Genomic DNA, 108,104 nt, shown 5'->3' with positions numbered 1-108,104 from the left:
AAAAAAATATTTTCCTTTTATCAGCTTTTGAATCTGCCCCCTTCTAATTTTCTTTGCGTGTCCCCTTGTTTATGTCTCATGAATCAGGGAGAACAGAAGCTCTCGATCTCCCTCCTCCAGATGAGTCCTCGACCGTTCAGCAATCTATCACCATGGGGTCAATGACTAATGGAGCATGGGGGCACCAGGCTTGGGGAGAGGGGGGCTTTACACGGCTGCAGAGCTGGAAAGTACTGGAGGGAACAGGAAGCTAGTGGTGGGGAAAGAAGGGGAGGCCTAGGGGAGAGGCACCACGTGGATTTTGGGGAGCACCCTGGGTGGTGGGGGAGGCTGAGCTGTGGGGCCGGGGTCATGAGCCAAATGAAAGAGGAAGTGTTTGGAGGGAGATGGAGCTGGGGAGCAGTCTGGCCAGGGGGCCTAGATGTGAAGCAGGCTGGGGGAGGTCTTGGGCTGACTCGGGAACTGGGAGGGATTGGGAAGAGGAGCGGTGAAGAGGCTGGGGAGACCCTGGATCTGAGCCCCTGACTGGCAAGCGGCCCCAGCACCTCACCAGGATGACGGGCCCAGGCCCTGCCTCTTTTCAGCCACGGGGCCCACAGTTTGCGGCAGGCACAAAACTGTGGGCAAAACGGCCTCCCAGAGGCCCGTGTGAACACAGCACTCGGCCTCACTGTCTGAGACAGCCCTGCCTCAGAATAGCCACTGCGTTACGGTTCAGACCCTGCCTCTCATGCGCCAAGCCTGGGCTGGCACAGGCACCTACCTGCAGGACCATCCGCACCCCATCCCCTGGCCTGCCGCAACCCCCCAAACCCACCCAAAACACCAGCGCTCTGAGGAGTGCCCGGTCTGGCTGCCACCCCTGTGCCAGGCCCGAGGGAACCAGCCCATAGACAAAGTCCCCTGCCCTTGGCTCTGGGCACAGGCGTGGGAGGGGGTCTCGCCCCATTCCTGCTGAATGATGATGATGCCTTGTGCAATGAGACGTGGCGCAGGCTGGTGTGATGTCGCGTGCATGCTACATGGTGCAGCTGGTTTGCATCATCTCGCTCCTGCCCTTTTCACCCTGGTATCTACCCACGCTATAATGGCAAATGCAGCAAAGAATCCTGTGGCACCTTATAGACTAACAGACGTTTTGTTAGTCTATAAGGTGCCACAGGATTCTTTGCTGCTTTTACAGATCTAGACTAACATGGCTACCCCTCTGATACTTATAATGGCAAATGTATTCCTGGATCAATAAAGATATGACTGTATGGGGAGTGCCCGCGCCCTTCCTTTGTGTGTGCTGCATTTCCCATTGCTTTGATGTTTCGGCGAAGAGATGAGTGCCCGACGCATGGCTGGATCCTGGAGACCCCCACTCCCAGCTGGCACCTCAGGGGGTGAGGGGCTTCCCTCCTGAGGGGGAGATTTCAGCATCAGTCACACTGGCAGGCGCAAGATTGGTGCTGACCAGCTGTTTAGGGCACAGCAGGGGTGGAAGGGTGGCCCCTCCCCACATGAGGTCACGGAGTGGCAGGGAAGGGAGCAAAAATTGGGGATCCAAGAGGAGACATCTCCCACTGCCCCCAAATGAAGCCAGGACTCACTAGTTGTGTCTATACCAGGGTTACTCAACCTGTGGGATGGCCAGAGAAGTGGGGGAATCAGATCCGGCCCCTGGGGGGGCTGGGAGAACCTGGGTAGGGGGTCAGGCCCTGTCTATGGGGGAAGGTTGCAGAGCCTGCCTTGCACAGCTCCTGTCCAATGGGGCTGGCTGGACTCGGCTCCCCACTGCAGCTGCGACCTGGTGTGTAGGGTTCCCGCACTGCTCAGCTTCGGCCCAGCCACCCCTCCGGCATGATGACAGGAGATCGGCCAGACCAAAGTTGGGCGAGTGGCACTGTGCCCCCGTGCATCAGGGCACACCCGCTCACACACATTTTGGCCCAGCAGCCACCCTGATGCGGGGGCCTTGCTTGCAAACCCTGGCTGCAGCGGTTGCAATGCCCAGAAGAGCAAGCCAGGCCGAGCCAGCTCCAGGCGATAGGAGCCCCTGGAGCTGTTGCTAGGGAACACATGGTGCACTTATTACGTTACCACCTGTCTTACCTATTGGGGGGAAGAAATATTTCATCTGTCAGATGGTTTTTGCACTAAAGCTATTTCCAGGGGCACGATCGACCATCAAGGTTTACAAGAACCACTGGCCGATCCTGCAGTCCCGGGGTGTGATTGCAGCTGAGGTATTCACAGGAACCTCAATGGCAAAGCTCCCAAGATGGGTCGCTTGCCACTACAGCAGAACTGCTCCCTAACGGGACCAGGGAGGCGCTCCACCACTCCCAGCTCCTGTGGCCGCTCTGGCGCAGCCGGCTCCCACCAGAAAGAGGTGGGCAGTGATCAGCTGGTGTGCCACGAATGACTCAAGTTGATACGGAGTTTTTCCCCTCCAAGAGGAATCGGCCTTCGAAAACCTCTGTCCACTCCCCTGCCCCACCCCACCGGGCACCAGCCAGATTCATTCCCTGGGAATGGCAGGTACCAACTGCGCCCTGGGTGTCAATTGGAGATGGAAGGTATCTGGACTGCCAGATTGGGGTGAGGGAGGATGGTCCCCCAGGGCATGTTGGCAGGTGTGACACTTCCTGGGGGTACCCAGTGTTGCCACCTGCCCTTAGCGTGAGGGAGCCTTGTCTGTGCCTGCCAGGAATCAGCTCCCCGATTCCACCGGCCCCCGGCAACTCAAGCACTGCCCTCCCCCAGCCTATGCAGACTCTGCTGTCTCGCTGCAGATTAGCGATACGCACACCCCGACCCCCAAACCCTCTGAGCATCACCCTGGCACGCCTTGCCCCATGCCCACTGGATGCTCCCCAAATTCACAGACCTGCTTGTCACACTGTCTGGAGCGGCTCACAACCACAAGTCCCCACCTTCGGGCAGACTGTCGAAAGCAGGGCAGACACCCCAAACTGGTGGTGGGAACTCCTGGATCATTGCAACAGTCTTACCAGGGAGTCAAAGACAGTCCCCTTGCGCTCTCTGGATCTATGTTGCCACCCAGACAAGCTGGATTTAGAGATCCCATGTCACTTCCCAAAAATCACACCACATTTAAGTTGTTCCCAGTGCCAAGAGACCAGTCGCTTACCCCAGATCAACTGGTACCCTAGATCTTATACCAAAGCCAACGCCTGAAGCCAATCCTGGAATAAACTAACAGTTTATTAACTAGGAAGATGAAATGAGATTTATTTTCATGTTACAGCAAGGAAACATCTACATGCACCTGAGTTACCATCTACGGTTCCTAAAGGTGATGGAGCTGTAATAATCTGTCCATTCAAAATGTCTTTTCGGGTGGACCTAGGTTGAACCTCATAGAATATCAGGATTGAAGGTCATCTAGTCCAACCCCCTGCTCAAAGTAGGGCCAATCCCCAGACAGATTTTTGCCCCAGTTCCCTAAATGGCCCACTCAAGGATTGAATTCACAACCCTGGGTTTAGCATATTTATAGCTTCTGCCTTCAGAAATCAAGCTGATAGCAACAGCTCCCACACAGGTCCCTGATTCATGAAGAGGGGGAGTGGGGGAGATGCATTTAAAAAAGTCTTTGAGTCTAGATCTAGAACAGTGAGTCTCAGCCAGAGATATACACACCCCTGGGAATACGCAGAGCTCTTCCAGGGGGTACATCAGCTCATCTAGCTATTTGCCTAGTTTTACAACAGGCTACATAAAAAGCACTAGTAAAGTCAGTACAAACTAAACTTTCATACAGACAATGACTTGTTCATACTGCGTCATATGCTAGACTGACATGTAAGTACAATAGTTATATTCCAGTCCATTTATTTTATAATTGTACGGGAAAATGAGAAAGTCAGCCATTTGTCAGTAACAGTGTGCTGGGACACTTGTATTTTTATGTCTGATTTTGTAAGCAAGTAGTTTTTAAGTGAGGTGTAACTGAGGGGTACGCAAGACAGCTCAGGCTCCTGAAAGGGGGACAGTAGTCGGAAAGGTTGAGAGCCACTGATCTCGCACAATGGCGCATTTGTGTTTAATGAACAGGATTTAGCATCTTCTAGTTAGAGACTGTCAGCTGCATTCTACAAGGCTTTATCCCTGTTCCTAAACGATCTGGAAAAAGGGGTAAACAGTGAGGTGGAAAAATTTGCAGATGGTACAAAACTGCTCGAGATAGTTAAGTCTCAGGCAGCCTGTGAAGAGCTACAAAAGGATCTCTCAAAACTGGGTGACTGGGCAACAAAATGGCAGATGAAATTCAGTGTTGATAAATGTAAAGTAATGAACATTGGAAAACATAATCCCAACTATACATATATAATGATGGAGGCTAAATTAGCTGTTCCCACTCAAGAAAGATCTGGAGTCACTGTGGATAGTTCTCTGGAAACATCCATCCAATGTGCAGCAGCAGTCACAAAAGCAAACAGAATGTTGGGAATCATTAAGAAAGGGACAGATAATAAGACAGAAAATATCATATTGCCTCTATATAAATCCATGGTACACTCACATCTTAAATACTGTGAGCAGATGTGGTCGCCCCATCTCATAAAAGATATAGTGGACTTGGAAAAGGTTCAGAAAATGGCCACAAAAATGATGAGGGGTATGGAACAGCTTCCATATGAGAAGAGATTAGTAAGACTGGGACTTTTCAGCTTGGGAAAGAGACAGCTACAAGGAGATATGAATGATAGAGGTCTATAAAGTCATGACTGGTGTGGAGAAACTACCTGAAAGGGGGTTCAAAGACGATGGATCTAGGCTGTTCTCAGTGGTAGCAGATGACAGAACAAGGAGCAATGGTCTCAAGTTGCAGTGGGGGAGGTCTAGGTTGGCTATTAGGAAACACTATTTCACTAGGAGGCTGGTGAAGCACTAGAATGGGTTACTGAGGGAACTGGTGGAATCTCCTTCCTTAGAGGTTTTTAAGGGCAGGCTTGACAAAGACCTGGCTGGGATGATTTAGCTGGAGATTGGTCCTGCTTTGAGCAGGGGGTTGGACTAGATACCTCCTGAGGTCCCTTCCAACCCTGGTATTCTATGATACCCAGTACTCAGTTTACAGCTAGCCAGACGGGGAGATAAGCATGAAAGAAACTTGTTTATCACTGTCTGGTGACCAGCCTCAACTCACAGCCCTTAAGCCCGTAGCTTAATGGGGACATGTAACTCCTTCCCTATTATCCGTACAGAAAATTGGCAATGATCAGGCTTTCAGGAGAGACCGTACTTGACAACCTTTGATGATTATGTTGAGATCAGACCCAGGGGATCCCTGTAAACTCCTAGGCTGCCCCTGTGCCCTTTTGCCAGGGGGCATCAAGGGGTCACAGTGGGCCCTCAGCAGATCTTGACTTCCCCATGGAAGCACCAATTGGGGATCACTAGGGGAGTGCCCTTGTTAGTCTAACACCAGGTGGGGGGCTCACAGATCAGGGGAGCATCTCCCACATCATCGGTTCCCCCATGATTCCAAGGGGGGCAGCTGTTTTCCTTTTCATTGTCTTCTCTGCATGGCTTAGTGGCCTTCACACAGGCCTGAGAATCAGGAACTCCTGGGTTCTACCCCTGACTTTCTGTGTGGCCTTGGTGATTGATTTGACCACCACATGCCTCATTGGAACAGGGCAAGGCATGCGGGGACAGGCCGTGTTAGAGAGCAAACCGCAGTCTGTGGGTGCCCTGAAGTGGGGAAGGGGCAGGAGCAGCAGTGGAGATCACGGGTTGGAAGGGTCGAGGAGCATTGGCAGAGCGGAAGGGCTCAGCCCCAGGGTAGGCCCCGGCTTCATTCCCGATATATCCCTGCCTCATTCACTGGGCATCACCCACCCGGTGCCCTGAACAAGGCAGAGTCCTGGAGAAAAACTAGCTTGTGGCTGTGAAATTAAAACATAACTCATAACACACATACAAGGGGGCGGAGTTAAGGGTATACGGGCTGTCTGGAATATAGCTCTGATGGGCATTTGGTAATCTTGCTTGGATGGAAACACAGCTGTTCTGATTCCTCACTTCCATTTGCGTACAGTACAGTACTCACGAGTGCAACCTCACTGATTGCACTCGACTTGTGCTGGTGGGAGTAGAGAATGTGCACATGTGTGTGGATGTGTGCGGGGGGGTATGTGTGTGGGGTGCACACGTGTGTGTGTGCACGTATGTGTGGGGGGGTATGTGCACATGTGGATGTGCATGTGGGTGTGTGCTTGTGTGTGGGTGTGCATGTAGGAGTGGGCATATGTGTGCATGTGTGTGTGTGTGTGTGCACATATGTAGGTATGTGAGTGTGCATGTGTGTGGGTATGCATGTGCACACACATGTGGGCGTGCATGTGTGGGTGTGTGTAAAAGAGGGTGTGCATCTGTGGGTGTGCATGTGCGCACACGTATGCACGTGGATGTGGGTGTGCGTATGTATTTGGGTATACATGCGTACACACATGTGGGCGTGCATGCATGCACACCCCACACAAAAAAGTCTTTAACTCACAGTTCTGATTGCTCATTTGCTGTCCACATAACCAGTAAACACCCAGGAAATTGCCAGCTTAGGCAATGTTACAATCCAGACTGGCATTGCCCGTCCAGCTACTGAGAAAAATGTATCCCAGAGCCCTCAGCACCACAGCAAACTGTGCCTCTTGCAACACACCCACCAGTTCCCTCACAATCGCACTCAAAGAGCCCACCTGAATTCAAGGCCTTGCCTCCATTCTGTGCTGTGCCCTTCAGAGCACTCAGTGCAAGCACATTGGGTGGCATTAGGCCAGATCTGTACCTTGAAGGAGGCCAGGCCTGGCCCCCAGTATAAATTAGAGCAACCCCCAGGCTGCTCTAACTGCTTTAGAGGCCAAAAGAGGCCACCAAATCATCTGTCTGACCTCCTGTCGATCACAGGCCACTGACAGCATGCAGCCCCCACACACGAAACCCCAGCTTTGAATGGTTGTCCATGGGCCACCCCACTGACCCAGAGAGCTGGCTGGCCAAATTCACCCTTTCCATCCTCGAGCACATTCTGTACCAGGGGCTGCAAGTTGTGGGGGACAGGGGCAGCTAGGGCTCTGGGGCTGATCCTGCTCTCGCCGACATTAGGCTAACTCAGTGCCCTCGGGCCCTGATCAAACCAGTCAAGCAAACAGAGCCTGCGGGGGCCTTTCCACATTGTATCCCTCTGACCCCACCCCCGCGCCAGCTGTCCTGGTGCCAGCTGCTAAGTGAGTGACAGTCAGAGGTCGAGAGGAGTCGGTTTTCATTGCTGGAGCCACCAATCTGCTGGCCCTGGCTGAGAACAGGCTCTGGGGGCTCTCCGTGTCCTGGGAATCTCTGCCGTGGCTGCTAGCTTGGCCTGGCAAAGGAAAGGAAGAGGAGCCGAACGAGTCCCCCGAGGAACAGCCTTTGTAGTACTGTGACATTTGGTTCTGTTTACGCAGGGGCCTGCATCTGTGGTGCATGAAAGAGAAAGCAAGCGGCGTAACCACTAGCCGCATGGATCAGAGGGAGCCAGAGCTGGAGACGGACGGGGAGCATAAACGCAACAGCACCCCGCTGGGATAAAATTACCGGGGGAGAGCGCCCCTCCGGCTACAGGCACAAACCCAACAGCTGCTGGGACCAGGAAGAAAAGTCCCTGTGTGTTGTACAATCAGCCAGAGGTGGGGATCGCCAGTGGAGGCAGGACCCTGCTGTACCTCATGTGGACCCTTGGCCTGGTCCTGGGACGGCCCCTACGTCCCTGTTTGTTTCCAACTGGGATAGAACTCACATAACTGGGTGACTGGACAACGAAACGGTGGGTGAAATTCAATGGGTACGAGTATGGTAGAGCGCCCAGCCGAAGGAGTCACAGAAGCTCAGGAAACCTCTGCGTGGTCCCCACCGTCTCCCTTCAGCAAGGCTGCTAAGCAGGGGGCCGTGAGTTCAGTCTCTGGGGCAGATTGGAACCAGTGAACAGTGGGGGGAAAACATCCCCCAGCGGCCACATAGGGTGGGGGTGGGCAGCAGCTGTCTCCACGCTGAGGGGTTTTCCTGGGAGTCTGCTCATCACGGCTCCAGTGAGTGTCACACCCCACCCCGGCTGGATGGGCAGGTCACTCTCCGCTGTGCAAAGTCTTTAACAAAGTCCAGCTGGCGAAGTCCCACATCCTGCGGCAGGAAGCTTGCCGGGATCAAGTGACCGGCCTGCACCGAACCCAAATGCTCTTCCCAGGCGTGACGTCACCACTCATTCCAGGAGTGCCACAGGAAACAGGCGACGCCGGGGGGGAATTACGGCCAGGCCCAGCAGCCTCCTCTCCAGAGAGCTGTGTGGGCACCCGACAGCTGGCAGCAGCAAGGGGTTGAGGCTGTGCAATAGGTGCCAGGATCCAGGCAGCTGGCTCCAGGCTGTCTTTAAGTGGCTCTCCTCCTGGCACTGGGTGCCCAGCGGGGAGGTGGGTGGGGTTGGACAGAGAGCTGTGTGCACAGAGGCAGCAGGTGCCAGGCAGGAAGGATTTGGTGGCAGGGAGAGGGATTTGGGCAGCTCGCCCCCGCCCCGGGCACCCAGCGACAATGAAACACTCTGAGGAAGAGTCTCCAGGGAGTATTTCATCTACTGGCAGCGAGATGGAGGAGACAGGACCCAGCAGGCCTTGGCTAGCTCCAGAGGCCTCACTTCTGTGCCTGAAGGAAGCACGAGCTCTGGGCGGCAGCGCCCGGCCCCTCGCTCACCCCCCACCCCCAGCAATCTCACCTCAACCCCTGCACGGCAGGAAGACACCACTAGCACTGACGCCGAATTTCTCCATGGCATGGAAGCCAAGCACCCCCACCCTTTGCAATGAGAATGGCAGATGCCATGGGAACCAGCAGGCCATGAGGTGCACATGGCTGCAGCCAAATAAAATTGCAGGTTTGACGCAAACCCCTGAGATCCGGCTGGGCTCAGCGCTGTGCGAGGGACTGACGCTGTACATCAGCTGGGGACAGGGGAAGAGTAGCCTGGGAGGGGAACAAGGGATCAAGGACTCAGCTCTGTTGCCCTCACAGATGATCTGAAATGCTAGGAGTATGCTGTACATCTCCATACGCACGTAACACACTGGCCAGTGTGTGTGTGTGCACGTGCGTGTGCAAGTGAGCGTGTCCCTGCCCTATACTGGGAGGGGTCCTAATGGATCTACTGTGTGTCATAGGCCCTATCACTGCCAACAGCTAGTGGAGATTCTCCTTTAGCCCCAGTAGCAGGGACATGGGCTTTTGGAGCAAGGGGATCTGAATTCAAGACAGTCCAAGTGACTGCAGGTCAGTGACAGCTGTTGAGGTGGCCCCAGAGTTGTTATTCTGGACACGCATGTTTAGCTCAGATTTTCCACTGGAAAATCTCCTTGCTGGGTCCCTACTGCCCAGGTGCATCCTGGGATCCAGGTCGGATTTTCACCCACAATTCCAGTTGGCAGCAACAAGGCCAGCGAGGGGCCAGCACCGCTGGACAGCAGCTCCCGCGTGTCTCTGGCTGGGCTCCCAGAACTGGGTGCAGCCAAAATCTAGGGCCTCAGGTCACACAGAAGCTTGTCTGAGCCAGAGATAGAACCCGGGAGTCCTGGCTCCCAGACATCTGCTCTCACCACTAGGTAGCTTTCCAGCAGCACTTTGGCCCCGCGTTGGTTTTTAATGCAAAGACGCTAACAAGCCGTGATCACCCCACAGCTCACCCCTTTGCCAGCCGAGCTCAGAGCTCTGGGTTCGTAGCCGAGCTCAGCCCAAGCCACGCTGGCCAGTTCCAGAACCGGAGCTGAGTCTAATGTCCTCAGAGCTCAGGGCGTGTGGATCGGTGTGTACAGTCTGGCCCAGTGCTGAGACGTCTGGCTCTGTGCCATTCACACATGAGACAGAGCTGAGCTTCCCCAGATCCAGGTCCGGGGCCTCATGCTCAGTCACTGCTGAGCCGGGGGCGAAGATGGCGTGGGAGGGGGAGAGGTGGCACTTTTGCATTCCCGGGGTTCTGGGGCCATGCGGGGTCCTGCTCAGCCCCTGCTGGGAGTCAGAGCAGCCTCAGGATGCTCGAATTTACGCGGTGCTGCCTGTGGCCCCGGACGGTCACTGGGACGCGAAGAATAGCCATGATGCATTGCACCAGGGACTGAGAGCAGAACCCTGACGTACTGTGTGCCGGAGCTATGGTCAAAGGGCTGGTTCCACCCACGCTAAGGCCCTTTGAGATGCCCAGCGGGACAAAGCGCAGGCCCCAGGTGACTAGGCTGGGCTGAACTCTGGGAGGAGGGTCACACAAGCCTGTTGTCCTGTCTCCTGCAGTGGCTTTGAAAGCAAGGGTGACCCGGTGGAACAAAGGCATTTCCCAGAGCTCAAGTGCAACCTTCATGCCTTGTGGGAACCGATACGCCGGCAGCTCGGATTTCAAACGGCAAAATGTTCATCGCCCACTATCAAAGGGAAACAAACACCCCAGGCAGCCGAGCCAGAGGCTGGTTCTAATTAGGGGTGATTGTGGCGCGAGGCAGAGGAAAAGGACTGGGAAGATTCTGTAGAAAACTCTTAGAGGGAAGGGGCAAGCAGCCCCTGATGCTGAATCAACAAGAGGTTTGGCGCGTTCTTCTACCTAGAGGTTGTAGCTCACAGCAGATGATGGGCCCAAGCCGAGCATTTCAGCCCCAGATCCAAACCACCCCAAAATCCGGGCATGTTGCATCCAGGATTCTGGTTCAGCCCATTATAAAGCTGCAGGCCAGCTGGGAACTTCAGAGCCACACCACCCACGGCCATCTCTCCTGTGGCGGCTGCTTGCCTCGGTTCTGCATGGCCTAGGGGCTGGCTGTGCAGGGAGAGCGGTATAAGTGAGATGCTAGCGTAAGCTGCCATGGGCTAAGAGGGAAGGTTCTCTCACGGTGCGGTCACTGGAAACTGGTTAAAAGACAGGAAACAAAGGGAAAGTATAAATGGTCAGGTTTCAGAATGGAGAGGTGTCCCCCAGGGGCCTGTACTGGGCTCAGTCCTATTCAACATATTCATAAACGATCTGGAAAAAGGGGTAAACAGTGAGGTGGCAAAATTTGGAGATGATACAAAACTAGTCAAGATAGTTAAGTTCCAGGCAGACTGAGAAGAGCCATGAAGGGATCTCACAAACCTGGGTGACTGAGCAACAAAATGGCAAATGAAATTCAAGGGTGATAAATGCAAAGTGATACCCATTGGAAAACATAATCCCAACTATACATATATAATGATGGGGGCTAAATTAGCTGTTCCCACTCAAGAAAGATCTTGGAGTCACTGTGGATAGTTCTCTGAAAACATCCACTCAATGTGCAGAGGCAGCCAAAAAAGCGAACAGAATGTTGGGAATCATTAGGAAAGGGATAGATAATAAGACAGAAAATATCATGTTGCCTCTATATAAATCTATGGTACGCCCACATCTTGAATACTGCGTGCAGATGTGGTCGCCGCATCTCAAAAAAGATATAGTGGACTTGGAAAAGGTTCAGAAAAAGGCCACAAAAATAATTAGAGGGATGGAACAGCTTGCGTAGGAGGAGAGATTAATAAGACTGGGACTTCTCAACTTGGGAAAGAGGCGACTAAGCGGGGATATGATTGAAGTCTATAAAATCATGACTGGTGCGGAGAAAGTAGATAAGGAAGTGTTCTTTACTCCTTCTCATAAGACAAGAACTAGGGCTCACCAAATGAAGATAAAAAGCAGCAGGTTTAAAACAAACAAAAGGCAGTATTTCTTCACACAACACGCAGTCAACCTGTGGAACTCCTTGCCAGAGGATGTTGTGAAGGCCAAGACTATAACAGGGATCAAAAAAGAACTAGATAATGGAGGATAGGACCATCAATGGCTATTAGCCAGGATGGGCAGGGATGGTGTCTGTAGCCCCTGTTTGTCTGAAGCTGGGAATGGGCGACAGGGGATGGATCACTTGATGATTCCCTGTTCTAGTCATTCCCTCTGGGGCACCTGGCATTGGCGACTGTCAGAAGACAGGATGCTGGGCTTTGGTCTGACCCAGTCTGGCCATTCTCATGTCCTTACAGGAAAATAGGTAGTGACTAGAGCTGGCTCCAGGAGGCGGCACTTGGGGACATGGCTTTCGTGGGTCCTCCGCGACCGTGAAACTTTGTGCTGCCCCTTTCCAGGAGTTTATTAACTCTTGCCATGTCGCCATCTGCTCACCCCAGCCGCACTTCCCTCCACGCCCCATGTCTTTCTCACACTCTCACCGGTGCACCCTCAGAGACTCCCACCCGTCATGCACCCACGAGACTCCAACCCTCCCCCGGCCTGGGGAATGCTTCCTGGCCAGGCCTGGGACTGGGAGGCCATGCTGCTGCGGTGCCCCACATGGAGAAGCTTGTGACCTTTGACCCAGGGTGGCCATCCCTGGGGCGAGAGGGGGACAAGGTGTCTATGGCCCAGTCAGTCTGCTATCCCTACCGCTGCCACCAAAGGAACCAGGTAGTTTCAGAAGTGATTTGCGTTTTGGTGAGGAGGAAAAACAGGGACCCTCTCCACTAGGACACAGACGGAGACCCAGCAGATTCATTTCACATACGTGGGCCCTCACACGCTGCTGGAATGATGCTTTTAGTTCAGAGAGGCCCTGGGTTTGTTTCCCTTTCTGGCCACCACCAAGCTGGCTTGAATGCCAAGCAGACTGATCACTAGCAGCCCCCTGGGCCAGCCCATCCATGTCTATTATGGAGCACAGGTCAAGGAGGCAGCGATTTTTTTACCTGAGGGTTTGAGACCAGTCCAGCAGTGTCAGTGCTGTCTACACAGATCTGCAAACACAGCATCCTCTCCAGCACCTAATCCTACCCCCGTGGGTTACCAAAGCAGACAGAAAGAACACAGCATGGTCCAGTCAAAGCCAAGAGCGGTTCTGGCCTCTGAATATTTCCTAGCAAGAGAATGGGGATTGGGTGTGATTTTAAAGTGACTATTCGGAATCGGTGGGGATCGCTCCTTTAAAGAAGCTCAGATCTGGGATGTAAACTACCTGATGGCGCAATCCCTTCACTGGGAGAGAAATCATCTGAGGGAGTTTGGAGTTGTCAAGGTTTTTTCCCCACTTTTAACTTTAGAGTACAAGAAGTGGGGACCTGCATGAACCCTTCTAAGCTTAATTACTAGCTTAGGTCTGGTACGCTGCCACCAGCCAGAATTTAGTGTCTGGCACACTTTCTGTTCCCCCAAAACCTTCCCTGGGGAACCCAAGACCCAAACCCCTTGGGTCTTAAAACAAGAAGAAATTAACCATCCCCCTCCTTTTCCCCCTAGACTTTCCCCTCCCTGGGTTGCCTTGAGACGCTTCACACCAATCCAACTCCTTGGATCGTAAAACAAAGATTGGTCCTCTGATCAGGTGTCAGCCAGGTTTACTGAGCTTCTTAACCTACCAAGATTTGAAAGTATCTTGTCCCCCTATTGGTCCTCTGATCAAGTGTTGTCACGGAGTCACCGGGCGATGCTCTGGAACTGCTCCCCACCAAGCCAGTCAGGACTTCGGGGAGCCTCCTCTCCCGTGGAGCAGACTTGTTCAGGGCAAGAAGCTCACACGGCTTCACCTCCTGGGTCTCTCCTTGGAGCATTCAGCATCCTCTGCCCCTCCATGCGCTTCCCACAGCGAGTCCACCCCAGTGGGGTCCTGGGGAAGCCACTGGGTCCTGCACCCCCACTTTGCAGTCAGATGTGACTCTCAGCCAGCCAGTAAAACAGAGGTTTATTCGATGACAGGAACAGGGTCTAAAACAGAGCTTGTAGATACAGCGAACCGGACCCCTCGGCTGAGTCCATTCTGGAGGGCAGTGAGCCAGACCCCCAGGTCTGCACTCCGCCCTTGACCCCAGCCAGCTCCAGACTAACCACCCCTCCCAGCCCCTCCTCTCTGCTCAGCCCCTTTCCCGGGCCAGGAGGTCACCTGATCCCTTTGTCTCCAACACCTTCAGCTGGCACCTTTGCAGAGGAGGGGCCCAGGCCATCAGTTGCTAGGAGACAGAGTGTCAGGCATTTAGGTGCACTGGCCCTTTGCTCTGCCAGATATTTAAGAACTGCCATGGGGACACTGAGGCACCAACACAGTATTCAGAGCAAACATTAAGAACTTTCCCAGTTCGTCACATCTCTCCCCCCTTCGAGACCGAACTGAGCGAGGTCACTCCAGCCAGTGACCTGGGGAAGTTCGAACCCACCAACGTTCCCATGGATGCCCCAGCATCTCTCCCATTCCTTGGTGTGAGTTACAGCAGGACAGTCCAGTCTCACGCCCTCCCTTAGGTCGGGTGTGATTGATGGCACTTGCAGGCCGCATGTGGGAAGGTTTATGCGGCTTGAACCCTTTTGCTACCCCAATACCTCTGGGGTCCAAACTGGGACGGGGTCTTCTCCCAGCACTTAAGAGCCCCCATCTTGGCCTTGGCCAGCTCTGGGCTTGGGCAGCCACTTCCCACTTTGTGGCCCAGACACAACACCTCTGCCGTCCCCCCTTACACTTTCCAGCTTTTAAGGTCAGTCCCACCTCCTTGAGGCAGCCCAGCCCCCTCTTCACCTGGGACACCTGTTCCTCCCAGGTCTGGCTAAAGATGCACACCTTATCAGTGTCTGCTAGGGCCAAGTTCTCCATCGCCCTCTGCTTGTCTAGAATCTCCCCAGGCCTAGGCATGGGGTCGGCACCAGACACTGTGATGGCTTTAAGTTTCTGATAGCCCCCATAAAACCAGATCATCCTGTCTCCCTTGGGGATCAGCCCCACGGGTGAGGCCCATGGGCTGTAAAACGGCTGGATCCCATCTAAAGCCAGCATGTTCCTGACCTCTCTCTCCAGGTTCTGGGCTGCTTTCCCAGTGACTCTGAATGGGAAACACCTGATGGGGAGATTGGCTCCCACCTCAGGGAAGAGATCCCCCCGGGGGTCTTCCCCCTTCTCCATCCAATCCCCCCTCTTCAGGTCCAGGGGTCCCCTCACTCTCCTCCCATCCAGCAGCTCGAACGGGAAGAACCCTGTGGATTCCTGGGGCACCACCAGCTGCCTCCCGATTCCCCCCAGTTCTACTTCCCCTTGGGGAGCCCATTCCCGGTACAGGAATCCCTTCTCCTGCAGGACTCTGTCCCTGCAGCCTTCCCCAAGGGGGTTTGCAGCGCTGTGGCCAGCAAGTTCCCTCAGCTTCTCCAAGGAGGGATCCCTCTCCAGCTCGGTCTGGGATTCAGCGGCTGGGGCAGGGAGTGGGACCTGCTCCCTCTCGCTGGCTGGGCCTGGGGTCGCAGCCCCCCTGAGCCCTGTCCCTGGTAGCTCCCTCCCTGCTGTGTAATCACTTCCCAGCAGCACGTCTGGACCAGACAAACCTGTTTGGCAGCTGACCTGCCCTGCCCGGGTGTCCCCCCACTCAGCTGGGGTCTCAGCTCCCCCCGTGCTCAGCGCTGCCCTTGCTGTCCCAGTGGGGGCAGGCAGCGAGCTCTCTGCTCTGGTCACAGCATCAGAGCCAGCGTGAGCCCCCACTCCGGTGTGCAGGGGGGCGGGGAGCACCTCTCCCTCCCATTCAGCCCCAGGGGGCTGGTTATAGGTAGGCAGGTATCCTGAGCCCTGCAGCCCCTCCCCCCTGCCAGCCAGGTTATTTGCATTTTCACTGACCATTTCCATCCTAGCCAATTGGTTCCCTGGAGTTGAATTCAAACCCTCGGCCGTTACAGGAGCGGGGCCTGGATCCTGTCCCATGGGGAGACAGTCACCCCCCAACAGGGCCTCCCAGCCGATATCCTGGAGAACCCCAACGACCAGCCAGCCCAACCCCTCCTGGGTCTGCACAGGGATCTGGGCCATAGGCAGGGCGAGGGGCTTCACCCCAGGGAACTTCACCCAGGTCCCACAGTCCCTCAGCATCTGGGGCTGCACCACCGCAGTTCTCTCTGTCCCAGGGTCTCGCCCCCGCAGGCGTGTTTCCCCACTGACCCCTGGGCAGCCCCCTATGTCTCTCTGCTCCACCATCACCAGTCCACGCTGCTGCTGCTTCTCCTGCAGCTTTTCCTTGGGCTCTTGCTCTCTCTCACGGTCCTCTCGCTCTCTCGGGCTCTGCTCCCATCCCATCCGTCTCCAATCTCCTGATGGGGAACCCAATCGTGAAGACCCTCGTCTGATTGGGGACCAGACTCCCGGGGATGCCTGGATGATGCTCCAGCTGCTCTCAGATCCTCTTGTAGCCCCATCTGGGCCAGGAATCTGCTCCTCAGAGCGGTCTTTCTCCTCCAACTGCACGATTAACTGTGCCTTGGTGAATTTCCCCATGCGTAACCCTCTCTTTGTGCACAGGATCACAATGTCCTTCTCAAGGAGATGGTGATAGGCCATCACTTCACCGTTCCCAAGTGGCTCTGGACTCACAGGCCTGTGTGCTCTTGGCTCCCCCATGGTTTCCAGGAAGAACCCCTGGTGTGCCAGCCCTTCTCGTGATCACCACCTCTTTGCCAGGGTCGAGCTGCAGACTCCTCCGCCCCTGGGACTGCTCCTGCAATCCCCCGGGGAACCCTGCTACTGCAAAAATCCTTCTCTCTCCCAGGGTCGAGCGGCAAGCTCCTCCGCCCCTGAGACTGCTCGCTGCAATCCTCAGGGGGACCCCGTTACTCCAACAGTCCTTCTCGCTGGTCACACACTCCCAGAGGTTAACTGCCCCCTGAAACCGTCCCTCTCTGAGCCTTCAGCACGCCTGGTCCTCATTATCCCTCCTTTGTTTTACTGCTCCCCAGTCACTTACTGCAAGCAGCGCCATTCACGGGGTGCAGTACGTCCCACCACTGCCACCAGTTGTCACGGAGTCACCGGGCGATGCTCTGGAACTGCTCCCCACCAAGCCAGTCAGGACTTCGGGGAGCCTCCTCTCCCGTGGAGCAGACTTGTTCAGGGCAAGAAGCTCACACGGCTTCACCTCCTGGGTCTCTCCTTGGAGCATTCAGCATCCTCTGCCCCTCCATGCGCTTCCCACAGCGAGTCCACCCCAGTGGGGTCCTGGGGAAGCCACTGGGTCCTGCACCCCCACTTTGCAGTCAGATGTGACTCTCAGCCAGCCAGTAAAACAGAGGTTTATTCGATGACAGGAACAGGGTCTAAAACAGAGCTTGTAGATACAGCGAACCGGACCCCTCGGCTGAGTCCATTCTGGAGGGCAGTGAGCCAGACCCCCAGGTCTGCACTCCGCCCTTGACCCCAGCCAGCTCCAGACTAACCACCCCTCCCAGCCCCTCCTCTCTGCTCAGCCCCTTTCCCGGGCCAGGAGGTCACCTGATCCCTTTGTCTCCAACACCTTCAGTTGGCACCTTTGCAGAGGAGGGGCCCAGGCCATCAGTTGCTAGGAGACAGAGTGTCAGGCATTTAGGTGCACTGGCCCTTTGCTCTGCCAGATATTTAAGAACTGCCATGGGGACACTGAGGCACCAACACAGTATTCAGAGCAAACATTAAGAACTTTCCCAGTTCGTCACAAGTGTCAGCCAGGTTCACTGAGCTTCTTAACCCTTTACAGGCAAAAGAGACATTAATCCTTAACCATCTGTTTATGACAGGAGTGTTTGCTGATACTGAAAGTAGGAGAAATCTTAACCATGATCTCCCTCTGAGCGCTGATCTGCTGGACCGGGGAGGCTGCTGTATCCCAGTGGGGCAGTAACGAATACAGAATTGGGGAGCTCAGAGCTGGCTAGCAGGAGATACATCTTACCAGGGCTGGGGGCCATCGGCAGAGCTGTGGGGGGGAAACCCAGCCCCGGAATAGCAGGGGACTGCAGGGCAGGTCTGAGGTTCAGTGACTGAGCCATGTGGCACTAGACAAGTGATCCCCAAACTTTTCACCAAGTGCCCCCCCGCCCCTGTCTGCCCCCTCCCTCCTGGAAGCCGTGGTCGGGAGCCGGGCCATGGCTCCTGGTGGGGGAGGAGGGGCAGACAGGGGGCAGTGTTCCACACACTATAACCAGCTCATTACATGAATGCCTGGTTGGTAAGAAAATTAGCAGCGACGGAGGCAGCAGCAAGGCAGGGCCAATGCTACAAGCCAAGAGAAAGCAGGCGAAATGGGAGCACCGGAAGCTCTCACAGACTCCATTAATAACTGGAGATGATGATGCTGGGACAGGCCAGGTGTCAGCACTGGGCTAACCAAACCCAAATTCAGGGGGTAATGCTGCATCCTTGGGATGGCCTGTGGGAACGGATCAGAAATTAGCCAGTACGAGCGAGTGAGAGTCAAACAAACTCAGAGACAGGCTACTGGACCAGACGCCCTTGGGTCTGATCCAGGCTGGCAGCTCCTATGTCTTATGCATAGAGAACCAGCGAGTAGACAGCAGCTCCTCGGTGACGGAGCGGAAGCCCCCACCCACCCACCCGCACTTTCCAGCCACCCTGCCATGGGGCGTCTGTGCACGCAACAGCATATGCCCCATGCACAGGAATAACATCGTCCTGGCCAGGGCCCCCAGCAGGGGAACCGTGTTAAAGCAGGTCACAGGAGGGGCGTGGAATGGCGAGGAGGGGGCTGGAAAGTGACAGAACTGCCACTAGGAGAGAGGAGGGAGCAAGACACCCCCCGCCCCCAACTGAAGTCAGCCGGAGCTGTGAGTGCACAGCGCCCTGCCAGACAAGCTGCTTATCTAGCTACCTCAGGATGGCTGTAAGTGCCAACTTCGGCATGTCGGCCTTAATCACCCCATGCCTCAGTTTCCCCAATGGTGAAAGGGGATCAGTGGCACTGATGCACCACACACAAGGCTTTGTTTGGGGGATTATTTAATAGTGTTTTATTTCTCTCCGTTTTAATACTCAAAATGCTGTGAGTAGGTACAGTAGTTAGCTCCTCTGTAGCACTTTTTATCCTTAGCTCTTAGCACACATCGCATGGAAAGGCCAGGATCAATCTCCCCACTTGACAGATGGGGAAACTGAGGCACGGAGCGGAAAAATGACCTCCTTATGGTCACAGGGCCACTAGTAGAACTGGGAAGAGAAATCCGGTTTCCCGAGACCCAATCCAGAACAGTAGCCATTGCCCGTGCTGTCTAGAGGTGCTTTTGGTTTTAAATATACAATTGTTACAATCATAGAATCATAGAAAATCAGGGTTGGAAGGGACCTCAGGAGGTATCTAGTCCAACCCCCTGCTCAAAGCAGGACCAACCCCAACTAAATCATCCCAGCCAGGGCTTTGTCAAGCCTGACCTTAAAAACCTCTAAGGAAGGAGATTCCACCACCTCCCTAGGAAACCCATTCCAGTGCTTCACCACCCTCCTCGTGAAATAGTGTTTCCTAATATCCAACCTAGACCTCCCCCACTGCAACTTGAGACCATTGCTCCTTGTTCTGTCATCTGCCACCACTGAGAACAGCCGAGCTCCATCCCCTTTGGGATCCCCCTTCAGGTAGTTGAAAGCAGCTATCAAATCCCCCCTCATTCTTCTCTTCTGCAGACTAAACAATCCCAGTTCCCTCAGCCTCTCCTCATAAGTCATGTGCTCCAGCCCCCTAATCATTTTTGTTGCCCTCTGCTGGAATCTTTCCACCCTTTTCACCTGACATTTTCTTTAAAGGGAATTGTCAACCAGCACAAGAACAATTTATTAATAGGGCTTGGGATAAAACATAGTTTTCTGCATGGACTAATAATACAATTTTGAGAATATATAAGGTACAGAGTCATATGTCAAGTCTGTATAGATTGGAATATGGTTAGCATTAAAGACTGCATGAAAGTTTGTATTGTGGAAGGATTTTCCACTGGAGGTCCAGAAACTCGGAGGAAGGTATGTGCATTATTTTCCAAATTTTATCAAAAGGTTAAAAGTAATAAGTAAAAAAACTTGTTCTTAAATATGACTTAAAAGAAAATGAGAAATGCCTTTTGTGGGTTGAAAAGAATCTCTCCCTTAATTAAGAACTCCTGGGATGGAGAGGATAGAGAACAGATGACAAGTGAAGGTGAATCTTCACCAATAAGTGACGAAATCCCAAATGGATTATGGAAAACCAAATGTCGAAACTTAGTGAAAAATGGAACATTGACCATATCCATTTAGCATGCAATGATTATATGACATAACATGTTACTTAACTGTAACACAGTAAATGAACAATAAACTCAAATAACTGGCTATAAAAGGTTTAGAAAATTTGACCCAGTAGGGAAGAAACGGGGCATGTTTAGCCTTGAGAAAAGAGAACTGAGGGGCAACCTGGTAACAGACTTCAAATCCATGAAGGGCTGTTACAGAGGAAGGATGGAGGTCGAGTGTTCTCCTTGTCCACTGAAGGGAGGAAAAGATGTAACAGGCTTTATCTGCAGAAGGAGACGTTAGTTATTAGGAAAAACTCTCTAACTCTCAGGGTAGCTAGGCTCTGGCTTCCCAGGGAGGCTGTGCAATCCCCGGTACTGGAGGTTTTGTAAGACCAAGCTGGACAAACCCCTGTGGGAGGTGGGCCAGGTTTACTTGGTCCTGCCTCAACACAGGGGTCTGGACTAGACAACCTCGCGAGGTCCCTTCCAGCCCCGCATTGCTATGATGATTACCCCCATTTGGGAAGTGAATCCCAGACAGACTCACACGTGAAGTTCTATTAGCAAAGCTCTGTTGCTTGGGGGTATGATTTCTCACTGACTGCTCCAAACCCTAGCGTGGGTACAGTTATCCCGGGATAGCTTGTGCCGGTCAGGAGAACAGACATCAGCTCTCCTGGTATGAGCGCTTCTATAGCCCTATCACTGCACAGACGTTAGAGGGGTTAGCTGGCAGAGCTTCACAGCTCGGTCCCTCCTCACTTCCAAGGGACTAGCCTACGGGTGGTGGCAGAGGGAGCCTGTAACAGAGCCAGGCCTTGAAGCCAGGTATCCTGCTACCAAGCACGGCACCCCGTGGTGAGCTCTTTGGCTGGCGGTGTATGAGACATTAGAGAAAGGATTCCCTTTGATTTCAACAGGAACTGAATCAGACTTTAGGTCTAGACATGCTGACACAGAGGCGTGCAGAACTCAGGTCAATGAAGAGGGTCCTGATGTAGATGAGGTGCTCCGCACCGTGACAACTTTGTCACCTAGGCTAAGGCAGTGTGTCCTAGCAGATAGAACCCCAGACACATGGGTTTCTAGATCCAACTGTGCCATTGGCTGGCTGGGTGACCTCTGACAAGTTGTGTCACTGCTCTGTGCCTCAGTTTCCCCATCTGTAACCTGGGGATAATGACACTGCTCAATCTAGAACCCTGCTCAGAGCAGTGATTAAAATCCCAGCTGGTTGTCGCAGCTCAGGCCCCTATCAAAGAAATGCCAGGGTAGGCAGGTGGGCGTGAGTTGTTTTCCTCGCTCTCTAAGTGGAACAGATGGTGTCTGCTGGCAGCCATCCCTCCCCTCTCTGCCACCAAGCCAACTTCACTCTGTGTACCAGGTTCCCCTGGCATGGAGATCTGGGCTACAGCCGCCGGTGCCAAGAGAAATACACAGCTCAGGGAAAAAGCTGTGTTTGATGGCTCTCCCCATCTGCAGCATGGCAGAGGAGTTGGTTTATTTCAAGTGGCTGGCAGCACCTCTCCCCACGCCTGACCCCACTTAGCAAAATTTATGGACTTGTTTCACCAGCTTCCTGGAGGCTCTGGGGGCCTGGCAGCAGCTAGCCCTGATCTCTAGTTTTTGAGAAGGAGAAGAAAGAGGATGGCAAGTAGCACAGGGCTGGCTAGTATCCAGAGCTGGGTGCTGGCAGCCAGGACACCTGACTATTCATAGCTCTTGGAGGGAGCGTTGTCTGGTGTATAGAACACCAGGGTGTGAGTCAGATCTCTGGGAACTGGCATTGGGAGGGTATCAAAGCCAGAGTCAGGACGCCGCCTGGGTTCCGTTCCCATCTCTGCCACTGATTTCCTGTATAATCTTAACCAAGAGTCCCAGCCCCTCTTTATGCCTCAGTTTCCCCATCTGTAAAATGGGGATCAATGATGCTCACCTCTAAAAGAAGGGATGGGGTTTATGTTTGAAAAGTGCTTAAAGAGGCCACATAAGTGTGAAGCATTTGTATGATCCTGCATTACCGCTCTGCTACGTACAGTTATTATCACACACGTATGTCCACTGACGCTCATGCCGTTTTACAACAGCATGGGCTGGTCTGGAAGCACTTCCCATTCTAAGACCCAGTTTTCAGCTGCTTATAACTTTGTCAAACTTCAACCATTTAGGCTAAAAGTTTCCATGTTGAGTGTCGGCCTCAGGCTGAATGATTCTGGAAAAGTTCAGAGATTTGGAAACCATAGCACGTGAGCATGTAATTAAAGACTATATCATACTGCATACACACAAGGGGGCTGAATTAAGGTTACACAGGCAACCTTAATTCTGGCATGCTTTATCTTTAGAGCGCTTGACTTTGCAGCTTTAATAAATGTTCTTTGAACGTTGTTTTGTGTGTGTGTAATAACACAGAGTGTGAGAAAGGCTGCTCCGGTGCTGAGATCTGAATTCAATCCCCTGTTCTCCCTTTGCATGGGGCTTCCCCGTCTCTGTTTAGATCACAAGGTCATTGGGGCAGGGGCCGTCTCTCCCTTCATGTCTGTGCAGCGCCTAGCACAATGAGACCCTGCTCTCATTTGGGGCCTGTAGTCATTTCTATGAACTTCGGCTGACTTCCTTTGGTTCTGCCTGCTGGCTGGGTTCACCCCATGTCCCCTTTGCGGGGTGTCCTCCCTGCCCTGAGTCCCGTTGCTGGACCCTCACATCCACTCACCTTGCAGAGACCTCGGTAAGAGACAAACGAACAGATGCAGAGGCAGCACCTTGCGCTGAGCTGAGTGAGTCCAGGAGGCCATGGAGAGAAACAGCAACGGCTGCACTCTGGGTGCACCTGTGAACACAGGGGGCCAGAGACCCGCTGTGGAAAAGAGCAGCAGGGTACATCAGGAAAGCTACAGAGCCCCAGCTTCTTGCTGCTCCCAGGTAAACACAGGGCTCCCTGCTTTCTACTATTTGGCCCTGCCTTGCCCTGGAGGATAAACAACCTCGTGGAGGTGGATATGTGGCCAGATGGTGTCGATGGTTTGGCTTGGCTTGGCCAGGCTGCTGTATTTGCAGAGCAGGGCGAGCTTGGGAAGTGCAGGCAGTGGGAGGCCCTGAGGGCAAATGCAGGAGGAGATCACCACACAAAGGCACCTCCAGAAGGGTCCCCAGCCTGGTGGGTTGTGGTAGCCAACCGGCTGCATTACAGACCCTTCTCTGTGCTATCCCAGTCCTGGGCTCCCCACCACAGCTCTGCCGATGCCCCTCAATCCTGACCCAGAGCCCCCCTGCCCCACTGTACCAGCCCCGGGCTCCCCACCACAGCTCTGCCGATGCCCCTCAATCCTGGCCCAGAGCCCCCCTGCCCCATGGTGCCAGCCCCAGGCTCCCCACCACAGCTCTGCCGATGCACCTCAATCCTAGCCCAGAGCCCCCCTGCCCCACTGTACCAGCCCCAGGCTCCCCACCACAGCTCTGTCGATGCCCCTCAATCCTGGCCCAGAGCCCCCCTGCCCCTTTGTGCCAGCCCCGGGCTCCCCACACAGCTCTGCCGATGCCCCTCAATAGTGGCCCAGAGCCCCCCTGCCCCATGGTGCCAGCCCCAGGCTCCCCACCCCAGTTCTGCTGATGCACCTCAATCCTGGCCCAGAGCCCCCCTGCCCCACTGTGCCAGCCCCAGGCTCCCCACCACAGCTCTGCCGATGCCCCTCAATCCTGGCCCAGAGCTCCCCTACCCCACTGCACCAGCCCTGGGCTCCCCACACAGCTCTGCCAATGCACCTTAATCCTGGCCCAGAGCTCCCCTTCCCAATGGTGCCAGACCCAGGCTCCCTACACCAGCTCTGCCGATGCACCTCAATCCTGGCCTAGAGCCCCCCTGCCCCATGGCGCCAGCCCCAGGCTCCCCACCCCATCTCTGCTGATGCACCTCAATCTTGGCCCAGAGCCCCCCTGCCCCACTGTGCCAGCCCCGGGCTCCCGCAGAGCTCTGCCGATGCCCCTCAATCCTGGCCCAGAGCTCCCCTGCCCCACTGTGCCAGCCCCAGGCTCCCCACACAGCTCTGCCGATGCCCCTCAATCCTGGCCCAGAGCTCCCCTGCCCCACTGTGCCAGCCCCGGGCTCCCGCAGAGCTCTGCCGATGCCCCTCAATCCTGGCCCAGAGCTCCCCTGCCCCACTGTGCCAGCCCCGGGTTCCCCACACAGCTCTGCCAATGTCCCTCAATCCAAATCTATGCTCCCCCCATTATCCCAGCCCTGGGCTCCCCCCCCACAGCTCTCTCAATGCACCTCAATCCCGACCCGCAGTCATCCAACACACCCCCCCCGCACACACACATCCACTATACCAGCCCTGGGAACATTTCTGCCAATGCACTGCAGCAGCCCTTGCTCTCCTGTCCCAGTCCCACCACCTGGAGCTGCGCTGCACCAAAGTTTCTCCTAGGCAGCAAAACCCCATGTCCCCATCCGGCACCCTCTGCCTCGCCGTCCCTTGCAGAGGGAGAAGGGGGAGCAGCCAGGGTATCCCTGTCCCCATGTCCTTCCGCTTGCTTCTTCCCATCAGAAACCAGGGCCAGCCCCTGCCTCGGGGGGGCAGCTCAAAACCCCCCAAACTCCTTCTGGTCTAGGGACCCACATGCAAACTGCCTGGCAGGAAAAGAGCAAATCCTGCCTCCCCCCCCCCACCGCCCCCCAGCTGAGCATTTCCATAAGCAAAGCCTCCAGATCTCACTTTTCCAGGCACTTCCAAGCTCTGGGCAGCTTGGCCAGGCTTCAGTGTGTGTTGGGGGAGGGATAACGGGGGGTGGCAGGTGGAGCGGGGGTGGGGGTCACAGGCTCAGGCGGCCTGCCAAGGTAAACCCCACCAGCTGTGGGGATCCAGACGGCGCTGCTCTGGCTGGGAGGATCCAGTTTCCTTTGCCGGGCTATTGTGGGGAAGACGGCTGCTCCGTTTGGGGCCTGACACGCAGACATTCGGCTTAGGGTTACCAACTTTCTAATCACACCAAACCAAACACCTGTGCTCCACCCCCCTGCCCTGAGGCCCCGCCCCTTCTCCAAGGCCCCGCCCAAACTCACTCCATCCCCCCCCCCCCGCTCTGCTCCACCCTCACTCACTCACTCATTTTCACAGGGCTGGGGCAGAGGGGGTGAGGGCTCCAGCTGGGGGTGCGGGCTCTGGGGTGGGGCCACAAATGAGAGGTTCAGGGTGCGGGAAGGGGCTCCGGGCTGGGTCAGGGGGTTGGGGAGTGAGGGCTCTGGCTAGAAGTGCAGGCTCTGGGGTGGGGCTGCAGATGAGGGGTTTTGGGTGCAGGAGGCAGTGCAGGATGTGGGCTCTGGGAGGGAGTTTGGGTGCAGGAGGGGATTTGGGGTGCTGGCTCTGGCCTGGCAGCACTTACCTCAGGCGGCTTCCAGTCCATGGTGGAGCAGGGCTAAGGCAATCTCCCTGCCTGCCCTGGCTCCATGCAGCTCCTTTAAGCGGCCGGCACATCCAGCTCCTAGGAGGAGGGGTCATGGGGCTCTGCGCGCTGCCTGCACCCACAGGCACTGTCCCCGCATCTCTCATTGGCTGTGGTTCCCAGCCAAAGGGAGCTCCAGAGCCGGTGCTCCGGGTGGGGGCAGGGAGCCTGCCTTAGCCCTGCTGTGCAGCCAGCTGGACTTTTAGTGGCCCAGAGAGTGGTGCTGACTGGAGCCGCCAGGGTCCCTTTTCGACCGGGCGTTCTGGTCAAAAACCGGATGCCTGGCAACCCTAACTCTGATTGTGAAGAAAATGCCAAGTCACATGTGGTTAAAGGAAACCCATAGCTGTTGGGTTCTTGTGGCTGGATTGGGGCATTGCTGAGTCACCAGGGCTGGCTTCGGCCCTCAGTCCGTCCTGGTACTTATGTCACCCCTATCCCCATGTATCTGGGCCCATGTCTGCTGTAAATAACTCCAGGTACATTCAACTATCTGGTTTATTCATAGATTCTAAGGCCAGAAGGATCTGCTGTGATCAGCTAGTCTGACCTCCTATATGACATAGGCCAGAGAACTTCCCCGAGATCCTTCCTGTTTGAACTAGAGCATGTCTTTTAGAACATCCAATCCTGAAAAAAGTGACAAAGACTCCTGTGGCACCTTAGTGTGTGCTCAGGGTCCTTCCTCATGTAACTGGATAACAGCCTACTACTGCTGCAAGCTCACAGAGGGACTCCTTTCACCTCAGGTAGGTGAGGCGTATGCTGTTTGCCTCAGAGTGCCTGGGTTCAAACCCCACTGAGATAGAATGGAAGAGGGGTTGGTACAGATATAAGTGCTCAGGGGGCAGGATAGAACAGGTCTGTTTTCACTTCTGAATACCCAGCTGTGCACCTGCCCAGGTGTTTCAGTGGGACCAGACAGAACGCACATGGGGGCTGATGGACGTCTTAGGAATGTCCTGGCCCTTGATGCTGTGGGGCTTTCACCAGGTCTTAACAGAGAAACTGAGGCTGGGGGCTCTGGGAGTAGACGACATCCGCTCTGTGCCTGGGGTGCGTTTGGGGATGGGCCCAAGGCCTGGGCTGAGGCCAAGAGCAGCTTTATGGAAAGCTGGGTGGAGCTGAGCAGGGAAAAGCAGCCAAACCGCTGCGTGGGGAAGGAGAAGCCCAGGGCCCTGCTGAGGAGCCTGCTGGAAGACTGCAGCCGAGCGGAGTCCGAATAGCAGGAGATGCCTTGATGCACAAAGGATCGAGGTTTCGAAGCAAACACAACCGTCTCCTGCTGCGATTCCCGGTGCTCTTGCTAGTAACAGAGCACACACAACGGGGCTGCACTGAGCTGGGGGGAGGGCCGAGGTCACAGCTGGGAATAGAATCCAGGAGTCCTGAGCCCCACTGCCCTTCCCTAACCATTACACAGTGCTGCCTTCTGCAGAAGACTGTTTTTTACTAAAGCAGGGGAAATGCCATAGCACACGTATTACCTCACCCCCGATTCACCCAGCACAGGGACCCCCTCGACGCCTGTATCTGACCAGCCTCCTTATCTGCCACCCACGCCTCCTTCCCGTATCCAGCAGCAATGCCACTGAATGGGGTCAGAGGCGCCTTTGCCAGCTATCAAGCAATGGGCCACGCCGCCTGCTCCTGCTCCTCCAGTGTCATTGCCTGCATCCGCTGAGCCGCCCTTCGTGGTTATCTCCCGCCCACCTACTGGCCAGGCACAGCTCTGCTCAGCTTGCAAGAGCCCGCAAGAGCCCAGCACACAAATGGAAAGGCTGCAGCACCCGCCATCTCTGTTACGTGCATGCTGCCTGGCCCTGTACCAGCAGCCCTTCCACAGGAGCTGGGTCCCTCATTTAGGGCCACTGGGACCGTCACACTTGTCACTTTACCACAGCCTCTCTGAATGTCACAGGGACAGCAAGGTCAGAACTCAGCCCTGCCTGCTCCACAGGCCCCTGCCACAGAAGCTGGAGTTGGATCCTCCCTCAGTAGCTGTCTGCAGTATAGGGCTTGGGACACACACTGGAGCAGTTCTGGTTCTCTCCAGTAGTGGGCAGTAGAGACATCACTACACCAGTGAGGCCAATACATGTGAAAGGGGAAGCCAGGCGGCTGTCTAGCTCTTCAGTTCCCAACCAATGGCTTGTGCTGTGTGCAGCTGTGCTTTGGATAGTTCATCGGCCCCTCTCCATTTCTTTTGCCTGCGGCTGTTTCAGTGCCCTGTTGAAGCCCCAGCTCCTGCTAGTGAACATCTGCCCGCAAAGGCTCAGGCAGGAGTGTCACTTGGCTCCAACTTGCCCAGCTGAAGGTGTCATCCTGGCCCTAAGAGTCTCAATCTCTTGGAGGGGATAGCCCCTCTCCCTGTATCCAGCAGGTTGTGTGTGTCCCCTGTTCCCACCTGAGGATGCTCCTCCCCAGGTAGCTTTGGCCTAGCAGCTCCAAAGACCCAGGCCTCTAGCTCTGGAGCTACAAGACAGGTCCCTTAGCTAGCAGCAGTAGCAGGTCTTTTATCCTGTCCAGGGGCTTAGCCACTAGAGGATAATCTCGACCCATGATGCCACCCTCCAACACCCCCATGTTACATTTTCAGACAAGCCCCCTTGTGCTTTCTCCCCGGCTGCCCCTCACGCGTGGGAGGCACTCCCCATAACCTGTCCCCAAATTACCTACTATCTTCCATCAAACCCCTCCTTTGCCATGATGATGCCTTGACAACGGCTGCTGATGTGCCGAGACCACTGTCAGGCTGACCAATAGCATGTCAGTGTTTCCTTGGACTCCCCTGTGTGTCTCTATCCATTGTCTCTTATTCAGTACTTCGCTTGGCAGAGCTTTGGGGGCAGGGACTGTGTCTGTGTTCTGTCTTTGTACAGCACCTGGCGCAACGTAGTGCTTGGTCTCAGGACCAGGTCTCTTAGACGCTACAGCTCAAAAACTCCAGAAGCTCTGGGCCACCATTCACTGGCCTGCCCCCTTTCCTACTGGTTAGGCTGCGTCTTTGCTGCTGGAAGACGCTCGGAGCATTGCAAAGAGCAGGGACGGAGCGACGACGATTTGCGTGCGCTGCCAAATCTCGTACATGTGGGGCTGGACCGGACCTCGAGAAGAGGTGCTTGGGGGGAGGGGCTCCCCACCTGGCTCCTTTCCTTTGTCAGGGTGTTTGCAGACTCTCGTGGGCAAGGCAGTCGCTCCCCACCCCTCTGCTCCCCCGCAGGGCAAGGGATCCAGCTCCCCAGGCTGTTTGTTGCTGTTGGCAATGCTGCTTCCTGTTTTCTTCCCAGAATTACTAATTGCCTAAGCCTGGCTGTGGGGCTGTTTGTTAAGCCAGTCAAATAACCCACGTCCTGCCATCCCGCTGCAGAAGGGGGGAGCGGCAAAGAAAAGATCCGCTGGCAGTGGACGAGGTAAGGAACTAGGGGAATGAGAGAGGGAGAGATGCCAGCTGCTCCACCCTTCCATTTCAGCTGCACTGACCATGTGTTTGAGCCCCAGGGGACCAAGGTGTGTAACAGGCCTGCTGCTGCACCCAGCTAAGGGAGCTGCTCTTTAGCTCAAGCTCTAGATGTCTGGGGCCCTGGAGGTCAAGGGTTCTAGACCTGGGCTTCCCCACGGCCAGTGCGGTTTATATAACAGGGGTTTGTAGCAGGTTGTTCAGCACCAGTGGAGTTTGATGCCTGGCCCGACTGCTAACCAGAGGGCCAGTTGAGGGCCTGCGAGCTCCTTACACAGAGGCCACCAAACAGCCCAGCTGGGCAAATAACTTTCAGTGTCTGCTGCTGGACTCAAACATGCAATCAACCCCCACTCTTCCTTGTGGGTGGATTTTCTGTACCCGCCAGTGCCCTGGGATCAGGGCGGCCCTTTGCATCCCAGCCAATAATTTCCTCCTGTAATGCTGGCTCTCTCCCGGCCGGTGAACCCAGCGGAGTTCGTGCTGAACGGACAGGCTGAGTCATGTGGCGAAGGCAAAGCAAACAGGGCTCTGGTGATGGTTTCATGTAACTGGCTCGCTGGACTGAAATGTTCCCACCAACCTGCCTGGCTGGACATTTGTGTGGGAAGCTAATGCAGACAGTTTCCCCTTTTGCAGAGCTTCCAAGAAGGTGAAGCTAGGAGCCAGCGAGGTTTGCAGTCAATGCTCTTTCTCCTCCACCCAACCATGCCAAAGTCTCCCTGTCCTCATCCGTAGCCGCTCCTGCTATGCCAGTGCAAGTGCTCCTCTGCAGCTGCCCCTCAGTCCTGACCCAGCCCTGGCTAGGCCAGTCCTGGGCCTCCCTTAGGTCTGCCCATGTCCCTCAACCCCAACCTGCTACTCTAGTCCTGAGCTCCCAACCCTCTCTAAGGCCACCGTCACAGTCTGTCACTGCCCAGCGAACTCTTCCCTTGGACTCGGCCGACGTGGGTAGGACCAGGCCAGCCAGCTCTGATCGCTCTGGTGCAGAAAGTCGGTGGCACGTTCTAGTCGTCTGAAACTGCCAAGCTGGGAGCGAGCAGAGTCGCCAAGCAGGGGACCTCCTGCGAGCTGCCTGTGTTTGTGCTGCGGGCTGAAGCAGTACGCCTCGGCAGCCCGTAGCCTGCCAGCAGGATGGCTGTGAAGTGGCACTAGGGAGGTGAATGATGCCCTGGCACTTCTGATGGCCATGGAGTTTATGAGCCTGAGTGTTGTTACAATGCTCTGATTCACTGTATGATTAAAGGAGGCTTTGCCCCAGGCCTCTGGTACAGAAATAGCTCGGAGGGCTGAAAAATAGGTTGGGTAATTGACAAAATGAGTCTCCCAACACCATTACTTTGGGGCCTGCCTTTATTAGTATCTGTTATTTCAAATATCTTGCAATTATTGTCCACTTGCTAGGGAATTGTTCTGGGCTCTCTCAGCCCATCCCGGATCCTCTCAACCTGAGCTCCGAGCTCACCCTCGGCCCGGCCCGGCTCCTCTCGGCCCCAGCTCCGAGCTCGCCCTCGGCCCGTCCCGGCTCCTCTCGGCCCCAGCTCCGAGCTCGCCCTCGGCCCGTCCCGGCTCCTCTTGGCCCCAGCTCCGAGCTCGCCCTCGGCCCGTCCCGGCTCCTCTCGGCCCCAGCTCCGAGCTCGCCCTCGGCCCGTCCCGGCTCCTCTCGGCCCCAGCTCCGAGCTCGCCCTCGGCCCGTCCCGGCTCCTCTCGGCTCCAGCTCCGAGCTCATCCTCGGCCCGCCCTGGCTCCTCTCAGCCCGAACTCCGAGCTCGCCCTTGGCCTGTCCCGGCTCCTCTCGGCCCGAACTCCGAGCTCGCCCTTGGCCCGGCCCAGCTCCTCTTGGCCCGAGCTCTGAGCTCGTGCTTGGCCCGGCCCGGCTCGAGTCTGGGTTTAACAGGGTGACACAAGGGGAGTGCATGTGCCTGTGGAGGTGGCATACATGTGATAAATGACGGAGCTACATGATACTCAGTGCAATCATGGCATGAGTTAGGCGAATGTAGGTGGCATGAAAGGCCAAGCCCGAGGAGAGCAGAAGTTGGTGAAAGTTGGCATCTCAGGTTTGGATCTGTTGCGGGATCCCAAGGGAGAGCCCTGCACTTCCCAGCCTTGAGAAAAGGCTGGACCTAGAGAAGCTGTGGGAGAGGCCTGCGGGCAGGCTATGGTAGGCAGAAGTCCTGGGAAGCCGCAGTAAAGAGTCTGAGGGAGCAGCTGGTTCTAGGGTCTCTGGACTGGTGCCCCGTATAGTGGGAGGGCCTGGTCCTCCCCAACCTGGGGGTGCGGGTGACATGAGGATCATGGGGCCCAGAGTCAGGGCTGAAGATCTTTTGTGAGGCTATTGGACTGGTTGGTTGGCACCCTGGAAGGCATGGGACTAAAACCCATCCAGAAGCCCAAGTTGTGAGAAGAGGCCGATTGCCATGGGCCTGGACTGACTGTCAGCAGAGGGCACTAGAGAAGGAGATCCTGCTATGCTACACCCAGCCATGAGGGGGCGCGCCAGCAGTGGGTCTGCCCTTCTACAGCTTCCTGTCCTAAACTGTTGTGTAGTGTTGCTATGGGCTGTTAAACAGCTGCCATGATACACCCCAGAAGTGGTGAGATGGCCATTCTCTTCCATGCCAGTGCCCCTCAGTCCTGACCTATGGCATCTCTGCCCCTCTTATTCCAATCCTGCCCTCGTGACTCTGCCAAAGCACCTCAGGCTGTATCTGTGGAACTCCCTGCAATTGTGACTTAGTGTTGAAAAGCCACCTTAAATTCTGAGCCACAGCATTCCCTGTTAGCCCATCTGGGGCTCCAAACCTTGAACTGCAGCTCCTTCTGTTTGCCAGCCCCAGGCTTCCTGCATGTACCTCTGCTGCTGTCCCTCGGTCCTGGCCTGCAGCCCCCCCCACCGTTATCCCGCTCCTGGATATCTTCGAAACAGACCCTTCCGCCAGTACTGAACCATGTGCTGTTGTGGAATGCACGTGGCATCAGGCTGAGAGACCAGCAAACTCATCCTGCCTTACAACCTGAGCGGCTCTTCGTCCTTCAAACAAACCGTCTTCCATCCCAAACCGAAGCAACTTTTTAATTTTTATTTTGCAAAGAATGTCACTATGCTATAAACCCAACCCCTTTGTATGATGGCAGCTGGAGCCGGGTCTGGCTGATATGAAAGGCCAGTGCCTTGAACCAGCTGCTAGCTGGTGGCTTCTGCTTCCATAGGTTTTGTTCTCCGTTGCTGACGAAAACCAGGTTTGGATGATAAAAATATTAATCAATCCCAAGGCCAGAAGGAACCACTGTGATCATCTAGTCTGTCTTTCCATATAGCGCTGGGCAGAGAATCCACCACAACCCTCGGGAAATTGTTCCAGTGATTAATTACTCCCAGTGCTAAAAATGTCCCCTTGTTTTCAGTCCAAATTTATCTAGCTTCAACTTCCAGCCATTGGATCGTGTTAGAACTTTCTCTGCTAGACTGAAGAGCCTATGATTAAATATTTGCTCCCCTTGTAGGTCCTTAGAGACTGTCATCAAGTCACCCCTTAACCTTCTTGTGTTAAACTAAGTCAGCTGAGCTCCTTGAGTCTATCGCTTTGAGAGATGTTTTCTAATCCTTTGATCCTTCTTGTGACTCTTCTCTAAACCCCTCTCTTGACTTGTGAACACCAGATTAAAACTGCCCAGGCTGCATTTTATTCCTTTGTTGTTTTTTGCTGAAAGTATTGCCTAGGAGTTGGAGCAGGGTGTTGGGAGACAGGACACCTGCGTTCGCTCCCTGCTTCTGCCACTGACTCCCTGGGCAACCCTGTGGCATGTCACTGGGGCCAGGGGTTTCAAAAGTGAGCTCAGAGTTTGGATGCCTCAGTTTCCCAGCTTGAGCCTGGTTTTCAGAGGAGGCTGAGAATTCGCAACTGTAGCTGAAGTCAATGGGAGGCTGACCCAAAATCAGAGATCGCTTTGGAAAACATTGATTTTCATCACGGTGTGCCTCAGTTTCCCCATAAAATGGAGATAACCTTTTCCCTGTCTCCCATCTCCCCACTTCTTCAGAAGATCCAGTCCCCTCTCTTGAAGCCAAGAGAGCTTACTCACATTGATTCACCTGTTTGCTTTCCCTGCTGAGCTGGGTCTCCTTCCCCAGCATTTTGGATTGATGACACTAGGAGTAAACACCCAGTGGAAAGGTCCCAGGAAGCTTGCAACTTGTCTGCTGATGCCACTGAGCGGGTCAAGCAGATTGCTATTTATTTATCAGGATGATGGTGGTGTAACTTCTTTTTTCCCCCACAGGACGGTTGAGAAATGACACAAATTAGTGAGAGTTCATGTAATAATACCCAGCACTTATATAGCACTCCTCAGCCACAGATCTTAAAGCGCTTTACAAAGGAGGTCAGTGTCATAATCCCCATTTCACAGATGGGGAAACTGAGGCATGAGGAGGGGAAATGACTTGTCCAAGGTTACCCAGCAGCAGAGCCTGGAAGAGAACCCAGGTTTCCTTAGTCCTAGTTCTCTATCCATTAGGCCACACTGCCTCTTAAGGACAGACTAATCCAGAAGTGAAGGGTGACTGGAAGCTGTAAACAGCCCCATTGGTTTCTATGGTCTGCTTTCATTTGAACTTGTAGTATACTACATGGTGTGTGCTGTACCGCTGCCCTCTGCTGGTTGGAATCCAAACAGCTCACCTGTGTGTGTCATAAACCCTATATTGCTAAGTGCTAATGGTGGTTCTCCATTATCACAACAGGCAGAAGCCTTTGGCACAGAAGAACCTAATTTTATCCCTCCTGATCACCATGGATTTGTTACACATTTTATGGCAAGAAAAAGGGAATTGGAGGGGGGAGAAATTGGGAGGGAACTCAGGGTCAGCAAAGAGACCAAGGACAGAGACAGCATGGAGACTAACTCCTCCTCTGTCACCCCCTGAAGAGTACGTCAGTGGAGGGCAGCGTGCAGCAGGATCTCGTAGAGCCATGGGCCGGGGGCAGGCACAGAGCCCCAGAGAGATGGGCATACAATGGACCCTCCTCCCCCAGGGCGCAAGTCCTCTGGACATGTGGAACAAAAGGCCCCCCCAGTCAGCCTGGATTTTCCCTGCTGGTGTCACCTTCCAAGGCTGAGAAGCCTCTTAATGACCCAGCGAGTGGGGAGGTTGCTGGGGTGTCGGCTTGCTCCAGAGATCTGTTACCGGGAGCCGAGTGGGTGTGTGCGTCTGTGGGTTTCGAGGGTGGGGTGGGGTCATGTGCAGGAGCTGGGCGTTTCTGCTGCTCTCAGCAATGGCGCCTTAAGCCAAAGGTACGTTTGGTTTTCTAAAAAAACAACCACAGAGACCAAACAAGCCCCCAGCTTTCCAGAGTGTGCACGCGTGAGGTTTTTTTTCCCCTTTGAGTCCCATGAAAGACAATGCTCCCACCCAGGGTGGGGTCAGGGCAGGGGAGTGGGGCGGTGGGGTTCTTGGAGAGGTTTGGGAGGAGCACTTTTTGTGCATGATCCAGCGTCGTGATCCGTCCATTCATCCTGTGCCTGGAGGTCTCTATTCTGCCCTTGAAAAAGAAATTAACAAAGTCTTGTCCCTCTGATCTCATGCAAGATTGGCTTCCTCTCCCCACCCAGCTCTATTTATAGCATCACGTTGCAGCCACAGAGCTTCCTGTCCTTTCCCCAGGACCCTCAGCCCCTGTTTTACAGATGGGGAAACTGAGACACAGAGCAGGGCTGTCACTCGTCCGCGGTGGAGCTAGGATTAAAACCCTGGTCTCACAGCACAGCCCCTTCTACACTAGCCCACTCTGCCGTCTCCTGCACAGACCAGAGCCCTGCCACTAAATCACAGGCAAAAGAGGCCTTCGCTCTAGTCCCTTTGCTGACAGTCCCTCCGCAGGGCTGGATCCAAAGAGGAGCAGCTGATCCTGTACCCAAGCCCTAGGAGGTCTCCCTGCCCTTTTCATTCACCCCAGCCTGCCCTTTAAGAGGTTCAGTTTGCGCCAGGGCAGGTAAAGGCCCAGCTGGCAGGGACAGGAAAGCGCTTCCTCTCCCCAAACAACCCCGGGGAGCTGTTAAAGGAGCCGGCAGCCTCTTTCCTCAGAACTCCTTGGGCCCATGGCAACTTGCAGGGCCTGGATCACAAACACCCACTGGAACCGATGTCCCGGGAACACTAGGGTGACCAAATGTCCCGTTTTTTCACAGTTGCTCTCTGGTGACCCCAGGGAACACGCTCTCTGCTGAGGGTCGAGAGCCCCTCTGGTGGGAGGGGCCTGAACCCCACTTGATGAGAACACCGGGCAGCCGACGGGTTAACGCTGTGGAGCGGACTCCGTCCCGTGCCACGGGAGAACGTGCAGGGCCTGGCTTGGCAGCCTCCCATGGGCAGCTGACGGGGCGTTCACCTGCGGGGGAGGGAGTGTAACGTTTCAAATGCGTTAGCAATACCCAGCCGAGGCGAAGCACGATCGGGGGGGGGGGGGGGGGGCGGCATGGGGCTAGTGGCCTTTGGTCTTCGGGTGACCAGATGTCCTGATTTTATAGGGACACTCCTGGTATTCAGGGCTTTCTCTTATATAGGCTCCTATTCCCCCCTCCCCTCCTGGTTTTTCACACTTGCTATCCGGGCTGTCTCCGAAGCTGTAAGCAGCTGAGGCCACAGGAGCTGGGCTGAGGTTTGGAGGGTGGCAAGTGGGACGTTCAAAGAAGGCTTAGGCCTGTCTGTGGTGAACCGGGCTAGCCAGAGAGAACAGGTAACGCTAACAGAGATCAAAGCCTCCTGCGTCAGCTGGTCTCTGTGGCGGGTTCGACCTAGATGATACGGCAGGTTTTGGCTTTTCCTCTGAAGCTGCTGGTGCTGGCCCAGGTCACAGACAGGCTAGTTGGCCAGACGAGGCTCAGGTCTGGGTAATTTCTATGTTCTTAATGCAAACCTGATCGCCTCCAGGCCTGGGTTCGGCTCTCCCGGCCCCAGGGGCCGGCTTCCCTCCTGGCTCAGCTCCCAGCAGCCCCTGTTGTGGCACGAAGGGTTGGATTTGAAACTGGCCACAGTTCCTGTCGACCCCAAGGCGTTGCTATCTGAGTGGGTGGGGTCTCAGCTCTGCTCCCCTCAAGCAGCCATGTCCCTTGCAAACAGACATCTCGACTGGGAGTGAGGAATGGGCTGTAGATTTGCCTCCTAGCAGGGTTCTGCCTGGATCCCAGAGCTGGGGGGCTGTGGGGGAAGCTGCTCCGGGGGCAGTCAGCGATCTCCAGGGCTGTCAGTCTGGTGCCTATGCCAAAAGGACGAGGCAGCTGGGTTATTTTGTCCAGAGAAGTGGGGGTCAATCGCCAGGAGTCCAGCAGCATCCTGAGGGTTAAAAGCAAGGCTGGGATTCTGTGCTGGGCAGGCCCCTCCGCTGGGCTGGCAGAGTGCCTGGCAGGTATCCAACAGCAGCAACAGGTCAGCAGAGAGGGAAAGGGCGAGGCGAGGCGCCAGGGACCCGGGGGCGTAAGAGGGGCTGGCAGAGGTTGAGCACCATCCGCTAACCAAGCCCAGATGTGCACTCTGCAGCCGCTGCTTCAGGGCTATCACTGGGGAGTCATGGGCCATACCAGACCGAAGGATAAAAACGGCTCCAGCCACAGGGGTCCCTCCGGCACTAGCTCCAAGCCCCCATCACAGCCACCCCCACTTTGGGCTCAGATATGCCCAGGGCTGCCTCCAGGCTCTGCCAACAGTTTTGGGTCAAGCCCTGCCTGTGACAATGGGCAGAACCCGGCCTTGCAGGAGGCAGGCCCAGCCCCGCCAGCCTCTGGGGTTCCATACTCATGAGTCAGAGCCCAAAAGATCGCAAGATCGACTTTAAAAATCATGAGATTTATATAATCGATATTGGGTTCTGCTTCACTCTTCTGGCTCCAGAGCCTTTAGGGCTGCCTGCCATTTGTGTTTCCAAGTGTTGCTCCACGGCAGGTGGGCTAGCAACTTCCTTTTCTTGGTGTAATGCAAGCTGAGATTCTCACCTAATCCCATGACTCCAGCAGCTGGGGCTTGAGGGAACCCTCCCAGTGTTGCAAGACTGGTGACAAAATTGCCACCCCCTGAACCCCAACACACTTAGCAAGGAAGAGAGAATCAGCCGTAGCTCAGGCTCTCGGCCCATCCCTCCTCAGCGAGGATATGCCTGAGCCAGAGACCCTGGGAATAATCAGATGATTGTTTACATACGCGGGGAGGCAAACCTCCCCCTCAGCACAAGAGCCTCTTTCACCTGGAGCCAAGAGAGTGGCTGGTAACGTTTATCACTCGTGTTATCGCTGGATGCCAAGCGCGGCACGCAAGAGCAGCTCTCCGGCCAAACCAAGTGAGAAGGGGTGAGAGATATTCCCAGTGCAACCTGTGTAATGGGGGTGAGAGCTCTCCAACCCCCACCAGATTAACCCCTTGTCTCCTGATCTCTGTGCCCACTTGCTGGGAGATGAGACTCAGAGATCCTCTACCTGCATTGCTCCAGCAGTCTCCACCTGGCTGTTTCACACTGTTATTGTGCCTAATGTGGAGGACTTTTAGATCTCAAGAGGAAATACCAGGCAAACTAACGAGGCACTTTCAGGTTAAATCACTGATGAAGAACTAGCTAGGGTGTCTGTGTTATCCTGACCCGCTTTTGGAAAAAATCAGAACTGCTGAACTGTGTGTCATAGCCCCTGTACTGCAAACATCTAATGGAGAGTCTCCTTTAGTTCAAGTGGTAGGAGCATGGAAGGTTCTAATCCTGCTGCCATAATGATCCAAGTGGTGATAGTGGGCAAAATCCATGATGTCCAGATTTGCTACAGTCCTATGTATTTTATTTCATGGGAGGGTCTCACAATGCTTGACAAGCATGAACAAAGCCTCAGAGCCCCTCTGAATGTGGTAATATCCCCATTTTACATCTGTGGAAACTGAGGAACAGAGACGGTGAAGGAAGCACCCACGGTCACAAGGTAAGGTAGGAGTAGCACTCAGAATACCTGACGTCCAGCGCCCTCCTCTAACCACTAGACAACCCTCCCTCTTTCCAGGCTGTCATTACTCCAGCCGGAGCACTAGAGGCAGCAGAGGGCAATTTGCCATAGCCAGGGGCCTGTCCATGGGGTTAAAGGCTCACCCCCTGCCCTCCCTTGTCCCCTCAGTCAGCCTGCTACTGAAACGTGCCTCTGATGGCACCAGCTCAGCAGGAAGGTGGGCGATTACATAAAGATAAGTGTCGGGAGAACACCAAAGCCTTGGGACTTGGAGACTTTTCTTTCGAGCCGCCAGAGCCAATGTCAACATTTTCCCAGCTGCGGCGCTGGCACCGAGCATTTCTGATGACAAAGTAACTTTAAAAGATGAGTGTTCAATGTGTGGCCACTTGAAAAACCCGGCCCGCTCCATGAAAGAGGCTATTGACTCCGGGGGAAGGATGGGAGCGAAATCTGCCTCGCTTGGCTAAGCAAGGACCGAATGCAGGGACCAGGGGAACGGCTGCAAGGTGCTAATGGGGCGAACCCCCAAGAAGGGGACTGGGTGGTTTGGGGTGTTCCGGGAGGGCTCCAGCCAGGAGTGAGCGGGGAAATGAAGCCGGGTGTGCTGGGAAAGCTGGCGGACAGCAGCAGGCTGGGCTCAGAGGAAGGTGATAAGCCCCATCACTTGGCACATATAAAAACTAAACCAGACCGATGGAAAACATCTCCTTGGGGACGACCCCGGCCCAGCCCATTGGGGATGGACTAAGGCAGGGGTCTCAAACTCAATTTACCTTAGGGCCACTGCCAGTCCTCACATCCTCCCAGCAGGCCAGTAATGTCACTCATGCCACCCAGAAACCACCCCCCCCAAAAAAAACTCCACCCCCACCTGCCTAAGGCTCTGGGAGGGAGTTTGGGGGTGGGAGGGGTATGTGGGTGCAGGCTCAGAGGGAGTTTGGGGGCAGGAGGGGTATGTGGGGAGGGGGTGGGGTGCAGGCTCTGAGAGGGAGTTTGAGGGCAGGAGGGGGAATGTGGGTGCAGGCTCTGAGAGGGAGTTTGGGGGCAGGAGGGGTATGTGGGGAGTGGGTGGGGTGCAGGCTCTGAGAGGGAGTTTGAGGGCGGGAGGGGGTATGTGGGTGCAGGCTCTGAGAGGGAGTTTGGGGGCGGAAGGGATATGTGGGGAGGGGGTGGGGTGCAGGGTCTGCGAGGGAGTTTGGGAGCGGGAGGGGGTATGTGGGTGCAGGCTCTGGAAAGGGGTCAGGGGGTGTGGCGCTTACCTGGGGCTCCAAGGTGGGGCAGGCCAGGGGGGCCTCCCTGTGCTGCTGCCCTCAGGTACTGCCCCTGCAATGTCCCATTGGCTGCAGGGGCACTCGGGGTGGGGGCAGCGCACAGAGGCACAGCCCCGACCTGCCCCGGGGCCATAGAGAGGGGCTGGCAGAGACGTGGATGTGTTGGGTCCCTGGACCATTGTAAATTGCCTGCGGGGGGAGCGCCCGGGAACAACAGGTGGGGCCGAGGGAGAGACCCGGCCCCAAACCTGCTGGAGTCCCAGAGGCCACATTGGGGAGGTTTGTGGGCCGCAGGTGGGCCAGGAGTTTGAGACCCCTGCCGTAAGGGCTGACATGCATCAGGCTCCAGTTACTGGGTGGCTGTTGGTAACTCAGGGAGGACGACTGCGACTCCTTACAGAAAAGTGACGTAGAACAGAAATGCTGTAGGTTGTGAGCACTTCCGCTGGGTTTGTCCCATGCCTGGCACATTGGGGCCTGTAGCCTGAGCGGGGTCCCCCCATTGTGTTGCATCACAGCTGGGCCCTGCAGCAAAACCTCCCACACGAGTGCCTCCCAAAATGTAAACATCGGTCTCACAGCACATTTTGCAATGACTCTTCTCTCGGAAACAGACCCAATGAAAACCCTGGTTCCAAACACCCCTAGACCCCGTAGAGGTTCTGATCCTGGTGCAAATAACCCAGCTCAGTCTCTGCTGAACGAGATCTTTTGATGCCTGCGCTTTATCTCTGAGTGGCACAAATACCGGTTTGGCTTCTACGGGTTACAGGTTCAAGTCCCACTAGGGGACAGATCATCTTACAGTTGCCTTCAGGCAAAAACCACCTGGACCCATTGAATGCTGCTCATTTGATACAAAGCTCCTTGTCCACAGAAAAGCCTTTGTGTTTAAACAAATCTGGGCAGAGCAGGCAGGGTGACCAGGTGTCCTGATTTTATAGGGACAGTCCCCATTTTGGGATCTTTTTCTTATATAGGCTCCTATTACCCCCCATTCCCTGTCCTGATTTTTCACATTTGCTGTCTGGTCACCTTAAAAGCAGGATCTAGGCATGGCATAACCAGGTGTGAGGATCTAGGACCCTGCATGGAGATGCAGAGCTAGTCTACTGACTCCTGGGTTGCTTGGAATTATACTTAGATTGGAAGCTCCTGGGGGCAGGGACTGACTGGTTGTTCTGTCCATGCAGCACCTAGCACATGGGGTCCTGGGGCGTTAGCTGAGAGGAAAGACAAAGGCTCAGGAAGAGGGGGACGAGTTTGACAGTATGGGTGTGGTGTGGGGGATACACAGGGCAGTGCCAGGATTTGCGCTACAAACAAGGGCTGGAGCTGTAACCCGGACCCAGCGTTTGCTCCAGTCTGGGTGTGTTGAGCTCCAGGTTCTGGCTCCTGCTCATGGAATTTGAGGCTGGATCGATGGGTTGGTGATGGCAAAATCTCCACAGCAGCAGCTCAGGTTAACCCAGCTCAGTCACAATGATGATCTCTCTCTTCGGTACTTACATTGTCCCATCACCGTTACCATCTGAGCACCTCAGCATCTTTCCTGCATGGTGGTGTAGCAGGGCGGGGCTGGTAACCTCCCCCCATTTTACAGATGGGGAAACCAAGGCACAGATCCTCAGGGGCAGTGAGTGAAATCCATGGGGGTTAGGCACCTAAATTCCTTTGAGAAGCTGGGCCTCAGTGACTTGCCCATGTCAGAGGCATCAACAACACCAGTAGAGAGTGAAAGCTGACCCCATACAATGGCGGCTGGCCTGTGCATGATTGGTTCTCGTTCCAGGCCTTGTGAGACCCCAGCAAGGCGGCCGGCCTGCACGCGGCTGGCCTGGCACTGAGCGATCCCGGGCTGGGCCTGACCAGCTGCAAGGGAGGGAGGGAGGCACTGGAGAGCTTGAGTCACTCCTCGAACTGAACCACCCACCCTGAGGGACAGGGATGGGCTCACAGGCTCATTCCACCATCCTCCCTGCTAAGAGGCAGTTGCTTAGTCCTGGATGTCAGTCACGTCATCTGTTAGCTCTGGTACAGCGAGGCCTGGCCATGAACTTAGCACCAGCACACTCCTGCTCCAGCCACGTGCTGCTGGGCTCCCTGCTCTGCCCAACGCGAGGGGGGAGTGCTCCTTAGCTGTCAGCTAGAATACCTGAGCAGGTGAGAGAAAGGACAGTTAGGAGCCAGGACTCCTGGGTTCTACTCCTGTCTCTGTGTGACTGCAAGGAAGCAAATTCACCTCCCCATACCTCAGTTTCCCCATCTGTAAAATAGGCACAAGGATTCCTAATTTCAGAGGGGGGGGAGAAGAAGAGATGCACTAGTTTCCCAGTGTTTGTAAAGCACTTTGATCACCTGGTCTGGAAAAGGGTTGTTCTGGGAAAGCGCCAGGCCAGTTTGGAGCAGCAGTGGCAGGATGCAAAAGCCAGAGTGTTTGGGAATGTTATAGGCTGGACCTGGGAGGATCTCTCAGTGAAGGGCCGCTCGGCTTTACTAGGGATCACCTGGGAACAAACACGGATTCCATGCACCCTGGAACCTGGATCAAGAGCCAAATTTTCTAGCTAGATTTTGAAATATACCCCTCAAGCCCAGTGGCTCCTTCTTATCCCAGTGACTGGCACCCAGCCTCCCCGTGGGCCCGAGGCTCCTCTCGCTGACCCTGGCGTAAATCACAGGTACAAAGGATGCCTCAGTGGTCCAGGCGGTTAGGAATCAGGCCCTACACGGAGAGACGCCACCAGCCCTAAGCTCCCACCCTAGACCAGCAACTCCCACTGGGTCTTCGAGCTGGGCGCTGTAGCTGCTCTATGGCGAGAAGCAGGTGTCTGCGACCGAGGCTGGAGAAGTGGCTGCCTGTCTCCCTGGCACTCAGGAAAGCACAACAGGGCTGGGGGGCAGGAACGTTCTCGCTCTCCAGCCTGGACTTGCTTGTTTTGGAGGCATTTGCAGAAGATCTTGCATCGTTCCTGCTGGTTTGCTGCCAGCTCTGCATGGCCCTCCTGGCTCTAATGGGTTTGGGCTGTTGAGAAGACGCTGGCTGAACATTGCTGGCACTTCGGCACCTGGAATGATTGAGGTGGCCAGGTGTGCAGGCTGCAGCCCTTCTCCCACCGCCACCGTGGCCATGACGCTCGGGCCGTGTGTCCATCCACCTCCATCCTTTGAGGCAACTCCCCGTCCCAGATCTTCACATGTTGAAAGTCAAGGCAAAACAGGCAGATTACAGAAGGCTGGGACGGAGACTGGGATACACTGGAATGACTTTAGCTTGAAGGAAATCTCCCTGGCAGGGGATGGCATCTGTCCATCTGTCTGTGCAGCACCTAGCGTAACTTGGGTGCGGATCGTTGGGAAACCCAAAGCAATGGCCTCAGCTAGTCAATGGGATCATGTAGGCACTAGCCTCACACTGGGATCTCTGTTGGCCGTGGGAGGGTGATGGTTACGTGGCGTCCCAATGAGATTATCTTCGTGCAGGGATCATTTCCCTGGCTTGTCACTTAGACCATGTCTCCCTCCCCTGGCTCCCCTTTCTCCCTTCCATCACACAGCAACTGCTTAGCTGCACTTTCCAGGCCCTGCCGATCCTTCCATTCGCTAGCGCACCGTCGATTCCTACCCTCAATCGGCCTAGGATACCTGCCTAACTCTCCTTTGGGCGGCACACAGATGGAAGGAGCTCCCTGTATCCACAAAGCCACCTCATCATCCTCCTTCGAACACCTCTGCCTGGTGCCTGCAGAAAACTCGACGATGGCCAGGAGGCTGGTGGGCTGAGACATCTGTCCATCTCCCCTGCCCAGAACCGTCTGTTGTTACCTTGTTGTGACAAAGTGGGAACGTTCTTAATGTTTTCTCTAAATACTGTGTGGGTGCCTCAGTTTCCTCTCTGCATTTCTCAAGTATCTAGGTGGTGAGATCAGGGTGTGTGGGGGCCGGGGAGAATTGCCCCACTTGCCCCCCACCGGGCGGCAGTGCCAGCAGCACTGGCTTCAGTGCAGGCTAGCTGCCCGAATCATTACCCAGGGTTCCAGGAGGGCTGGTGCAGCCGTTACTGAAAACGCGCTGCCGCAGCTTTGCTGTTTTAGTACCTGAGCCAGCGAAATTAAAGCTTGTTCTAGTTAGGGTGACCAGATGTCCCGATTTTATAGGGACAGTCCCAATTTTTGGGTCTTTTTTTTATATAGGCTCCTATTACCCCCCACCCCGTCCCGATTTTTCACACTTGCTGTCCGGTCACCCTAGCTCCAGTCCATCTACACTAGCTCCAGTTACATGCCCCGATTGCAGTGTAGACAGACACGAAGCAAATGTGTTGCACAAACACTCTCCAACAGAGGGAAGGTTCAGAGCCAGCTTTGAACATGCTGGCAGGACCCTGCCTGTCTGGGCCAAGCCAAACCCTCGCTCCAAGCACCTTTGATCTTTGGCACCATCTGTTTTTAACCTCCCCTCTCTGTTAAACATCAATAGTGCTGGAATTTCATCCCAGCTGGGTGCTGGTTAGCAACGGTAACTGATATTCACCATTTCAAATCACATCCTTTTATGCCCAGGTGCAGCCCCCTCCTCAATCATCCTGTCATGTGACCTTTTATCCCAGTGGTGGGGCTCAGCTGGAAAGACGCAGGGGCACTAGGAGTTTGCGAGGCTAGCAGCTGGTCCATAGGAAAGGATAAAAGTCTGCTATAGCTGCATGCGAGTAGAGATGCTCTTTTAGTTCAAGTAGAGAGTGGTTCAGGCTGATGGTCAACTCCTGCTGCCAACCCCGGCAGGGTCAGTTCACAGACAGTCGACAATGTGTTTTTAAAGCTGGGGCAGATCACCACACAGGTCTGGTGAGGAGTCAGAGGCCAAGAAGGATGCAGAACACCGGCAAAGGGGATCCTGATGGCATGGGTCAGATATTCAGCGCTAGGATGGAAGAACAGCCTCTCTCGTTCCAAGTAAGAGGTAGGTTCAATCACCTTCTGGTCCCACTGCTGGGTGACCTTTGACCCCTCTCCCCTACATGCATGTTTCAGGCTCACCTGGGCTGTCACGTGGGGGGTTTCTTGGCAAAACATGAGTCAAGCGGACTGGCCCCACTCCAGCGCAATTCTCACCTTTCATGCTCAACCCACAGAGGGACTCTGAGCCACAGGACTCCACCTGAAACACACACACACAACCCCATAGGGGAGGGGACAGGGAGCTGTCCCAGGCACCAGGGACTTCCATTGCATGGGAGGCAGAAGTCTCTGCTGAGCAACCTTTGTTTTCTGCTTCCATCTAGCGGCCCCTGCATTAAGCACATGTGGAGCGAGGGGCAAGCTAGGTGAGGATGACCCACGTCAGATCTCAGACCTTCCATGGTGGGAACCAGCCCGTCTCCCGTGCTCTGCAGCAATCAGAGCGCTCAGTTACATGGGGACGGAATAAGGCAGGATGAAAACTAACTGCTGAGTCTTGGACACCTCCTCCCCCTCTCTGGTTGTTTAGTTCATCTCCCCCCCCAAGCACAGGGTATGTCTACACTACAGCTGCCACAAAACCACAGCTGTGGAGCGGCAGCTGTTGCACTGTAGCGTAGTTGCTTTGTACGGGAACAGAAGGGTTTTTTCCCTCTCTCCCAGAGGCGGTAGCTAGGTCAACAGAATTCTTCTGCAAACTTCGCCACGTGTACGCAAGGGTTAGGTCAATCGAACGACATCGCACAGAGTCGATCTGATTGTTGAGTGTAGACCAGCCTACAGATTCATAGGCCAGAAGGGACCGTGGTGATATGGAGAAAGGACTGTGCTACCTTGAAATTGTATGGAACCAGAGGGCATCATAGGGTGAGTGTGAAGCAAAACTGTATGAGAGGGTATGTTGCAGGGCAGACAAAAAGAACACGATGAGTGCATGCAGAGACGGAGGCTGGGATATTGGGATGGAAACTCGGCTGGAACGTTGGGGGGGGTTGAATTGGAAGGGGCATCGGTTGGCGAAGGATCACAGAGAGGGTGAGGGGAACTAGACGGTGATGGGGAAAGGAAGACTCGCTAGGGTGATCTAAGATTTCCCGAGGGGAAGATGGAGGGGGATACTGAATACTAATATGATGTTTCATCTGATTAAGTAAAAGTTCAGTGTTTTGGCAAAGCCAGAAGTCAGAGACGTGTCGTCGGTCAGCGTCTTTTTAAGAGATCTGCACGGCCCTCAAAACAGAGTTAGGCTATTGACAGGCAAGGGTCTTCAGAGGAAGATTAGTGGGGAACAAGGCCGTAGTCTCCAGAAACAGTGGTGTCGAACAAGGTGTGTAGCATGGGGATGGCCAAGACAGTGATTGAGTCTGACCTCCTGTATCTCACAGGCCATAGAATTCCACCCTGTTACACCACTTCGACATCAACTGCACATCTGATCGCATATAAAATGGATCCCTGCCATGCCCCATCTCTAGAGGAGCAGCTGACCGAGGGAAGCAGGAAGGTACCACAGGGTTAGGCTCCAGAGCGGCTGGGGCTTGATGAGGATGCGGGCTCTTTGTTTCTGCCTTGCACCAGGCATACATCCACCCTAATTTGTTTCCTCTTGTGCCTTCGCATTCCCTACACCCAGAGCTGGCAGCAGGGAACTGAGAAAAGTTTACAGCCTAAATACACTTGGCTTTTGCCATATTTAAAAAAAAATCATCCCCTCTACTGGATGGAATCAGAACAGCCTCATCGAGCATCAGCAGCCAGCAGTGTCACAGCGGTTCTGTGCCGCTAGGAGTGGTTGCAATCTGCAGGATAGTAACACCTGCGAATTCTTAAAATTCTTGGACACAATGGTGTGTTGTAAATCCTATCCTGTCCCGTCCCCATTTTAAAGCAAATACTAACATGTTGGGCCTCCAACTAATCAGCAGAACCCACTTAAGACCATTTCTTGCCCTTAGGCGGGTAACTGAAATGTGCTGTGTTTTTACTCAGAGTCTATTCAGGCTATTAAAAAGAGGCAAAACGCCATGTGATTTCAGACCTTAAGTGCTTCCAGGATTGCGCTAGCTGGGTTCAGGGCATCCCAGCACAGAGAGAGGGCAGCTCAGACAGGAAATGGTCTTAAACAGGAAGAGGACCCCGCGTTTAAAGGCCATATTTTCATTTCCCAGTCCCTTTCGTTTTCTTTTCCATTTGTAATTTATAACCCTGTCTCTGAAGTCCTCTGTCTGCAGCGGAGCCTTCCAAACACATCTAGCAAAGCTGCCTCATAATTCACTGGATTCCTCTGCTTTGACAGCTTCGATTAATCCTACGTTTCCCCTTCACAAGGACACGTGAACTGTGGCTTCGCAGAGCTGTTAGAAATCAGAGGTGGAATCCAAAGTCCTGGGAGAGACTCATCTGGCAGAGGCGCTGGTTGCTAGTACTGGCCGAGGGTAGACGTATCTAATTTCCTAGAGTGACAGAGTTTATAGCTAAAAGGGACCATTATGATCACCTACCGCTGACATACTGCAGTACACTGGCCATAGATTTCACTGTGTGATTCCTGCGTCAAGCCAAGCATTTCTGGTGGGGCTATAGCGCATCTTCCAGAGACACATCCAGCCTCAATCTAAAGCAAAGGTGTCAAATTCATGTCCTGTGATGGGCCTGATCTGATACCCTGCCAGTTGAGCAAGGCGTAGTCAGCAAGAGCTATTAAAACAGAACTAGCTAAGGAGGAACTCTGCTGATAATTACCTTCATTCGGATTGATGTCTCCTGGTCTTTGATTTGCCGGATTGGAGTATCTACGTTCTCGGAGGTAGCTAAGCACTCTTCAGTGCCAGTCCCCCTCCTGTGGATACATATTGCTTCTGCCATTACGTCTCGCCAGCACCTCTTAAACACAACCAAGTGGGTCTACACCTGTCTGTGAGGTTTGCTGACTTGCTGTGTTGGCACCTGGACGTGTGATTTTTAGAGCAAAGCAGCATGTTGTGCTCCAACTCGCCCACGTGGTGGGCACTAAACGGCCCTTAGTGTGCAGAGATGTCGTCCTGTTTGAAACAGGAGCACGTCGATACACACCAGCGGGGGGTTACAGCACCACACAGGTGGGCTCCACAAATCACTCCCCCATAGTGCGCACGCCAGGGCTGTGCAGATAAGCCCAAAGATTCACAGGAAGTCTGCAAGCTCAGTGACACTGGTCTTTGATTCAAAGACTGCAAGGAATGGAGAATCCACCGTATTCCGTGGCAAGCTGTTCCAAGGGCTGGTTCCCTAAAACGGGGCATGTCCAATGGCTAACCAATAAAACATTGCATCTTTTCCATTTCAACTCCCAGCCATTGGCTTGTGTTGGGCCTTCGCCTGCTTAGACTAGAGCCCACTGCCACCAGACAGCTGGTCCCAACCGCATTTGAGTTGCACAGGGTCCCCCCAGCCGCTGGGGGTCAAGTAAGGGAGCAGGGGTTGTGAAGGGGCTTAGTGCGATGCACTCTGATCCCTTTGAGAAGGACAGAGATAGTTTCTCCTCCCTGCAGCAGAACGGGAGCCAGGCTTGAGTAGAAATTGGTTCACACCACATCATGCTGGGGGCTTCCTTTTAGATCAGAGGTTCTCAAACTGGGGAGTCAGGACCCCTCAGGGGGTCACGAGCTGTCAGCCTCCACCCCAAACCCCACTTTGTCCCCAGCATTTATAATAGTGTTAAATATAAAAAAAGTAAAAGCAGCAGAGAGTCCTGTGGCACCTTATAGACTAACAGACGTTTTGGAGCATGGGCTTTCGTGGGTGAATACCCACTTCATCAGATGCATGTAGTGGAAATTTCCAGGGGCAGGTATATGCTAGAGCTATCTCTAGCTTGCCTGCATATATATACCTGCCCCTGGAAATTTCCACCACATGCATCTGATGAAGTGGGTATTCACCCACGAAAGCCCATGCTCCAAAACGTCTGTTAGTCTATAAGGTGCCACAGGACTCTCTGCTGCTTTTACAGATCCAGACTAACACGGCTACCCCTCTGATATAAAAAAAGTGTTTTTAATGTATAAGGGGGGTCGCCCTCAGAGGCTTGCCATATGAAAGGGGCGCCCGTAAAGACGTTCGAGAGCCACTGTTTTAGATTCTTCTCCATGGGGCTCTTTCCCACCAAGCCCAGCTCACTGGTGGGGCTGATGGAGCTCTTCTAGCCTGCCTCTGAAGCTCCAGGTATCAGCCATGACTAGTGGCAGGTACACTAGACTTTGGGCACGAGTTGTCTGTGGCAAATCCACTCAGCTGAACACAGCAGCGGGGCTGGATTAATAGAGCCCAGGATGTCCAGCTAGTCACTAGCAAGACAGTCATTATTACTATTAGGACCAGCTCTATCTTAGGTACTTACACGGCCCTCATTACAGCCAAGCACTTCCTAACCTTTATATTGTATTTACTCACACGACATCCCCAGGAGGTAGGGCAGGACTACTACCCCCATTATACAGATGGGGAAACTGAGGAACAGAGACACTGTGACTTGCCCAAGGTCACACCTGGAGTCTGCAGCAGAGCAGCGAACTGAACCTGGGTCACTTACATTCCTGGCGAGTGCCCTCGCCGCCAGATCATCCTTCCAACTGGGCTCCAACGCTCACTGTAGCAGCAAAAGCAAAGAGCGCGTACTCCCTATTTCATTGTAGCAGGCCCTCAGAGAGGTGAGGGCTCGCCCTTAGGCCGAGCTGAAGTGCCCAGGCACAGCTGAAAATGGGGTAGCAGTCACGAGGCAGGATTTTCTGACCGCCATCCTACATCAGAAGCACCAGGGTTCTCTCTCTCTTATTTCCTTCACGCTAGTTTTACAGTAGTATTAAAGCCAGGCACTCAGCAAGCGGCAGGAACGTTCCTTAAGGCCATGAGAGGTCAGATGGACGTGGGATTTATCCTCCCCAACAGACAGCTCAAGGATTGGGGTAAGCAGTGAAGACCCACGTCTTATTCCTAGAATAGGCCCCTCTGGAGGAGGGTTGAAGCACATCAGCAGGGCTGCAAAGGAAGCTGCTGCGCTGCCCAGGTCGTGCCTGGTCTGTGGTTAGAGGGTTTCTGCAGGGCTGCCAGTCCTAGCTCCTTTCCAGGAACAATTCAAGCCCCCCGCACTGGAAATTCCTAGATAAATTGACACCAGGATCCAGCAAGCAGCATTCCCGGCCCCAAGTCCAAGAATGGCTAACAGCGCTTTCAGAAAGGGAAGCAGAAGCTGTGCTTTGCAGCAAGCGTGTGAGAGCTGCTAGCCCAGCAACAGAGTGGCTGGAGTAAAATTCCCTCTGAATAACTGACCTGCTGCTGGATAGCAATCCTGCAAGACGCTGGGGCACTGGCCCAGCCGCACTTACGTGCTTCACAGATTCTAAGGCTCAACCACTGGCCCCTCTGCTCAGGTGAGAAAGGGGTCGGTTAGCATCAGCAGTGCAGGGTTTCGCCTTAAGGAACAGAACAGAGCCACCAGCGCAGGGAACAGGATGTGGGATTTCAATCAAGGCAGCTGTGCCTTGTGCTTCTGGAAGCAGTAGCTGGAGTCGGATTGATAGGAAGAGCCGCTTGGCAAGCACACAGTGCAAGTCCCTTAACTACTGCACAAAAATGAAAGCCAAGCGCAATTAAACCAGTGTGCTGTATAGATCATCATGGAGCCCTGAGTCCCTGCTAATCAGACTGTCTAGACACTACAAAGAGAAGACTGCCTAGGTTAGGTTGACTTACAGCCACTGCATTACTGCAGTGGGTGAAGTCCACACTGCCTTCCCATGGGAGGTGCATGTCCTCACTGGGAGCAATTCCACCGCCTGCCAAGGGGCAGTGAGGAGGACAGAGCCAGGGCTCTTGGTTCCCCCCGGAAAGGTTTCTCACCTCCACTCTCCCACTGTGTCACCCTAACTACCCTGGCACAAGTCCACTGCCTCTGGTGGAGGTAGCCGGGGAGTTCCATGGGCAGGAGGAACATTTCAGTGTGTGCAGCTCCACTGTTTTGTTGACAAAACTGTGTAGTATAGATAAGGCCTTCCAATATCAAAGGCTAGGAGGAAATCACTGCACTAATCCCCTTATCCCTAGGGGGGCTGGGGCATTACTACCACTGGGGTTTTTGCACTGCAAATGAGGACAGTGACAGTGCTCGAATCACAAGGCAGTAAGAGGCCAGTCGAGTAACTGTTTAGACTGTGAGCTCTTTGAGGCAGGCACCGTCAATTGTTTGTACAGCACCTAACACAACAGGGCTCAGCCTGACTGCAGGGTTCACAGTCACCTCATCAACCCCTGGAACCAACACTGCAGGATTAATACAACCACCATCCTGCAGTCTACAGAGAGAGCTCACTTTCTGCTCCTCTAGGAGATCACATGCTTCCTTGGCAGAGGCGGGGGCTGCACTGGGGCACGACTGAGGGGTATAAAGCAGCAGCCGGGGGGAGGGGAGGCAGAAGAGAGGATTCGGCTCTTCAGAGGGGGACAGACAGTGGATCTCTCTGTGCATTAAATGGCTCTTCCTTTGCTGTGGCAAGAGAAGATACTCAAAGCGCTTTTTCGGACCTGTAGAACGTGCAGCTAATACGCACAGATCTCAGCCAGCTCTTATGGTCGTTGAAGCAGATGCACCCATCCCCAGGGACTAGGGCTCTGCAAGGCAGCTGGGCCAGGAGCACAAGGCCAGAGTACTAGGGACCATACCTAGTGTAAGCTCCAGCAGCCTGTAAACTCCTGGGAGCAGGGGCATGATCATAGATACCAGGGTTGGAAGGGACCTCAGGAGGTATCCAGTCCAACCTCCAACCTGGACAAGCTCAATGACATGCTACCTGCTTGGCACTAACCGATCCTCTACACAAGGAGAGTAACTTCATAAATGGCTGTGTAAACTGCATGTACCCAGCGTGAGCTATATGGACCCAACTGGTTGTGGCAGCTGAACTCATAAGAGCTTGGGTCTGTGGCAGAACGCAGCTGACAAGACAGACACTGCTTCACACAGAGAAAGCTCATTGCTCCTCCTGTTTTTCCTTCATGTTCCATTTAAACCCTTCTCGAGCGCCAGCCACATTAACAATGGCTGAAGAAGCATTTGTCACAGCTACTCACACACAAGCCCTCCCTCGTGTGCCTCCAACTATAATCCCATGGTTCGAGTCCACACAACACTGAACACAGGACCCCTAACAGCAACATGCTTTAACAGCTGGTATGATTTTAATTCTAACATATATACACAGGTTGCGATAGTTACCACCATCATTTTGAATGTACTATTATCCACATCACATTACGAGTTACTTAGTCAAGTGATCCAAGTTGGCTTACAGGATTTTCAAAGCCCAACTCCTTATTTTCAAACTTAATCCTTTAGAAGAGCGGAGCCCTGAGTGCAGCCCAGTACAATGTATGACTATCCTACCGACGTACAGCCTCAGACACCACATCCCCAGCATGCATTGCTCCATCTCACTCAGAACGGTCTGGCTGCTATGCAGGCCAAGACTTGTCTCCATAGGCGGTAGCTCCATATTAAAATGAGGGCAGCTACAATTTGCTACATTTACAAGAGAGGTGGAGCTCTCTGGCTCCAGGCAGTTTTGCAGTGTGGTCATCGGCTGGGCCAAGTTCAGGCTCCCCCCGTTTACAGGGATCCCCTGGCTTTGATGAACACATACGTCCCATCAACAAGAATCACTCAGCAAGAGGAGAGCAGAGTCCTCAGCTCAGCAATTCTGATTTCAGGTTTGAATTTACACCAGGAAGACACTGCAATAATGGCAACATTTTTTGAATCAGTCTCCTGCCAATTCACTAAGGCAGCACAACACTCCTGTAGCTCACATTAAAAGCCCCTCCCTCAAAATAAATACATCAAGATTCTTGTAGAACCAGAATGTATGCTCCCCCTCACTCACTCTTTCACTTTCTCACACACACACACACACACACACACACACACACACACAGTTAAGGTACTGTCTTTAGGAGATACATGGCACAGATCTGGTCCGATATTGCCAGTGAAGGTTCAAACAGGGTCTGAAACTGAAGTCAGCATTTGGTTTTTTGGAATCTTACTGAGGGTGAAAAATTCAGATGTGGCAGTCCATCTCACGATTCAGAAAGGAGAGCATGCCCAATTCACATGAAGTCATCCGAATCATTGCCATCCTGTGGAGAAGGGAAGAATGGAATTATTGAGATATCTTTTTAAAATGGAAGTTGAACACTGGCAAGATAAGTTGAAAGCCACTGGACTACACTTCCTTCATTTGCTGACCCTTAAAAAATGTCCAGTGGAGGTGCAGACCCCTTTAAAAATCTTAGACAGTCAGCAGATCCCCAGACTGAAAGCCGCTGGTATAGTCAGCAGCCTCTCCCATCATTTAAAGGAAATAGCTGAGTTTTTTCTGGTTTTGATACAAAGGCCACAAAATCAGCCCAGGCTTACTCAAAAGGTTCACGGTCGGAGTTCTGAAACTACCAAATCCCAAAGCTAGGTTCTTTGGATTTTGCTGCTAACATTTCACATGTTGAATATAAGTATTCTCCTGCTCATTCAAGAAGTATGCCCCACTGAGAGATTTTCCCCTCCAACTCAAAGCCTGGGACCCAGCCAGCCAACTGTACGGGATACAGATGAAATATAAAATCTGCAGTGCTTGCTAGCCATCCAGGAAATGGGCTCCACAAGTTCCCAGTGCTGCAGGTCATCCATCCACAGGTAACCCTGGGAGGCAGAGGACTGGGGATTAAGCTCTGATAACCCCTGAACTGGTGACTTTAGTAACCTTTCCTATATCATGTGACTCGGGCCATGAAGTGGAAATCAGTCTCTTGCCAGCACTCCTGTGTATCGACCCTTTGTGACCACAACTTGAGCTGACCCCAGCTTAAAGGCATCAATCTGACAACACATGTGGGTCTTAGACACAGAGAGGGGTGATGACCCCACACATGGACATTTCCTCACAAGGCATGTCACTAACCAGACACAGCCTGCACATGCATAGCAGGAACTGCCGCTGCTTAAACCCCACAGTTCTTTTTCCCCTAGCATGCTCACCTATGATCCGGAAACCAGCCAGAAGAGTCACCAAAAAAAAACCCACAAAGCCACGAAAACCATAAACCTATCTCAAGCAGCTGCTGAGCCTCTGGGGATGTGATGGGTGAACAGATTTTAAATAAAGATTTGTGTGAGGCACTCTGAGCTCCTTGTTTGCCTAGAGGTATCACCAATGCAACAGCAAGGGAGGGAGGGTACTTGCTTTCAGAGGAAGGATACCAGGCACAAAGCAAGAGCCCTAGTACGCACCAGGGAAACGATGCTTTCCTCACTCAGCTTAGGTCCTTATGTAACCCAGCTCCCCTCTCAGCGCTCATTTTCCTTATGCTTGTCCTGCTCTCTCAGTCCTTGTCTCACTGCTCTGACTCCCAGCTCTGTCTCTCGTAACATGTGGCTTCTAACACAAGATGCTCCCTTCTCTCCTCCTCCAAATCCACCTCTTCAAGCAATCTTAGATGCCTCTCTATAGTCCCCTGGTCTGTTGTCCCATGTCTTGGCTTCAGTTGGCCTTTAGATTGCCTACTCCTCAGGACAAGCGAGCCACCCTTGGTTTAAGGGCTACGCACACCTTTAGTCACAGAGTATTACAAAGATTGGTGATTCCCCCAGCCCCAAGACAAACCAGACACTGGACTAACCAGGCAAAAGGAAAAACAGAATTTCACTTCAAATTCTCTCTCCTTTCGGCGGCTGTCCCACCATAGCACTCTGTCATCCTTCCCACACAAAACTGCCTCACCTCTGCTGACAAGCAACTCTGAATGCAACCGAATGGAGAGGAAAGAAAGGAGCAGATGTTTCCTTGGCCTGTTTAACATCCCTAGAGGACGTTACAGGAAAGAGACTCCCTTTCCCTGTAATCATGCAGGTCCCTTCTCCTTGGCTTTTGTTCTGTAATTCCAACTGAGAGGGGGAGAGAACGCATGGAACAATTCACCACATGCAGCTACTGGGCTGAAACCTGCTTTCACATCCGTCTCCTGTCACCCTGCTCTGATTCTTATTCAGGCCTCTGGAAGCAAGGTCTTCACAGGTGCCAGCCTCAACATACCTGGTTGGAAGACATGTTCTCAGACTTCATTAGCGAAGAGTAGCTCCTGCAAGGGAAGAGAAATTATGCAGCAAGATGCATTTTTAAACGTACACTGTGAAACAGGGCAGAGTGCCTACAAGATTAGCCCTCCTGTGCTTCAGAGGGAATTCAAACACATCCGATCTCAACAGTAGCTGGTCTGCCAAAGAACATACTCTGGCCCTAACTGAAGATTAAATGGACAGTGGGGAGCACAGAAACCTTGGCACAAAAACACAAGTCAGAGATGGACTATGATCGACCAGGAGCCAGTGCATGGGTTTTCCCAGCTCTGTCCACATACACTGCAAGCAAGATAACCAGTAAGAGGTTACAAAACCCTCTTTGCTTTAGGATTACTATAAAACTGGCTTGCGGGTGGCCAAAGCAGCTCAGAGATGGTGTGAGCTGGAATCCAATGTCTCCACCAGCACTTCCTCTTGCCTTCAGAAATTGAACTGGGACTCAGCTGCCTCTGTGTTGGGGCTCTAAATTATTGCTCCTCTGAATTACTGAGCGCTCCAACAGGAGCCATGGGGTCTAGGCTCCCTGAATTCCAGCCTCATGACCATCTAAACACACATTACTTACTATTTATTATAACATTTTCTATGTACAAAGCAGTCATGGGATACCTTCTGGGTCAGTATGCTTATGCGTCCAGGTTTGTTTGGTATAGTCAGGGGATTAACATATCTACTTTATCTACTCTTCTCTCAAGGACCAACATGGCCACAAATGTTTCCTGCATGTCTACCGTCAGACCAGAAGATCAATAGGCTGTTCCTCATGGTGCATTTACAGGAATACATAATGCCTTTCACGTACACTAGGATTCATCTGTGTTTTTAAAATCACTATTTGTGAAGTGCTTTGAAGCTTGACAAGCACTACACAGGCGTTGATTTTTACCAGAGCAATTCAGTGCTTTACAGATATAGCAGGCAATTATACCCATTTCAGAGTTCAGTGACTTGTCCAAGTTCATACTGCAGGCTGGTGGTACAGGTGGGAAAAGAACCCAGGAATCCTGATTCCCAGCTCCACGAACTATTCCTCACTCCAGTTTCTATTAAGTGAACTGGGTGACTACATCTAATTCTCAAGACAAAGGCAAAGAAAGGGTTGCCAGGTACAGCAAATACTCTTTCTTAAGACTGCGCCAGTCTAAGACAGAACAGAGTACGAATGCCTCAACAGGAACCTCACATGACATGGCCTGATCGAAGTCTCGCTCCCACCACTGATAGGAAATACTCACAGTTAGAGTTAGTCACGGCCGTTACTCACCTGAGATCTTCCATTTCTTTCTTTTTCTTCATTTCCTCCTTCTCTTTCCGTTTCATCTCTTGGATCTGGGCTTTTTTCTCATTCCTCTCCTCTCTGTCCCGGGCTTCCTTCTCAGCGGCCAGGTCGGGGAACCGCTCCACTTTGGTCTTCTCTAGCCTGTTCAGTATCTCATTCACCTTCTTCTCCACTGTCACTGTTCTCACCTTAGGGACGGAAAGAACTATAATCTTTATCAAAAGTGCTTCCACCGTGCATCTCATTGAGAAAGAGACTTTCCACACAGTGAGGGAACATTTTCCCCTTTACATGTGGCTCCTGAATCTCATTGAAACAGATGGAAAGTCATTGCCATCTGGTGCTGTTCAGTGGCCTGTGTGAAAAGAGCTGGGAACAAGGTACAATCTCCGATGGGCATAAGAACACAAACCACTACCACAACTATCACTAATCGGTTTTCTTGGCTATAGTTTCAGCAGAGGAGCCCAGGATTGACTGGATTGTGCAGAATGGTCATCCACCCAATCCTGAAGTGAGTCTCTGTGGACTAGGGCTGAGCATGTTGGCAAGGGAAACTCATGTTGCTGCTGAGTGTGCTGTGCCTGTTCTGTGGACCATTGTCTTCAACCCTGCGCTTCCCCGTACTGATTTGTGTTTTAACAAGCACTTTGCACTTCTGCAGAGTCTGCCATCCAAGGATCTCCAACTAGTTTACAGACAAAAGTCTTAACACACCCAGAAAGATACAATCCCCATTCTCAAGACTGGAGAATTCAGGCACCAACGGCCTGAGTCAAAACCTGTTGAAGTCCATGCGAGTCCATTTGACTTCAGAGGGCTTTGGATCAGGGTCCCAAGACATTAAATAGCTTCCCCAAAGTCACACAGGAAATCTGTGGAAGAGCCAGAGGTGGACTCAGATCCAAGACGTGGGCCTTTACCACGAGACGATCTTTCCTTCTCTCCCCTGACAAACTAACTCTTCTTTACAGGTGATTCTAGTGCTCTGGGAAGTCAGTCTTTACGATTTCCTGGCAGGGAGCTGTAGAACTGATAAATGAAACTGTTTTTAATTGTTCACTTTATTAATGTAACTTCTGTTCACTATTCACTATACTTGCCTACACTGTAACTTCTGTTCCATATTGTAATTCAAACTCCATTTTAAAACACTCACTCCATTTTGTAAAAGCTTCCTCCAACCTTCATTTCTGCAAACCCTGCTGTAATCTTATTAGTTTAGTTTACATGTGTGAATGAGGTATGCATGGGTGACAGAATCAACCTCCAGCCCCAGCCTGTCCTGATGAGATAAAGTTCAAATACCAACGGCTGAAGACCTAGACAACAGCCCTAAACAAAGTAAGAAGCATCCACCCTAAAAAGAAAAGAACAACAGAGGGAAGATCAAAGCCAGGTCCCAGGCTGACAGTCACGCCTGCAATTGACGGGTGATCAAGCAAACCCAGAGGCGGCGTGACACAGCAAGACCTAGGAACTTTGAATCCAAACTAAACTCCTATAAAAAAAGGAAGGATAAAATGAGAGACTTTGGGTAACGTTCTGCTATCAACATCAAGGAGCATCGGTGCGCGCCCGACAGAGACCCGGCTCCTCCTCGTGCTCAGCTTTCCTGGCCAGTTAGCTGCCACGAGCTCCGATCCCAAGCTGCAAAGTCAAACTGCCATCAGGACTGGTAACTATCCAGCAGCTGCAGAACATTTTGGGGGGTGTGTGTGTGTGTGTGTGTGTGTGTGTGTGTGTGTGTGTGTGTGTGTGTGTGTGTGTGTGTGTGTGTGTGTGTGTGTGTGTGTGTGTGTGTGTGTGTGTGTGTGTGTGTGTGTGTGTGTGTGTGTGTGTGTGTGTGTGTGTGTGTGTGTGTGTGTGTGTGTGTGTGTGTGTAAGCATTCAGGTATTTGCTAACAGTTACGGATTAATAATAAATGTGGCATCTTTGTCTTGACCCCTAAAACGATCCTGTGTAAGTTTGTGGGACAACAGAGCTCACCTGGGTGCAAAGACAGAACTCTTTTCTGAACGCAAGTCTGACTGTTAGCAATTTTGAAAGTGACAACTAGATTCATACCTTAAGACTGGAAGCTCTTTCAAAATTTAAAATTATGAAAATACCCAGATTTTACAGGAAAGAGGACCTGATGAAGTCTGATTTTAAAACTTCCCACTTCCAGATGAAAGGAGGTCACCTATTAAAAATGTTACCAGTCAGAAGCAAACCAGCTGTGATTATGTTGTTACCAGGTCAGAGGGGCTTCAATCTTACTGAAGACAATAATCCAAGTGTAGTTGGAAATTCAAGCAGAAAGTATATCTGACACTTGGACAGAGCCAGCTCTAGGTTTTTTGCCACCCCAAGCAAAAAAAAACAAAAACAAAAAACCACCTCAGAGAGTGCAACTGCCGAAGCAAAAAACCCCACAAACCCTAAACCACCGGGAATGCCGCCCCTGGAATTGTGCCGCCCCATGCACGTGCTTGGTTTGCTGGTGCCTAGAGCCAGTCCTGCCCTTGGATATTGTATATTGGCAATATTTTATAGTGGCCATAACTAATTACTCAGCTCTGTATCCCTTTTGTAACTTGTGCCTTCCAAGTGTTGCAGTGGTTTACTTTACTATAGGGGCTGTCAAACTTCACTGCACCACGACCCCTTTCTGACAACAAAAATTACTATACGACCCCAGGACGGGGGACCAAAGCTTCAGCCCACCCCAGCCCCACCACCTCAGGAGGCCAAAGTCAAAGCCCAGTGGCTTCAGCCCCAGGCAGGGGGCTTCTAACCTGAGCCCTGCTGCCCAGGGCTGAAGCCCTCAGGCTTCAGCTAGGCTGGAGGGGCTCAGGCTTTGACACCAGGCCCCAGCAAGTCTAAGCCAGCCCTGGCGACCCCATTAAAATGGGGTCCCGACCCACTTTGGGGTCCCAACCCACAGTTTGAGAACCGCTGCTTTATTATATTCCAACACCCAAGTGGAAACTTAGTCCAGCCCACCAAAAAACAGCTGGGATTTTTCCCATGCCCCTGGACCCCAGTAGTTTCCCCTTCTTTAGGGCCCTTTGTGAGAGACAGTATACTCAGCTCTCAATGCCGCAGCATTACGGAGAAGGAAGGTACTGCAGTCAGCTGGTGGGTTTCTTTGCAGTTGCACAGAAAACACTTACATCCTTTTGTCTGTGAAATCCTATCTGTCCCACGTCCATGTCAGCCGTTTTCTTCAGGTTGGTCCATGGCGTGTACACCACATTGATGTTGTTCATTTTGCAGCCTACAGAGCAGTAAGGGGGGAAAGGAGAGTTCTTGTATTAAGGGATCAGAAGAAGGAAACATTTCTATTCTCCCTCCCCACCCTGAAACTTCTGACGAGCTGTCTCCATGATCAGCCAGAGTCATGTTGTGTTACATAGCTTCCAGGTAGCAATACTTGTAAGGATCTGTCCTCTTCCTCCTCTCTAAAGTAACGGCATTGCAATGGAACAGAAGGACACTCCGATATTGCGTTTTGTGGCAGCAAGAGCCAAAGCAGTATAACGAACTCTAGCTAGAGTCTGGCTTTGCCACAAGGCTGCCTGCTACAAAGAGGACCTCAAGTTGGCATTAGAGGGAAAACGCCAAGAACCCTTTTGGCTCATACAGTGATTTAGAGGCACTGTCAGGAATCAGGGGATTAAAGTTTTAGTATGAAAATAGCAGCAGCAGCACCACCAGCTGTTGCAAGTGACATCCCGTTTCCCATGAAAACGGCAAGCTATGAAGTGTACTTACACGTAACATTCTTCTGATGTCAAAAACGAGAAATTTCAGTAATTTGGGATGGAAAGCCCTGGCTGGGATGATTTAGCTGGGGACTGGTCCTGCTTTGAGCAGGGGGTTGGACTAGATACCTCCTGAGGTCCCTTCCAACCCTGGTATTCTATGATTCTATGAATAGACACCCCCTCACACACACACCCCTTGTACACAGTCCCTTAATGTCCTTAGGAGACTCACCAAATTCAATAGCAAATGTTACCTTGAATGCTATTGGCCTTCACTAGATGGGCGCAGTCTATCAAAACTTCTTTGGGAATATCATCCACTGTCTGCCCCTAAAGCAGACCAAGGAAATATGAGTGGTTTACTGTGCTATTTGAGGGGACAATATGGGAGTTATGAACACAGGATAAACACCACACCAGCAGTGCACTTGGACCGTGTATACAAACACAGGTATGAGCCCCTGCATTACAAACACAGCTTATAATGCTTTACACTTCTATAGCACCTACCAGTCAAGGATTTCAAACCACTTTACAAACGGCTTTTCCTCTATACCCCTCAGAGGTATTAGCCCCTCTTACTGAAAAGGGAACGAGGTAGAGATAGAATGATTAGTCCTATGTCTCACAGAACTATGGCAGAGCCAGGAGCTGTGTTTCCTCAAAGCTGCATGGTTGCCCAGAGTGAATCAAATACCGCACACATCAGGGGATGTGTGTTCAGGTCCCCTTCCCCTGCTGCTCTGCAGCCAGATTGCTCCTGCCCTCTGCCTTGGAGCCCCTGGCCAGCTGTTCCTGGGACACTCCTGTGTGCTGTGCGGCCAGGGGAGAAGGGGGGACTGATGTCAGGGTGTCCCCCGCTCCACCACCTGCCCATGTACCCCATCTCTGAAGAGCAGGGGACAGAGCTCAGGAGCAGGAGAGCTGCTGCAGTCTGAACATGACGCTTTCTGGAGAGTGCCTAAAAGAGACAGCACACGGTGTCTCAGAGTTCCCCAGCATCCAGCACACGCACAGGTCTCTGAGAGACACACACACACACTTTCACACTCACCTCCCAGCACATACTTCTGTTGTTGTTACTTCTTGGAACTTCCTACAATGCACATATATTCTCGATAATTTTATTCTTTTAAAGTGCTGTTATTTGTGGTTTTATTTCTCTCTTATGCTTAAATTTAATTCTTTGCATAGTGAGTTCTAAAACGCCAAACCTGTCCTGGCTGGAGTAATTATCCCTATGATAACTTCTTAAAAATATATATATTATAGCTCGGTTTTTTTGTTTCTACCGGCGGCACACATCCACACATCACCTCGATATTGGTGCACATAATAAAGTTCATTCCGCACACGGATGGAAAAAATTAGATGGAACATTGGTCAGGTGCTGTATCAGATGATGAGACTTCAAGTTTTGTCCTATATTTTGGTTGCACCCTCTCCCCTGCCCTTCCTAGGTTGCATACTAACATATGCCCAAGTTCCACTACACACCCGCACCCTTGTAGACCCCCATTAACATCAGGGGCACCGTGTGCGAGCAGGTGGGTCTATGCATCCAGAGCTCATAGTGGAATGGGAGCCTCAGATTGTAAGATCTTCAGGGCAGGTACCATGACTTCCTCTCTGTCTGGATAATGCCTAGCACAGGGTTAGGCAACCTATGGCACGCATGCCAAAGGCAGCGTTTCAGTGGCACTCACACTGCCCGGGTCCTGGCCACCGGTCCGGGGGGCTCTGCATTTTAATTTATTTTTAAATGACGCTTCTTAAACATTTTAAAAACCTTATTTACTTTATATACAACAGTTTAGTTCTATATTATAGACTTATAGAAAGAGACCTTCTAAAAACGTTAAAATGTATTATTGGCAGGTGAAACCTTAAATTAGAGTGAATAAATGAAGACCTGGCACACCACTTCTGAAAGGTTGCCGACCCCTGGCCTAGCATATTATGTGCACCATCAGAACACAAATTCTCCCACATTTAGGTGTAGAATCTCAATAAATATTGGAGGTAACAAATCCTCCTAAACCCGGGAGAACTAGACTTAACATTTCTGAAAGTTCTAGGGTTCAAAATAAGCACAGAAAACCAACTCCTGAAAAAATATTTTCTGGAAATCTGAGGATACAAACCCAATTTTTAAGAAATCCTTTGCCGGTTACTGTTATACCAGTACATACTTGTTTAACTGCACCAGGATTCCGAGATTACCTTGTGCAGTCGGAGGTACACGTGTGCAGACGAGAGCTTGTCCACATGAAACCTACAGAATACAAAGGCACATTTAGCAGAGGATCACTTGCTCTGAAATAAATGCCACAATACAGTTTGTCATAACAGACCATGGGTAAAAGCATTAAAATAAATTCTGAACATGCATATTTGACAGCATGCAACAGAATTGTTACAGCTTATCAGGTGTTTCAATCTTTGAGCAAATATTCACCCATCTTTAAGAGGAAGAAATTGAAAAGCTAAAGGAAACAGTTACTTAAAAACCTTGTATTTTCTCTGAAACATAATATACTCAAACATTAACAGACAGATCTTATGATAAGATATTGCTATTTGCTCCCTCTAGTGATTCCTATGGAAATGGCAAAGATCTCTACCCTTTCTAACTACATCAGTTAACTAATTATGTGAGAGAAACAAATTAATATAGCACTATAGCAAAGTATTATTAAAAGTGACAGTTATGCTAACAAGACCCAAGGGTTTTCCATCATAGGCTATGCCTACGTTGCAATAAGACATTCACAGCTGGCCCATGTCAGTTGACTTGGGCTCTAGGGTTATAAAATTTCAGTGGAGATGCCCAGGCTCGGGCAGGAACCTAGGTTCTGGAGCCCTGCGATATCTATATGGCAATTTTACAGCCCTGCAGTCCAAGCCCCGCAAGCCCAAGACAGCTGACACAGGCCAGCCGCGGGCGTTTTACGGCAGGGTATACATGCTCCTAGAGTCTTACATCCTCCACTTTTAGAGCAGGTGCAAGAAAAGCAGAGGCAGTGCATCCTTCTTACACACTAGCTCCACCAATATGCCTCAATCCATCCCCCAAAAGGCCATCTCTAGGAATGAGAAGGGAGGATTGTCTATATGGCCCACTCAATTAATTAGCCTCTCAGCTGAAATGGCTAACAGGGCAGCAAGTATCAATTAAGATGATGAGGTTTGTATGTGGAAGCTTGTCTATGGAGACAACTGGCCCATTTCATATATCATCTAACAGCTTTACAAGGCCTCAAGCAAATTTGGCCACTGCCAATGTAGAAAATTTGTTAAGGATTACCACACACAGTAATCAATGGTATATTTGAACATAAGAACGGCCATACATGGTCAAACTAAAGGTCCATCAAGCCCAGTATCCTGTCTGCCAACAGTGGCCAATGGCAGGTGCCCCAAAGGGAATGAACAGACACATTATCATCAAGTGATCCATCAGCTTCTGGCAAACCGAGGCTAGGGACACCATCCCTGCCCATCCTGGCTAATAGCCATTGATGGACCTATTCTCCATGAATTTATCTAGCTCCCTTTTCAGCCCCGTTATAGTATCAGTCTTCACAACACCCTCTGGCAAGTATCAGAGGGGTAGCCGTGCTAGTCTGGATCTGTAAAAGCAGCAAAGAATCCTGTGGCACCTTATAGACTTACAGACGTTTTGGAGCATGAGCTTTCGTGGGTGAATACCCACTTCGTCAGATGCAAGGAGTTCCAGAGGCTGACAGTGTTGTGTGTGAAAAAATACTTTGTGTTTGTTTTAAACCTGCTACCTATTAATTTCATTTGGTGGCCCCTTGTTCTTGTATTATCAGAAGGAGTAAGTAACATTTCCTTATTTACTTTCTCTATACTAGTCATGATTTTATAACAGTGAGTTGTCCTAACTGCCCCTCGCTGATTATTTCCTGTTCTACGTAGGGGGCTCAAGACTACGTCAACATGTGTGGTAAAGAGCAGTGCCCGTAGCCACCCCTGCACACGAGACCAGTCAGGTCTGCTTATGTTACGCACAGCTCTTGCCTCTCACAATTCTGAGAGTTATTCAAGCTCAACTCATGGAGCCAGAACGAAGGCAAGAGCTAAGACAGGAGGACAGGGAATATTTCACTCTGCCAGGCAGCATGTGAATACAGTAGACATGACAGTGACACTGTGCATATACATGTACAAGAAGAAAGCAGACAAAGGGATTGGGCTGGAGAACCAGCATGCTCCTGTGGAGAGGATACTGATCTGGGGGTCAGACCACCTCGGTTCTATTCTCATCACTGTCCCTGATCTGTCATGTGACTTGGGACACGTTATTTCACCTCTGTGCCTGTCTCTGCTATCACTAGGGCCCTACCAAATTCACAGCCATGAAAAATGCATCACGAACCATGAAATCTGGTATTGTGTGTGCTTTTATCTATATTGAATAGATTTCATGGGTGAGACCAGCGTTTCTCAAATTGGAGTCATAACTCAAAAGGGAGTTGCAGGGAGGTCACAAGGTTTTTTTTTTTTTGGAGGGGGAGGTCATCATGTTATTGCCACCCTTACTTCTGCGGTGACTTCAGAACTGGGCAACCGGAGAGCGGCGGCTGTTGGCCGGGCCCCTAGCTTTGAAGGCAGTGCCCCGCCAGCAGCAGCGCAGAATAAGTGTGACAATACAATCCTATGCCACCCTTTGGTGCTGCTGCCTTCAGAGCTGGGCGGCTAGAGAGTTGTGGCTGCTGACTGAGGACCCAGCTCTGCAGCAGCTGCACAGAAGTAGGTGTGACCATGCCATGCCATGCCATCCTTACGTCTGTGCTACCACTGGCGGAGGCTCTGCTTTCAGAGCTCAGATCCCAGCCAGCAGCTGCCGCTCTCTGGCTGCCCTGCTCTGAAGGCAGAAGTAAGAAGAGCAGTACTGCAACCCCCCCACAATAACCTTGTGACCCCGCCCACACAACTCCTTTTTGAGTCAGGACCCCTCTACCATTACAACACTGTGAATTTCAGATTTAAATAGCTGAAATTATGAAATTTATGATTTTTTAAATCCTATGACTGTGAAATTAACTAAAATGGATCGTGAATTTGGTAGGGCCCTACCTATCACCCTTTACCTTGTCCGTTTAAAGTTCGCCTACACAGTTATTAAAGAACAGCTATTCCTGAATAACTCCATGTGTGGGCACACCTATTCCATGGTGGGGAGAGGGACAGCTCAGTGGTTTGAGCATTGGCCTGCTAAACTCAGTGCTGTGAGCTCAATCCTTGAGGGGACCACTTAGGGATCTGGTGCAAAATCAGTACTTGGTCCTGCTAGTGAAGGCAGGGGGCTTGACCAATGACCTTTCAGGGTCCTTCCAGCTCTAAGAGATATGTGTATCTCCATATATTATTGATGACGATGACGACGTGCACACAAGCCATATTACATTATAAACTCTTCGAGGGCAGGAACCAGCTCTTACTATGTGTGTGAGAAAGTACCTAGCACAGTGTGGCTCCAACCTCAGTGGGGACCTCTAGGAGCTATTCTACAGCCCTCCATGACTGTGTTTAAACTAGTTAATATTCTGAATAGCACCTATAGTAGCCAGGGAACCAACACTGCCCCCCACCGAAGTTCACTATGAAGGGCATTTCATTTCACAAGCATAAAGGATTTACACGGCTCTTTTCAGTACCTACCAAATATCTTCAGGCCAGCCATATTTTATCAGGTCTTCATCTGCAGGCATGAAAAAAAGCATACTGAGCAAAGAAGGATACTTCCCCCAGCAGCCAACCAAACTGCTCACTGCGAAACAGGCAACGAGGGGAAATGATTGTTTGAACTCATTTTGACACACCACTGGTTAATATCAAGAGGGTTTGCATCACAGTATGGCACCTGGAGAGTGAGAGTGATGGAACCCCAAATAGGGCCTGAAAAACACAGTGCTCTTGGCAAGCACAAAGGTGCTAAGGCCAGGACTCTGAACATTTCTAATTTCTATCCCTTTTCCTCCACTCCAGTCTCAGGTTGTGGTTTTTGTTTTTTAAACTGGGAGACACTGATCTTTGCATAAATATCCAATGTAGGAGATTTTCAAGAGGGCAATTCCCAAGATAAAAGCACCAACTCTCTCCAATTGAAGTGCTAATTTTGGTTTTGCCTCAAGTACTGAATGGCAAGCAGTGACATGAAATAAAGCAAGACTGTACCCTGGCTTGCTGGAAGAGGACACAGCAACAGAAAACCTATTTTAGTTGAAGAATAGTAACTCAAGATGGGAAAAACTGACCAATTATGCGGGGAACAATTAAACCAACTAAATAAAGTGCTGCCAAACCATGCTAGGCTTCTACCATTGTTTCCTTGACCATTTGATAGCCTGACAAAAAGCCCAGAGTGCCCACTGACTTCAGATTAAGTCCCTGGACAGCTTCCCCTCTCACCAACCCCCGCCAATGGAATAAAGTAATGCTATAGACTACATAAGGAGTTAGAGTATGGCTGCTTTGCAAATTATGCTATCAGGAAAAATCTGCCTTCAAACAATGCAGTAAAATCAAAGAGGAAAATTAAAAAACAAGGTTAAAAAAGGAGAAAAAAAAGGAAATCCCAACCTCTCAAGCCTTGCCCAAGTATTTTCATGTACTTACTTTCATATTTATCTTTTCCCATGTAAATGCTGTAAACGGCGGGAACAACTGAGGGATAGAAAGAGGACACACATCAAGAAGAGTTTCAGACAAAACTGTGCAGAGGTACTGACAAACACACTATCTATGTCTCTGAACACCTAATCAACCCCATTCTCTGGCCAGGGCAAGATTGTGTCACCTTAAAAAGTCATAGAGAACCAACAGCCAAGTTTCCACCAGTTCCCTTGGAAGACTAGTCAGCAGTTTGACAGTCCTCGGGGCAAGACACTTCATAAGGTCCAGGCTCACTTTGGCTTTATACAATTAAAGCAGGGTGCAGTTGCGTCAGCCCAGCATAGGACTAGGAGTCAAAAATTCCCAAGCTCTATTCGCAGCTCTGATGCCGGCTCCCTTTGTGGCCTTCAACAAGTCACCTAAGTTCTTGAAGCATCCTAGCTAACTCCTCTCTCTTCGTGTGTGTCCACACCCACCACTCTGCCTAGAGATCCGTATCATGCCATTCCGGGAAAAACTGGGCAGCTCTCTCATAACTCCCTTCGCAAGAGACAGCGCACTTGAAGACAGGCAGGGGAACAAGAGGGGTAATATACTTTGGGATATACAACTGTAGAGAAAATTGAGAGGAAGAACCACTGCCTAACGACGTTATACAGACAGGTGGTTCCTTATACATGGCAACACAAAGTCACAACCTCAGTAGGAAAAAGAAAGTTATGTGCTAGCCTAGGTCACTGGCCATGGTGACACATGGTTAGTTTCCATGATTACTGAGTGAAAACCATACTGTGTGGACATAAACAGTACTTGGAGGCAGTCAAATTATCAGCTGCTTACAAACTCAGAAATTACAGTAAACAGGGACTAAACTTCTAGTTTATATTGATGGAAATAAAAACGTATCCATGTCTCAGTGTAAATATAAAACCGAGTCCAGATTTGTATTAGATAGCTACAAAGAAGATACAGGAACTGGAGAAATCTGTTGAACCACCAAGACAGGAGATTCATGCAACGGTTACCTGGTCTCTGAAAAACAGAGAACGGAAGTCAGCATGGTGAGAAGCTACATGGAGGAGGCAGTGTAGAGAAAAGTCTCCTTTAGAAACATGGGGCCTGATCCCACACCAGTTGGAGTAGCTCCATGGAAAGAAAGGCTACTTGCCTATATGGCACATACAACACTGGTAAAATCAACCATATCTCACATACTATGAATCAGTCCCTTTGGGGAACTTGTAGTGACCTGGGATAGTTTCGGGAAAATGAAGTCAATCCTGCCACAATGCTACAGGAATGGATTAGATGTCCTAGCAACAGAACCCTTTCAACTTATATGGTTTGATACACTGGGACATCAATGGACGATATTTTAAATAACTTGCAAGAGGTTATTGTTTTCTTTCTAATTCTGCCCACTTAAGACTTAAGTATGATATCACTAGAATCCCATAGATCACAGGTTTTCAAATTGTGAAGTGTGGCCTCCTGAGGAGGCACAACAAGGTTATTGGGGGTAGGAGGACTTGATGTGAAGTAGAACATTCCTGCACCCTTTCCACTTTCCAAGGAGCAGGAGTCAGGGGAGAAAGAGCCTCTCCACAGGTAGAAGCAGTGGCATAGGGTGACCAGATGTCCTGATTTTACAGGGACAGTCCCAATTTTGAGGTCTTTTTCTTATATAGGCTCCTATTACCTCCCTCCCCCTCCCTGTCCTGATTTTTCACACTTGCTGTCTGGTCACCCTACAGTGGCAGCAGTGGCTAATGCACAAGGGGACAGGTTGGCAAGCCTGTCCCTGCAGTGTGTTACTGTCCCACACCTCAGTTCAAATCCTGCTTTCACATGCCCCACATGCTGGGCTCATGGCAGAAGGCAGTGGAGGAAGCAGCTAGAGCCAGTGAGTGGAGTCAGCAGGAGCAGTGTAGCAGAGGTCTGGTGGGGCAGGGGAGAGATAAAGCTGTGGCTGCAACAGGGAGCGGTGGGCTGAAAGGGTCAGAGCAAGGAGCCTGGGGAAGTGAGGAAGGAGGAGGCATACAAGAAATATGAAGCGCCAAAGGGAGGCACAACAACAAAGTTTGAGCATCTATGCTCTAGATAGAACTATAGCTCCACTTATGTACAGTGGGCATTAGAGCGGTTAGGGAGAGGGTAAGACATTGTTCCTCAAACTGCAAAGTGTTTTCAAAGACAGTGATCTTGTGGCTCTATCACCAAACCAACAAGCAGCAAAAGAGCACCTAATCGGCAAAGAAGGGCCAGTACTCAGGAGCTGCTAGTAAGAAGGCCCTGGAACCCACCTCAGGCTTGTGTACTCAGTGCCCTAAAAAGCCAGGAAACCCAGCACTCACTTTTCAGCACCAAGCAGCTGCCTGCACATCAGTAGAAAATGGCTACATTTGAGTGTTAGATTAAGTGATGTTCATGTATCAGTTTGCTGCATTTGTAATGTGCTTTGAAATCCTCTAAAGGATGAAAGGCGCGATAGAAATGAAAAGCTTTTTCTCCAGTCCAGAGAACATAAATAAGAAGAATCACAAGAAACAAACAAGGTTACATTCACTAAAAGGTCAGTGGGATAAAACCAAGAGAGGAAGACTGGAGAAAAGATGTATAGTTAAGATGTTCCATCCCAAGAGAAAAATAAAAGAGGAAGAGTGAACAAGATGAGGCTGTGAAGGTCTTACATTACTGATCGTAGAGTTTTTTGGAGGGCATGTTAAAACCATCAACAAAGCTCAAAAAAAGTTAAGCACATACAGGTTGGTGACATGACTAGGTCTAGAAGCAGGGCACTCTTTTGTGATACAGTAGAACCTCAGAGTTAGGAACACTTCAGCAATCAAGGTTATTCATAACTCTGAACAAAACATTATGGTTTTCTTTCAAAAGTTTACTACTGAATATTGACTTAATACAGCTTTGAAACTTTATTATGCCAAAGAAAAATGCAGCTTTTAACCATCTTAATTTAAATGAAACAAGCACAGAAACAGTTTCTTTAGCTTGTCAAACTTTTTTTTTAAATAGAAAACCTCCCCTCCCCTTTTTAGTAGTTTACGTTTAACTCTGTACTGCATTTACTTTTTTTTTTTTGGTCTTTGCTGCTGCCTGATTGTGTACTTCCAGTTCCAAATGAGGTGTGTGGTTGACTGGTCAGTTTGTAACTCTTGTGTTCCTAACTTTGAGATTCTACTGTACTTTCTTCATGATGATCCCACCCACCCACACCACACTACACTAAAATTTGGATTTCACCTGGTCTGTTATGACGCCCCAATCTTTGTACATGGGCTTGTGGAAAGCATTTGTTTAAAAAGTAGTAATAAGTAGAGACACTGTATGTATTATCCCTCTTCCCGCCGGCCCATAGTACATTGGACTCAAAGACCCTAGCCACTACCAACATCCATTCAGTGCCACTGGCTCTAGCAATGACAGGAACACTAGTGCAAAGGGCCTCTTAGCTGCGGTCACCGTTTTAAATGCTACTATCTAACCCTGCTAAGAACAGGTCTACCTGACATGGTAGTTAAGACAATGACAGGAACCCATCAGTACTAGAGCTTCCCAGTGTTTTTAATATCAACATTTTAGAAGTTTCCTTCAACATACCCAGGACCTCAGACTGTAAGCTCTGGGGGGCAGGGGCTCTGTCTTCCTTCATACCTGGACACTACCTCAGTGATAATTGTTTAAGGGACGAGACAGCATCTGCTTAGGTTCGTGTATTGCTATGGGACCAATGGTGCACAGCCCAAGGGAAATACAAAGCGAAACTCTGGAAAGCTTTCCTAACAGCAGGATGGAGGAGATAGTTAAACTCTCTTTCTGGGGTCAGGGTGGGAGTCCCATTGCTTTGTTATGACACCGAGATACCAGACTGGATGCAGTCCAAGTACACACCAGTGAGAACAACCCAGAGCTGGCTGGCCCTTGGGAAGGGAAACGTGGGCAGGACGGGCACCAACTCATCTGGCTTATGTGGTTGGAGGGCAGGCAGCCTGAACAGACTGGGTGATGTACGAGGGTGGATGGGGAAGAGCATTAATGATCCCTAGGGAGGGAGACTGGGAGCCTCCAGAGCACAGTGGGAGAGCAACACTCTCCCCCCGGAAAGGTGGGGTCACACTGTTCTTGCAGGAAAGGAGCAGCTGAGGCCCGAGGGTGGAAGAGGCGGCGAGCAAGGAGGCCCAGTGTTCGCGGGGAACCAGGCAGCCAGCTGATGCTGCAGGGGCTGTCCGGGGCCCCGAGGGGCCTGGACACGGTGGGGGGGGGGGCGGCGAGCGAACTTCCGGTGGGGGCGGCGGGGGCCCCGAGGGGTTTGAGGGAATAGCAGGGCTGGGGGGCCCTGAAGGGGGCAGGAGGGAGCCCTGGGGTGCGGGGTTGGGGGCCCGAGGTGAGGGCCCAGCGTGAGGGAGGGGCTGGGGGGCCCGAGGCGGGGTTGAGAGGGGGGCCCGAGGCGGGGAATGGGGGGCCGGAGCTCACCGCTGGAGGTGAAGTAGAACACCATGGCGGCGGTGGCTGAGTCCCGGCTCCTCGGCCGGCCCGCCCGGCACGGCACGGCCCGCTCTCGGCCCTAGGACACTCGTCGCTCCCCGACTTCCGGCCGGATTCCGGAACTCGCGCACCGGAAACGGAAATGCTCGCTCCAACCGCCGAGTGGGGACCGTGCTTTCGGCGCGTGCGCCAAGCAGAGGCCATGCGTCCTCCTGTGCTCATGCGCCGCCCTCAAACGCCGTTAGCGGTCGGGGAGAGAAGGCGAACTGTGCGCATGCGTAGATCTGTCACCGAGCTGCCCGGGAACTGTTGTTGTAGTAGGTTATGCGCATGCGGGGTTTAGGTGTTTTGCAAAGCTGGCTGTTAGTTGGTTGGCTGGTAGCAGGCCCTGGAGGTTCTTGTAGGCGATGGGGCTGTGGTTAGCTCTCAGAGCTGGTGGGTCTACAGCTCTGGGCCTGTGCCACCTTGGCCACTGCTGGGAGCATTTAATGTTGCACTGGCGCAAATTTCTCTAGTGTAGATGGGGGGTTTAGTGCCTCTCTCTGGAGTACTTAGTCCCTTGTGGGATGGGCCTATAGAAATGCCTGTGCAAACGTTGAGAGTATAAATTCCTTTAGGCAGGGACTATTGTTTTAGTATGTGCATGTACGTTGAGCAGCACAGTGAGGCCAGTCCCCCCCAGTCTACTCTTTTCCAGAATAAACAAACCCAGTTTTTTCAGTTTTCCCTCACAGGTCATGTTTTCTAGACCTTTAATCCTTTTCACTGCTCTTCTCTGGACTCTCTCCAATTTGAATGAAATATGGCGCCCAGGACTGGACACAATACTCCAACTGAGGCTTAATCAGCACAGCGTAGATTGGAAGAATTACTTCTTGTGTCTTGCTTATGACATTCCTGCTAATACATCCCAGAATTATGGGGTTTTTTTGCAACAGCTTTACACTGTTGACTCATATTTAGCTTGTGATCTGCTATGACCACCAGACCCCTTTCTGCAGTACTCCTTCCTCGGCAGTCATTTCCCATTTTGTATGAGTGCAACTGATTGTTCCTTCCTAAGTGGAGTATTTTGCATTTGTCCTTATTGAATTTCATCCTATCTACTTAAGACCATTTCTCTGGTTTGTCCAGATCCTTTTGAATTTTAATCCTATCCTCCAAAGCACTTACAACCCCTCCCAGCTTGGTATCATCCACAAACTTTATAAATGTACTCTCTATGCCATTATCCAAATCATTGATGAAGATATTGAACAGAACCAGACCCAGAACTGATCCCTGTGGGACCCCACTGGATATGTCCTTCCAGCTCGACTCTGAAGCACTGACAACTACTCTCTGGGAATGGTTTTCTAATCAGTTTTGCACCCATCTTATAGTAGCTCCATCTAGGCTGTATTTCCCTAATTTGTTTGTGAGAAGGTCATGTGAGACAGTATAAAAAGCTTTACTAAAATCAAGCTATACCATGTCTACTGCTTCCCTCCTATCTACAAGGCTTGTTACCTGTCAAAGAAAGCTGTCAGGTTGGTTTGACAGGATTTGTTCTTGACAAATCCAAGCAGAGTGTTACTTATCACCTTTTCACCTTATTATTTTCTAGATTTTGCAAATTGATTGCTTAATTATTTGCCTCATTATCTTTCTGGGTAGAGAAGTTAAGCAGACTGCTCTGTAATTCCCTGGGTTGTCCTTATTTCTCTCTTTATATATTGGTACTGTATTTTCCCTTTCCCAGTCTTCTGGAATCTCTCCCATCTTCCATGACTTTTAAAATATAATCACTAATGACTCAGATATCTCCTCAGTCAGCTCCTTAATAAACTGAAGAAGAATAAAGGAGAGAGACCATTCGAGTTATGAGCCATCAAGTGATGGCATTCTAATGTAGTTCTTGACACATGATGACAATAGTGTAGCAACACTAGAGAGGATAATGTACCGCAGAATGAACCCTACCTGTCATAATTCTCGATCTGAAAGATCAAGTGGTGTAAAAGAGACAGTGCCTGGCACAGAGAGAAACAGGTGGAAAAACTAGACAAAGAAGATGGACATGGGTTGGGAGAATGAGGTAACAGTGAAAGCAATTGTTTAGCAAAAAAAAAAAAAAAGAGCACAAGTCACTGTTAATTAATTGGAGATGATGGGCCTGACACATCTGGAGTTACTGAACCAGGCATGCTTGGTCCTCACCTTGTGGGGGCTCTTGTATACTTAGTAAGATGAAGTGTATAAAAACTCTAATTTTCATTCTTATCAGACGCTACCTACATCTTGGGTACATTCCTTGGCTGAGGAAGACAAGATGGGACTACCCCGCGTGGGGTGCTTCAGGCTGAAGGCTGTCATAGTCCTTTTGGGAGCAAGGGAATGTCACTAGTTGGTTTTGGTTCTGTCCTGCTAGCACAGAGCTCAATGAAATTATATGCAAGATTTCTACTTAGCCCTTTGCAGTGTGGAATTTTACTATTATAATTCCCTTTTTACTTCTGCTGGGCCTTACTCTGTATCATGGTAGATCTCAGGGAATGCCCTGCCCCAGAGATTTTCCAGTGGAATAAAATGAGCATATAAAGCAAGATACAGTTTTACATACATGGCAGAGAGCAGGGCTAGCTGACTGTATTAAAATGCTTAACCCTGTGTATATCTCAGTGTAATAGACAGTAACATAGTACAGTTGCTCCCAGGCTACACATCTACTAAATAAAGTTGTCGCATGTAGATGGGGCCTGTTAGAATTAGGTTTTTTAAAAATAGCATAATTACATTTCATTCTTCAGCCCTGTACAAATCTCAGTCTAACACCATCTATGCCTCAGAGACAAGGTATGTGAGGTACTATCTTTTATTGGACCAATGTCTTTTGGTGAAAGAGACAAGCTTTTTAGCTGCACAGAGCTCTTCTCTTCTTCAGGTCTGGGAAATGGTGTTACAGATAAATACAAGATGGAGCAAATTGTTTAGCATTAAGTAGTTAATACATATTCTAAGGGACAAGGTAATATCTTTTATTGGAGCAACTTCTGCTGGTGAGAGAGACAAGCTTTCAAGCTCTCACCAATAGAAGTTGGTCTAATATGAGATATTACCTCACCTACCTTGTCTCTCTCATATCCTGGGCTACAGCAACTCTACAAACAACAATCTTTACCTGTCTTTCCTCTTGACAATGTAGCAATCACTTCCTGCCCCATATAGCAACATTAGCTCCTAATTTTGTTTAGGACTGATGGATTTTACTTTTCATTTTGGAAATTACCACCATTCATCTCCCATTTTGTTAATTTCTGAGCAAAGGGTGGGACCATATAAATACTCAAACACTAATAAGCAAAGCAATCTAATGAACAAAAGTTTAGTAATAGTTAAGGACATGTTTGAAAGCCAACAGTCTGCAAAGTTTTTTAAGAAAGAAATTTGTAACTGCTAACAGATTTTGGAGCTCCTGGGGCTGGATGGCTCAGGAGACTGGAATTTCATCTTTAGGTTAATAGTATGAATTACAGCACCAAATAGGGTGACCAGACAGCAAATGTGAAAAATTGGAACAGGGGGTGAAGAGGGGGGTATGGCGAGGGGTAATAGAAGCCCATATAAAAAAAAGCCCCAAATATCAGGACTGTCCCTATAAAATCGGGACATCCGGTCACCCTAGCGCCAAACAGGGCCGCCCAGAGGATTCCGGGGGCCTGGGGCCATCGGTGGCAGGCGGCTCCGGTGGACCTCCCGCAGGCATGCCTGCGGAGGGTCTGCTGGTCCCGCAGCTCCGGTGGAGCATCCGCAGGCACGCCTGTGGGAGGTCCACCTGAGCCGTGGGACCAGCAAGCAGCAGGGGGCCCCCCACGCGGCGAAATGTCTAGAGCAGGCCCTGTTCGGCGGCGGGGGGCCCTTCCGTTCTGGGACCCGCCGCTGAAGTGCCCCGAAAACCTGCGGCGGGGGCCCCCCGCCGGCGAATTACCGGCGAAGCGGGACCCGCCGCCAAAGTGCAGCCTGCTCTTCGGCGGTAATTCAGTGGCGAGGGACCCCCGCCGCGGGTCTTCGGGGCACTTTGGTGGCGGGTCCTTGAACGGAAGGGACCCCTGCCACTGAATTACCGCCGAAGACCGGGTTGCACTTCGGCGGCAGGTCCCGCTTCGGTGGTAATGCGATGGCGGGGGGTCCTTCCGCCCGGAGCGGAAGGACTCCCCCGCCAGCGAAGACCGGGAGCGGAAGAAGCTCCGGGGCCCAGCCCCGCAAGAGTTTTCTGGGGCCCCTGAGCAAGTGAAGGACCACGCTCCAGGGGCCCCGAAAAACTCTCGTGGGGGCCCCTGCGGAGCCCGGGGCCTGGGGCAAATTGCCCCTCTTGCCCCCCCCCTCTGGGCGGCCCTGGCGCCAAAGGCACAATCAAGTAAATAAGCATTCAGTAAGACTGAGGCCTGATCTGCGGTGGATTAAAGAGATTGTCTGCAACAGAAGAATTAACATGTGGGAGGGACTATGTTATAACACACCATGGCCATGGGACTGTACTGTGATGATTGCTATGCCACACCGGTCCCAGTATCCATTAGTGCAGACAACAGATCACAGCATGCAATACCCTATCCTGCTCACAGGGCTGCAGTCCTCTGTGACTACACATCCCAGCGTGCAATGCTCCCCTTCGCTCGAGCTGTGACGCAAAAGGACTACAGCTTCCGGCAAGCATTGCGACAGGACTTCATCGTAGAAGACCGCCTTTTTTCCTGCAATGCATGGTGGGAATAGCAGTCTCCGGGACTGGGTGAGGGGGCCTATGTTGACAATGGCAGCTGCGTTCCGGAGCTCCGATTGGCTGGCGAGCGGTAGTGGGGACGGCGCTCCTCACGCGTCGGGGGCGTGTCTACAAACGAAGAAGCTTGGCCAATGGACGTGAGGGATGGCGAATGACGAGAGATGTGACCAATGGGGGACTGGCAGGCCGGCGAGGGGCGGGCTCGGCGCGTGACGGAGAGTTGGGGCTGGGGCGCGCGCGGATTCGAAGGAGAGGCGGTTGGTGTTGGCGGGAGCAGCGCTGAGGTGATTTTGCCCGGGCGCGGCCGGACCTTTAGGCCTGAGCTGCAGGGAGCGGCTGACCCCGGCCCTCCCTCGCATGAGGAGCGGCGGTCTCGGGGATTGAGGTCAGCGGCTCCCGGCCCTAGGGGGGCTGCGTGCGCCCTCCGGGTCCCGGGTCTGTGCGGCATGTGGGGATGGGGCTTAACATGGCTCTTCCCCGTGCGGCTCCCTGGGGCACGGAACACGGCCCACCCCCCACAGCAGCGGGGGGGAGTTCTCCTCTCAGGGCCCCTGGAGCCCGAGGTTCACAGCCCCGCCCAGCGGCCCCCCAGGGCTGTGCAGGAGCGACGCTTCCTCCCGAGCCTGCTCCCCAGCCCCCCTGTGCCCAGCAGCCTTGAGGCAGCGCTGCCGGAGCAGCCAGCCGGACTCCCCTGGAAACAGCCGGAACAGGGCGCCCCCGGGCATGCTGTGTCATTCTGAGCGGACTTTGCCTTCTGCTTGTTGGCTGTTTGCTCCCCCCCCCCGCCAGCTTAGCTCCACACCTGCCTCCCTCATCCCCTTCTCTCCGGCTCTGAGCCCTTTGCCCCGCCCCCGCCCATGTTATTTCTGCTGACCCCCCCCTTCTTACTAACCCCCCCCCGGGGGGAAAGACAAGAATCCTGGCACTGAAGTGCTGTTGGCCGGCTGCCGTCACACTGGTTACATCTATACTTAGGGCAGTGCATGCTCAGCTAGCCTGGCTGTAAATAGCAGTGTAGATGGTGAGTCAGGGCTTAGCAGAAGAGCATGTGCTACATGCCTGAACCCTCAGGCTTTATACCCCACATGGGATTCCTACATGTCTAAACAATGCCCCCCCCCCCCCCATGCTGCTGTGTTCCTCCCTGCCAGGGCCTTTCACTGCGGTGTGTAGCTACCACATGTAATGCCAGTAGTCCACCCCTGCTATGGGTGTAGATGTAGCCATTGTTCCTTCTGCTGGTGTGTTCTAAGCTACCCCTTCCCCCACCTTGTGACTGTCTGTCTGGTCTATTTACATTGTAAATTCTTCAGGTCAAGGACTGTCACAGAATCTCAGGGTTGGAAGGGACCTCAGGAGGTCATCTAGGCCAACCCCCTGCTCAAAGCAGGACCAATCCCCAGACAGACTTTTGACCCTGATCCTTAAATGGCCCCTCAAGGTTTGAGCTCACAACCCTGGGTTTAGCAGGCCAATGCTCCAACCACTAAGCTAGCCCTCCTCCCTGTCTGCCATGGTGTTAATACAGTGCCTAGCACATTGGGGCTCTGTTCTTGGTTGATCCTTAGCTGCTACTGTGACTAATAATAATAAACAAATCACTCATGCACGCCTTTCATCTCTCATGTTTTCCCATCCCCATTATGTACCTGACTTGGGTTACCATGTAAAGAAGGAAAAAATGGTATTTTGTTTTGTTTATGCCCAAAGAAAGTGGAAGGTTGTGGTCATTTTTAGCTATTTTGCACATAATTTTCTGGCCATTATGTGTGTTTAGGAAGGAAAGTTTAAAAAAGAAGTAGAATTGCAAGCAGTGGGCTTGGTGGCTGTGCAGCACTGTAAAGCACTGATTGCTTGCAAAGTAACTCACAACTCTAGATCAAATAGTGGAGCAGGGAAGAGCAAGTGATAAATGCAGAATGCTGCTATCCCTCTCTGGGGTAAGACTCTTATCTGATAGTTCTTCACTCTCTAGATGCTTCACTAGCTTCCATATGGAAATAGGTAGGGCTTTTTAGTTTAGAGAGAAGACAAACGGATATGACTGAGATATGCAAAATTAATGGTGTAGAAAAAGTAAATTGACTAGTTTTATTTACCTTACCCATAAAGAAAGAACAAGTGGACATACATTAAATTGAAAAGCAATAAACTTCAAACTGATAAAAGGAAATACTTATTTACCCAATACATAACTAACTTTTGGCCACAATATATGATTGAAGCCAATATCTTAATAGGATTCAAAAAAAAGGATTGGATGTTTTATATGGATATTGAGAATATCCAGAGTCCTATTAGTTAGGATAGCAACTTTTTTATTATATAGGTTATAAACCCTCATGCTTCCAAGCAGAAGTGAACTGCTAACTGATCTGGGTCAGGAGGAATCTGATTATATGCAGATTATACCTTATCCAGATTTCTTGCACCTTCCTCTGAAGCATCTGGTACTGGCCACCATTGAAGATAGGATGCTTGATTACAGGGGCCACTGTCTGAGCTGGGATTTTAGTTCTTATGTTCCATGAGGGTTAGCTAATGTAAAGAGACTTTTCCAGCATCATTGTAACTCCATCTACATTATGACTTAAACCAAATTTGGGAACCGACGTTTAAACATTGCTGTAAAATGGTTTGCCCCTATTTATGCTGTCTCCCCAAATTCCTATCCTTCTTGTAGCCTCATAATACCAAAATCAGTAAACTATGTAAAAGGCTTTTTAGGCACGCTGGCAATATGCAATAAATATGTCTTGAGGTACACTGATGCATTTGTACATGGCACATAAGAAATGGCCTTTAATACTTTTATTTTGCTTCAGTACTGATTGGGGCTCTTTCTTTTCCTTGTCTTCTCAAAAGGGTTTCTTCATAAATCCCTTCTGCTTGAAGTGTCTCGTGTGGTCTCCTGCCAAGAGAAGGTTTTTTGGGGGAAAGTTTGAGATTAATGGGCCATGATATTTGGGAGATGGAAGGTCTTTGGAAATTAGATTTAGGAACAGTCATTTTCCTTTCAATGTTTTTTCTTAAAAAATAAGAAAATGTTTGCTCTAGAAACCAATGGAAAGTGGCTTTTTTAGGTTGGTATGCAGGTGCTTGTTAACTATTTTTTACAGATATTTTAAGGCTATTAAAGAGTGAATGTTATATCATTTATAATACAGTTACACTTGTGTGTACTATAGCTTCATAAATTAAATCTTGAAATGTTTTCTAACTTTCAGGCACTTTATTGAGATGGCAGCTGTTACTCCGAGAAAGAGGAATCATAGTTCTAGCTCTGATAGGTGTGTTTATCTGTTCATAATCTTGTCTTTGCTATTTGTTACACTGAAATTAAATTCTTTAATGGTTCACTTCATGTACTGAGAACAGAAGAAATGTTTTAACTCCCTCAATGCTTTTATTGTAAAATGTGGGGGAACAGTTATGAGATGCAATAACTTAAGTGGCTTTTTCATTCTTTAGTAATGCATAATACTTTATACATGTATTGTACTGAACAGCTTGACAGCTTTTTTTTTTTTAAGGTGGAAAGAAACCCTAAGCTGTAAAATATATTCTACATCTAATCGAATATATAGACTTAAAAATTATGATAAAAAGATTAAACTGACCTAGTCTTCTGTAAGTCTGGGTTAATGGGGCAGGCAAAGAGTTCTATTTGTCACTATTGTTAGTGGAAAAATCCTAGACCTTGTGCTGCCCTCTGTCCATATTTGCAGATCCCAGTGACATTTATAGAAACGGTAGATGGAAGGTAGTATATAGCTCTTTATTAAGATGCTTGAATGCTACAGAGAGTGTGGTTTAAAAAAACAAAACACCCTAGATAGATTTTTGTCATTATTTACCAATAGAGGAAACTATTTTAAGAGAAACTTTAGTGTGACTTAAACAGAGCCATGACTGTGCCTGAAGGATTCTCCAATTTGTAGAAAAGGGAAATGTTTGTTTTGTTTTATTTTATTTTTTGTAGCATGTTCTTAGCACTTGGGAATCCAGCAAAAAAATTGATGATGGACATCACTGTGGATCTGTCTCCAGTCAAGACATCTACAAATTGGACCTTTGCTTCTCGAACAAAATGGTCACCTGGATTTAGTGATGAGGATAAAGAAAACCAGGCTTCACCTCTGAAATCCTCCATGTCAAGGAAGCTTGATAATTCCCCACTTCAGATAGCCAGCCTCCCAATGGCAACGTGTAGGGAGTTCCTGGGTAAAGTGTCTCCAAAGTCTGGCTCCCCATACAAGCCCATTGTGCCTGTGGCATCTTTCTACAACAAAGAAAACCGGTACCTCACCCCACTGGAGAGGAAACTGGTAAATGAAAGCCGCCCTCTTAGTTGGAGGGACAACGATGGAGACCTCCCCAGTGCCAATAGGACGGAGAAAGTACAGGGAAATATGAACCTCATCAGGAATACAAGCTCAAAAACATCCAAACGTCAAACTGATTCTAGGCACACCAAGACTTTACCAAGAAGCTCTAAGAAAGCCAAGGTAGATATAGCCCCTGTCAAACCTGTTGCGGAAAAGGAGAACATTATTCGTCCAGTTGAAAAGAAAATGGAGGCACCTTTCCGAGTCCTAAGCATGAAAATGAAACCCCTGCTGAAGCTCCAGATGGGAGCAGCATTCTTTTCTACTGGGAAGAAATCCCATTCTGGTCCTAAAAGGCGGCCTTCAGGCCTTAAATCCCCCCAGCTTCTCTCTAGTTCTGCAGCAGAGGGTGACCAGGTGAGACTATCTGGAGATACAGAGTTTCACTCAGATGATAAAAAGGAAGTTGCCAAGGCCAGTGAGGTATTAAAGCATGCAAGTGTGCCCCAGAAGAAGGGGAATGAAGATAGAGAGGAGGATAGCAAGAAATTGGCCAATAGCATAAGTCAAAAGAAGGAGGTCATTCACAAATTGAAGATCTCAATGCAGAAAATTGAATTGATCCCATTTAGTCGCTCTGATTCCTCAAAGCCTTTGACTCCAGAGGAGACTGATACAAGAAACCTGGTAAGTAGCACTGAGAGTATCACTTAAGATATGTCTGTATATTAAAAGTGTGTACTTGCTTTGTTCAGCAAGGATGTAGTTGCATTGCTAGTTCTAGTCGTTCTGAGGGACAGGGAAAGTGTACGGTATGTTAAGCAAGGCATGTTCCAGAGCTTTATCAAAGAAAGATATTCCTTAAAGATTTACTCCTAATTCATGTGACCTCAGGCAGTAACTAGAAAGCTTTGTCAGTGTGGTTTTGAATTCCTGAGCATGTGGATGCAGGCTGTTGTGCAGTAGGGCAGCACTGAAAGGAATAACTTCAATACATACTTTGAATGACATATATAAATGTACAGAGAAGTTGTCATAAACAGATAGTTAAGGGTTAATGTCTCTTTTACCTGTAAAAGGTTAAGAAGCTCAGTAAACCTGGCTAACACCTGACCAGAAGACCAATAGAGGGACAAGATACTTTCAAATCTTGGTGGAGGGAAGTCTTTATTTGTGCTTTTTTTTTTCTTGTTGTTCGCTCTTGGGACTAAGAGGGACCAGATGTACATTCAGGCTCTCCAAATCAGTCTCTCATGTTTCAAACTTGTAAGTAACTAGCCAGGCAAGGCGTGTTAGTCTTATTTTTGTTTCCTCAACTTGTAAATGTTGCTTTTGCTGGAAGGATTATTATCTCTGTTTGCTGTAACTTTGAACCTGAGGCTAGAGGGGGTTTCCTCTGGCCTATATATATCTAAGTACCCTGTAAAGCATTTTCCATCCTGATTTTACAGAGATAATTTTTACCTTTTCTTTCTTTAATTAAAAGCTTTCTTTTTAAAAAACCTGATTGATTTTTCCTATTTTATGATCCAAGGGGATTGGATCTGAACTCCCCAGGGATTGGTGGGGGGAAAAAGGAGGGGGGGATGTTTAATTCCTCCTCATTTTAAGATCCAAGGGGTTTTGGATCTGTTCCCCAGGGAAGGTTTTGGGGGAACAGAAAGTGTGCCAGACACTGAAATTCTGGCTGGTGGCAATGTGCCAGATCCAAGCTAGTAATTAAGCTTAGAAGTGTTCATGCAGGTCCCCCACATTCGCACTCTAAAGTTCAAAGTGGGGAAGGAAACCTTGACGGAAGTCTTGAGAATTGAATTCTCATCTCTTCACTGCTGTTTTGTTCCCATTCACTGGTCACTATTGCTATTTAGGTTTAGGCTAGATGAGAGGAAAGCTTACTCAAAAGGATTTTTTGTAAAATTGGATTCATACCCTTTTTTGCTTTTATTAATGCAGCATAAAAGACAACTTTTTAAAAAAAATCTGCTTTTTTAAAACTTTATAAATATCAGGAATGTGAAGTGTGGCCTTCCTTGTTTGGCTGGAGGACTTGTTGAGGCTCAGATTTATAGTCCGAGCATTCTCCTGGTCTTTGTCACACTTTAACTGAAGGGTCAGAGTTGAATCTTCAACAAAGCCATCCTGTCTCCTAAGTGTACTAGGTGCAAGAGTTGCATAGTTAGTTCAAGCCTGCATTTTTTTACTATTAGATTAAAAATCTCTTACCCTTTTAATTGGTCAGCTTGGTCTCTTAAATCTTGTGTTGTAATTTAACTAGATCATCAGTTGCCATAGAGTCTTCAGGGTAGACATTACCTGAAATTATAATGCCTTTTTAAAAATTATTATTATTATTATTTTTTTACAAAGGGGGTGGGATATGACTTGGTAGTTGAGGAACTTTCAGGTTGCCTTCATAATCTTAACCATAAGGGCACAGACACAATATATTTGTTCTTTGTAATCCACCTTTAATGCACTCTGTCTACACTTATATCCCCTTTGTGTCCTAATTAGGCTGGTAATTAAGTCTACCAATAAGTATTGCATGCAAAAATATTGACTTCACTTTAAAAAAAAAAATCTTAGAGGCATAATATAAAATGGAAGGGACATCAAATAATTACAACTGTTTGTTTTTACTGTGACAAGAGGTTTGCAAAGCCATGGGTTCCCTGCAGTTCCAGGGAATTGATAATAGCATACGCTACCTGATCCTAAAAGATCAGGCTTAAGTCTCCAGAGGAAGCCAGAATTCCCAAGGTCCCTGTCAAGGTACTCTCTTTGGGATGTTTCCTTGTTGGCCTCAGTGTCGGGCAAGTAAAACAAACAATTGACTTCTCCTAGGTCCCAAGGATTCTGTTTGCACTGTTGCTGGTAGCCAGTGCAGCCTGAGTGATGACGTAAGAATGCTACAAATGAACTCCAGTCTTGAATGCAAAGATTGCCCTAGAGTAATTGCTTTCCCTTTAGAATCAGAGGGGTAGCCGTGTTAGTCTGGATCTGTAAAAGCAGCAAAGAGTCCTGTGGCACCTTATAGACTAACAGACGTTTTGGAGCATGAGCTTTCGTGGGTGAATACTTGCATCTGACGAAGTGGGTATTCACCCACGAAAGCTCATGCTCCAAAATGTCTGTTAGTCTGTAAGGTGCCACAGGACTCTGCTGCTTTCCCTTTAGAGTCTGAGTGTGCTGGTTCTACAGATCCCTCAGCCCAGGGCATGAGAATAAACCTTAGCTGCTTATGCTTAAGTGAAGCAGTAACAATGGATTTACTGAGTTAGTCTCTATCCAAAACATTTTAAACTTCTAGCTTCTGAGGACAGTGGCTCTTCAGTATAAGATAAGGAGCAGTACAAGATAAAGGGGGGATTTTGCACCACTGTTCCCTGCAAATTTTTCTCTGCAAAAAATACATTCTGCTCGCAAGGTACTGCAGTTGCACCTTTGGCCCACCAGAGGCTGTTGTGGCACCAGAACAGAGAGCAGCAGGTGGCTCACCAGCAGTAGGAGCTGGCTGTGTTCCTTACAGCACGGGTTCGTCACAGCACCCTGCTCGTGCTGTGAGGATATGGGGAGGGGGAGACAGAGCGGAGCTGCACTGGCTTCTGGGGCGGGGGGCGGGATAGACTGGGGTTCAGAAGGTCTAGTGGGGGGGACAGACTGGGGCAGGGGCTGAATGGGAATAGGGGTGCGGGAGATGGAGGAAGGGGACGCGGGGGTGGCGGAGGCGGGGCAGGGACACATCGGGATGGGGCAGATGTGCCTGACTGAATGGGAGAAGCTAGGGGTCAGTCAGTGTCTGCACAGGGAAGGGAAGGCTCCCCAACTCCCTAACAGCCCCCCCACCCCCCAAAAAAACCAAAACCTATTCTGTACTTTTCCTACCCACACCCAACAACCCTCCAGGTTCACTCCCAGGCTCCTTCCCAGCAATTACTCCCCTCTCCCTCAGCTCCTCCGTTACCCCTAACTTCCCCAAGCCTTTGCAACGCTTCTGAGGAGTCCAGGAAAAATGTTTTGGATTGTAGTTTAAATGAATTATTACTCAAAGTTCTGTATTAATATGTCTAGTAAGGAATCTAGTTGTCAGAAAACATTTCCTGAATCTCTTTTGCTGTCTGTATTGTTGGAAACATACTTGCTGACAGATAGTTTGAAATAAATTACCAAAATAATTTAAACTAGAATGATTATATTGTGTTGTTTTGACAAATATGTAGAATTTTGCAGAATTTTAAAATATGTGCAGAATTTTTAATTTTTGACAAAATTCCCCCAGGAATAACTTATTAAGCACTGGCACTCTGTTCAGTGCTATACAAGAAAGGAGATGTTCTGAGAGGAGCTAAGTCCAAACTGATGGAAAAGTGAATGCATAGTGAGATTTGGGGGAAAATTTTACCTTAGAGCATCTTTCTTTTGGTAATAGATGGCTTGGTGTATGTAGACTTGGAAACAGGGTGGGAATTCAGACATAGGAGGTAGTATCAGAGAAGGTGTGAAGCTGAGAGTAGGAAGGATATAGAAGGTGCAGTACTATTCAGAAGCAAGTCAAAGAAGAATGGTGTGGGCTTGGGTTCAAAGATGTGGTGACATGTTTTGTGGCGGGTGAAAAAGGATTTTAGCTGCTGTCTGCAGAATAGACTAGTGGAGTAAGGCGGGTATTAGGGAGACCAGAGAGGAGGTGGTTGCATAATAAAGAAGGGTGAAGTTCAAAATGGGCAAATGTTTTGACCCAAACTTTCAACAGTGTCTAGTGATTTTGAATGCATCAGTTTTTACGGTGTACAACCTGACAAAACTTATAGGGGCCTAATTTTTAGATAGGTAAGAGCAGTCCCAACCAGGCTTCTTTAGGATGTCTCAGACAATGAGGCACCTAAAATCACTAGACCTTTGAAAAGTGGGGCCTCTAGTTCTAGGGACAGAGTAAACATACCTTGTATGAGGATCGAAAGCATGTTCAGCACTCAAATGGTTTAAATTTAAAAATAGCTCTCAAAAATCAACACCGACCAGTTAGCTCCTGCTAAGTCTCATTTTTGTGGATTGCTAGAGAATTGTTTAGTTTTGGAGTTAGGTTCTGGTTTCTAACTCAGCATATAGATGCCACAGGTAAGATTGACAATGGAAGAGTGCAGCAATAGAATACCTAATGCAAACCAGGTTTGGGGCCTATTTCATTATACCTAATGTTACATTTTACTGCCATTTCTGGCACCTAAAAGGTGTTTGGAGGAGAGGCTAAGTGGTATTAGAATACTTTTTCATAACTGTACTGGTCCTTGAAGGGAAACAATGGACAAGGTGAGTAATAGCTTTTATTGGGCTAATGAGTTGGTTTAATAAAGAGCTATTTATTGCCTGCTTTGTTCACTTCTGCTGTATTAATGTATCCATCACATTCCTTACTTGATTGCCAGTGTGTTTTTACAATACAACATTAATAAAATACAAATGTTGGGGAGGTCAACAATCCTGCTGTCATAACCTTAGTCCCAGATTTGGACCTTAGCGTCCAAAATATGGGGGTTAGCATGAAAACCTCCAAGCTTAGTTACCAGCTTGGACCTGGTACCTGCTGCCACCACCCAAAAAATTAGAGTGTTTTGGGGCACTCTGGTCCCCCTGAAACCTTCCCTGGGGACCCCAAGACCCAAATCCCTTGAGTCTCACCACAAAGGGAAATAATCCTTTTTCCCTTCCCCCCTCCAGGTGCTCCTGGAGAGATACACAGACACAAGCTCTGTGAAACTACACAGAGTGACTCCCCCTCTCTGTTCCCAATCCTGGAAACAAAAGGTACTTTCCTATTCCCCCAGAGGGAATGCAAAATCAGGCTAGCAAATCCAACACACAGATCTCCCCGATTTCTTCCTCCCACCAATTCCCTGGTGAGTACAGACTCAATTTCCCTGAAATTTCCCAGTAAAGAAAACTTCAACAGGTCTTAAAAGAAAGCGTTATATAAAAAGAAAGAAAAATACATACAAATGGTCTCTCTGTATTAAGATGATACAATACAGGGTCAATTGCTTAAAAGAATATTGAATAAACAGCCTTATTCAAAAAGAATACAAATCAAAGCACTCCAGCACTTATATTCATGCAAATACCAAAGAAAAGAAACCATATAACTTACTATCTGATCTCTTTGTCCTTACACTTAGAAACAGAAGACTAGAAAATAGAAACTGCTTCTCCAAAGCTCAGAGAAAGCAGGCAGACAGACAAAAGACTCAGACACAAACTTCCCTCCACCCAGAGTTGAAAAAATCCGGTTTCCTGATTGGTCCTCTGGTCAGGTGCTTCAGGTGAAAGAGACATTAACCCTTAGCTATCTGTTTATGACACGCCCCCCAAATTGCAGACAGTGGGGAAGCTCACTGGCGGCGATTTCCTTCTAGAACTTGAAAATAAACAGATTAATACAACACATGCACCTTTACATATACCACTAAGTATATAACTAACAGACTTCTACATTTTAAGAACACTTTTTAACTACTGAATTCTGGGAAACTCTCTCGGGAGAGTGCATCAGCAACTTTGTTAGAAGCTCCTGTGATGTGTTGAATTTCAAAATCAAAATCTTGGAGAGCTAAACTCCAACGAAGAAGTTTCTTGTTGTTCCCCTTGGCAGTATGAAGCCACTTTAGTGCAGCATGGTCAGTTTGTAGTTGGAACTGCCGTCCCCACACATATGGGCGTAGCTTTTCCAGGGCGTACACAATGGCATAGCATTCCTTTTCACTGACTGACCAGTGACTTTCCCTCTCAGACAGTTTCTTGCTGAGAAACACGACAGGATGGAAGTTGTGATCTGTTGCTTCCTGCATGAGCACTGCTCCTATACCACGCTCAGATGCATCCGTGGTTACTAGGAATGGCTTGTCAAAGTCCGGGGCCCTGAGCACAGGGTCAGACATGAGCGTTGCCTTAAGTTGGGTAAAGGCCTTTTGACACTCATCAGTCCACTTAACTGCGTTTGGCTGGGTTTTTTTGATCAGGTCGGTCAGTGGGGCAGCGATTTGGCTGTAGTGTGGTACAAATCGCCTGTAGTATCCGGCCAAGCCTAAGAAGGATTGGACCTGCTTCTTGGACCGTGGGACAGGCCACTTTTGGATAGCATCCACCTTGGCCTGTAGGGGGTTTATGGTTCCTCGACCCACCTGGTGCCCCAGGTAAGTCACTCTGTTTTGGCCTATTTGACACTTTTTGGCCTTAACAGTTAGTCCTGCCTGCCTGATGCGCTCAAAGACCTTTTCCAGGTGTAGTAGGTGTTCGGGCCAGGAGTCTGAAAAAATGGCCACATCATCGAGGTAGGCAACTGCAAATTCTCCCAGTCCAGCTAGTAGACCATCTACCAGCCTCTGGAAGGTGGCGGGTGCATTTCGAAGGCCGAAAGGAAGGACATTGAATTCATACACCCCCGCATGGGTGACGAATGCTGACCTCTCCTTGGCAGGTTCATCTAGCGGTACTTGCCAGTACCCCTTGGTTAAGTCTATTGTAGAGATGAACTGGGCACGTCCCAACTTCTCCAATAGCTCATCGGTGCGTGGCATTGGATAGTTGTCCGGACGAGTTACCGCATTTAGCTTACGGTAGTCCACGCAAAAGCGTATTTCCCCATCTGGTTTGGGTACCAGAACCACTGGAGATGCCCATGCACTGGTAGATGGGCGGATTATACCCATCTGTAGCATGTTCTGGATCTCCCGTTCTATAGCAGCTTGGGCATGAGGAGACACCCGGTAGGGTGGGGTTCTGATTGGGTGAGCATTACCTGTATCAATGGAGTGGTATGCCCGTTCAGTCCGTCCTGGGGTGGCTGAGAACAATGGGGCGAAGCTAGTGCACAGCTCCTTGATTTGTTGCCGCTGCAGACGTTCCAGGGTGGTTGAGAGGTTCACCTCTTCCACGCCACCGTCTTTTTTCCCGTCGTAGTAGACACCGTCAGGCCACTCAGCATCATCTCCCTGGACTGTAAACTGACAAACCTGTAAGTCTCTGGAATAGAAAGGCTTGAGAGAATTAACATGGTACACTTTAGGCTTTAGTGAGGAATTGGGAAATGCTATGAGGTAGTTTACAGCTCCCAGGTGCTCTTGGACCGTGAATGGCCCTTCCCATGATGCTTCCATCTTATGGGCCTGTTGCGCCTTCAAGACCATAACCTGGTCTCCTACCTTGAAGGAACGTTCTCTGGCATGTCTGTCATACCAGGCCTTTTGCTCTTCCTGAGCATCCTTTAGGTTCTCTCTAGCAAGGGCTAAAGAGTGTCGGAGGGTGCTTTGTAGGTTGCTTACAAAGTCCAGAATGTTAGTTCCTGGAGAAGGCGTAAACCCCTCCCATTGCTGCTTCACCAATTGTAATGGCCCCTTAACCTCGTGACCATACACAAGTTCAAATGGTGAAAACCCTAAACTGGGATGTGGTACAGCCCTGTAGGCAAACAGCAACTGCTGCAACACTAGGTCCCAATTATTGGAGAATTCGTTGATGAATTTTCGTATCATGGCCCCCAAAGTTCCATTGAACCTTTCCACCAGGCCATTGGTTTGATGGTGGTACGGGGTGGCAACCAAGTGATTCACCCCATGAGTTTCCCACAGTTTTTCCATGGTCCCTGCCAGGAAATTAGACCCTGAATCTGTAAGGATGTCAGAGGGCCAACCTACCCTGGCAAAGATGTCTGTTAAGGCCAGGCACACAGTGTTAGCCCTGGTGTTGCCTAGAGCTACTGCTTCTGGCCATCGGGTAGCAAAGTCCACTAAAGTCAGTATGTACTGCTTTCCTCTGGGCGTCTTTTTTGAGAAAGGGCCCAGAATATCCACAGCTACTCGCTGAAATGGGACCTCAATTATGGGGAGTGGCTGGAGAGGGGCCTTGACCTGGTCTTGAGGCTTTCCCACTTTTTGGCATACCTCACAAGACCGGACATACTTGGCAACATCCTTGCCCATCCCCTCCCAGTGGAAGGACTTCCCCAACCAGTCCTTGGTTCTGTTCACCCCAGCATGGCCACTGGGATGATCATGGGCTAAGCTTAAGAGCTTCCCCCGGTACTTAGTTGGAACCACCAACTGTTTTTGTGGCTGCCATTCTTCCCGGTGTCCACCAGAAAGAATTTCCTTGTATAAAAGTCCTTGGTCTATAACAAACCTGGATCGATTAGAAGAGCTGAGAGGCGGTGGGGTGCTCCGTGCCGCCACCCAAGCTTTCTGAAGGCTGTCATCTGCTTCCTGCTCAGTCTGGAACTGTTCCCTTGAGGCTGGGGTCACCAGTTCTTCCTCAGACTGTGGACTTGGGCTTGGTCCCTCTGGAAGCGATGTAGGTGATGGGGTTGTTTCCGTTGCTGGTGAACCGCTCTCCGCTGGTGCACCTGAGGTTATTTCAGGCTCTGGCTGAGCCTTTTGGGTATGGCTGTCTTGTGCTTCTGCCAGTTCTGGCTCGCTGGCGCCCTCTGGCGTTGAGTTTGAAGATGTGGTTGCACTTGCTGGTGCTGGTTGCTGTTCCAGTTCCGGGCCTGGGACTGGAGATGCTGTGGCTGTTTCAGTGGTAGGCATGGAATCCGGGTCCACTACCTCTGTCTGGGTCTCTGGTAACACAGACGGGGCGTCTGTGGACGGCTCAGGAACAGGAATGGGTCTGGAAGCTTGCCTGGTTTGGCTACGTGTAACCATTCCCACTCTCTTGGCCCGCCTCACCTGGTTGGCCAAGTCTTCCCCCAGTAGCATGGGGATAGGATAATTGTCATAGACTGCAAAAGTCCACATTCCTGACCAGCCTTTGTACTGGACAGGCAGTTGAGCTGTAGGCAAGTCTACAGCTTGTGACATGAAGGGGTAAATTGTCACTTGGGCCTTTGGGTTGATGAATTTGGGGTCTACGAAGGATTGGTGGATAGCTGACACTTGTGCCCCCGTGTCTCTCCACGCAGTAACCTTCTTTCCGCCCACTCTCAAATTTTCCCTTTGCTCCAAGGGTATTTGAGAGGCATCCGGGCCTGGGGATCTTTGGTATGATGGTGGTGTAATGAATTGCACTCGCATGGTGTTCTTTGGACAGTTGGCCTTGATATGTCCCAGTTCATTACACTTAAAGCATCTTCCATCTGATGGGTCACTGGGCCGAGGTGAGTTACTGGAGACTGGTGAGGTTGAAGGGTAGGGTATCTGTGGCTTTACTTGGGTGGTATGTGGGGTCTTTGGCTGTCCTCGGTTGTAGGGTTTATGGTCTGTGTGCCCCCTGGGGTAATCGTTCCCCTTGACAGTAGCTTTCTTGCTTTCTGCCAGTTCCATCCATTTGGCTCCAATCTCCCCCGCCTCAGCAAGATCTTTGGGTTTTCCATCTTGTATGTACCGTGTGATGTCTTCAGGAACACCATCCAAGAACTGCTCCATTTGTATGAGGAGGTGCAGTTCTTCCAAGGTTTGAATGTTGTTTCCTGTTATCCAGGCCTCATAGTTTTTTGCAATGTAGTAGGCGTGTTTGGGAAATGACACCTCTGGTTTCCACTTTTGGGTTCTGAAGCGCCGACGGGCATGATCTGGGGTTATCCCCATTCTGTATCTGGCCTTGGTTTGAAAAAGTTTATAGTCATTCATTTGCTGCTTAGGCATTTCAGCTGCCACCTCTGCTAAAGGTCCACTGAGCTGTGACCTCAATTCTACCATGTACTGGTCTTCGGGGATGTTGTACCCAAGACAGGCTCTTTCAAAATTTTCCAAGAAGGCCTCGGTGTCATCACCTGCCTTGTAGGTGGGAAATTTCCTGTGCTGTGGAGCAATAATTGGCGCCGGGTTGTTAGGGTTGGCTGGAGTCTGTTGCTTAGCCTTTTCTAATTCCATGGCCTGTTGGTGGGCTTCCCTCTGGAGTTCTATCTGTCTTCTGTGGGCTGCCTCGTCTTCTGCTTGTTTCCTTCGGTAGGCTACCTCTTCTTCTTCTAGTTTTCTTTTGTGTGCTGCCTCTTTGGTAGGCTGCCTGTTCTCTTTGGTAGGCTGCCTGTTCTCTTTGGTAGGCTGCCTGTTCTCTTTGGTAGGCTGCCTCTCTGATCTGTTCTTCTCTTTCTTTCATTTCCATCTCTTTTTGTTTTATTTCCAGTTGTCGCCTGTGTTCAGCTTCTTTGATTTGTTCTTCGGCCTCAATATTTGCCTTAGAAGTCATGGTTCCTGTTTTCTTGGGTTGGGGTGCCCTCCGGTGTTTATCTTCAGAACTGCAGGTTCTCTGTTGCCTCCTGAAGTCTGCCTAGCAACAGTGCCTTTAGCTAATCTTCAATGTTAAGTAAACCTGAAAAACCACTTTATTTGCATTTATATAGTGCTGGTAATGACTCTCAATGGGAGTGCTATTGTGTGACAAAAGACCCTTAACAGTCTCTTAATGGCTTCTCGCTTAACATGCAAGCCACAAACTGCCAGAGAGAGCAGAAAAAAAAAAATTCTCTCTGGTTCCCTTTTAAAACCAAACTGTTTCTCTCTGCTAAAAAGCCCTTAGCAGAGAAAAGAAAAATATAATATTCCTACTGGCTTCTGGATTCTATCTATATCCCACCACTGCCACACCATGTCATAACCTTAGTCCCAGATTTGGACCTTAGCGTCCAAAATATGGGGGTTAGCATGAAAACCTCCAAGCTTAGTTACCAGCTTGGACCTGGTACCTGCTGCCACCACCCAAAAAATTAGAGTGTTTTGGGGCACTCTGGTCCCCCTGAAACCTTCCCTGGGGACCCCAAGACCCAAATCCCTTGAGTCTCACCACAAAGGGAAATAATCCTTTTTCCCTTCCCCCCTCCAGGTGCTCCTGGAGAGATACACAGACACAAGCTCTGTGAAACTACACAGAGTGACTCCCCCTCTCTGTTCCCAATCCTGGAAACAAAAGGTACTTTCCTATTCCCTCAGAGGGAATGCAAAATCAGGCTAGCAAATCCAACACACAGATCTCCCCGATTTCTTCCTCCCACCAATTCCCTGGTGAGTACAGACTCAATTTCCCTGAAATTTCCCAGTAAAGAAAACTTCAACAGGTCTTAAAAGAAAGCTTTATATAAAAAGAAAGAAAAATACATACAAATGGTCTCTCTGTATTAAGATGATACAATACAGGGTCAATTGCTTAAAAGAATATTGAATAAACAGCCTTATTCAAAAAGAATACAAATCAAAGCACTCCAGCACTTATATTCATGCAAATACCAAAGAAAAGAAACCATATAACTTACTATCTGATCTCTTTGTCCTTACACTTAGAAACAGAAGACTAGAAAATAGAAACTGCTTCTCCAAAGCTCAGAGAAAGCAGGCAGACAGACAAAAGACTCAGACACAAACTTCCCTCCACCCAGAGTTGAAAAAATCCGGTTTCCTGATTGGTCCTCTGGTCAGGTGCTTCAGGTGAAAGAGACATTAACCCTTAGCTATCTGTTTATGACACCTGCATATAAAATAAAAAATATAACTTCAAAGCAGCTGGACCTGCTGTGATTGCAGGCTCTTAGGACGATAAACTGCATTTTCAAGAAGCCTTGGGTGAATGGAAATGAATTTATATCACTGGATTTGCTATCACAAAATTATAGGCCAACTTTGTGCCTTGATCTAGTCTCAAACAGCTCCTGTTTGAGCTGATGGTTTTCGTTGGTGGCTGTCCATGGGATTATGGTTTTGGTAATGGGGAGGGGAGGATTAATATGTTCTAGTTATCAAAGAAACTAGAAGTGGGCAGAAGTTTAAGGTAAAAATCAATCTAGCATGGTCATTCATTGAATCTTTGCAGGAAATTCCCAAAGGCTTTGCAGTTTCAGAATTATAGACACCAGTGTAGGACCAGGACACCAAAAATGTTGAAATGAAGGAATACTCTTACAGCACTGCAGCTAGAAGTAGTAGAAAGGCACATGAGGGACATCGACAACTTGCCATAAACCTGGCCATAAATAACTTTTGGCCCTCAAAAAGCAGTTTCTTCAGTACTGAGGTGCGGCCCATGAGACTGCAGTTTCCAGCATACAATATTATTCAGTAATGTTCAACTCAAGGTGGAGCATTACATGGTAGAATCTCTAGCCTCTGAAAACCACGTCTCTGTATTGGAGAGGATAAAGGCTGTTAGTTGCATTTCAGAATATCCTTGGCCACATTTGGCCTACGCACTGAGCGCTTGAGCTATGTGAGATTGTGTAACTAGCAAACTGGAAACTAAGTCAAGCTGACAGTTTTTCTTTGGTCTTTGAGAATGTTTATCTGTATTACAGAACACGGATGACGCTGGATCTTCCATAAACTGTGAGTTGGATGATCAAGAGAATATTCCTTTCAGTCAGTCTCCAACAGAGAATAATAAAGGTAAATAATGCTGCAGCTGTATTGGTCTAGGCATCTGTCATGACATTTATGTCCCAAGTTCACTAAGTAAGAAATCATGTAGCTCAACTTCATAGAGTATTTTTCTTTTACTTAAAGGGATTGATTATAAAATTACTGCTTAGGCCTCTCTTCTGGCTTGGCCATGTATTGGTATCTTGCTTCTGAGTCTGTCCTCAGTTTTTCTAAAAAATGGACTGAAGTTTCTCCTGTTGCAGTGAAGTCTAGTGCTGAATTGTGACATCATGCTTTCTCTGATAAGATTGTGAAGCCATGAATACAGAGTATGTTTTAGCTAAGAGATCAGAAGTTGGGCATGTCTGGGTTATGATAAATGGTGTTAGACGTAATTTTATTAATGGCAGAGGACTATAGCTATTGATGCAACAGTTTGCTCTAGTATAAATTTTCACATGTTCCCTGGTGAAGGTTCTGCTGGAGATTTGGTTTGCCCTGACTTGCAACATTTTTTTTCATAGCATAAAGCACAGGATATTCTGTCAATAGTTAATTGGATCAAAAATAGCTAGTTGAATATAAAAAAAAATGGAGTGGGTTTTTATTTGTTGCAGTACCAAAATTTTTCTAATGCTAATGTAAACCCTTGGGTATTGGGAATTCAGTTTTTCATGCTTGTGTATCAATTGAAATTACTGGTTCACCTAAGTCCCATTTCGAGATATCCAAGTTTTGTATCATCATTGTGTCTAATACTGACAAATTGTGTGACTCTTTCCAGTGTCCCCTTCAGCAGATGTTGTCTATCCCATATTCAGTACACCCTCAATCAACAAAACAAGGTATGTCTGTCTTACTCTAACACTCTCCAAGAATGAGACAGAAGTTTGAACAATACCTCCAGAAATCAGATTTTAAAAAATACGAGACCATAAATTCCAAAAATAATAAACAGTTTCTCTTTACCTGTGAGATGTGGTGAGGGATGAGAAATAGCCATCATTAAGATATTGAAGTGTTGGATCTTATTTTTGAGAGGGCAGATGAAACACTATTCTTTCTTTGGGCTAAGCTGCAGACTTGGAATTTAGAGATGTCGGTTCAGTTCCTGGCTCTACAACACTTTACTTGTGTGATGTTGGGTAAATTACTTAATCTCTGTCTGCCTTACTTTCCCCATCTTTTGTCTGACTTGTCATTTTAGTTTATAAACTCTTCTCAGCAGGGATTGTCTCCTATGTGAATCTATCTGGCCTAGCAGTTAGGTCATGTATGTACTGGGTCAACTAACATGTGGACAAGGGGGATCCAGTGGACATAGTGTACTTAGATTTCCAGAAAGCCTTTGACAAGGTCCCTCACCAAAGGCTCTTACGTAAATTAAGCTGTCATGGGATAAAAGGGAAGGTCCTTTCATGGATTGAGAACTGGTTAAAAGACAAGGAACAAAGGGTAGGAATTAATGGTAAATTCTCAGAATGGAGAGGGATAAGTAGTGGTGTTCCCCAAGGGTCAGTCCTCGGACCAATCCTATTCAATTTATTCATAAATGATCTGGAAAAAGGGGTAAACAGTGAGATGGCAAAGTTTGCAGATGATACTAAACTGCTCCAGATAGCAAAGACCAAAGGAGACTGTGAAGAACTTCAAAAAGATCTCACAAAACTAAGTGATTGGGCAACAAAATGGCAAATGAAATTTAATGTGGATAAATGTAAAGGAATGCACATTGGAAAAAATAACCCCAACTATACATACAATATGATGGGGGCTAATTTAGCTATAATAAGTCAGGAAAAAGATCTTGGAGTCATTGTGGATAGTTCTCTGAAGATGTCCATGCAGTGTGCAGAGGCGGTCAAAAAAGCAAACAGGATGTTAGGAATCATTAAAAAGGGGATAGAGAATAAGACTGAGAATATATTATTGCCCTTATATAAATCCATGGTATGCCCACATCTCAAATACTGTGTACAGATGTGGTCTCTCACCTCAAAAAGGATATACTGGCACTAGAAAAGGTTCAGAAAAGGGCAACTAAAATGATTAGGGGTTTGGAGAGGGTCCCATATGAGGAGAGATTGAAGAGGCTAGGACTCTTCAGCTTGAAAAAGAGGAGACTAAGGGGGGGATATGATAGGAGTCTATAAAATCATGAATGATGTGGAGAAAGTGGATAAGGAAAAGTTATTTACTTATTCCCATAATACAAGAACTAGGGGTCACCAAATGAAATTAATAGGCAGCAGGTTTAAAACAAATAAAAGGAAATTCTTCTTCATGCAGCGCATAGTCAACCTGTGGAACTCCTTACCTGAGGAGGTTGTGAAGGCTAGGACTATAACAGTGTTTAAAAGGGAACTGTATAAATTCATGGTGGTGAAGTCCATAAATGGCTATTAGCCAGGATGGGTAAGGAATGGTGTTCCTAGCCTTTGTTTGTCAGAGGGTGGAGATGGATGGCAGGAGAGAGATCACTTGATCATTGCCTGTTAGGTTCACTCCCTCTGGGGCACCTAGCATTGGCCACTGTCAGTAGACAGATACTGGGCTAGATGGACCTTTGGTCTGACCCGGTACGGCCTTTCTTATGTTCTTATGCTGTAATATAAGTAATAAAAATTGTCTAGTGGAATGGAGGAAGACAATATCGGGCCTTAGCAGAGGGACTTGATAACCTAGTAATATTTTTCCATCTCTGACTATTAATATCGTATTAAGTTTCAAACTAGTGAAATAGTTACCATTTCTGAAGTAAAGTCATGTTTACTGAAATTATTTGAACTACAGTTCCTGGAATGCTTGTGTAACTTGCCCATGTGAATGTTCTAAAATACTGTCACTTCTTAATCTTGATGTCAGTTCGGTGGACTACCTCTCTGCTGCTCTTCTTTAGTAGTGTGGCTGTCTATATGTTGTGGTGATTAATGTTAGCAATATGACTGTTCCAGAAGCGTGAGGGTATCTGGTACACTGGGAAGTAACTTCAACCATCTGAGAAGTTCATAGATTTAATATAATTGCACTGGTTAAAGTGTTGTCTCTCCGTAAATCTTTAACTGCATAAGGAGTATGACGTGGTTATACCTGATACGGCACAGTCAGTGTTTCTCAGCCAATCAGCCTTTCCATAATACCCAATGCCACTGGTGTTCACACCATCTTTTTGTGTGAAAAGGGGATTGCAATATAGAGAAGATAAAAGTTGCCATGCAGATGTGAAAAGAATTGAGGCTTCTATTTTCTATTCTCTCTCTCCCTTTTGTTCTAACCCAACCCTTATCTCCTTGAGCATGTCTTTCAAAGGTCTTTTGGGCACTGGCCTTTAGCATTGCCCTTCATTATATTGCATAACTTTATAAGTTTGATCTGTGTTATTATCTGTAACAATATTAACACCTTGTGCTGTTAAATAGATTAGTACGGCCCTGCAAATAATCTTCCATGTAGAATATGCTCATACTAATGTGTCTATGACTCTGATTACTTATTTGTTTGACAAATCCATTGCCATATTATGTTTCCAGTGGAAATGTTCTGTTTTCCCATGCAGAATCAAAACCACTAATCCCTCTGTCTTATTTAGTCATCTTTCTTTGGAGCAGATTGCTAGTAATCAAAACATTCTGATTTGAATTTGTTGTGAACATAAAATCACTTAAAATTGTTGTAGTTCTGAAAGAGCCAAAAAAACTAAAACACTTGTCAAACTTATAATTCTCTGCCACTTAAGAGTGAGAGAGAGAGATCTGATTACATATTTACATTGCTCCCTTGTGGGGGCTTTTCAAATACCTTCCATATTGATGCAAATAGAATTCTGGAATATGCCAAAATCCTGGTGTTTGTGGTTAACTAAAATATGGTCTTGGATTTGCTGTGACCTCCTACACCGTCCCTTGGGAATAGATGAGTAGAAACTTTTTCTACAAGAGCTATACTTTAGCTTTCTGCTTTGGGGACTCTCCTTGGCATCTAAACCTAGAACATTGTTCAGTGCTTATCTCTGTTAATCCTGTGTTAAGGTTATTGTACAACAGTTAGCAAATTTAAAGTTGTAGTTCCTAAAGTAACCCTGCCAGCTTGCGTATAGCTAAAACACTAAAGGTAAATCTATAAAGCATTACTTATTTATTAACAATTTTAATATGTGCTTCTCCAAAGCACAAGTCTCATATCAATGTTTTTAAAGATTCATATAAAGACTCCATCTGGATCAGTAGTCTCATGAACAATCCTTTCCAGATCTCCCCTCAATCTACCCATGCTCTCTGTTAGCCTTATTATTTGTTTTAAAAGTTAGCAAAACTTTGTCTCCGTTGGACCAGAATGGAGAATTGAGTCCCAGAATTGAGGGCCTTTCCCTGAAAATGCCTCAAATTCTTTTATCTAAATCTGGTACCTATTTCAGAATCTCGGATAATCTCCACTGCTGGAGCAGAACTCAAGGGAAGAGGTGGTCTGAGGGCATGTGAAGTATGTGCTTGAGAGACCAAGTTACAGTTACTTTTAGAACATTCAAAGATACGATCCCAACTTTTTGTGTGATTAATGCCCCAGCCAAAAACATTTTCATAGTTCATGTTCCTTTTCTTAAAGAGAGATGAGAGAGGGAGTGGTGCTCCCATGTTTGAGTGTATGGAGTAGCAAGGACTTCCACCTATTGTCTCTTTCCCTCTCAGCACAGGAACACTTAGATCAGTGGTCATCAGCCTTGTTATAGCCACCATCCTCAGTGAATTTAAGGAGTAGGAATTCTGGCAGCTTAGCTCCGTTGACTCATATAACACCTGAGATGTAGGCTCTTGTTTTCTTCCTCTAGAACAGTTCTAGAGCCACAGGTTTGGGGTTACAGTCTAGAGGCAGTGAAGTTCCTCAAAGCCTTGACTTTTTTTTGGTGCAGCCCTTAAAACCTTGGTTGTTTGCATCTCAACGCTGCCATCAGGCCAGCTTCCTACAATCAATTTTAGTACGGGGTCTCTTGAAACAGGAAAAACTAACCTGCACACATCTCCTGAGTTCCTTTACTAGTCTGTTCTGGGGAGCTAGTCAAGTCAGTATTCAATCTGATTGTGAGTGTGAAATGACTAATTCATATGCAACTCTGAAACTACTTTCAGACCACAGCCTTTCCCAGATGATCTGGCTTCTCCCCTGGGATTCAGCCCACCTACAAAAATGGTTCATACCTTCCAGAAAACCAGCAAGAAAACAAAAGAACTAAGCAAAGACTTTAAAGACCAGATGATCATTGTGAGTATTCCTCTGTGAGCTGTTACTCATTCTTAGGGGAGCTTGCACTGTCGTGTGGTAGTAGTGAAATGAGCTTTCAGACTAACCAATACTAGGTCTCCCTACATATAAATCTCAAACACTGTATACAGCTCTAATGAATTGTATAAATCTTTTTCCAAAATTTCAAATGTAAAGATTGAGACACTATTTGTGATACTCTTTTTTTCTAAGGTTTCCTTGGGGTTAAAGCTTTACTATATCTGTGAATAAATAGGAAACTTGTAGAATTTGCTATTAAAAATGCCTGTATGGATACCATAGAAATGAATTTGCTGGACACAGAAATCCTGTTTCCTTCTGCTGCATGATTTGTTGCCTGAGCAGAGCCAGCATAATACTGCAGCCACATTAGTGGACAACTAATGTCATGAAGGACAGTACCACAGTAGGGATGTTGTCTAAAACAGTGTGTACCTGGGAGTTTATCTGTGACTGAAATGCAACTCCACTTAATCAATGGAGGGTTTCATATAACACATATGAGGGATGAAATACTCACCTAGTGGTGTCCTGTGTATATAGTTCATTCCCTTTGAAGTCCTGGCCTTACAATGGAATTCAACCGAATGGCATCATTAAGCCCTGTGTGTCATTTGCAATAACCTAAAGTCACCTGTATGCATATAGGCCTGGCTTGACATGAGTAATTGGACATAGGTGAGGCTTCATTTCTTGGGAGACAGGATTAGGGCAGTAAATGGATCAGCAGGCTGGGAACAGAATGTCTGTACTAGCTAAGATTAAGGAGAAACAACAGGGAACCATTTACAGTGAGCAAGATAACAGTGGATAAGATCTTTACTTTTTACCTTATAAGGGCTTGGCTACACTGGAGAGTTGCAGCACTGGTGATGGCTTTACAGTGCTATAACTTACTCTCCATCCACACTGGCAAGGCACATACAGCGCTGTAACTCCCTGGCTACAGCGCTGGCTGTACTCCACCTCGGCCTGGGGAATAACGACTATAGTGCTGCTCTTGCAGTGCTGGGGTGCCAGTGTAAACAGTGATTAATCTTACTACACTGTAACTGACCTCCGCAACTTTCCCATAATGCTTTTTAAGTAAAGATAACACTCTTTGTTTTGTTGTGATGCCGCTTTGTTTTGTTGTGAACTCTGGGCTCCGGGAGCTGCTTATCTAAAAAACAAACACAGCTACTGTTTGCTCCAGCAGAGGCAGGCAAGGGGAAGAATGTCCACAGCTAGTGTTTGCTTGAGGAAAAGAGCAGCTCAGAGCGGGGGGTCCATTTTAGAGCAGCCCGGAGTGCGGGGTCCGTTTTGGAGCAGCTCCTTATCTGGTCTGAAGGCTATTTGTGTTTAGTGAATGAGAGAGGGGTGGGGGAAGGGGTCGAAACTTTTAAAATGATTGAAGGTTGGTGCTATGTATCTTCAAGTCCTTAGAACTTGCAAGGGAGGGAGCCGACACAGTGTCAGTTCCAAAAATCCACTCTCTCTGTCTCCCCCATGCTCCCTGTCACACTCCACCCCACCTCCCTCTTTTGAAAAGCACGTTGCAGCCACCTGAATGCTAGGATAGCTGCCCATAATGCACCACTCCCAACACCACTGCAAATGTGGCCACACTGCAGCGCTGTTAGCTGTCAGTGTGGCCACACTGCAGCGTTTTCCCTACACAGCTGTACGAAGACAGCTTTAACTCCCAGCGCTGTACAGCTCCAAGTGTAGCCAAACCCTAAGTCAGAAATATAAGTCATGCATGGGCAGTGTGTGGACAGATCATGCTGTACAAGGATTGGTTCCTATAGAGTAAGTAACCAAGGCAATCCCAAACTGTGGTGCAATGTACCATATAAAGGAAGAGGCCAACTCCCTATGTTTGAGTCTCATCAACTCCATGTACCTTTGCTATATGTCATATAGAGGAACCTGAGGGATGAGACTGGAATTGAGCTGAGGTCTTGGGGAGCTCCAACAATGGACTCCCATCGTGCCTTACATTTAGAGCTGCATTTTTTATTTCAGTTTGTTCTTTATTAATTGTATTTGCTTTTAAAAAATTCTTAGCATTTAATTCCTTGTCTCTGCATTGCCTTCCCAAAAAAACAAAACAAATACAGAACGACTTAGTGAATTCTTGATATCAACAGGAGGCACTGTGGTCTGGAAGAATGACCATGGAATTGAGTAAATAATACCAGTCCTGCCACCTGCTCACTCTGTGGCCTTATGTCATTCCCTCAGTTTCTGCTTTAGTTTTTCTATCCATACAATGACACCTATCTCATGAAGGGCATACTGTAGAGATTATGTTCATTATATGCCTTGAATATGTGAAGTGCTATGTATAGTTCTGAATAGTCTATAAATTAACAAAAGGTTGTCCTCTGTCATCTCTGACGCTTCTGACTTTCCTTTGTAATGATAGGATGCTGGACAGAAGCATTTTGGTGCCATCATATGCAAATCATGTGGCATGATCTATACAGCTGCCAGCCCAGAGGATGAAGCCCAACACATCCAGCATCACCAGCAGTTCCTTGAGGGAATTAAATATGTGGTAAGACAATGACTGACACTTTTGCCAAAGAACCCTTGAAGTAGTACTTATGTTGGGTATAGAGTTAAGGCTACACTAGGCAAAGGTTTTGTATCCAAATAACGTGATCAAATTAAATTACTTATCTGTTATGCCAGCAATTACCTTTTTAACATACGTGAACTAATGGGTTAACATACATGATCTGATTTCCTGCTTGCAGACTGCTAGGGTTCACATTACAAGTATGGAGACTGTTCTAGTAAAGAAGCCATAGCTGAATCCTTTTTCTTCTTCTTCCTGGCAGATAACTTTATTTTTTTCTCTGTGATAGGGTTGGAAGAAGGAGCGTGTGGTTGCAGAGTTCTGGGATGGGAAAATGGTTTTGGTCCTTCCAGATGATCCCAAATATGCCATCAAAAAGGTGCAATATTTCTTTTTAGCTTTGTCTGTACAGTGCCTAGCATGATAGGGCTGGGGTCTGTAGGTGCTACTACGATATTAATTCTAAATAATAATCACTTGTTTCCCACTTGTCAGGAGAAATCCATATTTAGTGATCAACCTCTCACTCAGTGATCACTCTGCAATGAATTAACGTGACTGGTTTCTACCATACTTAGAGGAGGCATGAACTTGTGGCCGATTCACAGATCCAGGAGGTGGGAGATGTGGGTTCTAGTGGCAGCTTTGCTGCAGACTCCCTCTATGACCTTGGGCCAGTCACTGACCTCATTGCAGATAGGGCTGATACCTACCTTTTGGTTAAACACTCTTCTCCTTACAAATCTCGGAGCTAAGTAATCCTACGGCAGCCATGTTAGTCTTCCAGTTCATCTTTGCTCTCACAACTGAGCCATTCCTCAGTGCTAAAGACCCCTTACATTACCAGCATAACCCAGTCTGCTCCTTACCAAGGAGAATGGCCTGTCACTCTTCTTATTTGCCACTTGTTTCAGTTGCTTGATGCCTCACTAAGGGCCAGGCTACGGGCCACTTATTCACAATGTTGAGCAGTTAATTCATAGGAGTAGTCTCACTAGAGTTAATGGGACTACGTGTGTGAGTGACTGCTCATCGGTGTAAGTAGTTCACAGTGTGGCCTGAAGGTATTTGACTGAGGTAAGAACAGACTTTTGGGATACTGTCATTTGTAGAACATCGTTCTTGCTACCCTGTTGTAGAAACACTTGGTAAGAGCTTGTCCTCCATGCTCCAGATTGTTTGTCTGTAAAATCCAGCCTGAAGCATGCAGCTTTCATGCTCAGTGGAAAATCTTTAGCTAAATTGATTATCAAAAGAAATGTTCATACAGGTGTGTGTTTTTTCTAGATTCTGTTGAAGTAAAACTACCTGAGGTGCTGGAAGTACCCAGTGGGTTTCTTTTGTTGCTGTAGAAAAATAGCACTGTTCAGAAGCCCAGTGGCTCTGAGAGAGGGTGTATATGTGCTCGGGTAGTATGGTGATTAGCAGTAGAAGAACCAAGGATGATTTGAGGACTGAGCAGGGATACATTAGTCCAGAGTATCCTAAAATGGAGAGGGAAGTACCCAGTCCTGGAGTCTTCCCAGTATAAAGCACTAGTGCTGGTTTGAGTTGCCGGTTTTCTGTGTGGCTTAGCTTTTACTGGGCTTTGTTTAAAAAGCAACAAAAACCTCTGCCTGCTGATTCGGAATCAGTGCACATAGCAGCTGGTGAGTAGCAACTGCTGCTAGGTTAACAAAACTCCCGTGATTCAAGCCACAGGCTAAGTTTTGGCTGGGCCCTTCCCCCCTCCATGACTGACGAAATGAGAGGAATACCAATCTGCTGCCTTTCCCACGCGAGCCTTGTACCGGTGTGCAATGACACCTGCACCCATAGCTTTAGGCTGAGCCTCCTAGCTTCCACAAAGAAAATGGTCTGCATGTTGGATAGATATTAAAGGATGGGAAGAGTCTCTTAGAGTCTATCTTTCTGCCTGTGGAGGAATGTCCATTATAGTATAAAGGCTTGTCTACTCAAATGTATCCAGCTTCTACCATTCCATAGGAGACTATTTCAATTGCATACATCTCACAGTAGTGCAAACCCACCAAATGCTGTGTTTGGCACAGGCTGCTCGTGCTTTTAATGAGTTGCTAGATGCTCTGCGGTTGGACAGTGAACTTCCATTGTGATGATCACTGGGTTCCATTCAGGAGCACAAGCCCTCTGTTTGAAATTGATTACTTCTCTGAACTTGTCTATCCTAGACTCTAACATGCATCTCTGAACATCTTGTCCTAACATCTGTAGGCAGAAGATGTGCGAGAACTTGTAGATAATGAACTGGGATTTAAACAAATTGTGTTAAGCTGCCCATCCAAGATTAAAACCTACTTTTTTGTGTCCAATGAAAGGAAGATAATTGGTTGTTTAATTGCTGAACAAATCAAACAGGTATGTGTTCTAAATAGCATCTTAATTGTATACAATGAAAGAAAATTGCATTCAAACACTTGGGGTTGTTAGCATTGATCTAAAACTATGTCACAGGTACTCCTGGCCTTGTAAAGGGGGCAGGGGGTGGGGGAATGGGGTTGGCTGGATGGTTTTAGAGCTCTACACACTCACCATCATGAAAATGCAAGTGACAGGAATTAACCAAGTTGTTAGTGATGGGTGCAAAAATCTTCCATTCACTGTACTTTCAGCTGAATTCAGATGTTGGACAGACATGGTTTATGTAAATATTTACCTTTCTTTAAAGGACCAGCGTAATAAATAGTATCAGAGGGGTAGCTGTGTTTGTCTGGATCTGTAAAAGCAGCAGAGTGTCCTGTGGCACCTTATAGACTAACAGACGTATTGGACCATGAGCTTTCCACTACATGCATCCGACGAAGTGGGTATTCTCCCATGAAAGTTCATGCTCCAATACCTCTGTTAAGGTGCCACTGGACTCTTTGCTGCTTTTACATAATAAATAGTTGATTGCCTCTGGTGTTACAGCAGCAAACTCACCTGCATGAGTTTCTGTATTTCCCTCACAATACTCATTTGATTTAGTGTTTGTCCTTGATAGGCATTCCGGGTGCTGTCTGAGCCTAATGTTCCACAGTCTCCTAATCAGGATGTCCTGCAGCACCATCGTGCCTGGCGTTGCTCCATAAAGCCGGAAGCTGCCATTTGTGGGATCAGTAGAATCTGGGTGTTCAGCCTGATGCGGAGAAGAGGCATTGCACGTCGTATGGTGGATGTAGTCAGGTAAGGAAAAGAGATGCCTCTCCCAAAATGAAACTGGTAAGTAAGCCATTAATATGGGTGCACACATGATGGAACAAGATTTCAGCCTGGTTTATTTTCAGGGGGAAGAAAGTGCTCACAGCAAAAACATTAAGTAAATGTAAGCTAATGTCATTCAGCAAGTCTGAGAGGTTCATGTAACAGTGCAAAGAACTGATTGAAATATGCACTTAGTCTGACATCAGGCTGAGCCCTGGTGCTATTGTGGTGGGTGGAAGAGAAATGCATAGAACCATGTAAGTATTATGGCTTGGATTTTTGACAGTGCTCAGCTTTGGCCAGACTCTGCTTCCGCTGAAGTCACCACGAGACCAGAGTTTAGTGAAGGCTGAGCACTTTTCAAAACATCACCTAAGCTGGGCCTATTTCATGTTTAACCAAATAGAATATAACCTGTGAACCATGAATAGGTATGGGCTTTCTTTGCTTGTAAAACACCCTAAGTTAACAGTTGCTGTCTGCCCAGTACTCTGAGAATTTGTGTCTTCAAAATGAATACTCAGTCTGCCATTGCAGTCTGTATTTCACATGTCTATTGTAATGCAGCTTCTTAAAACAGCAGTTTATTCCTGGTAAGTAGCTTCTGCAGGTGGGAACTTTCAGATTTGTAGGGATAGGAAATTAATGGATTTTCTCTAATTGAGAACTGTTACCATTATAGTTGGTTAGCTGCTGCTTACTGTTTAGAATGCATCTGCAGGTCAGTGACCTGCAGATGCCTCCAATCAACTGTTCTCCAGTATAAATTTAATGTGAGAATGCATAGAGAAAATGTAACGATTACTATGGGGAACCTGAAACCACCCAACTTCTGAATAAAATTGCTGTAGTACCCCTCTACCCCTGTCCTCTGGAGCCTAAAAATCTTACCGCCTGAGTGTGCAGCCCTGTCCCCTGTTCCTCTCTCCCCCCCCCCCACCCAAGCACTGCTTTACCACGTTATAGCCAAATTCGTGTTATATCAGGTTAGAGGTGTACTGTATCTGCTATATTCTCCTGTTTCAAATCTGGTAATCACTCCTGTGCTGCTGCTTTTTATGTCAAATTTCATGGAGTAAATTCTCTACACTAAAATGGCTCCCCCATTTGGAAAATAGTGTATATAATGGAAATGCTGTCAAAGTACAGAAGAGGCTGAGCCAACTCTTGCACTGCACTGATAACTGTCCTTATCTGTTTCAGAAACACGTTCATGTATGGCTGTTACCTAAGCACTGATGAAATCGCCTTCTCTGACCCAACACCAGCTGGCAAGCTGTTTGCAACCAAATATTGCCAAACCCCTAACTTCCTTGTTTACAACTTTATTAGTTAAGACCACTTCCAAACAATCAGTTCATTGAACTAGAGCTGTTTAGTTTGCTACATGTAAAGCAGTTTGCATGTTTAATTCTTATTCAGCCGTGTTCCATTTTAGATTCCTACTGAGTGCTAACACTTGCTTCTTGATCAAGTTAAAAGGTGTGGAGTTAAAAGAATGTTGTCACTTTCTGTACATAATTGTGTTCTGTATTTTAATGTTTGTACTTTATGAAACTAAACCCAAGTTTGTGATTCTAAATGTTTATTCTGAAAGCTAAAGTTTTTATTGCAATAACTTGTAAATTTCAAAAATAATTAATATAAAGATTTCTCTCTGAGTTAGATTTGGCTTGGATAAATGTTTGGCTACTTCATACCACAGATGAGCGAGACTCCAGCTAATCTTGAAACTTTATATGTAGGCTACTTGCTTTGGTACAGCTGGAGACACCAGTGTTATGCTATCTGTGCTGCTCAGGGAGGTACCAATGGTCCAGGGATGTTGCAGATATAGATTATACCTGGTGCTGGAAGTTGCATGCTGGACGTTAAGTGACTGGGTGAGGACTCTACACCGATATGGTACCTTTACAGTGAACAGAAGATGGAGCAAAACATACCTGCTGGTTGCTGTTACTGACGCAGCACTAAAGCTTACCAGAGACAGGAGTGGATGTAAAGCAGTTGTAGCTGTGGCCTGAATCCCTTATGCACAAAAGTCAATGGGACTATGAATATGAATCTCCACCTGCTGCTCAGGGATTAAAGTTAAGATTGATCCTAGATCTTGCTGTATACAGACTCAAGTATTCTTGCACTGGTGGTGGTGATGTGGATAGTTTGTTCAATAAAAGTCCTCTGAAATTTAATTTGGTGTCATTTCTGAAGGTTACAGGCATGAGCAGTTGGATGAAAACTTGGCTTCAGAAGAGGTTTTTTTAAAAATGAATCCCTTCAGTCTACTTTAAGGCTCCAGTGGTCCCTCTGAATTCACAACCCCATGTAAAATTGTCCTAGTCATTCAATTAGGAGTCACTCTCTGGCTTGCAGGGTTGTTCTCCACCTTTCCCCTGGCAAATCAAGCAGCAGCAGTGCTAACTTCTTCCACCAGTCTTCTGCATTAGAGGGCCTATGTAAAGGAGCCCGAGGGAAACACTTTTACAGGCTCCCTAGTTTAATCCCTAGTTTCACTGCCATGCTATTCTCCAGGAAACACGTGTGGTCTGGCCTTTACCTCCATGAGTACATCTCCCCTTAACTATAAATATATTTGAGTGAAGTTCAACTACTCTTCCAGGCCCCTGCAAATTGAAATTGGCCTGTATTTATTTCTCTCCACATATCTTTGATTAGTTTCAAGGCATGGCTTGTTCTCTAAACTGATGATGCTGTTGCCACTATCTTTATTTTACTAAGGATGGTATGTGTCAACCACTTCTCTCTGCTGCTGTCAGGTTTCTAAATTACTTTAGTTTCCTAGGACGTTAGCTAGGTGGACTGACTTGCTTAAGTGTCTACAACTATTTTAGCCTTTGTAAACATACTACAGTAACTCCTCATTTAACATTGTCTCACTTAACATTGTTTCAATGTTACGTCCCTGCTCAGTTAGGGAACATGCTCATTTAAAGTTGTGCAGTGCTCCTTTATAACATTGTTTGGCTGCCTGCTTGTAAGCTTCTGTGGAAGACCAGTGACTTTACAAGGGAGCATTGCAGAAGTTCAGCTTCTCTGCTTTCTCCCTCTCCCTCCCAGCATTTCCCCCACTGCCAAACAGCTATTTGGTGGTGTTTAGGACTTTCTGGGAGGGAGAGGAGCCAGGAAGTGCTGCATCTCTGCTCCACCCCCTCCCTCCCAGAAAGTCCTAAGGGCTGCCAAACACCTGTCTGCTGGTGCTTAGGACTTTGTGGGGGAGAGATGTGGCATGCTCTGGAGAGGAGGTGGAGTGAAGGTGGGAAGAGGTGGCCCTGGAGTGGAGCAGGGACAGGAAGAGGTGGGGCTGGAGCATTCCTGGCAAAATCTGAGCCTGTTCTCCACAGAAGCTGCTGCTGCAAAGGTGCTTCCTCGCATCTTTACCTGCAGTGGGCTGTCCGTGTGGGGTAAGCCAGGGGCCCTTCAGCCACAGTACAGTACACAGTATAATGCCCTTTGTCTGCCCTCCAAAAATTTCCTTGGAACCTAACCCTCTGCATTTACATTAAATTTTATGTGACAATTGAATTAGTTTAACACTTTCACTTAAAGTTGCATTTTTCAGGAACATAACTAGAAGGTTCAGTGAGGAGTTACTGTAGTTTTGTTGCCCTGGCACAACCTGCTCATCAACAGATAGAACTCACCTGACTCACCTTACCAGAGTAGAACATCTTTCTCCTTGTGCTTTGGCTTTAGGTTCTGTTCTTGCTGTCTTTGTTTTCCTTGTGTTCACTTCCCTTTCATTTTTGTTGTGGCTACTAGCATATAGTATATAATTAGCCTGGACTGTAGTCACTGGCCTACACGTGAAATGTTTGACATGCCAGGTTCTTCACAGCCTGTTCCATACAGGTCTGTTAGAATGTACACATGTGGATTTTGCAGTTACATAACCAGGGAGTCCTCGCTTTGTTACAAAGCTGTAGTCAAATCTACACAATTTGTTTCTAGCTCTTGATTACAAAGATCCTTGAAAACAAACATTACCCACTGTTGGGTCTGCACCTGCAGGCAGCCAAATGAAGTATGAACTAGCCTTCATTTAGTTGAGTCTGAAACTTTTTTCTTTCTGTGGCCCCCGAAGAGGCTATAAAAACTCAA

The 108,104-nt window shown here is 49.4% G+C and overlaps 2 protein-coding genes across 5 annotated transcripts; one reads left to right on the top strand and one right to left on the bottom strand.

The window, feature by feature from the left end:
* Positions 1-51,371: 51,371 nt before the first annotated feature.
* CCDC25 (coiled-coil domain containing 25) lies at positions 51,372-70,656 on the bottom strand. Of its 3 annotated transcripts, none has more exons than XM_050948938.1 (9): positions 70,512-70,654; positions 66,024-66,071; positions 65,067-65,106; positions 61,602-61,653; positions 59,633-59,708; positions 58,785-58,888; positions 55,611-55,813; positions 54,300-54,345; positions 51,372-52,350 (listed from the first exon to the last, which is right to left on the bottom strand). In XM_050948938.1, the coding sequence occupies exons 1-9, from the start codon at positions 70,534-70,536 to the stop codon at positions 52,321-52,323; spliced, it is 624 nt and encodes a 207-aa protein (XP_050804895.1). In that variant the 5' UTR covers positions 70,537-70,654; the 3' UTR covers positions 51,372-52,320. The 3 variants fall into 3 exon arrangements, with proteins under 3 accessions (XP_050804895.1, XP_050804893.1, XP_050804894.1); XM_050948936.1 differs by having other exon boundaries at positions 52,266-54,151; positions 70,512-70,656; XM_050948937.1 differs by lacking the exon at positions 66,024-66,071 and having other exon boundaries at positions 52,266-54,151; positions 70,512-70,656.
* Positions 70,657-75,479: 4,823 nt separating this feature from the next.
* On the top strand, positions 75,480-106,177 carry ESCO2 (establishment of sister chromatid cohesion N-acetyltransferase 2). 2 transcript variants are annotated; one of them, XM_050948800.1, is made up of 12 exons: positions 75,549-75,590; positions 75,623-75,670; positions 78,513-78,575; positions 79,268-80,300; positions 92,878-92,968; positions 93,726-93,786; positions 98,065-98,197; positions 100,629-100,760; positions 101,074-101,163; positions 103,017-103,160; positions 103,786-103,967; positions 105,189-106,177. In XM_050948800.1, exons 3-12 carry the CDS (start codon positions 78,526-78,528, stop codon positions 105,319-105,321), a joined length of 2,049 nt encoding a protein of 682 aa, XP_050804757.1. In that variant the 5' UTR covers positions 75,549-75,590; positions 75,623-75,670; positions 78,513-78,525; the 3' UTR covers positions 105,322-106,177. The 2 variants fall into 2 exon arrangements, with proteins under 2 accessions (XP_050804758.1, XP_050804757.1); XM_050948801.1 differs by lacking the exon at positions 75,623-75,670 and having other exon boundaries at positions 75,480-75,569.
* Positions 106,178-108,104: the final 1,927 nt, after the last annotated feature.

The sequence above is a fragment of the Gopherus flavomarginatus genome, chromosome 4, assembly GCF_025201925.1.
Source record: "Gopherus flavomarginatus isolate rGopFla2 chromosome 4, rGopFla2.mat.asm, whole genome shotgun sequence".
Classification (NCBI taxonomy): Eukaryota; Metazoa; Chordata; order Testudines; family Testudinidae; genus Gopherus; species Gopherus flavomarginatus.
This window is presented reverse-complemented; position numbering and strand designations above follow the sequence as displayed.

Excerpts from the sequence above, each read along its gene's own strand:
- CCDC25 (XM_050948936.1), bottom strand. The coding sequence starts at position 70,536 with ATGGTGTTCTACTTCACCTCCAGCG. Across the intron at positions 61,654-65,066 it reads GGCTGGCCTGAAGATATTTG|GTTTCATGTGGACAAGCTCT; the intron begins GTAGGTACTGAA and ends TGTATTCTGTAG. Across the intron at positions 59,709-61,601 it reads TGTACCTCCGACTGCACAAG|GGGCAGACAGTGGATGATAT; the intron begins GTAATCTCGGAA and ends GGTCTGCTTTAG.
- ESCO2 (XM_050948801.1), top strand. The coding sequence starts at position 78,526 with ATGGCAGCTGTTACTCCGAGAAAGAGGAATCATAGTTCTAGCTCTGAT. Across the intron at positions 101,164-103,016 it reads CCAAATATGCCATCAAAAAG|GCAGAAGATGTGCGAGAACT; the intron begins GTGCAATATTTC and ends TAACATCTGTAG. Across the intron at positions 103,161-103,785 it reads TTGCTGAACAAATCAAACAG|GCATTCCGGGTGCTGTCTGA; the intron begins GTATGTGTTCTA and ends TGTCCTTGATAG.